This window comes from Ciconia boyciana, chromosome 1 (assembly GCF_034638445.1).
Source record: "Ciconia boyciana chromosome 1, ASM3463844v1, whole genome shotgun sequence".
In the NCBI taxonomy this organism is placed as follows: domain Eukaryota; kingdom Metazoa; phylum Chordata; class Aves; order Ciconiiformes; family Ciconiidae; genus Ciconia; species Ciconia boyciana.
The window spans coordinates 89,988,749-90,131,877 of record NC_132934.1 but is presented as its reverse complement, the minus strand read 5'-3'; the positions used below and the strand labels follow the sequence as shown (position 1 = coordinate 90,131,877).

General features: G+C 47.0%; 2 protein-coding genes across 5 annotated transcripts; one reads left to right on the top strand and one right to left on the bottom strand.

Moving 5' to 3' along the window:
• Positions 1 to 28,486: 28,486 nt before the first annotated feature.
• ATP1A1 (ATPase Na+/K+ transporting subunit alpha 1) lies at positions 28,487 to 54,616 on the top strand. The gene is made up of 23 exons (XM_072881742.1): positions 28,487 to 28,747; positions 35,219 to 35,326; positions 36,495 to 36,554; positions 37,587 to 37,790; positions 38,156 to 38,269; positions 38,858 to 38,992; positions 39,190 to 39,307; positions 40,271 to 40,539; positions 41,590 to 41,788; positions 43,233 to 43,342; positions 44,503 to 44,637; positions 45,191 to 45,383; positions 45,882 to 46,057; positions 46,617 to 46,753; positions 48,635 to 48,785; positions 49,326 to 49,494; positions 50,118 to 50,272; positions 50,624 to 50,747; positions 51,534 to 51,679; positions 51,800 to 51,930; positions 52,518 to 52,619; positions 53,730 to 53,821; positions 54,285 to 54,616. Exons 1-23 carry the CDS (start codon positions 28,736 to 28,738, stop codon positions 54,311 to 54,313), a joined length of 3,069 nt encoding a protein of 1,022 aa, XP_072737843.1. The 5' UTR covers positions 28,487 to 28,735; the 3' UTR covers positions 54,314 to 54,616.
• Positions 54,617 to 100,207: 45,591 nt separating this feature from the next.
• On the bottom strand, positions 100,208 to 142,753 carry CD58 (CD58 molecule). 4 transcript variants are annotated; one of them, XM_072881716.1, is made up of 12 exons: positions 142,630 to 142,753; positions 130,245 to 130,544; positions 129,330 to 129,581; positions 127,042 to 127,134; positions 124,659 to 124,712; positions 124,392 to 124,448; positions 121,737 to 121,784; positions 120,022 to 120,093; positions 110,109 to 110,177; positions 109,868 to 109,936; positions 109,458 to 109,526; positions 100,209 to 104,328 (listed from the first exon to the last, which is right to left on the bottom strand). In XM_072881716.1, the coding sequence occupies exons 1-12, from the start codon at positions 142,679 to 142,681 to the stop codon at positions 104,315 to 104,317; spliced, it is 1,149 nt and encodes a 382-aa protein (XP_072737817.1). In that variant the 5' UTR covers positions 142,682 to 142,753; the 3' UTR covers positions 100,209 to 104,314. The 4 variants fall into 4 exon arrangements, with proteins under 4 accessions (XP_072737839.1, XP_072737817.1, XP_072737842.1 ...); XM_072881741.1 differs by lacking the exon at positions 142,630 to 142,753 and adding an exon at positions 130,703 to 130,808; XM_072881738.1 differs by lacking the exon at positions 109,868 to 109,936 and having other exon boundaries at positions 100,208 to 104,328.
• Between the last annotated feature and the right edge of the window lie 376 nt (positions 142,754 to 143,129).

The window sequence follows — 143,129 nt, the reverse complement described above, 5'->3', positions numbered from 1 at the left end:
TGTCTGGTGGCTTTTTGGACTCAGACAGATCTGGCTTGCCCCGTATACCAGCAGTGCCATTACCTTGTTGTCCAGATCTGCTCACGCTTCATGGCAGAGATGGTTTGGGAGAGCAACAGCGAGGAGGGAGTCGCTCGAGTGGATTTGTCCATCTCCTCTCTCCTGGGCTCCTCAGGGGATGCGTGGGTGTTCACCCCAGTGATCGGAGCCTCCCACCTGCATCTCCTTTCCAAAAGGCTTTCACCTCCTGGATATTGTGTAACTGCTTTCCCGTGCCAGCACCAGTTTTAGCTGCTCAGGTTACAGGAGGATTGCAAGAGCCATTTGAAATAAAGGAGCAGCATTTAAAGGGGCACGGCCGCAGCCCCAGAGGGTCTGCTTGCAGCAGCACAGCTGCAAAATCTGCCAGCTAAATGCAAAGATTGGTATGTTCTGCGCTTGCAGAGGAATCCACGTTCTTGGAGAGTTAAAGCAAGATCAGAAAAGGCTACTTTTAGCAGGTTTGAGGTGCAGGCAACCAAGGCAGTGACTTGCCTGAGGTTACACGCAGCAGAAGGGTGTAAACAGAGCCTCCTCTCCAGCATTAGGACCAGTGTGCTTTTGGCTGCGGTCCAGTTTCAAGGCAGTTCGTGGTGGCTGTTGTTCTCAGAGCCATGCTATGGAGGGAAGAAATGTTGGCTTTTCTGCTTCCAGGTCTGAGTAAAGGGTTCTCCAGCTTCAAGATTTTTCTTGCAAGCAAGCACATGATTGCTCCAAGGCTTGTGGGAGCTGCGATTCCCTCAGCCCCTGCAGCTCTGCCAGCGAAGGGGGTGCCAAGTTCAGGGGTCTGCCTTGTGCCCATTGCCAGGACAGTAACATTGCCGGTCAAATGCAGAAAAATAAATGCCTTTTCCCTGGACCCAGTTCGCGTGCAGACCGGTTGTCATGGGTCCCATGGGTGAGATTCTGGCTCAAAAGGGAATCTTCTCCAAATAGACCTTCTCTGGGGACTTTCCTGGCATCATGTCCTCTGCAAACCTTTCTCTGCGGACTGTGATACTGTCATGGAAATGGGCAGTTGAAGTTGCCGGACTGTTGGAGTGGAGCATGGATAACCCATGTGCTGTAGCTCTCCTGCCGCACGGGGATAGAGGGAGGCAGGTGGTGCAGGAGAGCTGCCGGCAGGGAAGGGCGAAGCAGGTTGCCTGATGGACACATCGCGTCCCTGAGCCCCATGCTGCATGCATAGCCCTTGTGAAGGTAGGGCACGGCCCAGGTGGTGGCAAAGCAACCTTTCGCCGTGCATGCTCCTTTGCAGGACAGGACCTGTCTGGACCACTCACTCCTTGGTCATTCAGCTGAGCTGGCCAGAAGAGGGGCCACGTCGGACCAGTTGGCAAGGGCCAGGTTTCTTTAGGGGAGGTAGATGCCAATGACATTCAGCTTCTGCCAAAGACAGTTTGGAGGTGGTGCTGCAGGAGACGGGCACCTTCTATATGGTTTGAGCTTTGAGCAATGGGTTTGTCGATGCTTCACAAAGACGCCTGGCCCCTCTGAGCAGACAGAAGCTGCTCCCAGCAACACAGATGACCATAACATTCCTGTTGCCTTCAATTGCTGTTGTATTTGAGCTATTGTATCTGTTGACAATACGCTGTGGGGAGAGCTGAGGCGCTTCCAAAAATGTCTCTTCAGAGCCAGCCTGTGAGTGATATAATTCTTTGGTACCCTGTTGAGGCGCACTTTGGTACCAGTGCAAACATCAGCTCAGCACCCTGAGGGGCAACAGCAGTGGAAAGCTGGAGAGAAAGCGAGTCCGGGGGGGATGAAAGACAGAAGAGGGGGTGACTGGAAGAACGGAGAATATAACCCAGACCTTCTCGCTTTCGTCTCTCTGACAGTGCTCCCCTCCTATAGTACTTAAATGTGAGAGAACCTGTTTATATTTTGTTTCTGTTCTGTTTCTTTCTTTGGGCTTGATAGAAAAAAAAGCAGCGGATGCAATGGAAAAATGAAGTGAGAACAGCAATGCTCCTAGGTCACCCTCTTTTTCCTTTCCACTGCGCTTGCCAAGCACAACCCTTTTCGGTCTCTGCTAACAATGCTCCATGCTGCACTACAGCGTGCTCCAGCCCCCCAGGGCATGAGCTGAAACAGAAACTCCTGGCAGCCCCCCCGGGAAATGCAGCAGTGAGGAACTCACCACTGCACTTTGGACCACTTTTACCCTGAGTCCAAAGCTGTGGGGTGTCACCGCCGTGAGATATGTGTGTCAGGGTACTTTGTGAGGGTTGCAAATGGCCTAGGAAGATACCACATCCAGCATCTGAGCAAACGGCCAGCTACTTCTCTGAGTGCGTGAGAAATGGCGTGGCAGTTATGATGAGGTTGTTGATGAGCCCCGGGGGGTTTATAGACCAGTCTGTCGTTGTTAATCAAAAAGATTTTTTTTTTTTTTCCCCTCCGCCTGTCCACAGTCCTCTCGACTCTGAACTACTTTTTGGTCTGTCCTGAAGAAGAGCTTCAAAATACAAATTGCTTCCTGGGAGTGTAATCCAAGGTAGAGCCCCAGGCAATATCACATTCAGATGCCTGATCCCTTGCGCTTGGTTTTAAAGAACTTAAATCTGAACTCTTTTCAACAAAGTGAGCTTTGGCCTGTGGTCTGCAGACCCCTTATTTCTGAAAGGTCTGTGAAAGGTAATTAAGGAGAGCAAGCCTTTTGCTGGCCAGTTTAAATTCACTGTATGGAGCCTGTGTCTTCAAAGGGAGAAAATCTTGCAAATATCTATAAATCAGAAAGGTTGAAAGCCACTGGTCCAAGAAACTGGAGGCACTTACAGGAGAGATGGCTGTGCTGGCTGTGGTGTATCTTTTTGTTCCCGAAGGAGAAGTTTTGTCTGCTTTTAGAAAGCACTGCAGGACTTGGTTCCTCTCACAATCCTCTCTTAAGCATTGGCTACTAAGTAAATGGAGGCTGTTTTCCTTCCCTGAATATCTATTTCCTTCCTAAATAAACCATGGGTGAGTCTGTTGGTTTGTTGTTTGTTTGTTTTTTTTTTTAATGGAAGAAACACAAACCAGTAGGGATATTACAAAGCTTTTACCAGCTGCATTTGGTCCCTGGGTACTATGGGGATTGGTGAAATCACTGAACACAGAATAGGAAAGGACCTTGGGATCGGCTAACCCATCCTCCTCTCCAAGGCAGGATTAACTAAATCCAGCCCATGCCTGACAGATGTTTTTTTGACATGCCTTTAACAGCCCTCTAGTCTTCCAGCCTACTCAGGAAGTGATTCACTCACCTTATTACTTAGAAATGGTTCATGGTATTGAACTGGATCTTCTCACCGTGTTTTAGGCACGTGAGTTTGACTTTTCCCCAGTAGGAAAACAGAACCAGTTATTCCCTTCCCTTCTGCAGTGACCTTTCACATGTTTGAAGCCTATTACTGCGGCTCCTCTCAGTCTCCTGTAGACTGGATGAAAACACAAGCCATGCTTTCTAGACCTCCCATTGCCGTCGGGGGGGGGGGGCTGTGATGGGAAAGCAGCTGGGCAACCCTTTGTGCAATTCTTCCACTGTCTGTGATGGTGATGATACAGAGGGAGCGGATAGAACTACGACAGGTCGAATGCCACCCATGCTCTGTACTCACAGAGCTCAGCTGAGAGCAATTCACAAGCATTCAGATGCCTTTTTGCAAAACACCCAAAGGCCTGAAGCTATGATTCTGCAAAGCTCCCCTTGTCCTCATGAGTCACGGGATAAAGGATTTGGACTCTGTTACCTGGTCTGTACCCTCTCGTGATACGAACCCTGTGAGCTCTTCTGCTCTGACTCTTACCTCTTACACCACTGGGCTTCCAGGAAGGCTTGGCCTGAGACTCAAACACCCACTCTGCGTGGGCAAGTTCAGACACAGGTTTTTGCAAGCAGGTCTTTGCTTCACCCATAGACAATTTTCACTGGGATGGTTTGCCTCCAGCCCCATCTGTTGTTGTGGCCTCACACATACAGCTCGTGGCTTGTTCTTGCCTCCTACTCCTTGGCCTGCCAAAGTCCTATCCCTGTTGCAAATACCATAGCCCTGAAGCAGCCAGGTACAGTGCTCCTTATCATGTTATAGGAAAATCAGTCCTTTTAATCCACAGAGAACTAAAACTGCATTTAACTACTTTCTGAGTCAGTGCCACTCTTGAAGCTAATGAAATGTCAGGATTTGGTCCATGGTTTCTGCAAGGCTGTGATATGGTAAACCTAGGCTGATCCCTTCTACGTAGGTGAGGCCAAACTTTGTTTACAACAGGCTATTGCTCCATATATAACCTATTGCACGGACACACTTTCTAACTCCAGTGTTATTTTCTAACCCTCCCACACTTAAGACCCTGTGTCACCCCATCAATATTGCAGTAGAGTGCAATATTGTCTCACTGTATTCAGGTTTGCAGGTAACATTTCAACAGCTCTTCTTAGCCAGGCTGAAGCATAGAGCATGTTTAAGGTGTTTGGCTGACTAAGTGCAGCTAGCTTCATTTTGGCGTGCTGACAGGACCTTACACTGTGGCCCCATCCTCCAAAGGTTTCCCCTTAGCTGCAGTGCAGCATCACAGCATCCTTTCTGTGACCACACAGACATACCTAATGGCATGCCTCGCGCTCCTCCTGTGGCCAGGACTGTGGCCTGTATCACCTACACATGCTTGTAGTGGTGTCATCCTCTTCATGCACTCAGAAAGAGGAGCCTCTGACCCACCAACAGTGTGGTAATGAAATGGTGGGTTTAGTCATACAGGTGGCCTGGGAATCTTCCTATAGGGAAGGTGGCTATAGGGTTCCCTGCCTTTTCTACCAGAAAAGATTTTGCCAGTGCAGCTAGCTTCGGCATCCATGGTAGCATGGAAGTGCTACTGCTTGTGGAGGTTCTGCCTGTAGAAGGCCCTGCAAAGCCAATATGAGGCTCCTGTGCTGGGGCTTTTGCTGGGATACAGTTGTCATTGCACAGTGGACCTTTTTAATTCCCCCTAGTATGTACTTGTACAAGCTTTCAAGAGCAGGTAAGTGCTTTTCACAACCAGAGCAACTACGTGCTGCAAATCAGGGTGTACTTCATGTTGGTGGTTGGGTGCCCCCTCCCAATGGCAGCTTTTGGTTGGTCACTGACACACGTGGGGACCATGCCACGTCCTCAGCAACCAGCACAACAGTGCCTCTGACAGCTCGGCCTCTCTGTGCTCGGTGCTGAATAGCTTTGCCTCCATCCCCAGAGCAGCTGTTTCACTGGCCTTGGAACTTCCGTTGACCTCACAGGTCCCCGCTCAGATTGCATGGAAAAGAAACATCCTTGAAACCATGTATGATCACGTATTACTTCTGTTGAGGGCACAAGTGAGAGTCCCTGCCCTGAGATGAGAGTTTTCCAGTGGTGATCTGTGCAAACAGACATGCTTTGTGCAAACTCCTGTACTGGTCTGCTTTCCACCTGGGGTCTGAACAAGTCACATCTCTACTGCAGAAATGCAGTTGCAAATACAAACTCTCCTGATGCATACAGACCAAACACTGACTGTCTTTTTGGGTTCCCAGCTCCAAATTATGACTTTTGAAGTTCCTGGCAAAATTTATTCTGAATTCATATTCTAAAAGGGCAGAAACCGTTCATGCATTTTCTTGTTCCAGAAAAGGCAGAAAAGCTTTGATGACAACCTACCGTTTAACATGCTGCTTTTGCTCAGAGGGTTTCTTACACTGAAAGCCAGGTCTGATGCTTGCTTAGCAGTGTGAAAATGTTGTATTATGTGGTTGTCAGAAAACCATGATGAGGCTTGTCCACTTGGGAAATTTTACTGACATAACTTCTTTGACTGTATGAAATATGCTGGCGTAGCTCAACAGATGATAGATACGACCACATATTATATGTCATTCCTTAGCTAACAATACCGTGCAAAGAACATGTTGTGGGCAATACCCTGTTTTGATGCTTCTGGCCTATGTAGACAGCGGCTTCCTCAGGCTGCAATCAACTCCCAAGATTGCACAAAGGTTATGGACTGCCTCCAAGCTTCCAGTTGGGGACCACTGTTGTGTATAAGGGTATAGTAATAGCTAAACTATATAATTACTTCTGATCACATTCACATCAGGGACTTTAGGACCAGGCCTTCACTACATCTGCTATCAGTTAAGGATGGATGATCTTTTGCTTACTGAGCTGTGTCAGCAAGTCCCTGCTGTCTTGTACATGGAGAAGTTAAAATAAACTAGAACTGGTAGTTAGCGTAAAGTGTTTTGCTGTGCAATATAGCTGTGAGCTACCTTGAGAAGGAGTTTCTTAATATAGACCTTGCAAGAGAGTGGCCAACCAAGAGAGTTTTGCAGCTAGCAGCCTGTAGTCAGCCTCACCAAGCACCTGCATGAAGAAAGGAAAAGGGTTTTGTGGTCTGAAGGGCAGCAGAGGCAGGTCCCAAACCAACCGAGTCCTGCAAAGTCCCAAGCAGAGCTCAGATCCATGCAGTGAGCTGTTTGATAGCAAAGCATTCATGTCTCTTCATGTCCCGCCTGGTCCTCCCTGCCCATGGACACCTTGCCAGCTTCACTAGCCGTTGGGGGAAGCAGCTCCCAGCAAAGAGAAGAGAGATAGCCCTCTTGCACACCACTCAGTCCCAGGTCACTTAGCCTGACCAGCTCCATCTGGACACCATCAGCTCCAGAGATGGGCAAGACAGAAACACAACTAAAGTAGAAAAGTTAAGACACCTTTTTTTGCTGCAAGGAACAAGGAGACTCTCGTCTTTCACGTTTCCTTATGCGAGAGGGCTGATTAGGAAAGGGCAAAGCTGGGAGGCTGAGTGCCCCGGGTGTAACCGAGATCGGTGTTGTGCTAACGAGGAGCTTTGCTACACACGGCACCATTTGTTATCACGCGGTTTGGCCAGGCTCCTGCTACTCAGTCGGTCATGCAACACCCTCTCGCTCACATTAATGCCAGATTGGGTTCCCGCCACTGCTCTCCCGCTGTTTTTAATCATGTGGCCACCGGCCAACAACAGCTGGGGAAAAAACTACCCCTTAGGTTGGGTGTCAGCTGATCCTAACTAAACCACAGAGCTCTCAGGACAGGGGGGGCGTAAAGGAAAACAGCTGAAATGGGGACAATTCATGGGAGACAAAGGATGAAGGTCAGAGGCTTAAAAGTGCAAGAACAGGGAGCCAGGAGGGAACACCAAGCAGAGCCCCACCATTCGTGCCCACCTCTCCCTGCGAGCATCCAAAGTGTGGGGAGAGCAATAGTCACTGTGGTTCCCCCTCTTCATCCTCCTCCTCCTGGGGCTGCGTGTGGTCAGCCTGACCAAGGCCAAGAGGAGGCTGCCAAGGTCTTGTGACATGGTGGGGCCGCAGGTGGAGAGGGTGCGAGTAGAAAGGTGGGAAGAAAACCACTTAGCCCTTGGGGGAGCTGGGAGAGGGGCCAAGGCATGCCAGGTGAATGTGTGCCAGGGTCTCTCTCATGCTGCAGAAGGGATTTGTGTCCGGGGACCCCATAAACCATGCTGTGACCATGTCTGTGCCTGCTGCTTCTGCGGGGTGTGGAGTTGGCTCATGGAGCAAGCAGTCCTGCTGGTGTCCTTCCACATCTTCTGAGGGTAAGGGCTGGCTCCATTTAGGGGCTGGGAAAAGGAAGCAAGTGGAGTCCAACCACTTGTAGTCCAGAAAGGCTCTGATTTTGGTGACACCTGCCAGGACTGTCCTCTAGGGTCTCTCTGCCATCTGCACACAAGAGGTGGAGGATGCCCAGTGGGGAGTCACCAAGGACATCCCTCTCTGCCCCTTGGTGGTTGCAGGAGACCTGGTTGCTCTGAGATGTTCACTCTGGGCTGGAGAGGAATCAGTGGCAGAGGCAGGCCTGAGCAGAGCATGGAGCTGGTGTCCCTGGGGATGGCAAAGAGCACAGGTGACGGGACCCATGTGGCCAGCGCTCTTGGCCCCGCTGATGTGGGCAGGGGAGGCTGCCATGTAGGTGACCAGACAGTCTCCATGTGCACCAGGTCTTCTGGGTGAGGAGGAATGCAAGAGCCACGAGCACGTGCCATGAGAAACACTTACAAGCCCAGCTCTCAGCACAAGCCCCCTCGCCTCGCTGTGCAGAGAGGCAGAGGTGATTCAGAAGGTCCAGCCTGGCAAGGCCAACCCAGAGGCACTTGCTGTACAGAGTACTGCTGTAGCACTTGTACTGTGGTGGTATTTTTAGGGGCAATGACACCTGTGTTCCCAGGCATACAGACACAAGGTCAGTCTGACCCTGGTATTCCTTCCTATTCCTTGGCCCCAGGCAGTTCTCCACACAGGCCGCTGAATTGCTCACCAGCCTCCTAAGCGTCCCTAACAATCCCCAGTGTCTGCACACAGGGGCTCGGGAGCGACATAGGCCACTGAACAAAAGGACAGTGTGGTGGGTTGACCCTGGCCAGCTGCCAGACGCCCACCCAGCTGCTCTCTCACTCCCCTGCCTCAATAGGACAGGGGAAGGAAATAAGATGAAAAAAAACCCCTCGTGGTCAAGACAGTGACAATTTAACAGGAAAAGCAAAAGCCGCACATGGAAGCAAAGCAAAAAGAGGAATTAATTCACTACTTCCCATCGGCAGGCAGATGTCCAGCCACATCCTGGGAAGCAGGACCTCAGTACGCGTAGTGGTCGCTTGGGAAGACAAATGCCATAACCATGAACACCCCTCCTTCCTCCTTTTCCTGAGCTTTTATTGCTGAGCACAATATATGGTATAGTCATACGGTAGAGAATATCCCTTTGGTCAGTTTGGGTCAGCTGTCCCGGCTGTCCCCTTCCAACCTCTTGTCCACCCCCAGCCTACTTACTTGTGGGGTGCAGGGAGGAGACAGACAAAGCCTTGTGCAAGCATTGTTCAGCAGTAGCCAAAACACTGGTGTGTTAATCAACCCTGTTTTAGCCACAAATGCAAAGCACAGCAACATATAGGCTGCTGTGAAGAAAGTTAACTTCCTAACTCCATCCCAGACAGACCCAGTACAGACAGGAGGCATGTCTTGTCTCTTTTGTACACACACTTGCAGCTGCTCACCTTTTTTTTTTTGCACACTCTTGTCATCTCACTTGGACTGGGTCTGCCTCCCCAGTGATACCCATTTCTTAAATGCCATCGTGTCAGCTCCATCATGTATACAATGAACCATTCTCTGATGTCCTCAACAACCTCAGGAGTGCTCCCTCTCAGAGATGCCCATTTCCCTCGTGCATGCTACCACGAACACCTGCAAATGAGCCATTACACACATTTGTCACACATTACACACGGGTGTACACCCATTTGTTCCTACCACAAATACAGCTCGAACATGAATCTGAATCTCTGCGCTGGCAAGCTACTTAGCTACCTGAACTCTTAACATAAACTAGACTGACTGCACTGGTGAGCAGCACCTACAATAAAAATCACGTTAGCTTCCCTTCTGGCTTCCCATCCAGACAATGTGGCAGCCTGGGAGTCACGTTAGGTCAAGAGGTGTAGAAGTCTGAACTAGCTGCAGCTGCCTCAAACAGCTCTGGAATGATCTTTGCATTTGTTCAGTTTTGATCCTGCTTTAATAGGCAAGAGTAACTGGTTTATGGCAGCAGGCAGAGTCCCTGAGAAACCCGCTGCTAGAGCAGACGCTTGGCTTTGTCCGGGCACCTCATGCAGAATGGGGACTTTGTGTTTGCTTTTAGAAGATAACTAATTCATATAGGAGGTTCATGAATATTCAGCTTGTGCTTAGGGTTGGGGAGAACAATCCCTAAAACAAAGAGGCAAATTCTTTCACCCTTCATTTGGGGGAATGCAGTTCTCAGCCTACCGGCTGCGAGTAGCCCATGGTCCCTGTCTGTCACCGTAGGATCCATTAATGACCCATGTTTTGCCAAGCCTGAATGTGCATCACTTGCAAAAAACAGATGCAGTCAGTGAGGGCTTGGAGTTAATGTTTCTGGATGAAGGAGAGTTTGGAGGTGAGTCCAAGAGCATAAGGAGCCAGGCTGAAGTCAGTCAATCTAGGTGTTGTAGCCTCTGCTTTTGTCCCCCTTCTTTGGCTGTACCTGTCCTGGAAGCTGTAGCAGAGAAGTCTCCCAGCAGCGTGGACATGGCTTTTTCTGCATAGCTACTGTAGCTATTCCTCCTTGCAGGGGAAAGCAACCAGTGAAGACTTTGTCTTCACTGAAGAGGTTTGTCAGTAGCATGCTATTCCCAAAGTTGTATATGGCCTCCTCCCCCATTTTCCTTGCACAGCACACATTTAAGAGCTTAGACTGTCAAGGTATTGATGCTAACAAACTACTAATAAATAATTATTGTACCTTGTTTGTCTATGTTCAATGAACCTGCGCATGCTGTGAACTCAGATACTCCTTCCCAGGCAATATGCAGCCGATGGGCAGGAGTTTGCTACGCCACAGTGACGTGGGTACATATCTAGGCTCTCGTATACATACTCCTCCATACAAAGCAATTGTTGATGTTGTTTGCAGGAATTTCCCAGTGAAGTAAGCTTTCCTGGTAGAAGTGAAATAAGCTTTCCTGGTAAAAGTGCTCTTTTGCAGCATAACTATACCTACACTTGGGCTGTTACTGCTCTGACAAAGTGCTGTCTTCTCTCCTCTTCCCAGCCCCCTTCCAAAGTGATTACACTGGTAACATTTTTAAGTACAGTCTTGTTTCGCTCGTCTTCACCCCCACAAGAACTCTCCAGACTCCTGTAACTGTTCCAAGTTGTCCAACCAAAGCGGTAGAACAAGTTGGGTGACCACGGTGTGACTGATGGCCACCCCACAGCAGGGAAGGCAAACAGTCGGGGCTGGAGCTGGGCAAAGTGAGCACTGCTTGCACCAAATTACAGCGGTGTTACTTTTGTGGATCTCTGGTCTGGTCCCAAAACTCTGCTCCAGCAGTGGCAGGTGAAGAGGGTTGCTGGAAGTGCTACCTCCTGGGTGTGCAAGGCACCTGCCCGGAGATGCATGTGCTGGGCAGGAGGGTCTGTTGGACCTCGTCTCTGCTGTATTTTCCCACTTGCCAGGAAATGTGTGCAACACCAGCACCCATCGCCAGGCCCTCCTCCATACTTCCACCCATCGCCTTTCTTTTGCGAGGATGTCTGTGTGCTCCTTTCTCCCCTTCCCTCTTTTACCCCAAGATCTACACTTTCTCCTGCTCAGCTCCGGCTTTTCCCCCTGCCCCACACTGCAACCCTCCTTCCCCCTCCATCGCCATTCCTCTTTTTGTTTTGCCAGGAGAGAAGCCGTTCAGGCTGTCCACCTGCTGACCAAGGAGGAGGAAGAGGGACGAAGGAGAGACGTGGTCAGTGGGCAGCAGGACCTGGCGCAGCATAACCGCATGCTGCCTTTGCCCCGAGCGAGCGGTGGGTGATGGAGAGGGCTGTCACACCGGTATTGTTGTGTTGGCATGGCAAAGGTAGGAGGGAGGAAGCAGGGGATGGGGGGGAAGGGACTTGGAACTTCAGCTGCCTCTTTCTCTTCTCACCTCCTCCGGTTTATCTGGTGCCCTGTGGAATTTATGAGCCTCCCCCCTGCAAAGGGCTGTTGTACTTCAAGTCACAGAGTGCCTTCCAGCTGGGTGATAGACCTCGCATCGTTCGGCCAGCTAGCCCGCCCTTTAACAACCTCAAAGTGCTTAATGAGCAATAACAAACTTTCTCCCAGCAACGGATTTGGGAAGACTGATTATCTCTGTTTATACAAGTGGGGAAACAGTGTCGATCCAGTCCAAGTCTCTGTGGTGGAGCTGAGCGACTGATACAGCCCACGATTTCTCATACATTATTCTGAGACTGCTAATGGTCCCTTGTCCTTTCTCCCTCTCCCTGCTCAGCTGGATATTTGCCCAACTTAGGGAGAATAAGGACATTAACTGTTGTCATTTGAAGAGGCAGAGAACAGGTAAAGCAGAGGAGAATGGGAGTGAGTCCAGCAGAAGTCAGCCAGAAAAATCCCATCTCAGCAGCAGGACTTGTCATCTAGGTATTGCTTTTCAGGTAACCCGGGTGAAGGACCTTAGGAGTGTCAACCTTATCTGTTTCTCGTCTCATTGCTATAGGTGTTGTGAAGGGGACAAGAGGCATGGTTTGAGAGGACATCACCCCTGTGACATGCAACTGGAAAACCACAGCTTCCAAAGCAGTTCTGCCAGCAATGGTTTTTACAAACAGAGCAGCCCCTCAGTGAAGTCCCAACACCAGCAAGCATGAGGGGCAGCACCCCACCCCATCACCCTGGGTCAGATCACTGATCAGGGTCCACCTTCCCCCCTCCTCCAGGCAAGGTCACGTGTGGGATGGGCCCCAGCAGCACCAGGGCAGCCCTGGCAGCAGACTCTTTCCAAGCACTGTGCCTTTTTCTGATTAATGTGACACAGCTGAGAAGCACTGGGAATTAGAGATAAGCCCCAGTACTGGGAGCATGTCTTCTGCCAGCCCTGTAGTATGGTGGGAGAGGCAGATGAATGCAGAGATGTGGATTTCACACCCCCTGTATAAGGTTTGAGGCATCCGCAGCTCTGGAGCAGAGAGGTGAGACCTGAGCACCTGGGGATGTGGCAGGCTGACCAGAAGCACTCTGAGGACATGGGTAGGTGCTGATGCAGCCACCTGCATGCTGGGTGAAGCACCAGGTGCCCCAGCTCCTGGGGCAGGTGCAGGACTGCAAGGTATCACGTGTTGCTGGTGGCTCCGTGCCCCTTGCCAGCTCAGCCAGGGGTGGAAGGACACACATACCTCAGGCAAGCAAGGGTGCCTGGCAGGTATGGCTTTCTCCGTGCATTACCAGCCCAGCCTGCTTTGCCTGGGGACCTGGGGTGGCTTTGCTGCACTGGTACAAAATGCAGCTGCACCAGTGCTGCTGCGTGCTCCCCAAGAGCACCGGGGCATCACCCTGCAACGGTCCCTTTCCCTAAGCAGCCTGAGGGCCCCATCAGTCTGCTCCTCCTCTCTGTCTATGCATGTACAGTGCCTTCAGGCTGTAGTAGGTAGCTGTAAGACTGTTAACTCCTTCCTCCCCATTCCAAGAGGGAAGCGCACAGATGCAGTCACACCAGGCAGAGCTCCCATGCAGCTGAGACCCAGACTGCTGGCCTGACAGGAGTGGCCTCCTCTACATATCACCTGGCACTCCAGATGTGTCAGTCTTCCTCCTGGATGCCAAGTTTCAGTGGTCAAGCTGATACCCATGAGATTCAGCTCTCTTGCCATCACTTTCCTACATGTGGTCTCTCAGATTCTCAGACAGGGACACATAAGCTGCAAACTTGTTGGGTTTGCATATATTTTGCTTTTATATACATATAATGTGAAAGGCCTGTTCTTCAATAATCTCCAACACTGCTGTACTGACATCCTCTCAGTGGGATTTGCAACAGGATAGCTGATGGACTACATGTTTCTTGGATTGATTTCAGCTTGCCTTCCTTGTGGCTCTGCTACGGCTTCTCTGGTTACCACGTGTAGGTGGCTGAAACCCAGATCAGTAATGCACACCATGCCTTCTGCTGCCTGTGCTTGCGGGAGAGCAAGAAGGAAAGCCACCTGCAAAGGCCCCTCCACCTCTGCCACCACAGAGGAGCCGTGCAAGCCTCGGTGCTGAGACCTGCAACTCAATCCATGGGCACGACCTTTTTGGTAAATCAAGCCAAGTGTCCCAAGTTTCTAATTCTCCTGCATTATTAATTTTAAAATTAATTAGTTTTGCTCATGAATTAATGTGGGTCAGCCTCTGCTTATGGGCCCATGTGCTCATTTCAAGTGTAAGCTTATCCAGAGTTTGGAGATGGCTAAAGGCAGGATCTTGGCTTAGTCTCTTTTTTAAAAAAGACCTTATGAAGTTATGACCCAGGGACAAGTATCCTCATAGATGGATGGGACCCATGTTTCAGTTTTGTTCCTATTCCCTCACCAGGGAAATTGTTCACTCAGGGCCATGGGGAATTTTATGTTAGGGTCAGAATTCAGACTAAGTTTGCATTATAACAGGTTAAAGATTCTGAGACATCAGCAAACACTTTAAGAGAAAGCAGTGAGCTGGGCAGAGGGCTCAGAAAACACAGCTTCTGAGGAACATGTGATAGAGTCCGGCGTGTTTTCCTCTGGATACAACAAATGGGGAGAGACCAGAAAAACTGCACTTTCATAAAGCTGGGATGCATTATTCTCTATGTCCACAGAGGCAAGGCAGGCCTGGCTAGATTTACAATAAGGTTGATTTATGGTAGGCATTGGGGAAATGTTTTCAAGGGTTGCTAGTCCTCCAATAAGTACCCACAGCCTCTGCCGCTGGGCTACCACCCATCAGTTCTTAAAAGTCTCCGTAGTTTGGGCAGGGTGGAGTAGGTATTCTTGATCCTGTCCCAGAGCAATGGGTGGGTTAGATCAGCATGAGCTAATCAGTGAGGCAATTGGGTACGGCCCATGGCCTTTTTCCTTGCAAGAAGGTGGCTTTTGGAGCATGCATTCAGTCAGTATCCCCTTCACTCAGCTGTGTGGGGCTGGCTGACAAGAGCCAGAGATCTCCCTGCTGTACCACTGCAGGAGAAAGCATGGGGGCACCTTGTATACAAGTGCATGGCCCAGCAGGGAACTACAGTTTTCCATTTAGGATGTAGCTGGAGTTTCCTAGGCTCTGTGGTGAATCCTCATCAATTAGTACACGGTGTTTTAGACTTAAGTATGGCTAGAAGAGGGGCAATGCCTGTGCAGCAAAGCTTACAGCTTGATCTTCTTCATGGTTCAGCTCTAAACCCTACCCTTTGGATCAAACTTTTCTTTCTCTTTCAGATTTAGGGTAGAAATCTAGTCTCATAGTCAGACTGGTGTAAAGGTCTAGTAAGAGTGAGTAACATCTCAGCTACACAGTGCTACGGACAGAATTAGGTGCAGTACTTGGACTACCTTTTTTATTACACTACAATCTTCCTTCAAGGCATTCCCTTTTATAGTGGCAATGACCCAGTTCATCCTCATTAACTTGTGTGGACTGACAACAAGGAGCTTGGCTTTCCTGCCCCAACCACATCAAACAAACAAAAAAAAATCCTGCATCAACAGAGGCACAAGCACTACTTGCCAGCAGGAACCAGAGGTGTAACCTGCATCCACTTGCACAGTTGTTTTCCACCTCAGCCTTCTCTGACCATTACATTTGCTAATAGCATTGCATCGGTGAGAGACCTTTTGCAATCTACTGCACTGTGCCCGAGCAGAGGAAATGAGGCTCCACATGGCACAACAGGAGAGTGGAAATTTAAAAAGTTAACAGCATGAGGTGGAGTACCAGTTATGCCCAGGTCCCTCTGCAGTCCTGAAGACCTTCAGGTGAAGAAGGGGAGCTGACATCTTTCCATTGTGCTCCAGCTTGCCACAGCTGCCTCATGACACCCTGCCTGCAGTCCCCATCTCTGATCACACACTGGTCCTTGTTGTGCTGTGATTTTTTTTTTTTCCCTTCTCCCCTCTCCGTCTTATAAGATGATTTCAGGATTGTTAGATGGCCACAGATCATGAAGGCACCCATGTTTTGGTGTCAAGGACTCTGGAAGCACTGCTAGAATCTAGCTTCCCCCTGATATACTGCTGCCTGTGTTGGCAACATGGACAAAAAGTATTTCCAAAACTCAAATGCAGAGCAGACTCCCTCCTTGGAAGAGCAGTAAACAAATCTCCCCTCTTCTTTTACCCAAACAATCCTTTTTTTTTTCTTTTCTTCCCCCCCCCCTACTTCTCAGGGGGTTATGCCCTTTTATCATCCTGTCTGTTCTCTGTCGCCTGGGAGAGGCAGAAAACCCAACATGACAGATCCATCTTTCTTAGGGTGGAAGTTCTCCCAAAAGCCTTAGCATATTCATGAAATCCAATACCTCAGAGAACCACCCACCTCACTCATGCTAAAACAATTTATTGAAAGATCGCATGAAACAGTCTGTTGCACAACTCTCAGAACATCAAATAACCCCCTTATTTATAGTATATACACTTACAACAATAAACTTCCCTTTTGAACTGCATTGGCCAATACAGATTTAAAAGGCTTTTTTCCTTTTAATCAACATCTCAATTTGTTGTTTAAGCATTCAGTGCTTTGGCTTGAGAGGAGCTGGTCTCCTGACTTCCTGTAGGACTAGTTGATTAGGTTTGCAAAACTTTCTGTTTGCTCCGCTGTGGTTCTCCAGGAGAAGATGGTACTGCTCCAATTTAGTAATGCCAGCTTCTTGCTCAATACGGTCAGCTTGCATCAGGGAAGCCTATGTTTTGAGTTTGGAAGTTTACCTGGGAAATGTTGCCCCAAAAATGAAGGAAGAAGAAAAAGCATATTTCTTCAAGCTGTTAAGCAAGATTTAAAAATATCTGTAAAATTCCAGAGACTCTTTCTGCAATAGCTCCAGCCTGTAAAGGCCAGCAGCAGAGCATTAACCGCTTGCAAGCAGTCCCCTCCATGCCCACCGCAGCTCCTTTGGTCAGTCAGCTGAAATAATGTTTCTGCCAGTGCCCTGGGCACTAAGTCAGGCCCCAGAAGTAACATATTTCTCTTAGCTCCAAGCTGGTGGCCTTGGCCAAGGGCAGCTGTCCCTTGGCCAGATTAAGTCCCTCCATGATGGCCAAGAGAGCCAGGCTAGCTCAGGCTGGGTGGCAGGTCCTGGCCAGGCGCAGCGCCTGAGCCACCCCGGTCCTGCCGTACCAGCGGCACCCTGAGCCCATGCAAGAGCCACCGCAGCTGATCAGCTCGGGGTGCACTAAGCCAGGAGGGGAGCCCTCTGCCCCACTCCCCTGGTCCTGCTGGGGAGCATGGCGGTTTTGGCTTCTCCATCACCCAGCTTGTTCCAGCCCCCTGTTATTTCAGCTAGGGAAGAGCGGACCCCCTCCAGTTCTTCCCCAGTCTTTTCCATCTCTCCATTGCTGGTGACTTCCTCAGGGCAAGGAAATAATTTCTTTTACGCGTTGGTACAATACTTCGGGAATGATTTGCATGCTTTTATGGGTGGTGCGTGCCCTTGCCTGGAGATGCAGGAAAACAGGATTGCATGGGCGTGACGTGCACTAGCTCTTCAGAACATACCTCGGGGAGGCCGTCTGGTGAGTTTGGCAATGCCCTTGGAGAGGCTTGTGTGCACGCTGTGAGGGTAATAAGCTGCTAAGAATGAAGACAAGGCTGGTAGTGTTTGTTACTGGCATCTTCCTACTCATCGGGGCATAAGTAACAGAGAGGAAGCTCCCACTGTTAATGTAGGAGCTGGAAGCAAGGCAAAGCTTTCTCATCTGTCCATTGGGATAGACTGGAGATGACTCAGGCTGTTTTCCTCACTACCTCTTTGCAATATATATATATATTTATATATATTTACTTCAGTGAGATCTTATTCTTAAAATTTCCAGGTGTAAGTATTCCAGAGGAGCTATCCCAGCAAACCTTCCTTGTGGGAGTACTTTTACTGTCACAAGAGAGTCCTGTTAGTTTAGCTGATTTCGATAAGTGAAACAAAATTGACTATATATTGGCAAAAAAAGACTTATAAGTTGATTCAACAGCATTTGCACAAAGGTTTTTGCCATTATGGAAATTTCAACTTCTCTGCCAAAAAAAAAACAGGGGAGGGGAAAGATGTTCCTTAACAATATTGCTATTCTGGCACAAGAAAAGACTTTTACAGACCTGCCTTAAAATTAGTTTTCCCAGGTATTCACTCAACTCATGATTAGCCTCTCCTCACTAAACACTTTCAATGTAACTAGAGACCAGGCTTGAAACAAGCATCCAGCAGTCCTCCTGAACACTCATATATAGGAACCAGATCTGAACTCTGACACTGAGCCCTCAAACCAAAATAAAATCCTCAGGCTCTTTAGAACTGGGAAAATTCAGCTCTGGAAATGCTCAGTCTGGTGTTTTTTGCTTTTATCTGCAACAGAGGAATCTGCTGGATTTGAGCATTATATCAGAACATCTTGAGGCTTAAGGGTGGATCTCAATTATGCAGCTCAGGTCTATCACTAACCATAATGGGCTCTCTGCATTGTTTCTTGAGGACATGCCCGTGCAGACAATAGGTATGTGCTGGCAAGCCAAGGTCTAAACGTATCTAAACACTATATAATCATTTAAAAAAGCACACTGGGGGACATGGAGCTGGGCTGCTGTACTGTGTGTACTTGGCAGATACCTGTGCACTGCACAGAGCAATGTCATTTTGGGGGCAAAGCACTTTCTCCTGGGACATGCTATTCCTCCAAGCTGCTCCCCTGGTCTACCGTCTCACTGTAATTGCCTCTTGGAGTGCTAGATGTTAACATTATGGCCCCAGGGAACGCTGCTTTTTCAGCAGCCTGTGGGAAAGAACAAAGAGGGAGACAGGAGAGCGCCGGGAGCAAAGCACAGCAGTAGGTACCTCACTCTTCATCAGGGGAAAACCCAAGCTACAAGTCAGCAGATTTACCACAATTTCAAGCACTGCTAAAATTTCATTGCAGTCCTGGTACAAGTAAGTGTTGCATGAAAGTAAAGCTGCACTTGCCCAAAAGCAGCCAGTGCCAGAAACATATTGAAAAGAACCATTAGTGTCCTGGTGAAGAGCTGGTATCCACCTAAGCAGAGGCTGAGCTTTTAGGTTAGCCTGGAACCGGGATCCCAAGCAGAATATGGGCAGATCTTATCTCTGCTATTAACTTTCCAAGAAGCTTAGGCAAGACAAGTTTTGGTGCAATTCACTGCCCCTAACTTTAGCTTATTCAAAAGTTTAGGTCTTTAAGAGGGCCCAAGTTAGTGGAGAAACATGGGGACTTCCAGAGTGACTTACCTCAATCTAGCTTCGGTGGCGGATGTCGGTAGAACAAATTGCTCTTTGGAGAAGTGCTCTTTAGTGGGTATGGAAACAACATGAATCCAACCCTTGCCCCTCCATGCTGTGTTTCTTTCTGCCTCCTGTACAATGTAGATAACGGCACAATGAGGCTCTTAGTGTGGGACTACACTTGGAGATACAGTTTTCCAGCTGGGTAAATCCACAAGTGGCTAATGCAGTGCATCAAAGCGGCTATGAGAGCACGAGCAAGCTCTCAGAAGGGTGTACCACATGCATCTCTTGTTACTCATGGCAAATGGACAGCATCCTCCCCTCAGCATGCATTGCCTTGGGCAGCCAAGGGAACCGATGCATTATAAATCCATGTGTGTTCCGATGTGCATGGTCTGCGCTGCTGTCAGCTGCCAGCTTGTACTTCAGACTTCTTCTAATTTGATTAAACCTAGGACCACTTTTTCTTAATCTAGGTGTAATCCCTCAGACAGAGCCTATCACAGCCTCTGGCCAATGTGCAACTCTTTTAGCTAGGGCAGCCAGAAGCGCTGCCCAAGCGTGTTATGGCTGCACGATAGTCTGCCTGGTACAATGGGGTGGAGATGGGTGGCCCGCATCGGGAAGAAAGGACCTGCCACCCTGTTCTCCTCAGCAGCACAGAGGGACTGCCGAGGTGCCTTGCTGGTACAGGGCAGTGCCTGGGGCAGCCAAAAAGTTATAACCCAGAAGCACGTCTTGACAAATAACTCAGAGCAGCCTTTTGGCCATCTCAGAGCAGGGCTGTAAATCCCCTCAGCCTGCAGAGCCCCAGGGTCAGAGAGGGTGGAGGAAGAAATGGAGCAGCATCCTCCCCAGAACTTTTCCTTGGCGGCTGGCTCTGGCCTGCCAACAAGCACTGTGTGGCTTGCATGCCTGGAGGTGACAACGTGGGTCCTTCCCTGGTTTGAGCCTGAGCCACCACTGCTCTGCACTAACTTTTAGAATGATGATGAGCTCCCTGCTGCTCTGGTTTGCAATCAGGCCGCAGCTATGCTCAGCGTCTGGTCGCTCAGGGGTGCTAGGCTGATGATGTCCAGACATGCTCCTGCAGCTATGTCGTATGTCCGTGCCCATTCAATCCCTTTCTTTGCAACGCATGCTGAAGCTGATTAAGTATGAGAACCTCCATGTACTCTGGTCTTTACACAGAGTAAGCAGCAATACAGACACCACTTGCTAGGACTTCACTCTAATTTTCCCCAGTTGAAAGAAATTAATCCACAGTAAAGGTGAAACTGCAGGTTTATGCAGGTTCTTTCTGAAACTGTAGGGGAACTATATCTTGTCCTTCCCATTGCAGTATGCAGCCATCCCCGGCTTATTTAAAAAATGAAGCAAACATATATGCATGCATTTGTGTGAAACTCTGCTGGAAAAGATCTCTGGGCTAGCACTTGTCCTTGGCACCAGAAATCCCAGGTAATGCCACTGAAGGAGAGGGGGTTAGGCTGAGCTCTTGTGACAAAGGACAGAATGGATTTCTAAGTATTTGCTTTTAAAGAGATGTTATACCTCTCCACCATGCAGAGGAACCCATCTCAAGAGCTCAGTTACTGCTAGTCGAGGCTGCTTTTTAGGCTCTCTTATCTGGGTTCTGAACACATACACACAAAATTTTTAAAATGACACTTTGGTAAAAGCCAGCAACCTTGCCAACTATGCCTGTCATCTGAGTTCTCTCTCTCTCTCTCTCTCTCTCATAACAATTATCTTCTTGTAATTAATTTCCTTATTTTTTCCATGGAGTACTATTACAGAGTGTTGATAAGCAGCTCTTTTATTTTGCCCCAGAACAGTGATCAGTGCAAACAGGCAGGTTTTAAAATCCTTGAAGAGAAAGATGTTCTGCAAACAGAACTTGTTACTGAATTAAAATTGTGTTGCAGATAAGGAGGACTCATAAACTTGAAGCAAAAATCTATAGCTGGTCAGTGCTTTGCTTGCTTATGCCTATTTGAGTTGCTCTGGGCAGTAAACACTCTGGGAATACAACACATCCTCGGGCTATAGCCCATCTGCATAGAACAATTTTGCTGCTGAATGTGCATTTCTTACTAAGGCTAACTCCTCATCTCAAGGCTATAATGATACTGATGCACTCACACCATGAACTGCAACCCACTGTTCTGGCAGTTCGTTTGTTTTATTTCCCCGCCACAAGAGCTGGAATGAATTGTATTTGTTGGTGAAGCTTATTTTTGCTGGCTTTCTGTCTCAGGCAGTGGAGGATTTTATGGAGCTATCTTGTCTGTTTCAAAACCTTTTTTTAATCATCCTTTTTCCCAGCAGTTACATTGTCCTGAAATAGCCCTGTATATAAACACCAATCATGTGTATGTGCTTCATGTTTCCCAGGGTACAAAACTCCTTCTACAAAACACAGTTTAGAACTACTGTGAGCCCGCACCTTCTGGCCACCAGGCTGGCTGGCTGCAGCTGGTATAGCTGACATCCTTGCTCTTTCCTAGACTTCTTGTGCATCTCAGCTAAGGAGACAAGCAATTTCTCTGCACGTAACCTCCAGGAGTCACGAGTACTTCTGAGCATCAGGGATTAGGACCATACCCAGACTGTCCCAAATCCAGACTGGGCTGAGACTGGGGCATTTCCTAGCGCCTTCCCCAGCTCTGTCACTTCTGCAGGACCCCAGGGACATCCTATTTGAGGCCCTACCTCTGTGCCTCAGGGAGACAAGAGCATTTCCTTACTAATTGCAGGTGGGCAGGATGCTTTTCCTAACAGCTGTGAAGCACCTGGCCATTATAAGCTATGGGACCCGTATAGGAACTATACTCAATTACCAGCAAATCTGGGGGCTCCTGGCTCCCACGCTGTGGTGGCAATGCTGGTTTACGGCAATGCTGCCTTGTGCTGGCACTGCTGTTTGTGCGGACCTGAAGTGAGAGCAGATCCCCGAATAGGAGACTCCAAGGAAAAAAAATGGGGGATGCTCTCTGTGTGTTTGTTTCAAGTGGGATCGGTTCTCCAACCTGCTTCACAGTGTTTGTCCACAGCACTTGGGCCAACACAGCTGCTGGGAGAGATGGGAAGTGCCAGGGCAGCAGAAGGAAGGGACAGGGGACTATGGTGGTGAGGCAAAGCTTTTGCCCTGCTAGTGCTGATGGATGTTGTAGGACATCCAGGCACAGTCCCAGACTCCTGAATGATGAGATTACTCTCCCTCTTTCTTAGTGAGACATCCTTCAAATGTACCTGCGGGATATGCCTTTTTTAATTTTGGTTCCCTCCTTACCGCATGCTGCTTTTTAGACAATTACATAGAGGAACTACTAAAATGTCTGCTCTGTAGCGCTTGCCTTATCACAATACCTGGTTTTGTAGCTTTTTGCAAAAATCTTCATGGGGCTGGATTATCCCAAAAGTGAAGCTGCACAATGACTGACTCCATTTCAAAGCCCAATACTTTCAAGCTTTTCTCTATAATCCTGAGGCTGTATAGAAGAATTTTCTTGGTTCAGGGGAAAAAGAAAAAAAAGAAATCGGTACTACTTCTAACCAACAACTAGCTCCTTCCCAAATCTCAAGCATTCCCATGCCAGTTTGATAACTACTAGCAGGAAAATGTGTCTGGTGGAAGACCCAGAGTGAAAGTCTGGGCCTTGAGAAGAGGGTCCTAATCCATAACCTATTATTGTGCACAGCACTTGCCAAGAGAGCCCACGCAGTGAGGTAAGGTTGCACCATGCTCTCTCCTTCATTGAATAAAAAGTGCCTGCTCTGATGAGAAGCAAGTCCCTGATTCAGCAAAGCGCTTAAGTGTTTTGATGAACCAGGGCCAGACTGAACATCTTGTGCAGAACTCAGTTGTCTAGCGAACAATATCAAATATTTTATTGATGGATGCAGACTTAAATGAAAATTAAAGACATGGTTATTTAAGGCCGTAGGTGCCCAAACTCATATTGTTCATTTTTTATTGTATTAAAGTAATAATTTGTACGGGAACAGGAGCAGCCACCTCCAGAAAATCCATCCCTGTCATGCTGGGAAGAATATTCTCAGTCCTCCCCCAGCACCCTGTCAGTTTGATGGCTTATGTAGCTTGCTTAGAAAATCGTCACATTCAGGCTATTTCAGATCAACAAGTTTCAGCCGTATCCTCTCTTTTCCTACCAGGAACGCCCAGCTTTAGTGGCCCTATTGGCTGCGTAAGGTATGGGGAAGTGAGGCATGGCCTCCTGTAGGCCAGGTAAGATATTAGAAGGTATGATCGACACAGTGGAGCACCACTAGACAGGTCTCAAGATCCTGCCGTCACTCTTACTTGGCCGTCGGTCAATAGGCAGGGCGCTGAGCTCCGTGCTGACCTTGGTCTCTGAGGTTGCAGCCAGCAAGGGTCCCTGTCAGCCTGCTCTCCTCTCTCTAACACCTCCGGCCGTCCTGCTAAAAGGGGCTCTTGAACTCAGAGAACATTAATCTCGGAAACGAAGCATTATGGCAGGTGAAGATAAACCTCAGTCTATTAAAGCTGGCTCCCTCTCATTCATTGTGCAGCTCTTCACCTGAAATGCTGGATGCAGCAGCATGTTTTAAATGAAGGCTGCACCACAGTGCATGCAGACAGGTGGAGAGAGCAGAGGTTGGACTTTGACACATCCTGACTTCGGGGTGTTTCTCTTGGGAAACGTCATATTTTTCTAACGCAAATTTTTTAATGGAAAGTTATCATTATCTTTCATATGTTTGAAAACTTATCTGTGGCATAGTAAAATGCCAAAAAGAATGTACCTGTTTCTCATATGGCAACATATACTTTATTCTCTCTCCTTGTCCACCCTAGAGCAACAATGTTCAACTCCCTTTTACTTATCAGTAATACACCCACTTGCCCTCTCAGCTAGGAAAAAAGGCAATGGAAGTATGGAGAAAGAAAAAAAGAAATCTGTCATTTTTCACCAGCTTGTATATACTTGGATGCAATCACCTCCCTGCCATGGAATACAGGCAGGTGCAAATGGGGGGAAAGGAAAAAAAAAAAAAAAAAGAGTACATGCAGACATTTTTTGGCTCAACCCTATGCTCTTTTAAATATTCCCATACAGCCACTAGTGCTCAAACTATTTGCAGAGAAGGCGTAAGTTACGTGGCACGCGGTTTATCTGCTCTGGAATGGCAAAGTGCACACACAGATATACACTGTGGTTCCAGGGAGTCTAGGGATTTCAAAGCTGCTTTATCTCCCAGATAACTCACTGGCAAAGAAGGGCGAATTAAAAACAGTGTTGGTAACTAAAAATGGAATTATAGATTATGATTATGGGCTTTAAAAAAGAAGTGTCACTTAAATACATGTTACAGTTTTGTCCAGAGCAAGAGTTTTAAACCTTTTTTTTATTATTTGTGGATTCCTAAACATTTTTCCTGAAGAAGTGCAAATCCTTGAATACTGTATGTGAATCTGTTGGCGATGGTGTTCTTTTCTTGTTCTGACAGCATCCCCCCCTCCAAGTAGTCTTTGTGGATTTGTGAAGCAGTAGTAAAAATCCGTCTCCTAGCAGTCGGACAGGAACCACGCTCTCCTAAATCCCACACATTGATCTGATTGACTGCATGACTCTTGTAAGCCTCCACCTCCTCTCCAGTAAAACAAAAAACCCACAGTTTTTAAGTTCTCAGGCTGAGGCACTTTGAGCTTACTCTTGAGAAAGGCTGAGCAGCCAAAGTTCCCCCCTACGGAAGTGCCAACCGCACAGGAATTTTGTGCAGGCATAGCACTGAGGCACTCGAAATGACGGGAATGCTGCGTATTTCTGCCCTTCACCTCTGCAGCCTGCAACGCCATCGCTCTGAAGGAAGGTAATGCCATATACGTGCAGCGGCAAAGGCTGGAGCCCTAATTTTTACAGGGCCTTTGAGGAGTCTTTGTCATGTTTTTGCAACAGTATTTGAATGACTGACTTGAAAGGCTTCAGAAAAATGCAAAATACTGTCAAAAATGCAAAATGTTTGTATCCCTCAGCCAGGGGGAGGAGAAAAGCACAGGAAGAAGCTTAGCCAAGCCTGACTGGGTGTAGTGGATCTTGATCTTTGCTCACCCCGTAGTTAGATATTGTCTCCCCCCCTCATTTAATGGAGTCACAGCCTTACCTCTTAAAGCGATCTCAATAAAGGCAGGGGACAAGACAGCAGGGGGTGTGAGACCTGTAATTACAGCCGTAAGGTCGATAGAAATACAGTTACATACCATCACCTTGTCTTCTCCAGGTCCCCTCTTAAGGAAATTACCCTTCAAAAAGCACAAATCCCTTTTGACCGCCTTCCTGAACCACACTGATAGAGACCTCATGGTGGAACACATCTCGCTTTATCTGCACTGCTGCCACTTTTGTTGCCTGCTTTAGTCTGCTGTAGGTAACATCCTGTAGCCATCCTCTGGAGGCTCTTGAGATAAGGTACAAGCAGATGAGGGAAAACAGCTTATTTGGGCCCAGCTCCATTCTTTTTTTTGCTGAGTAAGTGGGAGCCTCTGTTGTGAAGGGCACTGTACTGTCCACAGGCAAGCTGCCCCAATGTGTACATATTAACTGCCACTGAAGAAGTGGCTGCAGTTTTCAAGGTGAAAGCCAAAGCGTGGCTCTTGTTACAACACATGCAAAATGCTGGTGAACGTGGGAGATGTCACAGAGGGAAAAACCAGGTGGGAGATGACATTCTTTCCTATTCCGGGTAGTATCCACTGCTGGGAGCTAACATTCCAGTTTTACCAAGAAATGCAGCCCTAGGCTGTGTCAGTTGCAAAGGGATAAAGAAGATTTGCTTCTCTGTGTCAAGCTACACGCAGTCTGTTACTGGAAGCAGGAATATGCCTGAGCAGAAGCTGTCATATCTAGCAGCAAGAGCAAAGGGCTTTCAGACCCTTGGACTCTTACCTAGATCCTGCTAAAGCTTTTCTGCATGCCTGCGTTCCTCCTCTGTGACTCTGTTTTCCCATCCCTAAAATGGCCCTAATAAAACTCCCTGCTGTAAAGCACTCTCAGCTTCTCAAAGTAAAAAACGCTGCAGAAGGGCCGTGTGATGTCCACAGCAGCAGGCATTCACATAACGCCTTGCACTGTTCACCTAAGGCCCACCCTTCTTCCATCTTTTCCCATGCTACCTACCCCTGGAATCCGACTGCTGTTCGGATTGGCATCCACCCACAATGGCATCGCAAACAGTGAGTGAACTGAAGGGAAAAATGATGTATTGCTGCAAATCTGCAAAATAACGATTCATGATTACTCCTGGGATGGGGACACACAAGCCAAAGAGCAGGAATTTTCAGGTATTAAAACCTGATTTGGATCTGACCTGCTGACAGGAGTGAAGTTCGCTGTATGTTATCTCTGCTTCTCTCAGTTGCCCCGCCAAGGTATCAAAAAGAGTTTGTAATTGCTTGTAGATACTGAAAACAGAGCTCTCCTGATTTTTCTTAAGCTAATCTCTCTGATACCTATTACGGGAGGAGAACACAAGTACTCTACCCTCCCTGGCTGGTTTGACATAATAACATTTCCTTTGACCCGTATGGATTTGCTCTCTGTTTAAATCACTGACACTAATAGAACTGAGACGCGTTTTTCTCCTGAACTAGGTCTGAGTTTACGGCACCACAGTTGCACACTACAGTTCCATGTTGTGAAGAAATAGCAACGCGTCAACTATCCCAAGGCAAAAGATGGATCAAACTGATAGTGTGCCAACCCAACTACACTGTTTATGTGGCACTTCAAGGGGAAACATGGCTCAGAGGTTGTCTGGAGGTCTTATTTTAATGTCCTATTGATGATGCTTCACTACCACATAGGAAGAAACCCAAGTTTGGTTCAGTGGATTGCTCTTAAGGAGTGAAATGCTGTGAAAATGAAATGAAATGAAGGCTCTGAAATTTCTATCCAGTTCCTAATGCCTATCCCCTTCTCCCCGCCCACTGGCAAGAGCCAGGCCTTTCATGGGAAGTTTTAAAAGAAAACCTCAAGAATGAGTAATGAGAGCTAACTGAGAGCGCTGCCTCGGGGTCAAGACGGTGCAGCTTGGGAGGGAGACAGCTGCCCAGGTGCCATGTATTTTCTAGGTAAACCGAAAGCTTCAGTCTCCAAGTCTATCAACGCAGTGCCAGATCTAATAAAGACTATCAGAGGCACAAAATGGAGCTTATGCAGATAACTAAAGAAGTGTCTCTGAAATGCTGGCCTGTCGTCTAAAATTGCACCTGAGATCAGTACTGGTTTTTACTTTAAAGGTTACTACATTCAGTCCCAGTAAGCACCTCAGTACTGAGCGGGTCAAGCCATCTGTAAGTCCAGCTGGAATCCCAAAGATGGAGCGTCCTGCACGTCCACAGGCGCCAGACCCATTGGAAGCTCTAAAAGCAGGTCTAGGGCACAGCGACAGGGCCAAGCTCCACTAATGGTGTGGTGCCTCCACCACCTTTTAAAACACTGTGATGGTTGTAGTGGCATCCCTTCCCCTCACATAGACGGGGCTGTGGGCAAACAGTTTGATGAGCAAGCTCTTGTCCAGGACGTTTAAGGCCTGAATTCAGTCCTCTTCTCCCGCAGAGGAGTTTCAAGCCCTGCTTAGCAGGGAAGTGCCATAACTACGTTCCTCCTCTGCAAGAAAGTTCACAGCTAATTTTTGGGGCCCTCGGCAAGTGAAGCCTCCTGTGGGGAAGAGGCTACTGAAACACTTTCTCATTACCAAGCTCATACAGGGTCCTGGAGGTTCTACTAAGAGGTCAAGAACAAAAAAGAGCAGGAGCTGATTTTCTTTGCCAGAGAATCTAGACAGAAGTAAAAAGCAAAGTGATCAAACACAGTCACAACTTCTGTGTCCACCTTTCCCAGAATGTGAAGCGTAAGGGCAGGATGACGGTCCCCTAGCCAGGCTCCCTGAGCAGCAGAGGGCACAGAAAGTTGCCCTGTAACTCTTCACCGAGTCCTTGACCACCAAGTGTAGCGATCGCCAGGCATTAAAGCAGCTTCTGGCAAGCATACGCACATCTCCCAGCGTACCGAGTGCGCTTTAGCCGCGGAAGGTCTGAAGCACCGCGGTCGCCATGCCACGCACGCCTGCCCCTCACAGCTCACCAAACGCAGCCCCTCCCGCAGCGGCACAGGCTCAGGTTTGGTTGGAAAGGGGCCTCCGGAGGTCTTGTGCCCCTCCGTGAGGGGAGGCACTGCCGGCAAGACCCGCGGGAAACCCACGGGGGCACCCCGAGACTTCAGGCTCCCGCCGTGACCGTGGGCGGCGGTCACGAGGGAGAAACCGCCAAACCCTCAGAGGGGCAGCGGGGGGGAGGCGCGGCCCGCCATGGCGGCGGCGCTGGCGCCCGGGCCGGCGCGGCGCCCCCCGGCGGCCTCGCCCCGGGGAGGGCGGGTGCAGCCTTCCCCGTCGCGGAAGAGGCCCCCGCGCCCCGACCCAGCGAGGCGCGGCTGGGGCAGCCGAGGTGAGCCCCAAGGTGCACCGGGGGCCGGGCCCGCGGGCGCCGCTCCCGCACACAGCCTGCCCCCCGCCCCGCTCCGTCCTGTCCCGTCCCCGCCTGCCCGCCGCCTCGGCGGGGCGGCCCGCCCTCGGAGGGGCGGGGCGGTGTGGTGAGGGCTCTTTATGCGGCGGGAAGCCGGCGGCTCTCTGAGCTGCAGGCGGCTGCGGCGACAGAGAGGAGTGACCCGGGCGGCGGCAGAGGGGGCGAGGCGAAGGAGAGGAGCCGCGGAGGAAGGAGGAGGAGGAGGAAGGCGAGCGGCGGCCGGGGCGCTGCTATTGTTCCGCACCTGCCGCCGGCCGGGACACGTGGCGGCGCAGAAGCCCGCTCCTCGCCCCCAGCCGCCTGACCCGCACGCAGTCGCCCGGCACCATGGGCAAGGGGGTAAGCGGCGGGGCCCGGGCGGGCGGGCTGGGGCGGAGCGCATGGCCGGGGCGTGGGCGTGCGGCCGGGAGTGGGAGATTCAAGGAGCCGGACCCCCGTGGCCGGTCCGTCTTCCCCTCCGGCAGGGGCGGGCGGGGCACCGCTTTGTCTGTGCCGGGCCGGGGCGGCCACGTCGTGTGTGCGGGCGGCGGGGCCGGGGCGGGCGGTAACGGCCGCTGGAGGGCGGTGCTGGTGCCGCCTGTCCCCGAGCAACGTGCCCTGGCCGCCCGCCGGGAGAGGAAGTAACGGGCTGGCGGTGGGCGGGAGATACACACGCCGGAGCCAGGCGCCGGCGGGCTCTGCCCGCGGGCTCGGCCGCAGGCATGGCTGCGGAGGGGGCCCGGTGCCGGTGAGCCCGGGCGGGGTTGGGGGGTGGCCCAAACCCCGCCGCCTTCCCCTTGACGCCGAGTCCCCCCGAAAAGGGGCCTCCCGCCCCGGGGCGTGTGGGGCCCGCAGCCCCCGGGGCGGGTGTTATCTGATGCCCTTTTGGAGCGGAGCTGCGGAGCGTGGCTGCTCCCCTGTCTCCTAAGAGTACTTTAGACTTGTTGAGACACGAGGGCTGGGGGGGGGAAGGGGTGTTGTCAAGATTATTAGGGCTTATTAGGGTTAATTTGCCTATTGGTAGCAGTGAGGGTGTGATGGGCCTTGGTGGCAGGAGGGAGGTGATCGCCCCTGACTTGATCGTGTCTGTCCTGTTAAATGGGGTGATAAAAGCCTCTCGGAAGGCCCTGCAGCGGTTTCTGCCCTGTACCAGCGTTGTTCCTACCTTATAGGAGGAGGGGACGTCCCTAATTCAGATCGTCTCTTTTAGCTAAAGGAAAGTGTATGTGAAGGCTCTTGAAAACAGGAGTGAAGACTTCTTGAAGGTGGATGTTGTGATCAAATGCCCATGTGTGGAGAAGAAACACCTCTTGGGTTGCTCTGATTTTATTTTATGTTGAAAAAGTAAAGACCAGTTTCTGGGTTTTATTGGTGTTTAGGTTTTTCCCTTAAAATACTTCCCTGTGTATCTTGTGTAGTTGGGGCTGCGTAGACTTTTATTTACTTTTGTTTTAGACTCATTCCTGGAAAATTCCCAAATTTCTCTGCTTCTCAAGGAGAGCATGATGGCGGGGGGCCTTGAGAGGCAGAGGTGGTAGCATTGTCCCTGCCTACAGGTGTTCAGTGCTTCCCAAGAGCTGTTCAAACATTGACTTGACTTTGCATCGTCCTCATCGGTACGGTACAACGGTGGCAATGTTGACATAAGCGCATGAATAGTAGGGGAGCTGCAAGAACATGGCTGAACGGACAGTTACTTGGAAAAGGGGGTTGAGGAGTGCATGGGGTGGGTTTTGGGAAATTTTTTTGGTGGGTTTTTTCCTCAGTGAAGCCCTTTTGATGCTTGGCAGCCCAGCGTGATGTTTTTCAGTCTGGTGGGCAACAGGCAGCCTGCACAATATGAGGTCATCTAAGAGATAAAACATTGAGTGGGGGGTTTGGTGGTGGTGCAGTCTTCTGGATGCTTTAAATCATCAAAGAAGCCTTAGAGTTGTGTGTGTATGTATGACTGCAGTGCAAAAGGCTTTGGGGGCTTAGGCTGCCTTGGCTGGACTAATGGGACTTGCAAACACTTTCTAATATAGAAGGCTGTTAGCCATCTTGCTTCCATTTCAGGTTTCATACGTTGCATGGATAATAAAGCAATTGGCCTGAAACTGAAGTGCTGACATGAGGGATAATGCAACAGTGTACAGCTGCCTCAGGCTTTCTGGTAGCAAGTCACAGGATTTGTTTGTTTAGTGGTAAGAACACATACGGTAATTGGGGACCCCCTGAAAAATGGGGATGTGACAGAGCAAGGCTGTGGAAAAAGGCGGTGTGTGGTTGCAACACTGAACAGCATGTGCCTGCCCCGAGTTAGGGTGCCCAAAAAGGAAATCTCTTTCCCATGGGAGCATGGGATGGAAGAGAAAGTAAGAGTGTGAGAGAACAAGTTCCTTGTCTTTGTGGCTGTGAGGAGAAGCCGAGCGGAGCATCTGTTTTACTTTAAATGGTAACAGGACGAGGGGAGGGCCGTGAGCTGCTTGGGTGCGTCGTTCAGCCCAAAAAGCAGATTATCCAAGGGGGTGTGTGTAGTGGAGGGAAATAGATGGGATTTCATTTCTGTTCAGAGCTGCCTGGAAGCTGTCTGCAGACAGCAGCATGCTTCACTGTCTCCCTTGCCACATACATGTAGCACACAATTGTTAGTGCGTGCTTTGAGTTGCTGCTGGAGGTCAGTGCTAATGCCTGAACCCCAGTTAAGGGTTTTTTTCCTGTCAGAAACTAGGAAGGCTTATTGCATAATGGACCAACTGAGGGGAAATTATGCAAATCAGAACAATCATCTGGTGCAATTAAGAAATCTTAATATATTACTCTTCCCCCCTTCCCCATCTTTTTCATTCCCATTTTTTATTACTATGGCTAGAGGATACTCCTTTTGCCAAAGAAAACCCTGGGCCTAGTCAATGCACGCTTTTGCAAAAGCAGTGTAACAGGATGAAGGGTTTCTGGCAAGTGGATTGCAATCCTGCAACCCAGTAGGATCCTGACCTGCTGAAAACTGCAGAAGGTCATACTTCACCCAGGCCCCTTCAAGGGGTAGCTGAAGTCACCAGCTCCTCTAGGCAAGAACTGTGTCCGGTCCACTCATCTTCATGAGCTTGACAACTACTAGAGGTTTCTGGATTGATGATAAAGATGTCCAGGCAAAGAAGTGTGGGAGATGACACTCCATAGTTGGCACAGCACTGAAAAACCAGGAAGGGCTGGTCAGCTGTGCAGCGGTGGCATTTGGAAAGCCAGCTCTGCACTTGAGTCTTCAGGCAGCTGCATGAGAAGTAGAGATGTTTGTCCTAATATCCAGAGAAGACTTAAGGTGTGTGGGTGGTCCCGTTTTCACTCTGATGATGAAAACCCTTGCAAGGTTTAGATCCCTTGTCATGGGAGGAGAGCTTGTCCTTCCATAATTTGGGAAGCAGCAGTCTGCTCACAATGAGCAATTACTAGCTGTTAAGTAAGAACTGCTTCATACTTTCCTAGATGCTGAGAGTCTGTTCAATTGATGCAGTTGATTAGACTTTTGATTAAAGACAGGAGATTGAACACAGCTCTTGGGAGGGAGTAAGAAGGATCCAGAGAAGGCATTCGCATCCCTTGCTAAGATTACTTAGGGTCATGGAGCGGTGTTTCCAGTCCAATAGGCATAGTCCATATCATGACTCATCTGGTTAATATATTTACTGAAGACCGTCTCATGAGGCAGCAGGACAGTAACTTTTCTGTTTTCTCTGCACAGTTGATTATAATGACATAAGTACTAGAACATACCAGGCCTCCAGAGACTGTAATTTGTTTTGGCTCTTGCTTGACACTTCTTCTTGGATTAGGTGATGTTAGAATAGGGTACTTCTGAGCTTGTCTGCTGATTTGCACCCCTCCCGTTTCCTGGTCAATCATGGTTTGTGTTGAGAACATAAGCCATGAATGGCTCAATTAGTCCAGAGCGGAAAAGCATAAGCTGTATCTGAAAGACAGTAGGATTTTCTAGGGGCTGTATAAAACTTCTTACACTGGTGTGTACAAATGTTGTGCTTAAGCCAATGGGAGGAAAAAAAAATCTTACATGGAAAAAAACTGTGTTTTTTCTGTGGCAGTTTTGATGAGTCAGAGTTCCTAGGCAAAGTCGAGTAACAGGGGTGACATTTCTGATGAGACAGACCTTCCTTTGTGTTCAGGCCATGTGATTAATTCTCGAAGATGTGGCTCTGGAGTACTGTAGGCCTCCTTCTCATTGTATGGCAGGAAAAGGAGGGGACAGCAGGGAAATCCTACAGTGCTGAGGGGTGGGATGAACCCCTTGTCCCCTTGCAGCCTAGCTAACACAAGCCTTGTTGAACGGAAGAGGGGCAGTGGCCCTGAAGGCAGAGAACTGGGGCAGGCCTTTGACTCTCATCTATGTGTCAGGTTCAAATTTGAATGATGGAGCAGGAAGTTCAGACTCTGTGAAATGATCCTATAGCAAGAGCTGAAACTGATGCTAGTGACCTTTTCTGTATGGGTGGGATGTGGTACTAAAGCAACAGAAGGGAAGATATTGGGCTTTTTTTTTTTAACTGAATAACTCTGAGCTCTTTGGTAAGATAGACTCAGTTAAGACCCAAATACTTGGGTGCTTGAAGAAATGAGTAACTCTAGCTGCTTTTTGTCTTGACTGCAACTGATGGCTGGGTGTTTTGTTCATTTTTTTTTTTAAGCAAATCATGCTTGAACAAGGGCAGTGAGCCTTTTCATGTTTGCCCAGTTGTAGGTTGTCTCTGCAGCTGAAAGAGCTAAACACTCTTATATTCTTGGGCTGTTTACTGCTGCCCCCAATAAGCTAAGTAACTGTACTTCTCATAGAAGTTTCAGAGAACCAGGAGGCTTTTAGATCACCTGCAAGAGCTTGCCAAGCTTTTCTGGGGGGAAGGGGTGAAGCTGAAGGTGATGGACTGCTAGTCAAGGCACCAGCTCCTTCACCTTCGTTAGAAATAATTTCTCATCTCAAGCAGTAATCAAGAAGCATGTGTTTTGTGCAGGACTGTGTTTGGACTTGCCTGCTAGAGGTCTAGCAGAAATCAAAGTTGTTTCTTTCAGAGGAAGAGAGGAAGGTTGTTCCTTCAGAGACTGAAGGAGAGAGAGATGCTTCATGGTGACTTCTTGTGAATAGCCCTGTGGCAAATTCTTGTTATGCTGGAATGTGAGGACCATGCTGGTTTAAGTTCTGTGGCTTTCACTTCTTTAAGAAGTGAAATGGGAGTTTAGGTGCAGGGAAGAGAATGTCAGGAATGCTGACAGTCTGTAGTTCTGTGTCCTTTTCCTGGACGAGAGGAGGCAAACAGCTCAGCTCCGCTTATTAAAAACTGTTTCCACTGCACAGCTCTGTAGCTGCATGCAAGGATATGGGGGATGCAAAGCCTGCCTTTACTGAACAGGGCAAGAGAGGGCTTCTGTGCATGTGAAATGTATGACTATGGCTGCAGAGTGGTGTGCACGGTGCTTTCTCACAACAATAAAAATCCTTGTCTAGATGTGACTGATGAGTTCTTTTAGAAAAGTTGTGATTTTTTTTTTTCCTTTTTTCATGTAGTTTCACTTTTGGTTTTGGTTTCTACTTCTCTTGGAGTAAATAATAAAAATTTTCTGTGCTTGCTGCTCAACAGGACAGTTCTTGGATACTAACAGTAGTTTCTGTGTCTAGATCACTCTCAGGAATCCAGTTTGTGATTTGAGGTGCTCATGCAAATATAAAGCAAGGCGATGCCTTTGAAACCTTTTCTTAATCTTGTTAACGGTTTGACTCTGGTGCCACTAACTGCTGTTTCATCTCAAAATACTTCTCGGGGATCTTACTGGGTGAAAATGTCATCATATAAAACTTGGCAGGGATGTAATAGGTCCCATGCAGAAGAGAAGGGAGGGGAAAGCTGCTATTGGAGGCTTGTGAGAGTCTGGAAATGTATGGATTACTTAATGGAGGAACTGCACTGCAGGGCTGTACTGGTGCCTGGTTTTGGTACCTTACAGGGTGTCCAAACTTCTTGCAGTTCAGAATTATTTCTGCTTGTAAGTCTTCTGTACCTTTTTTTGTCTTTCAAGTGATGTTTATACGTGCTACGTCATGATTTCTTTGTCCTTAGATGCTTGTTTACCCCATCATGACAAGTTCTAAATCTCTGCATGATTTCATGTAGAATTAATCATAACGAAAGTGAATGAAAATCCATCTGACTAAAGAGGCTTTAAGCAAATCATCTGCTCTGTGAAGTGTAAGCAGGACTGAGCGCAGATGGAATCTGCAAAAGTGTACTGCTGCTTTGTATACCATTCTCACTGGTCAAACTGCCATAAATTGAAAGCAGATTTCTGTTGTGTAACCAGACAGCTAGAGTGCCAAACTGAGAATGAAAGTGTTGGTGCTTATCCCCCAGATTCGACCAGTTAGAGATACTACCTCTTATTTATCTTCAGTTGATAGGCTGGTCCTTGCCAGAGGATGTGGAAGACTGAGAGGGGAAAGGAGGAGTTAATGCCTTGAAAGGGACATACGTATGCACTCAGGAATTGGTTTCTTCTGCTCTTCATCACTTTTCAGCTTGAGCTGGGACTCGCACATCGAGACTGACTGAATAGCATGTAGCTTGCTTTCCTCCTCCAGACTTGGATGATGTCTGGCTGTAATCTGTGTATTGGGGATGCTGAGCAGACTTGTCTGCTCACTAGGTCATTTTTTAAATTTATTGAAGTGGTATAACTTTAATAAACCATAATAATTTTGTCTGCCTGGCAGTCTCGTGTGCATAGTTCATGTCTACTGCTGTAGAAGTTAACTGTAAGGTGTTTTTTATGGTACTGTGTCTTCTCTTGCAGACTGGAAGAGACAAGTATGAACCTACTGCTACATCAGAGCATGGCGCAAAGAAGAAAAAGGGGAAGAAGGAGAGGGACATGGATGAACTTAAAAAGGAAGTCTCAATGGTAAGAGTGTAGGGCATGGAAAGAACAGCTTTAAGAATATTCACTGCCCCCAAAGCCCTGTGCTTCATGTGACTAAAAGAGAAAAAAGCTGGTGTGCTGACAGCATGGCGTGACTGAAGGTGCTGATCTCCCTTCTGGTCCCTCTGTGTCCAAGCCAGATGTGCTGCAAGTGTTTCAGCATCAAGACAATCACACAGTAGCCCTGAAAACATCACTTCTCAAAAGACACTTGACACAGAACCCAAGTCTCTGCTTGCCTGCATTACCCATAGCACAGTGTAGCTGCATTTCCTCACCCAGGCAAGCGCTGTCTGGATAGCAGCATTGCAGGAGGCTTTATTGTGCTGTCATGTGAGTGAGACTGCTGTTTTCATTCCAGATGAGGAGTTGAGTCTGTACAGCTCCATTTACTGCTGGCCTCTGCTCAGACTGATCTCAGTATTATTATTCCTTCTAATCATGTTTGAGACTGTGGAGAGCATCTCCCATCCCCATCTGTGAATGCTGGATGATGCTATACATCTGTCTATGCACATCATCCAGCTTAGGTCTGCTCTCCTTGATGTTGATACAGGTTTTGTTCCTGTGCTGTGGATTTGAGTCTGGGCTTTCATGTTTTTGGCCCCCTCTGTTAGGGAGAAGGGGGTACTAAAGCTTGCTCCAAGATGAGATTTTGTCTTCAGTAGCAATGCTAACTTAAAGCATCTGCTCCCTCCCCTCTTTGGGGGAAGAAACACTGCTTAAGCTGTCAGCATTACTTAATAATGTGTGAAATTACAGAGTTAATCTTCTGTACATTCCTACCTTCCTTCCCAACTCATTTCCTTTCCCCTCCTCCCTCAGCTTCCCCCCAAAAAAACACTGAGGCTTCACAGAATCTGCTGGGAGTGTAAAGACTGCACTGAGACGTAGTCAGAGTTTGTTTAAAAAGCTGTCATGTTGTACCCAAATAGTCAAAAGAACGCTAAAGATGAGACTGCTTTGAGTTACGGAATGAGATTGAGATTCTCTTCACAGAGAAGATGAGCTAGAGTCTTGCTATCTCACCGAACTCTTACAGATAAGAAGCCTGGAGTGGGGGGTGGAATTGCTGAGTTCTTGCTGATCAGCCTGCAGGGACTGTGATCTCTCCCTGCCCCCCCCCCCCCAACCATTTCTTGTCTTTCAGGATGACCACAAGCTGAGCCTTGATGAACTTCATCGTAAATATGGAACAGACTTGAGCCGGGTAGGTAGACTTCGTTTTCCTTCCCTCCCTCCCTCCGTGCCGTGATCTGAAAAGGAACAGTCTTGGCTCAGAGCACTTCACAAAGAAAGATCTGGGTGGTCTGTTTTTTTTTTTTTTCTTTTTTGTTTAATCTCCCCTCCTCCAGTTAAGTTTCCCAGGCTTTGGGAAAATTGTTGAGCTCACAAATACTTCTCTTCGTCCTCCCACTGTACAGCCTGGCTGCAATACTTTAGTGACTTTGTTTCTAACAAAGTCACTGTTATCTGCTTCTGAATTGTTCCAAGGTCAAGTTGATTCTTGGATTTATTTTTTTTTTTTCCCCAAGGAGCTTGTAATAAAGGCAAATGTTTGTTATATTGCAGATGTAGTCTAGTGAGCTAGCACATGCCCAGAGACTTAATGATGGCTAGTAGCACTTAAAATTTTACCCTTTTGTAGTAAGAGGTGTGCAAGTGTCCTAGCTAACCTCAAAGTCCAGTGCAGAAGCACTGCAGTGGTTTTGTACCTTTGCTCTTGTTTGCTTTGCTTAATGCATTTTTTGCATGATTGCATATAGTGACAAGTGTGCTCTTACTCTAAACAGCACAGAGATTTGCATATTTCTGTCAAAGACCTTGGCTTCTGAAAGCTGAACTTCCTGGAAGGCTATCCAAAGTGTCATCATCTTTATGGCCTCCAGCTTTCACTTGTTCCATAATTTGATAGGATGGATTGCACTGGGCTGTTCCTCAGAGCTCAAAGTCTGCTGCTGTAGCCTTCTTGTCATGCCCTTCTTCAGTGTTTGTAGCCCCATGGCCTGCAGGCTCCTCAAGTAGCATCCAACATTCTGTAGCTCCTCTTCTGGCATTCAGCTTTCACATCCTGCACTTGTGTTCCAGAGCCCTGGCAGCTGTGATCTCCATTACCTGTTGGCATCTCCTTATTGCTGTGGCAGGATTCTGCCTGCCTTTTCGAGCAGGACATGAACAAATTCAGAGCCACCTTCCCCGGTCAGTCTTGCCACAATGCCTATAAAAAGAACCTCTCTTCTAGGGTTTGACTTCTGCACGTGCAGCTGAGATTTTGGCTCGTGATGGTCCAAATTCCCTTACACCCCCACCCACCACTCCTGAATGGGTCAAGTTCTGTCGGCAGCTCTTTGGAGGATTCTCGCTCCTGCTGTGGATTGGTGCTATTCTATGTTTTCTGGCTTATGGCATACAAAGTGTGATGGAGGAGGAGCCCAACAATGATAATGTAAGTAAAAAAATGTCTGTTTTACCTCAAAGGCAGGCTGATTAGCCTGTTTGGCTCAAAGCAGATTAACATCCTCTAAGCATTCAGTCCAGAAGCTTTTCCCATAAGCACGGGAAATTCAGTGGGTGAGCTTAACATGTCTTGGAGTGCTTCCACATAATGAAATGAACAGCCGACTTCCTTCATGTTGTGTTAATAACACTTGCTTGTGGACGGCCTTTGTGTACAAAATGTACAGAGACTGCAAGTACCTCCATGCTTTGTAATGGGGCACTTAAATACCAAGCAATTTATCTGGACTGGATAAAAAACTGGAAACCTTTCAGGCAGATTGTCCTCTGACTCACTTTCTCTGCTCCTTGTAGCTGTACCTGGGTGTTGTGTTGGCAGCTGTCGTTATCATTACTGGCTGTTTCTCTTATTACCAAGAAGCAAAAAGTTCCAAGATCATGGAGTCCTTCAAGAACATGGTGCCTCAGGTATGGGATACCTCATTTCCTTGAGATCTGCCAAGTTGTAGCTTGCTCAAGGTTATTAACTGTTTTAAACATGGGCTTCAGTTGCAAAAGGCTGGTTGTGAATGGTATGTATTGGCCTTTACCAGACAAGATGTCTCCTGTGCCAAACTGTTAGTGTGGGTTACTAGCTCTTAATGCTGAGGGGTCTATGAGACTCCTTTCTCTTTATGCTCCAAGTAACTATGCTAATAATCCGGGGTGGTTCTTGGCACCCTGTGAGTTCCACCAGCTTATTAACATTCATAGGACACTTTCTTGATAGTCTAGGGAGTTCGGTAACTGGTGTGATAAGTGCTAAAACTCAGATTCCTTCATGGGCAGGGTCTGTATCGTACCTAACCATCTTACTGTCACCTTGGCAACAAGGAACTTTAATATCAAGAAAACAAAAATAGCTATTTCTCTTAAATAATATATGTATCGGAGATAAACATCTTGGTACAAGTAGAAACCTTGTAGAACCATAGCACAACTATTTTAAGATACTCAGATCTCTTAAAACCCTTAAGAGTTGCTTTTGATACAGGTTGTTTCTTTACTGTTTTTCAGCAAGCTCTTGTAGTCAGAAACGGTGAGAAGATCAGCATAAATGCTGAAGGTGTTGTAGTTGGAGATCTCGTGGAGGTGAAAGGAGGAGACAGAATTCCAGCCGACCTTCGGATCATATCTGCACATGGTTGCAAGGTACAGCAGTGACAGGCTGTCTGAAAACTTCATTATGAAGGATGATGAATTAGTCTGGTTTCAAATAATGTCTTCTACGCTATGAATGGGTGGTGGAGTAGAAGAGAAGGGTGAGGGGAGTGCCTAGTGTTTTACCTGCTTTCACTACGGAAGGCATCTGCCTGCTTGTGTATGACAAAGTACTCTCTTCCATGTAGGTGGATAACTCCTCACTTACTGGTGAATCAGAGCCTCAGACCAGGTCTCCAGACTTCTCCAATGAGAACCCGCTGGAGACCAGGAACATTGCTTTCTTTTCCACCAACTGTGTGGAAGGTATGGGACTCTCCTACTTCCATAAAGTATTAACAGTGCTAGGGATTGAACTGCATAGATAAGCAATGCAAATGCTATGTGAATTGGTAGCCTACTCCTACCGTGCAAGAGCAGGCTGGAAGTTCCCAGCAAAGGCTTTGCCCATTCCAGCTGCAATACCGCACAATGGGCAAAGAAGACTCCACAGCTCTAACTGTTTTTTTTCTTTATTGCTCCTCCTAGAGGAGTAGTTATGTGATGTGTCTTCAAGCATGACTGCCTTATTACAGTAGTGTTAAAAGTGCAGATAACGTAATGTGAACCAAGATGGTTAGGCTAGAGTTGTAAGAAATAATACAGCTGCTGGAGAAAGCAGGAATTTCAGACACCTCTGGCAGAACTTCCTGTTGCAGCTCAGAGTATGGTGGTAGGTACTGTTTGTGCTGTGAAGCCCAGAGCATCTTTTCCATACCCACAGGGTTTGCAACTGTTCAGTGATGGTGGAGAATTCTGCCTGAATCCTATTGTGTCCTTTGCTGACAGATTCTGAGCAGCAAGCTGCCCCCTGCTCTTTCTTCCCCCCAAAAAAACCTAATTCTGCAGTACTGAGGGAAATCTTGATCTTTCCCAAGAGCCTTGGGGAGAGAAAATGGGCCTCCCCTTAAAGGAGGGAAGAGGACACTGTCTACTTCTTGAAGATGGCTTCCTCTAATTCCCTATGCAATTGGCACTCGATTCCCTGGGGTGGAAGAGAGAGGGCATACAGCTTGGTCAGTCACATGGGAATCCTGTGCAGCTTGTATCTCCATTTGTTTCGCATGCTGCTAGAGAGTAAAAAAAGCTGTGGTGGGAGACTTTGGCCATTGGAATGCCTAACTGCATTATCTTGGGCAAAGCTTGCTAAACTCTACGACAGACCGAACAAACTCAGTTTAGTGTGTTTTGGGAAAGGTTTTTGTTTTCTAAAACCTGCCTCTCTTCTAGGCACTGCCCGTGGCATTGTCATTAGCACTGGGGATCGCACTGTGATGGGCCGTATTGCCAGTCTGGCTTCTGGACTGGAAGGGGGGAAAACTCCAATTGCCACGGAGATTGAGCACTTTATCCACCTCATCACTGGAGTGGCTGTGTTCCTGGGTGTTACCTTCTTCATCCTTTCACTCATCCTTGAGTACACGTGGCTGGAGGCTGTAATCTTCCTTATCGGGATCATTGTTGCCAATGTCCCTGAGGGGCTGCTTGCAACAGTCACGGTGAGTGAAGTTGGAAAAAAGATGGAATGAGTTAAATATATGGTTCTTAAGGAAGCGGAGTGCTTCATGCTCAGTGTGCTTTCACAGAGGTAGACGTTAAAGTAATGGAAGGTACTTTGTGTGGTGAGCGTGTAGGGCTAGACTGTATAAATTCAGCGTAGTCAGACTAGTTGCCCAAATCAATATCAAGTTCTGCAGCTGTTTTTCTAATGAAGATGGGTCCCTAAGCTAGATCTGCACAGAGGCTTGGCATAGTAGAAATGAAGTGAGCAAGAGTAGGAGTTCTGGACTTGTCTTGCCTTTTTCTGTGGCAAGAAGGGGCCTTCCTGTTACAACTGTTCAGGGTTTCTACACCCACACGCATGCTAGCCCTTCCAACCCTGAAGGGCTGGCAGAGCATCCAGCAAGCTTCACTCTAGTCCCAGCTTTTGATCTGGGACCTGGCAGAGATTCTTCTAAGTTTGGTTTCCCAAAGAGATGGTGGGAGTACCTAGGTGTGCTCAGCTGTGTAGACGGTGGTGGTGGACAGGGCTAGAGGTGTCCATGCAGCCTTAGGAAGCAGAGCAGCAGCTGAGCCGGGGAATGAACAGGTGGGAGCTGGAACCAGATAAGAGCCTCTGGCAAGAAAGGGTAGCTGGGGCTGCTCCCTTCCTACACCAGTAAGTTGCAGCCCTATCACCAGAGCTATTTTGGGCCTTCTCATATGTGGCTTGCCTCCACCTATTTTGAGAGTTCCTATGATTAGGGAACTGCAACTTTAGTAACTAAAATGTTAGTCCAGGGCATGTTTATTTCCTTCTAATGCACTGAGAAGCAGGAGAGTGAAGCCTTGTGAGTCCTTTTGTGGAGGCTTTGTGATGAGGAAAATGTCATTTAAACCTAGCAGCTGGGCTTAAATGTTGCTGTTTGTTTTGCACTGGCAGGGTGAGCATGGAGTTAGGGAATCACTGCAGGGCATGTAAGCTGGTTGTTGTTCCATGCCCACAGTGACTTGGGTAGCAGTGTATTAGTGCACAAGCGCATCTAACCTGTCATCTTCCTTGTCTCTAGGTATGTCTGACATTAACAGCCAAGCGTATGGCTCGTAAGAACTGCTTGGTAAAGAACCTGGAAGCTGTGGAAACCCTGGGCTCCACATCCACTATCTGTTCTGACAAAACAGGCACTCTAACACAGAATCGCATGACTGTTGCGCACATGTGGTTTGACAATCAGATTCATGAGGCTGATACTACAGAGAACCAGAGTGGTAAGACCATCTCTTTGTGCTTGAGGCATCTCATTTAAACAATAGCTTTTTCTGGGCTTCCTGTACACCTGTACTTCTAAGAACCCGTGTTTCTAGCTCTCCCATCCAAGTGAAGTTCACAGTGCAAGGACTTCTAACATATTATCTACAATGAGCATTAAAAGACTTGAGGTGACGCATAGAAAGCTTTGCACTGTACCACAGTTTTTAAATTCCGTATAGGTTGCTTTTGCTCAGAATTACTCCATTGGAATTTGAGCCTCTTGAATGTCCAGCCCCTTATGTTTGTCCTGTACATAGAAATATTTGCTGTTCTGTACTTCAAAGTACCTGCTTATTTTTGCCAAAATGTATCTGCTGAAATTGCCCCATCTTAAGTCTGCTGAAAGTGTGGACAGCAGAGGTGTTGACCCTGATAATAAATTACTTGAGACTGGACATAGATGGAAATTTCCCATGTTGAACTAGATGGCTGCCCTTGAACAGGGGTTTTCCCAGAACATCCTGGTTGTGTTTGCAGAGTGGTAGCAATGAGTGAAGTGACTGTAAGACTTCAGCAGGAAGGTTCTTCTAGATATTGTTACGAATCTGAAATCTCATGTGCTACGCAATTGAGAGAGGTACTTATCTTTCCAGAACTGTTTAATACAACCAAATTCAGGAGTTTCCTAGGTGTCATCTACCTTGTGAACTGTGCTTGCAACACATTATTAGCATAAACTTTTTCCAGTGATGCTGCTGCACCCTACCCCCAACCACTCCAAAACATTGTGCTTGTCTGAACCACTTAAAGCTGCTTTACTGTTCTTGATCTTTAACACTAGTGCAAAGTAACAAGCTATAAATAAAGTGTTATTTGGAAGCACTCTGGTTTGGCCCGGCAACGGTTGGCTTGGCTGCAGTAGAAATAAACTTAGAAGATTTCTCTTCATGGAAAGTACATTAGCTTATCAGTTAACTTTCTGTTTAATTCATCTCCCTTGAGCCAACCTAGAGCCAGCATGGGAGAAGCAGTATCTTTATTTAAGCATTGTTCTTTTGGGAGCTATTTCATCCAGTTCTTGGGTGATGGATAAAGTGAGACAACCTGGAGGTGGAACCCAGCATCCCTTACTTAAGCCCCTCTGAAAGAATGTTATCTGTCTGGAATTCCTTGGCTTTGTCAGCACAGCCTCTGCTGCTGCTGGATGCAGCCATTACTGGAATCTTGAAAACAGAGGTGTTCTCTTGCACTGTTGCTATTTCACCCTCGGGTCTTAAAATAATCAGCTGCTCATCAAGTACCTGGGAAGGGAGGAAGGTTGAAGGAGATGTAGTGTGCTAACAGGCTCTAAGTGTTTCCTATTTCTGAGGTAAAGGCTTCTTGCTCTTAAGCCTGTGGGATTTTGGGCATATGTGATTTTTTTTGAGGGGGGGCTTTTTGACATTCTTCCTCTGCTTTCAGGTGCTTCCTTTGACAGGAGCTCAGCTACTTGGAGTGCTTTGTCCAGAGTTGCAGGTCTCTGCAACCGTGCTGTGTTTCAGGCCAACCAAGAAAATGTACCAATTCTTAAGGTGAGTTCCTAAAATAAATATTTGTCCTGTTCCCCACCACTGCCGTCCCATAATGGTAGTGAGATTGTCCTGTGGGTCACAGGAACCTGCAAAGTAGAGGTATCTGCCACTGTTAATCTTTTCTACAGTCTAGCACTCTTACAGGAGATGTGCTATGGGCAGAGAAGATGGGACTGGGAAGACATGTTTCCCACAGCAGACTCCCTGCTATCCACTAGCATCTACAGTCTGTTTGGGAGGTCATACTTCAGACAGGGCTAGGAAAGACCAGAAAGCTTTTCTAGGCATTTCCCAATGTCTGGCTGTTCCAAGAATCGCTATTTCTGGCATTTGTACACTTAAAGGCTAAAACACTTGATTCTGGGAGCTGGGAGAAGTAGACACCAGAGCTGGGAGAGCAACAGTCATGGGAGACTGTTTGTCTTTAGCTAGTCTGTTCTCACTGGCAAGTCTTGGCTTTTTAAGCTTTTGCTGGTTCAGCACTGATGCAAATGCCGGCATAACATCAATTCAGATTCCTGCTTCTGAACTGTGACCCAGACAGGGCTGAAATTAACTGTACAGTGCTTATAATCTGTCAAATATTAGTCATGTTGCTTAGTAAACTTCTTCCCAAGGGTGTTCTGATTGCTGTCGTAATAGAAATGATGGAACAAACTATTTTTCCCTCGCACTGCTCTTACTGTAACTTCAGGTCATGTTTTTTAGACCTAAGATAAAGAGCTGGAGTTCTTCCAATCTAAGGAAGATTTGGGAGGGGGGAATTTTGAAAAGTCTTTAGATACCAAAAAGCAGTATAAAAATGAAAAAAAACAAAAAATTTCTCATGGACAAAGAGATCATACAGCAGTTCTTCTCAAAGTTTATCCTCCAGCCTCTTTTTCTCTGACTGCACCTGATTATCTGACTTTCTCTGCCCTTTAAAAGGGCTTCTTGACTTTGGCATCAGAAGACTGCTGCTCTCAGGCTGGGAGTTCTGGCATTCTGAAATGCAGTATTTGTCAGTACTAGATAATAGAATTACTTATTCTTTGCTCTCGTATCACCTTATGTAGAAGCTGGGACTGGGCTGAGATGAGTACACTTTTTTTTTTGAAATATCTGATCTTCTGTGGTGAGTCCACTGGGATGTACACTTTGATAGTTGTCTCTTTCCTCAGAGAGCAGTGGCAGGAGATGCCTCTGAGTCTGCACTTCTGAAATGCATTGAATTGTGCTGTGGTTCTGTCAAGGAGATGAGAGAAAGGTATCCCAAAGTGGTGGAAATACCATTTAACTCTACCAACAAGTACCAGGTAAGCATGTGCCCTCTTGAGGGAGAGCCGCTGTGTGAAGCACTTATGTAAATTTGCACGCAGTGTGCCTCAGCTTCTTTGGCACCAAAGTCTTGTCTAGCCATTACTTGCTTGTAGACTGCTCAAGACTACAAATTTAAGTTAACGGACCATACTTAGTTACACTGTGTAAGAGCTTCTGGAGCTGCCTTGACACTAAGGTGTCAGCTGCTGAGAAAAGACCAGACATGCTTCCCACCTGTGCAGCAGTGGTGCACGGAGAATGGAAGAACTCAAATCTGGGAATAGGAATGAACTGCTGGGAAATGACCTTAACAGGTGGAACTTGGATACAAAAAAGGCCATTGCAACATCTGTGGTTATATGTTAATGTTAAAGAATACATAGCAATTCCTTAGTTTGTGAACCTCTTTAATGTGCGGGTAAATGAAAACTAGAGCAGAATATCACAAACTGTCCTGAGCTACTGTAGTCACAAAACACTGAGTGATGGTGATTACTCGTGACCTTCACCGTACATGTCTGTAAAACTGTTTCACTTCTTCCACCCTAGCTGTCTATCCACAAAAATGCAAATCCATCAGAATCCCGTTACTTGCTGGTGATGAAGGGAGCTCCAGAGAGGATCTTGGATCGCTGCAGCACCATTCTTATTCATGGCAAAGAGCAACCACTGGATGAGGAAATGAAAGATGCTTTTCAGAATGCCTACCTTGAGTTGGGAGGCCTTGGGGAGAGAGTGTTAGGTAAGGAAAAGCAGCCTTAATAAATTGGAAAAGATTTGTCCCTCATGCTCCTGTGCACAGTCCCCACAGATTAAGTGGAGGGTTGTACTCTGTTCCTGCAATGTAACCGTAGTGTTGAGTCAAGGTCACTTCAGCAATTCATATAGGAACAGTCCTGCCTTTAGCCTTTAATCTGAAAGGCAGCCTGCAGGGTCTTGTCTTGCTCGGCAGCTGGGTTGCCTAGATCAAAATGAAGCAAAGCATTTGGGACCTTCAGTCTTCTTGGGGCCACGTGGTATTAGATTTGCTCCACTGCATGTGAACCAAGCTGTGTCTGGGCACCTAGCAACAGCTATTAGTTATCAGAATATGAGCGTGACTCCTGCCTCAATAGCCCTGGCTAAACCTCTGACAGTGCCCTGTTATTCTTGCATAGCTGTTTGCAGAAGCAACAAGCGTTCACTTTCTCTGCCTCCTGATATGTAGGAACAGAGTAAACATGGGTTTGATGTGTTACAGGATTCTGTCACTTGGCTCTGCCTGATGATCAGTTCCCTGAAGGCTTCCAGTTTGATACAGACGACGTGAACTTTCCTGTAGACAAACTCTGCTTTGTAGGACTGATGTCTATGATTGACCCTCCTCGTGCTGCTGTGCCAGATGCTGTTGGCAAATGCAGAAGCGCTGGGATCAAGGTAGTTTATTCCTGGGTTGAAAATTGCCTTGCTCTGTACCTGTGGATATAAAGGACTTCCCTTACTCTGTGTGTTTGCTGTAATGTGAGCAAGTGAAGAGAAGTATTGATCAGGATTTAACTAGTACTACTTCAGGCTTTGTTTCTGAGTTAAATACAAATGATTGTATGTTAATGGACTGAAAAATGAGTTAGACTCCAAACTGCTAGGGCACTGGCAGGTGCTGATGGCATGGTGTCCCAGAGCATGTGATTTGGCTCAGGTGTGTTCTGCATGTCCCACAGTACTGACTGAAATGAGAGAGCGAAGCACAGGCTGGAAACGGAACTGGATCTGTTGACTCAGGATTAACAATTTTGTCTTCATCCACCTCAATCCCTTGCATAGTGGGAACAGGTTACTGCCTGTACCTCAGGCTTGCTGTGTGCCAGGGCATGCTAGTAGAACAAAAGCCACGTGGCCTTTTCAGTCTCAAGAAAGAGAGATGTTTGGGTAGTGGTTGGGCAGTGTTGCTCTGCAGTACAGGCAAGGCTTTCACGGCAGTCTGTTTGCGTTTCAGGTTATCATGGTTACTGGAGACCATCCGATCACAGCCAAAGCCATTGCCAAGGGTGTCGGCATCATCTCTGAGGGCAATGAAACAGTAGAAGATATTGCTGCTCGACTCAACATTCCTGTCAGCCAGGTCAACCCTAGGTACTGACTGGTGGGGAGGGCCAGAACTGTTCAAAGAATTAAGCATTTGCCTCTCTCCTTGCCTTGGATAATCTCTCAGCATCTCTCCCTAGACATGAAAAGCTTGGTATCTGCTTAGCTCAGCATGTTGTGGCTCTTCAATGTGTATCACGAGTTATGTGAGGAATGCACAAGGCTGTCTTGAATGTACATGTCTCTTGTGTGTGGAAAGTAGTTAGGAGTAAGCCCTATACAGAAAACTTCGGCAGTTTCTTCTGTCCTTTTCTCTGCCCCGTAGCTGCTGGTCCTGATGGTCTGTCCCCACACTGGGGGAAGGAAACAGCTGGCTGTGTGGAGTCTTTTGGGGGCTAACTCTTTTCCCCTGAGCTGAGCATTTGCCCTGCCTGATTCATGTCACTGCACAAGCACCATGTACTGGCCCAATGTAGCAGGCAGGAAAAAGTATCTAAAGTGGCATGGGGGAGGGAGGTGGCTGTTTGGGGACTGTTTTGAGCCATGCTGCTGCAGAGCCTGAAATTGCACACTCCTGTGATTCCAGATCTTTAAATAGAGGCTAGGTCTAATTTTGCCCCCAAACATATATACTTAGTCAAGCTTATTTAGTAAGATAACTTACAGGTTCATAGGAAAACTCTGGTAAAAAGAAAGTGCCTAGTTTGTTAGTCACAATCCAGACTGAATGGGCTACTGAAAGTAAACTGTTTAACTGTTTTATACTGTTTAGAGAAAAGAGCTGAAACGCCGCCTATAAACTTCATCACTCAAAGCCCAGTTCTGTCCCTCTTGCTCCCAAACTCTTTTGGGTCTGATTGCAGGTGGGCAAAGGGAGCAGGACTTGGGCTGGGTAGAGGAATTGACAGTAGTCAGTAGCTACAAACAGAATAAATGTGAAAATGGAATTCCTTCCTCTTAGGGGTTAATGTTTGCCTTTATAGCCTAGTGCAGAACTGAGGCATCCTCAGAAAATGTGCTTTGGCATAAGCAGGCTGTTTGCAGAATGGCTGGGCTGTCTGCATTGCTTAGCTTGACCCAGCCTGTGTTTAGGCTGGAGGGTAGCCATGTAGTTTATGAACTGTGAATAGAGACACCCTGTGGAATGAATTGCCTGGGGAAGACAAGTATTGTGGATGAATTCTTCTTTTTTTTTTTTTTCTTTTGAGGGTAACTTCACAACCTAGCAATGCAGGCTGGGGATCACTGGGCTGTGTGACTGAGCAGGTCAGCAGCTGGCTGTAAGGGTGGGGAGGGAATTTCCCTGTCTAAACTGGGCAATGTCATGAGCTGCATGGATAGTCTCCTAGACCTATAAGGGATGGTATGCTGGGTTAGAGAGGTGGTATTTTGCTGTAGCATGCAGGGTACCAAACCAGTCTAAATATAATGTTCCATGCTTTTGTTGCTGGAGAGTGTAAAATAGTCTGAACTGGCATAGTGTGAGCTCTCTTGGTGAAGAGCCACGTGTAGATCATCAGTCTGTTGCAGAAAGGATTGCCTGCAGAAGACCACAGCATCTCTTGTGATGTTGGAAGCTAACTGCCTAGCCAGAAGTTCCTCTCTTGCAGAGAGGTCAAGAGCTGTGGAAACAACTAGTCTTTGCCTTGATGCATTTTAAAAAGCCATAGAACGAATTAATCTGCTCATGGGGCTTTTTGTCTGTTGCTTGGTGCTGTCTTGTTGTCTTTTTCTTTGTGCTCCCCATCTACCTTTGAACTTGGAACATCAAACTTCTGTGCAGAGGCTGCCTGGATTAGTATTTAGTCACAGCAGGAGTTGGTCTTTCCCTGGAGCACTGAAGAGCCATAGGTTTATGGGGCAAATACAACTAATGAGGAACTTAAATTAACTTGTGAAGTAAAACATTATATTGTCTCTTGATTGCAGGGATGCCAAAGCTTGTGTTGTTCATGGCTCAGATTTGAAGGACATGACTAGTGAGCAACTGGATGACATCCTGATTCATCATACAGAAATTGTCTTTGCGAGGACATCTCCTCAGCAGAAGCTTATAATTGTGGAAGGCTGTCAGCGACAGGTAAAGAGAGGGCGTCCAAGGATTTCATATTGGAGAAATCCCCAGACATATATATATAAGCTACCAACCAATGCTGCCTTCTGAAGTGGCAGGGCTTAGTCTTTTCAGTGCCCTCAAGTAAAGGGCCAGGCTAGATCTCAGTCTGTCAGCAGCCTTCAGCTCCTGATGTCAGGCTGCTCTACAATACATAAGCATAAAGGTCTTGCAGGAAAACATCTTCAGTTTGTACTGAGGCTTTCTTCTGATCCTAGGATGTTTAACACACTTAATTCCTAAATGCTCTGGAGGTGCTTGGGAGAGGAGGATTCAATTATGTTTATATATTGTCTAACATCTCCGTTGGAGAGAGCAGCATGGTTCTCTGATAAGCCTGATCAGAACAGAGAAAGGGGTGAGGGGAGGACAAGGAGAAACTGAAGTCTCTACAGCAAAGTGAAATCACTTTTTATGCTTCATCTCCTGGAAGACAGGAGAAAGCTTTTCTGCTCAAAACATCTTATATGATGATTTCAGTCTTTCTGTTTCTCTCTTTGTGACTAGGGTGCCATTGTAGCAGTCACAGGTGACGGTGTGAATGATTCCCCAGCCCTGAAGAAGGCCGACATTGGTGTTGCCATGGGTATTGCTGGCTCAGACGTCTCCAAGCAGGCAGCTGACATGATTCTGCTGGATGATAACTTTGCCTCCATTGTCACTGGGGTTGAAGAAGGTGAGTTTATAACTTGTGCTCAGTGGTGGCAAAGTGGCATGCTTCAGCAGTTTTACTTACTGATTCCCTTTGAAACAGAGGCATCCAGAGGGCTCTCCTTTATTTGAGCTTGTCTCTGTGACAAGTGTTTTCAAGGAGGGCAGCACTCTCCTCCTCCCTTCAAAGTCTTCTCCCTTTCCATGGGATGAGCATGACCCTTTGGGATGGGTAACAGTAGGAAGCAGCTGAGTAACAAAAGCTGCTTTGTCCTTTTGCCTAACACTGACCCTACAGTCATCTTTGCCAGCTGAGTCTGACACATTTTCCTCCCTGATGGAGCAGTAGCTCTCAAACAGGAGCAGAACAGAGGGTACCTCCAGGGGCTCTTGATGATCTTCAGAAACCAGGGCGTAGTATCCTACTGCTGTATGCAGTGAACCCCGATTGCTATGACCAAAAATATTACTCTGTAGAGGTGATGCCGTGCATGGAGCACACAGTCTCACCCTTAGGTGCAAGAGAACTCTTCAATTTGCTGCACTAGCATTTTCCCTTTCAGTGTTGCCACTGAAGCTGCCTATGAGCTACTTGGCTGCCTTCTGCTGATAAGTGAGAGTTATGTTGTTCTCTCTTCCTTGCCCCAGGGCGTCTGATCTTTGATAACCTGAAGAAGTCTATTGCTTACACCTTGACCAGTAACATTCCTGAAATCACGCCGTTCCTGATCTTCATCATTGCAAACATACCCCTTCCACTGGGAACAGTCACCATCCTCTGCATTGACTTGGGCACTGACATGGTGAATGTCTTTTTTTGTCTTAAGAAGAAATGTGGGTGTTCTTAGCTACCCTAAAGAAAGGACAGGTGGAAGGAAAACGCTTAAACACAGTTTTCTCTAGTGTTCTGATTAAAATAAGTGACCATTTGATACTCCCTTAATCCACACTCCTTTGTCTTGTGGCTCTCTGAGTCTGAGGATCCTTCAGTTCCATGTAAGGACAAGCTGGGGATGGGGAGGGTGTAAGGTCCTTCCTGAATACTACAGCAAGGGCTTTTGGGCAGTGCTGTTTCTTAGGCTGAAAACATGAGGCAGGGAAGGCTATAGTGGAAAATTGAAACAGTTCTAACAACAATCCTACCATCTCCAAAGGTCCCTGCTATCTCCCTGGCATATGAGCAAGCAGAGAGTGACATCATGAAGAGGCAGCCCAGAAATCCGAAAACAGACAAGCTGGTGAATGAACGGCTGATCAGCATGGCCTATGGGCAGATTGGTAAGCTGGTCTGTTTTCTCTGCCACTGATTTGAACTTGGTGGTAGCAGGGGTTATACACCATCCTAAGTCAGTGACTGTTCTGCTTATTTTGGTAGGGTTGAGGTTTGGGATGTGTAAACCAGAACCTCAGGCTGTTAAGAACTTGCCATGATTCTGCCCCCATGGCACACAGCAGTGGCTTGTGCAGCTTGATCCATTGAATCGCTTTCACAGTAATTTTGTTTAATTGCATAGCGCTGTAAAGGAACTGGCTGACAACCAGCTCTCCTCTGGTTCAAACTTGTTCAGCAAGAACATAGATCCCATTGTTAGTTTAATTAGAAGTAAAGGATTCTCTCCAGTGTATCCCTAAACACACAGTATTAGGAGCCTTGATTAAAGGCAGCTACAGAGACGTGCCCAGTTTACAGGATGGGAGCTCATGCTTAATTGCAGGAGACCTTGGGAACCTTCTTGACTGTATTTTGCAAGGGTTGGGGGTGGGCAAGGCTTAATGAGAATACAAAGGGAGTTTTATCTTGTGTCCTTGAGTACCATGCCATCACATCACAGGGCAGAACAGAAGTAACTCTGTACAAAGTTGGGAGCAGAAGCTGCTCAGCAAAAGGGTTGCGGCTGAGTTTGATGTTAGTGTGAATGCTATTTCTATAGCTGCTGCTCGGGAGACTGAGCCCCACAAGGAGTAACTTTTTTAGGTGGTTGGGGTCTCCTGCAAACTGCTTTCTGTTATAATTGCACTGCACAGTAGCTTCATCAGTTTTATCATCCTTTCTTATCTGTTTAGGTATGATCCAGGCCCTTGGAGGTTTCTTCACCTATTTTGTAATCATGGCAGAGAATGGGTTCTGGCCTTCTGGCTTGCTAGGGATCAGAGTTCAGTGGGATGACCGATGGGTTAACGATGTGGAAGACAGCTATGGACAGCAATGGGTAAGTTTTGAGGCACAGCTTAGAGGCTGCCCGCCAGAATGCCTGCTGAACTTGGTGTGAGCACCAGAGCGCAAAGGCAGCGTGTCTGAACGAATGCTCTCTGCTTTGTCTGCTTCCTAGACCTATGAACAGAGGAAAATAGTGGAGTTCACTTGCCATACAGCCTTCTTTGTCAGCATTGTGGTTGTGCAGTGGGCAGACTTGATCATTTGTAAGACCCGAAGAAACTCTGTCTTCCAGCAGGGAATGAAGTAAGTCAGGCTGTCCATGGAGGATTTAGAATTGGACTCTGTGTATTCTCAGCACACGGTATTCTAGTTCTTTGTCCCAGCAGTGTCTGGGCATCTTGGCACCAGACTGTTCAAGAATTATGCCTTGGTAGTGGATAAAAGAGGGGCTGGGTGCTCTTGTTCTTGTAGTACCTGCTACGGTCATCAGGCTGAGACAAAGTGAAATGCTGACTTCTGCTGGCATTGTCTGTGGGAGCTAGCCCACCTCAAAGGACAATGACATACTCCAGCACACAGCCTTGTGCAGCAGCAGAGCAGCTGATGTCTCGAGATCTGTTGGCATGGACCAGATGGCCGCCTCCTGAATTTGTGATGAAAGCAGTTGCTGATTGACTTAGTTGTGAACTGGAATATCTCTGTCTAGAGACATGAAAGACCTTCATGACAACTGTGCCATCAGCTTGGATGGCCTGATAGTCCCCGCCTGATAGACTTCTGGGCTAGACCAGAATGTCTGTTTCCATTCACTACCATATGGCAACTAGATGTTTTTTAGGATGTCATCTGTGAAAGTACTTTGTCCCTGACTGCTTTCCGGTTTCTACTAGGAACAAGATCTTAATATTTGGTCTCTTTGAGGAGACTGCTTTGGCTGCCTTCCTCTCCTACTGCCCTGGGATGGATGTTGCTCTAAGGATGTACCCTCTCAAGTAAGTTGCATCATGGTTTTGTGTGGCACAGAACAGTAGTGCTTGGGTGGGGAGATGGATAAAAGTAATTGTGAGCTTGTGGAGCATGAAACCTAGTCTTAACCCAGAACAGCTCAGGCTAGGGGGGGCAAGTGATCCTTTGTTGTAGTGTGGCACACCAAGGGTTAGTTTTGCTTTACTGCTTGTGGGCAGCCTGCAGTTCAGTGCCCCACTAAAAATTAGCAAGACAACTTCAGTTGTACCAGCGTGCTGTAGTGCAGCTGCTCTTGTACTTACTTGCATGGGGTATTTTTATGGATAGGGAACTGCACTTCCAAAGAATGCCAGTTGAATTGCTCTAAAACATAGGCCAGGTGACTCTTCTTTACTAAAGAACTGGTGATGACATCTTGTGTGTTTTTCTACCTTCCAAAGAAATAGCACAAGTACTAAAGCCTTGAAAGATGCTATGTAGGTGCAGATGACTAGTTGGTGCATGGTAACTTTCCTAACGGTTGTGAGGGTGCCAACATCTTAAGTGTTGCCCAACAGCATTGCAACACTTCATGGCAGGGTTTAGTCTCAAACTTCGAACAGTCCTCTGGCTTAAGTGCCATGAAATTTTCATGGCAAAAAAAATCCTGGTACATCTTGCGTTCCATTCAGAAGTGTTGTCTGGAGTTTGGTGCTGAAGTATGAGCATTTCCTAACAAGGAAGCTGGCATCTGCCCAATACCTGCAGCAGCTAGATGTTAGCACGTGTAAATCATAGGGGAAACCAAAGCAGTTCAAGTGAGCAAGGCTGTGGGCGCAAAAGTTATGTGTACTTGGAGGAAATAGTACTAGATTAATAGGTGGAGAGGTGCTGGTACAGAGATGAGCAAAGGTGCTATGACACACCTCGTGTTGGAATTAATATCCAAAAGTGGATTAACCTATTGCAGCAGAAAACTTGGTGGTAATTCTTGGCTTGGAGGATTCTCAGCTGAACCACAGCCTTGTGGGAGCTGGTGCACTGGCAAGCTGGGACATGCCAGCCTTCCTGCAGTCTTCTGTGCCATCAAGTCAGAGCTCTGCTAGGCAAAGAGCATCTCCACTGCCTGTGTTCTCACTGTCTCCTCTCCCAAACAGGCCGACCTGGTGGTTCTGTGCTTTCCCATACTCCCTCCTCATATTCCTGTATGATGAAGTCAGAAAGCTCATTATCAGACGCAACCCTGGTGGTAAGAATATGCTGCTAATCTGTGTGTTTCCTTGACCACCTCTTCATGCTGCTGAGGTCTGTAGAAGCTCTGACAATGCTCAGGGATCCCCAGTGCTGAGCACTATGCAGGGGTGTATTTTGCTGTGTTTTCCCTTCCTCAACAATAATAGTGCAGTTAGTTCAAGTTAAGGAATTTCTCTCTCCCTCTTCCTGCATTCTCCTGCAGTATATGAAAGTACCAATGCACTGAAGTAGATGGAAGAGACTGATTAATGCTTGGGTAGTTCTAGAAAGCTGGAACAGGGCCTGAAAGCTGCAGCACATCAGCAGTTTTTGGCAAGATTTTTCCATTGTGACTGGTCACTTAATAGCTCAGGTGCTACAGCGCAAGTTTTCAGAGCCTAAAAGGAGCTCTCATGAACCTTGTATCATACTTCGTCTGCCTTAAGACTAACTCTGCTTTCTACCTCCTTTTCCATTAGGTTGGGTGGAAAAAGAGACCTACTACTAAAAAGCGCCTGTAAAACATTCCACGCACAGCCCATGCCACCTCTCCACCGTCTCCCCTGTGTGTGTACTTCATCTTTGCAAGTGCAGAACTGTGCCTGGGCAGGAGTGAGCTGAAACTAAAGGAAACATGAAGAAACATGGACTGGAGGAGAAAGCAAGGGGGAGGTTGGGGTGGGGGGAATGTCTGACCATCAGTCCATGGGGATGAGAGTTTGAGTAGTTTTATGTGCCTTTTTGTTTTTGTAAAAGGAAAGTGAAAATTTTATATGTGGATTTTTACAAATAAAGATTGATTATAAGAGGATGCCCCCACATGGTCTTAGGTGGATGTTTTTCTCAAGGTAAAAACCAGTTCAGGGCAGCCTCCCCTTCCTGCTTAGGGTATGGTGGTGACAGCATGGGTTGGCCCCGGCTTCCCATTTTTGTAGCAGGGAAGCAGAGCCGCTTGACCCAGAGACAACAGCATATGCAGTTTTAAAAAGCCCTGGTGCATCCCACTCTAGCTCAGTACCTAACATGACAAACTGCTTGCAAGCACTTGCATTTCAAAGCCTAAAGCTCAGGAAGCTTGCTGGCCTCTGACTATGCATCTTGGCTAATTTCTGCAAATGTAGCATTGAGTGAAGAGCTGGTGGCTGGATGTCTGCTCTGTCCTGCTTTAAGAGGCTGTGACTTGCTTACTGGGTTCAGAATGAGAACAGGCTTCCACTGAATGGGACTTTGGATCCAAGCAGCCTTGTTCTTAAAATTCTGACGCTGACTTTCCTGCTTGCTTTGCCGAGCAAGGGATAGTGTTTCCTAGTGTCCTCTATGCATGCACATACTTGTTCCCCATCCTGATACTGGCTAGTGCCTGCTGTGGAGGGAGGGTAGAGGCTGATTGTGGGCACAGGGTCCTACATATTCCACTCTTGAGGAAGGCATCGCTGTTGTCTGGGCTCAGAGTTGGCTCTGTGGGCTGAAGTGGGTCATGCTGCTTCCCTCTGAATATCTAGCCATTTTCCATGTTTTGATTTACTGTTTAGTGCTTGCACAGTTCACTCAGTGGGAGAGCTGGCCTTTTGCATGTGGACAGTCACCATGAAGTCCTAGTCCTGTTGTACTAAAGCCACCTGGAGATGCTTCAGCCTCTTGGTCCTATTCCTGAAGTGCTGGTCTGTGCCCCTCTTAGATATGTGTCTACCTCTGCAAAGGATCACTAAACCACAGCACTGAAAGGATCTGCAGTTAAAACTCAATGTTGGAGTTTTAACACATCCCTCCTTCCTTGTTACTTTTTTTTTTAAGGTGTTATTTTAAAGCACTATTTTAAAGTGCTGAACAATATAAACTCAAATAGCAAAGAGCACTAGGAAGGGAAAAAATGAGAGACTGAGGGTGGCAACTGTTTTAACTTGTCTTGGACACTCTAATGTGTAACCCCCAGTTGGAGATCATTAAAAAAAAAAAAATAGTCTTCCAACTGTTGGAGTCTGCCCATGCTAACAGCTGAATTGATGCAACTGGGCTTGAGGTGATCCCAGCTGGGAAGGGGAGATGAAGAGTTGCACTAAGAGAGGAAGGAAGACTGTGGGATGAATTTTACTGGATCTGATGATGACAGAGCAGTGATGCAGAAATGATACTTGTTCCACCCAAGTGTGACACTTGCTTGAACTTTCTGACTAGTGCCTGAGACTTCCTCAGAGTCCCACTGCCATGAAGTTGCAAAATCAGCCTTCCTTTGTCTGATGCAGGCAAAAAAAAAGACCCTGTTCTTCCCCTGGCATTTCAGCTTTAAACAGCCTTAGCAGTGGGCCTCTCACTAGACTAAAAGACATGGGTGAGAAGGGACCCCTGAAGGTCCAACCACCTACTCAAAGCACAGCCATTTTCAAAGCACGGTCAGGTTGCCGATGGCCTTGTTGAGCTGACATCTGAATATTTGCAGCGAGAACAGGGGTCCCACACCTCTGAAGCACCTGTGCCAGAGCTGAACCTGCACCCTGCAAGCCCACACAGTTCCTCGCTAGGCTGTCCTTGTGCTGTAGTGTAGCTGAGACTCCTTTGCAGCCAGTTCCAAGCCACGTACTGCAGGAATGCTTCTCAGCTATGTTTGCTGCTCAGGAGCATCTCAGGATGTCCTCACCTGGACATCTCACACCAGTCCAGGAGTGTCTCTTGCATTTTGTGCTGTTAGTCTCCAGTCTAGTTGCAATCTCCTGAAAGAAAACTACTCTGAAGCCAAGCCTGGAGCAAGCATTGGCTAATGTTCAAGTAAAGCTTCACCCTGCTGTAACTGCTTTAAAACCCTTGCCTGGATAAGGGACTGAGGGAGCTGTGACTGGGCAAACTGGGCTCTGATGCTTGGGGAAGGGAGAAGGTAACTAGGGCCAGGGTGATAGTGAAGGCAACACAAGATGTTTTATATTGGCCCTAGATGTTGGTCAATATTTGCAAGCTAAGCAGTACCTAGTAATTAGAGACTGGAGTTATTAAATGGCACCCAAGGTGGAGTACAAGATTTGAGCTAAAAAAGGTACAGGCTTTTTGTAATAAGTGACCTATACATGCTCCTCATACCACTTTGGAGAGCTGGTCCTGGGAGGTCACGAAACTGTGTGAACAAGGCCAGGCAAAACTCCCTTCCCTCTTCCTTCCCATCACGGTGCAGAAGTGTAATGACTATTTGGAAGCAAGTTCATTTCAGCAGAGTTTTCCCAGTGCTGAGACCGCCATGGTAACAGTATTTGCTCTGTTCTGCTCGCATTTATAGAGCCAGCATCAATTGCATGGGACTGCATAGCCACTGCCAAGCCACAGGCAGAGGTATGGCACTGCTCTGTGCTGAGCAGAGCAGCATCAGGGCTGCGAAACTTGCACTCACCTGTCCCCCTGCTCCAAAGGCTTCATGCCATGGGGATGTTCAAGCTCCCAGTCCCAGGTTCTTAAAGCCTTAAAGGCTTCCTGACCAGGATCAGTTTACACAATGAATGAAGAGCATGATGGTGATTTCACATCATGGATGGTGGATCTTTGGGCTTTTGGCCATCTGATGCCTAAATGGTGTTGCTCCTGAAGAAGAGTGTGCTAACTTTGCTCACGTGCTGAGTCCACACTGGTTCCCTTCAGCCTGGCCACAGAGGGGTCAAGGCTCAGACCCACCTTTGTGGGGACCTTTGGTTCCTGATGTTGAAGCTACTGTGGATGCGACAGGTCTGGCTAGAGCCCGGTGCCAGCCAGAACAGCAGGCTAGACTTACGGACCATGAGCTAGACTTAGGGTCATGAAGATGACAAGCCCAGGCTGCACCACAAGGGACTGGGCACAGCTTGGGGAGCACCTAGGCATTGTGCTTGCTGTTGGCTTGCAATCCAGATGCAGAGAGCAAAAGCAGCGAGTCAGCAAAGATGACCAGGGCCCTTTGGCCCTTCAGGCCTGCAGGGGTGGGAGTGTGGTGCTGTGGCTGCACCGTCCCCACCACTTGGCCCATGGTCATGGCTGAACCAAGATGCTCTCCACCTCCATTGCTGCTGCTGGACTTGGAGCACCGGAGGACACAATGTCAGCTGGCCTCTGTCAGCGCGCAGCACAGCCTCCCAGCCAGAGGGTATTTCCACTTTGCTCGGTCACTCCACGCAGAGGTGGGTGGGTAGTGAGATGGGGCTTTGACTCAGTGGCCCGTGATAGAGCGGCTCAGCACCCACCTCCGGTGTCTTCAGGGTGATGGTGGCACTCAGTCACCACCTTCCCGTGTGCCCCTGACAAAGCTGCTGTGTGCCACTCATGCCTGCAGGCTGAGGCATCACCTGCAAAGCCCAGCTCAAGCCTCGCAGCCCTCCTGCGTTATTTGGGAAGCCAGCTTGGCTGCCCCATGGCAGGCGGAGGTGTGGGGCCATCCACATCTGTGGCAGCAGCACACTCCACCTTCACCAGCAGAAGGAAGGTAAAAAAGCCCAACTGGAAACCACCTGAAATTGCTGCACCAGTGCCAGGCATGGAGGTTTAATCACTGCCCCACGGGCTTGGCAGCCAGACCAAGCATGAGCAGCAGGCACTTTGCACAAACAGTAGAGGGGAAAAGCTGGAGCTGCTTTGCTCCCCTGACCTTGGCTTCGGCAAGAGGCTCCTTCCCCAGCCTGGGTGAGTTTGGCTTTGAGGGCAGCCCTTTTTGCAAGAGGTTGTATGCATGCAGGCACCCCCCAGTGCATGGTCAGGTCGGCAAACCCATGGAGAGTCCCCAGTGGGTCCCTTGGCAGCCCCCCACAGGGAGGGGAGGTAGGGCTGAGTCATGGGCTGCAGGATGGCCAGGGCGGCCAGGGGTGAGCAGGCGCAAGGACAGTTTTGAATAACAGGAAGGTCGCGTCTGCTGTGATTGAACAACACTGGACCCTGAGTGTCTGTCGCCAGTCAGCTGGGCGTCATCGCACTGCTGGGGTGTTTTGCCTGTGGTTTTGTTGCCTTGCTGGGAACAGCACGTGCAAGAGGCCCTGAAGGCAGCCCAGGTTTTGTTCTGCCCCTTTTCGTGCAACTTATGGGCTCTGAATAAGGCTCTGGGCTCCCTTTTGTTTCCCACCCAGGACCTGAGAGCTTTCTGAGACCCTCTGCATGTTGTTTCCTCTGAGAGACTTGTGGGATGAGTATTGCAGTGGTTCTTCTAGAGGAACAAAGGCTTTTTCAGGGACCGGTTTGGAAACCACCTCGTGTGGCACACCGAAGGGATCAGACCCATCCTCGACCTTGCAAGCACAAAGGCGTTAGAGCAACCATCTGCTTGGCACGCCTTGAGCTTGGGAGGTCCAAAGTGGTGGAACAGCCACCGCTGGCATGTCCCACGGCTACACCACAGCCCCCGCAAAAAGCACTTTACGCGCGGGTCTGGCAGGAGGGGCAGCATTTACAGCAGCTTCCCCTTAGTGCACTGGGCTCTTGCCACACAGCTGAGCTCATCCTCCTGACTCTTTTTCCACCCTCAGAGGGCGGGATGTGCTGCTGCTGGCAACAGCGTCTCCTTTCACCTAAAGCGACAAGGAAGACTTTGCATGAGATGCCCGTGACTCACCCCCTCCCAGCCAGCAAAGGGACCTGAAATAGCAACAGTCCCTGAGCAGACGGGCACAGAAGGGCTCCCAGAAGACAAAGTTCACAGGGGACAGAGGGACAGCAGAAGCGTGTGCCCGACGCATGGACCTCCTTTGCTTGAGGTGGGGCCCCGAGGCAGAAGGGTGAGGGCAGGGCATGGGGCCAGCCAGGGATGATGCCCACCAGGATTTGGGAGCCTCAGCAGACCCTTACAGAGCAGTTACCTCACTTAGTGCCAGGCTCTCACTGAGGTGGTTTTTTTTCCCCAGTAATCCTTCGTTTTCACGAGACCCACCAATTAGCGAGAAGAAAGGCACTAGTGCCTCCTGGGGACCTGCTCCCCAGCACCGTTCCTCAAGGGATAAAGCACTTTTCCACCAGACCTGACAGTAGGCAGCTCTGAGCCCCTCCACAGCGGTCACTCTTCCCTGACTCCATGGTCTGAAAACAGGAGGAGGGCAAAACACCCCTCTCCAACCTATTAGGCCTCTGAACTAGCTGATTAGCCAAAACACAAAGCAGATTAACCCCAATTAGGTGGAAATGTATAAACAAACATATTCAGTAAAGCCTTTTGGATAGGCTCCCAGGAGCCTGGCTTTGAACACACCTCCCAGGGACCTCCTATAGCTTCCACTCACAGCTTCATACTCCATCAGCTCCCAAACAGTACCGATGCTTGGGGCCCCTTCTGTCTTCTCCCATAGCTCCCTGCCGCAGGCTTGCTCAGACCCTGCCTGCACTTGCTTCAGATGTTGCTGTGTTCCTCTCCTCTCCTCTCCTCTCCTCTCCTCTCCTCTCCTCTCCTCTCCTCTCCTCTCCTCTCCTCTCCTCTCCTCTCCTCTCCTCTCCTCTCCTCTCCTCTCCTCTCCTCTCCTCTCCTCTCCTCTCCTCTCCTCTCCTCTCCTCTCCTCTCCTCTCCTCTCCTCTCCCTCTCCTTCTCCCTCTCCCTCTCCCTCTCCCTCTCCATTCCATCACCACCTCCAGCCTCTGCAGTCCTCCTCCTTCTCTCTTCCCCTTACTCCACATGCCACCCCAAGACACCCTGGACCCCAGGCTTTGCTGATGAAGAGTATGGCAGAGGGTCTGTACCTCTGCCATAGGTTTTACTTCCCATAGGGAGGGATAGAAATCCCTCTCATCACACTTGTCTTTCCTCCCATGAGATCATCTGTCTCCCTGCTTCTTTCATCTGGCTTCCCAAACATGGTAACATCTTCACCTGCATGAACCTTTGAGCCCTCTGACTGTTCAGAAGGCTGGAAAGCAAATACGGCCACTTTGCCCAGCTCTGGTAGCAGCAGCAATGGGATCTTGCATTTCTATGCTTCCTTTCACTTTAAAAGGCCCCAAATATCCTGCATGGTACACAGAAAATTCACTCTGCCTCCAGGAGGTTTGTGCTGCTGTCAGGCAAAGAGCCAGTTCAAACAGCCTGGAGGGGAGATCTGATCAGGAGGGAGATACGGAAAAACCTCTCCAGTGAAATGCCACCGGAACTTTCCTACTATAGCTGGAAAAAAGCTGTGCTTCCTAAGGAGCACGGAACTCTGATCTCCGTGCCTGGGAAAGTTGGTGTCACCCCCCAGAGGCTTGCCCAGCCAGCACCCCCATGCCCAGTGTGCTTGCCAAACTGGATCCCCGATGCACAGAAACAAGCCAGAAAGTGATGGATGGTTTGAAAACCGTCGGCCATGAGGAGTGGGAAACCTCTCTGCAGGCAGAGCAGCTCAGGTCCTCCCTGTACTGCTGCAGAGAGGAACTTGAACGGCCAGCAGAAAAAAATCACGGTAGTTTTTTAAATGCTAAAAGGAAGAAAAAAAAAAAGGATTCTTGACAGCGTGTCATGTGCATGGGCTGGGACCCACAGCTGACTGGAATCAGGGTTAAAAATAGACATTGGTGCTCATGGGCTCAGAGCAGCCTTCAGTGAATGAGTCCCAAGGTGAATTATGAAATCTAATATGCGTTCTCTCCCTAACAAGTGTGGTTTCTATTGAGGGTTATTTACCTTGGTCTTCATACCGGCTGGACATAAGATACTACTCTCAGGTTTCACAACTAAACACATCTGTGCCCGATGGGGAGACAGCCAAGAAGTCAACAGAAGCACCGTTATGGAGGATGCAGCTCCACGCACTTTCTCAGCAACAGCATCAGCCAAAGAGCTTCTGGTTGTGGACCCTTGTCCAGACAAACTGACCCAGCTAAGTTGTGATGCCACTTGGTGAACCTGGCTTTCAAATAACCTCCTGAAACCCCTCATCCGTACAACACCTACCTGTCTATCCACATATATATTTGGCGGTATGTATTAGGTGGTGAGGATCTGATCATTTACGTCCAACCGATGCCTGCCTGCATTATCCATCCCTATAAATCTGGTCTGGCTGAGGCATGGTAACAGGGCTGCGTTTCTGTCAAATGAGCCAGAGCATTGCATGGTGCTCATGATGGCTTCGTCCCACGTGTGGGAGGATGGGCAGCACCTGATCCAGAAAAAAACAACCCAGAGCAGCACAGGCATGAAGCCTGGCTGTGCAAGATTTATTGTCTCAAAAATCCACAAAGATTTTGAACCAACAAGTTTATACTCATTTGCCCTGTGTATGGCATGGCTGCGGTGTGTTTGATCTGATGTCAGGAGCCCTACAGTCAGGTTTACCACATCGTCAAGCTACAGCCTGAAATGGCTGGGAAGAGTCTCCCCGCAGCTCGGTGCTGCCCCGGTGCCCAAAGCTGGGCCCACAGGCAGAGGAGAGGAGGAAGAGGCTTAGCAGGCAGTTGGATTTTCTTTTTCCCAGTTAGGCTATTTTCCCCTGTTGTTTTCAGTTGTAACTACAGCTAATCCAGGCACTTTTTTCCTTTTCCTTTTTTTTTCCCCCTTTAAAAAAATGCTTTCTAAAAGCAAATCAGTGCGACAGCCAGTCTGAAACATGGTTGTCCTGAGCCTCTTCTTTCTCACACGTGCTCACCCACACTCACTCACTTCTCTGCTCTCCCAGGTTTTTTTAGGAGGCGATTCATCCCTAGAGAGATTAAAATAGAAATGAAGAGAGTTTTGCCTTAGAGAGAAGAATATTTCCAAGTGGCCTTCTGTCTCCTCCTTGGTGAAAAATGACCATCTTGGATTAATTGCTCCCAAAGCAACAGATACCACTTGCAGGCTTTGAGCAAAGTCTTCTCATTTCTGTAGACCAGGGGTCAGGAACAGCTCAGCTGCACTGCTGGCATCCAGTGCAAGCTGGTGGAAACAGTATGAGCACCTGGAAATATGAAGTTATGATAGGAAAGAAAACTTAATACTGAATGAGTACCCTCAGGATCTGCTTGGGAAGATCTATTTTGGTCACAGACAGAGCAGTCAAGGCAGGATCCTCACTGCCTCCTCTGGAAGCAGTCAGACAGCTACAGTTTGTCTGAGCCTTCCTCTTTTTCATTCTGGATTTCAGTGTGTTTTTGTAATCAGCTGTCTGAACTCATTGACATCTTTAAATTCCCATGTGTCATTACTGGCATCAAGGAACTTGCACTGGTGTCAGCAGGGTCTCTTTTCATGTCCTCATGACGTAGCTGGTTTCATTTTATTAATTGTGTGAAATCCCCGAATTACTACCAAATTTGGAAGAAGCACTAAGCATCTCTTCCTCCTCTCTGTGCCTCATCCTCGAGTTAGCCCTTCCCATGAAACTCTCCACTCACACTGCGGCATGCACGTGGTTGCTGGATCCTCAGCCAACACACATGGACCCACCTCCCCAAAACACACACATGTGGTACGTAACAACCATGCTATGAGGACTTTTCTGTTTGTATTATCCTTAAGGATTGCCCTGTCTTCACTCGCATCAGTGGAATATTAACACCTGAACACTCAGGCAAGATCTAGTTGTTTAAATACATGACCACAGATGTCTTACAATTACAGCTGTATAAATACAGCTACATAAATACTCTTTCACCTGGCCACCTTTCAGGCTTGAATAGGCTTGTCCCGCTATCTAGGGAGAGCACAGCAATGCTATTGCTCCCAGGGTATCAGTGAGGCTTGACCCCCAGCAGCTCAGCATCCCAGCCGTGCCCTAAGGGAGAGCAGAGAGCTGGGTCTGGATACCCTCCAGCAGCAGCCTGGGAAGGGTGCAGCAGCCCCCCAGGACAGGGCTTGCACCCTCTGCTCAAAAACACAGGGAGAGGCAGGTATTTTGCCCAGGGTTCCATGGAAATTAACTGAATTGCCAGCAGCCCTGGGGAGCAGCTTAGGATGTGCCTTGTGGGGCCATAAGTATGTGATGGCTCACAAGGGATGGGGGGAAGCAAAGCCTCCCAAGCCAGGTTTGAGAAAGGCACCCTGCTAGAGTCAAGCTTGAGGAAGGAAGGAGTACAGAAAAGCCTTTTCTTTCACAGCCTCACTCATACCAAGCCTTGAGCAGGAGTGCACGGTGTGTCCCACCTCGGCCCACTGGTTCCCCTTGAAGCTGTTCCTCTTCCTGGTGCCTGTCCCTGACAGCCGGTGGGACATCTCGGGTGCACCCTGGACAGCTGCAGGGTAGGCTGAGGCCATTCAGCACCCCACAGCTTGTATCCTCTTTCTTGCCAAAAAAAGTGAGAAAGAGGATTTTTGCTTGCCTTCATTGTAAAGCACTTGGGAGCAGACAGATTTTACTATAAATGGCAACTTTTTGCTGCTCTATGGGGAAAACTATGTCACCCTTGGCTTAGGAGTGCAGAGCTAGCCAAATTAGAGGTATTCCTCTGTACTCACATCATTCCCAGCTCCCTAAACTTCCCATCACCAGCCAAGGCTATGCATTAGGGAACACAGGAGCGGGGGTGAGATGTAGGAGGAGAAGGGGTTCTTAGGAGAAGCTCAAATCACAAAACATCATATTTGCACTCATTAGGAGGCAGTAAAGAAGCTAGGCAGGCAGGACAATTCGAGATAAGGGTGAGCAACACACTGTTCCCAGCCCAATGTCCTGCCTGCTGGTAAAAGTGGGGGTGCAGCCCGACGTATTCTTGACATTTTGTTCTCTCAGCTGATGCCAGCTCAGTTCTTATCAGATATCTACACGGCCAATGATTTTTCACAGTGGATAACACCGCTGAACTGCATAGGAAAAAAATCATAAACCTCTGTCCTAGGCAGCTAAGCAGAATGTTCCTGGCCTTCATATGGGGGTATTTGTGGCTTTACCTTTTCCACTCTTCTTCACTTAACCTCTTTCCTGCCCTGCACATTTATGGCTCTGACCCACCCTGAGTTGCATGAAGGTGAGGAACCTCAGACCAGATCTTTCCTCCACTCTCCTGGTCCAGTCTGACCACCTCTTCCACAAACAACCCAGACTCGCTCCCCCTTTTCTTTAGGATTGAACACACTCTTTGATTGCTCCCTGCTGGTCAAGCCAACTTTAAATTGCAGGGCCAGCATGGCCAGCATGCAGGCTCAGAGCTGGGGCAGGAGAGCACAGCCAGAGCAGGGCTGCCATCAGGGACTGGCACGGCAGCGGGGAGAGGCTGTGCCTCGCTCCAGATCCCCTGACTCTCCGTGGCAGCAGAATGCCCCTCTCTGCCCTCCCCGCTGAGGAAAGCCATCCCCATGCTCGAGGATGCTCCCAGCTTTATAGTTTCCACGAGGATGCTGTGTCTGCGGTCTTGGCGGTGCAGGCCAAGGTGGAGGTGCCCCAGCTGCCCACCACCATTTCAGGCTTAACGTGGGAATTGCCTTGCAGCCAACAGAGCCGCCTCTGACAGGAATCTGACCTTGCGCACACCAGCCTGACCTCCCAGCAGAAGTGGCACCTGAAGCTCCCTCCCAAGCGGATTTTGGCCGAATCTCAAGGATGCTTTTGCTGCTGTTCTTCCTTTATGCTGAACTACGTGAAACTGGGCTTGGAGTCACCACACCATGTGAGAGAGACACCCTCCTTGTTCTGCTCTATGTCCAACTCCCTGCTAAAGCAATATTTGGGGAACTCAGTTATGTGTGCCGAAGCCAGGGGAGCTGGGGATGAAATCCAACTGCTTCCCTTTAGATTCTGTGCTCCAGGGTAAGAAAGCTTTCCAGTAAGTGATCACACCCCGGTGATAACAGTGGCAAAAGCACACCCTTGCCTAGGGTAACATGCGATGGTACTGGTAACAACTCAAGCAAGGTGCTGCTCTGCCCTCCACCCGTGCATACAACAGCTTGAGGCTTTTTCAGGACTCCCTGGGATGGGTCCTCACAGATTAGGCAACAAGGAGCATGTTAATTTTGGCCAGGCAGCACTGGCTTCAACCTACCCTGGGCTGCTCTGTCCTCAGCTACGCACCTCAAGTGCTCCCTTTTTGCAGTGCCCTCACCCCGGGACACTGATCACGTCCCTCTGGGCTGTCGGTTGTCCTGGGGCTGCCTAGGGCCTCAGGCTCTTTGCAAGAGATCTGCCTTTTCCTGTGCAGCACAACTCGCGCTGCATCTTGCCTGAACCTCCAGGGCTATATCTGGCAGGCCCAGTCCCACATCTTCCTTTTCAGATCAAAATGGGAGAACAACAGCAGAGTTCGTTAGTGCAGGGCATCACTATAAACAGCCAGAACAACCCACATGGCGAGCAATGCCTGAGAGCTACTGCAGCACCCACTGCCATTGTTCAGACTTGCAGGGTTCCTCTAGGACATTAGCAATTGCCACCAGGAGCAGACGCTTTCCTTGGCTGGGTGTTTCATAGCCCCTGAGGGGCTCAGGCATCTTATTCTGCTGTAGCACTTTCCTGCTCCCTAACTTCGGATCCCGGAGGATGTTTGTTGTTTCATTTTCCTTGTCTCTTTGTACTGCTTCAAATCCCCGGTGTCTCAGGCAGCAGGATCTTTCTCTTCAGGTTTCTGTTGAAGGTGATGTCAGCAGGCGGAAACGCGCTCTTCGTTAAGTGCTCTATTGTAACATATATATAATAACATACATAATATGTATACTGTATGTATGTTGCCTGTGAGTGTGTGTATATATCCATACATATACAAACATACACATGTATACACAGACATACATATATCTCTGTAATCTGTGTCTGTATTTACACACGCAACACTATACTTGCACATTACTAGTTGCTCTGCAGTGCTTTGCAATGGAAGTGTTCTTGAAACTGTGATATCAGGGTATCCAGATGAGCTCCATGGTAAGTTTCTGAGCCAGTTTAGGCCCTTCTTTGGGTCTTTTTCAAAATAAGCAGGATTATTTTCCATTTTGTCCATTCTTCCGTCGTATTGACAATGATAGGCATCAGCAGCAACTAGTCTGAATCTCTTCTGTGCAGACTGCTCTACCATAGACCCACTGAACTGTAGCCAGTCTCACACATTATCATATTATAGCATCAGATATCAGCTATATCCAGCCATGTTAACATTTTCGTGGCTTGCATGGCTTGCCTAGGGCCCACAGGTCTCTGTGCAGTCATCCTTGACCCATACACCTTGCTCTGCAGGTCCTAACTCCCTTTCTTGCAGTGCTGTGGATTCCCAGCTCTACAAACAGTTTCAGGACCCTATTCACCCAGCCATAGCCATGCTTTTGGAGGGGATGCGCTGTGTTGCTTGGCACAGCCGGGGTTAGTTCTGGCTCTCCAGCAGTCCTCCTTGTTTTCAGTTCCAGCCATGGGCTGGCCTGCTCTAAGGGAGTTGGCTATGCTCCTCTTTTCCTTTCTCCTCCCCTAAAACTACCAAACGTATCAAGCACATCAGAGCCAGCCAGTGTAAGAACTAGGACTATTTCTCAAGGCCTTTTTATTTCCTCGCACCTTGTGCAGGAACAGAGTGAAACAGTCTTTGACCTTCCTCTGCTGCTTCCCATGGCCCCAGAGCTCTAGTGGAGCTTTAAGTGTTCCATCCCTCTGCTCTGATGTTTTCTCCGTATGTCTGGCACTGTGTGATCATCAGAGATTCCTCAATAATTCAGGTATTAATTTGCAGGACAGGGGCCTGCCTGTCGTCAATAAGGAGGTGTCTTTCTGTTTATTACATGCAAACTCTGCCCCTCCTCTGTCCCAATAAATGCTTCCCAGCACCTATAACTGATAGAAACCCTTCAATACAACAGCCTGGAAGCCACAGGACTGCCAGTTCCCAGTTCCTTGCAATAGCAGGACTAGATCTGCCAGGTGAAATCCTGGGGGACCAAATCACATCCCCACAATTCTTCCCTACCTGACCAGAACAAAGATTTTTTGCTGGCTTAGTTCTGGGCACTGGTTTACCCTTAAATACATGAACAAGATGCACCAGGGAGATCCTTGACAGGTTTCCCAGCTCAACCTGAACACGTACCAGCTGGTCTCCCTATCTGTGGCCAATCTCTAGCACTTCAGACAGTCGGCCAGAACTGTCCTGATTTTACAGGAATATGTAGCAATGGGGAGCAGTTAAGCAAGTGGCTTGCAGACAGAGACAAAATCTAGCCAGACTGCATGCCTTCCTCCTGACCATGCAGATGGTAAGCACATCTGTGATGGACAAGGAAACTTTAGGGAGTGCTCTTTGCACCTGGACCACAGCTCCAGAGAAGAGGGAAGCTTAGCTCAGCAACTGCTTCTGGGCACCAAGTGTGCACTGCTACCAGTGCCACAAGGTGTGAGGACACCGGCAGTCAGATGAGTCTGCAACCTGTCCCCTCTCTCCCTCACCCCACCAGCTGCGTGGGGCCCTGCAAGTGCCTAGTGGGAGCAGCATGGTCAGGACTGCCTTTTTCAGCAGACAGGTGAAGACACCCTTTCGCCGAGGGCAGATGAGTGGCGAGGGCAGGGACAGGTCACCAGGGCTAGCTGCTGCACGCAGAGCTCCTGGCTGGCTCTTGTTCCAGAGGTTAGCTAACGACAACACAAGGTTGTCAGCCAGCAGCCAAGCTATGCCACTTGAGATCCATTCAATGTCCATATGTCCAGCACACAACATCACAGCCTTGCTTCCTCAACAGTGTTCCCTGGCCAGAGACCAGCCCCCAGAAGGGACCAGCTGTGGCCTCCCTCCCAACTCCAGAGGAAACTTACTGAAAGATCCTGGTCCAGTGTCTACCCGAGCCCCCAGCAAAGGCAGCCCAAAGGAGCACAACACACTGTCCCACTCATTTGGGTGGACATGACGCCATTGGTGCACACTGGTGCTAATTTCAGTGGTTAACATTGTTTGCTTCTCTGAGGGCGGTGTTGGCAAAAGCGTTTGATCTCCCTAGCAATATAAATGCACAGCTGCTTCCTCCAGAATAGGAGGTAAATGGAAGTGAGAGGAGTGAAAGTGTGTGCGCATTTGTGATGCTCGTGCTACAGAGAAAAAGAGAGGAAATGAGTCTCAGTGCAAAATAGAGGAAGTGGGAGAAAAACAACACAAAGCAAACGCTGCATCCATTGAACAGGACTTGAATTGGTATCTTGGCTGCTGTTTGACTAACTTATGGTATCACTAAATCCCATTCTCCTCACAGGGAAAGAAACCCTGCAACTGTGCATTGTCAGCGTGACGGAAGAAACAACGGCAGCTGATGCTGGTTGGGTCAGTATTACTCTCGGTCTCACAGACCGGCCTTTGTTCCCAGAGTGGTGACAAAGGGCTCCCTTCTTTCCTTTACCTCCCTCGAGTCGTTCATAGGCGTGTTGGAACAGTGCAAGTTTTAAGACTATATTGCCTATGGGTGGCATGCCTTAGCTGGCTCCCATCAGGACCACTGCCACCGCTGCCCCTTGGGAGGTGCTCCTCTTGTGCACCGGTGCCCTCCGTGGAGGCCACAGGCAAAGGCTCATCTCATTGCTTGATGGAGCTGTGTGCTCCTGGGAGCCCGTTGGTATTAAGCACAACCACAGGCAGATCACAAGCCCTGAGCCAGCAGGTCCACAGAGGACCAGGAGCATGCACGGTGCTCATATCACTTTCTGGTTCATCGCTCTGGTTACCCTCAGCACCTCCTAAACTTGTTCACTTGGGCACTCTGCTCTCTCGCCTCTCCTGACAGATGAGCGCAGGGGGAAGGGAGGTGGTGGTGGTGAGTCTTACCTGGTGTTGTTCAGGTTGACCTCTTTCTCCCTCTACATGGAAGAAAAGACTTCAGAAGCTTTTGCCAGCATCTGAGAAGGGGCAAATTACCACTGCTGGTGTAATCCCAGCCTGTGGTGCATGCTTTTCCAAGAAAAGTCAGCCTCTCAGCTGGTAATCTCTGGCAAGCGGCTGTGCCCATCATCTGGCAGAGGGAAAGAGTCTGCAGGACATTGTGTCAGGTGGCAGACCTCTTCCAGACAAGGGACCTGGCTGGAAGACATGTTTCCCACGTTCAGCCATCCTCTGACTGGCAGTGAAGGTCTCCTCTCCTGGCATTTGTGTGTTGTACATGGAGAGCCCATGCAGTGGAGCAACATCTGAAGACCTGAGAGTGCACCTGCAAGCCCATTTGATATGATCCCAGTATTCCCAGTCTGCACACTCTGCACAGCTCTGGTCTGAGCTATCCGTCTGGTGGGATTATTCCAGCCACATTTCTAGTGCTCTTTAACTTGGTGGCAAAAGGATTTCACCTTAATTACATTTCTCATGTTCTTGGTATAGAGGGATGAACCTGCAGAGAGACACAAAATAGGGCCCATGCCCTGATGCACACAGGTCCTAACATACAAGAAGACACATTTGGAGATAGATACATATACAGAGACCCACTTGCAAAATAAGGATCTTGCATGGACAAGCAGAACAGTACATGGACATAATGACAGACAGACAGACATCTTCTAGTGCTTTACAAGAAATCCTAAGTGTCATTGTCCCCCAAGAGAACCAGACAAAAGCAGAACAGTACATTTGATTTGAAGTTGATGTTTCAGTGTCTCTCTTTCAGAAAACAGGGAAATAATTTTTTAACCGCTGAAAGCAGCGAACAGCAGCGTATGGAGGAGCCAACATAGGTGCCACAACTTCTGCTATAGTTTTGATGCATGAAAAGACCTCAGCAGGAACATCACATGCTGGCCACCATGTCTGCACACAGGTCACACCACTGGGAGATGCCTGCTGTCAAGCAATCCCAAATCTATCTTTGGAAGTTGTGTCTCCAGGTCACATTTGTACAGGGTAGTGCAACTACCAGGAGTGGCCTTCCTTGAACAAAAGATGACCATTTCTGAATGGAAGTTAAACAGGTGGAGCTGACCACATAAGTCAAGTCAGAGAGGACTCCTCCTCTCTCCTTACACTTCCTCAGGAGCTAATTTTTCCCCTTTGGGCTGTGTCTGATGCCAGGCAACACAACTCACATGAAGCCTAGCAGGCACTGGTGCACACATATGAGGACAGACCTGCCTCTGTCCCGAGGCCTCCACAGGCAGCCCAGGAACACAGCTCAGACTCTCCTCTGGGGTTTGGGTCCTGGTTCGTTGGTTTTTTAGAGTAGGGATGGGCCAGATGACTCCACATATATGTAGGGTAAGTTCAGGAGAAAAATGAAAAGGGAAGATAACAGATGCTTCGTGGTGCAAGACATCTTGCTTAACCCATATGTCTTTATTTCCCTTACCCCGTGGGCTACTGTCCAGAGCCCCATGAGGAGCTGTGGTAACGTGTCCACTTGTATCAGAGAGTGCACAACGGTAAAGGCTGTGCCAAATATGTGCATTTTGGGGAGGTCAGCAAAGAAGTTTCTTCTTTATGCTAATAGCAGCCACCCATGCATCCAGATCCCAGGAGCAATGAGACCGTGGACTGTACCTCATAGCTCAAGTGAAGCTGGGCAAAAACACATGCCCTTGAACCTATGACATTTGGGGGAATTGACCTCCTGCAGCAGGAATTATGAGTTACCTACAGCATGGCTTAGCTAATGTTTCCCACGACAGAACAGGAGGAAGGGCTTAAGCGTATTTGAGATTGATCAAGGGAAAGATAGAGTTTGTCTCCAGAGCTGTTTTTTTATGGCATACATCTGAAAACAGTTTACATGTGGCTAGAAGGAAGCCTCTATGTTATTGTGGTTAAAATGACCTCTTGGTATCTAGCCTCTATTTTAAGTAGGTGATGTACATATGTTCTCATGCCAGTACTCTTCAGTCTTTTAGCTGAAATAGCAATTCTCTTTCACTGGGGTTTACCCATCTGATGTATTAATAGGCAGCAATCATAAACCCTCATAACATTCCTTTTGCTAGGCTAAAAAAAGCAAAGACTCCTACCATCATCTCTCTCTTTTTCCCCAGATCACTCTAGTGCCAATCTTTGCACTTGTTACAATTTTCTCTCTCCTTTTCCAGCTCTTCTGGAAGATACTTTTCTCCTCCTCAGTACTGGCAATGCCTCCTTGTTTTGTCTCTGCATCAAACATTTACATTTTTTCTCCAAGGTCATCAGTGAAGATACGAAATTAACTGGTGCCAAAAGCAGTCCCTAAGGAATTTCATTACCAATTACCTACTACATTATGTTTCAGGGTCTCTTCACTAAGCAATTCGTTACCCACTTTTCAGTTCAAGTGTGAATCTCTGCTTTCGCAACTTCCCAACCACCTTCTGTGAAACCTAGATACATTTCATATACCACATAACCGGTGTTTAAAAAATTATGTATTCACCCCCCCAAGCATAAAAATAATCGAAAATACTCTACCTTTCATACAGCTATGTTGAATTTTGTCCCATTGTCTATGCACTTCAGTATCTTTAATTATTCCTACTTTGTTCTAGGATAAAAAGAAAAGTTGTTCTAAGCCCCTGGGTCTGTAAGTAACCACAGCCCTTCTTTGTTCCTTAATTAAATTTAGGTAAAATTGTTGATACTATGCAACTGTGTGGTCCCCATCCAAACTTCAGTCAAAAACAAGTTGATTGAACATTGATGCTATTAGATTTACTACTTGATGTGTCCCTGGAAACCTTCTGATCTAAATAAACCTTGCAAGTTTTGCCTTGACCTCTGACAGGATTGTTTCTATTTCCAGACACTTTTAGCCACCAACTTGTAATCCCTTTCTTCTACACTGTCTTTCCTGCAAAATGAGGCGAAACTTTTGGTTTCTGAGGCATACTTTGATCTTAGCCACACTGCACAGAGGTCTGATCTCTTGCCTTGTTCTTTTTACCTTTACAAAGAACTTTCAGCAACTCAGGACTTCCTCTGCCAGGTCTATCTCTCCTTGATTTCTGCCAACTGACGTGTCTTTTTCCCTAGACTTTGTGACCTCTGCAATGTAGATTTCTTTGCTGACCACTCCCATCTTTCACTGAGGAAATTTCTTCTCCAGAGAGAGACACCTTTTCCATATGCTCTCCTCCCAGCCTCTTGCTCAGGAAAGCAAGTTAGCTTTTGCAGTGCTGAGCCTGAATGTCTTCCACGTACAAGTACTTGTGACTTTTAGCTGAAATTGCTTCATCACTTCAGTCCCATAGCTTCTCTGATCGTTCCTGTTTTGAAGCTGAAAAATCTTAGCTGTGGCCCCTTGATATTTACTCTTCCATTTAATTTAAACAGAATCAGTCTGTGCGCAGTCAAGGTTAAAAGTTATCATCTTCTGCCACTTTGTTCTGTAATGTCTGGTTACCAAGACCAGGTCAAACACAACAGCAGGTCTGATTAGTTTGCAGCCTCTTTAGTGAAGAAATACGTCAGCCAGTGCATCCAGGAATACCTGGGCCCAGCCTATGCTGGTAGCAATTATTCTCCACATAAGAAGTTAAAACTTGTAGTAATGACAGTCCCTGGTACTGCATATCGTTCTAAAAACATTGGAGGCCTTCATCAATATCCTGATGCAACCTTGGATAACCACAGCAGAACTACAGTTGTCTTTCCTCAAGGTGATTTAAATCCAAACAGATTCTGTTTTATCACCGCTGCTGCTTCTTGTTTCTTCACAATCAGCAATACCATGAAGAGACAATACTACCACACCCCCCACTTTTCTTTGCTCTTCTGGGCAGCACAAATACTTCGGTCTCAGTTCTCCAGCCATGCCAGCTGTCCATCCTGCCTCCAAAAGCCCTGGCATACACGGTTTCATACCCTAGTTCTGCATATTGCTCATGACCTCCTTGTCTTAGTGTTCAGGCACTTCCATTGTCTTCCCACATTCCCATATATACTGGCTATATAATCTTGGATGGAGTATCAGTTTCCCCCTCAAATTAGTATTACACTCCTGCTCTCATATGTTCCTTTAGTCATCGCTGTATCTTAATATCTGTGCTCTTTCTTCAACTACACATCAAAAGCCAGCATGGAAACTACACAAGTCCCAACTAAAAAGCCCACACAAAATCCCAAGTCCTCCTCCCCATGTCTCAGTCTAAAGCCTGTCTCAGCTGTCTCGCTCCCAGCAGGCTGCGTTCCACCACATGCACACTCAAGCTGCCAAGGAGAGGCCTCTTTCTGTGGATGCCTTCGAAGAGACACCACATTGCTGGCAGCAGTTTCCAAGGCATCTGTAATGTCTGGGCCACGGATTTGCCCTTCTTCTCTTAGGACATGTTTCACTGAGTATGTAAAGTGCCTTGAGCAGTATCTGCAGTCATCCTTCTTCCATTTCAGTGGGAATCTGGCTCCCTCATTTGTCTCAACATGAAGCAAATCACTGGATAATTCTCTCTTCCCGTCAGGCTCCTTTTCAGTTCCAGATCCCCTTTGTAACAGAGTAATGATTTGTCTTAAAGCGTCCCCCACTTACACAGACCTGTCTTTCCTTGTGCTCCTGGGGGTTTCCAGCTTCATTTTGTCCCTTCCCCTTGCCCTTTACAGCTCTTCTGCAGCCTCTCCTCCTTTGCAGGTTCCTTGACTCAGGCTTCCCCGGCCTCTAATCTCGAGCCATCCCCATCTCCTCTTTTCATTCTCTGCTGGGTTTAGTTTTTCCTTTCTCCTTGTTGCTTTTCCTCCCCATTCTCAGTCCGCAAGCTTTTTCTTGAACTTCAAATGATGCAGTAGCAGGGAAGAACTTGCTAACATGCCTGATAAGCTCTGCTCTGATGTTTGCTCAGAAGGTATGGTAGGGATGACCTGAGTGCATCCCTCTCTATACTGAAAACCTAAACTCGCAAAAAGGTCTGTGAGATTTCACCAGCACAGAAGCTGTAATTAGAAGCTAATTTAGCCTTACCTGAAGTGGCATGCTGACTTAAAGCAGCAAGGGTGGGCTGCAGCAGTACAAGGCCAGAACATGCAACTGCCTTTACCTCGAGACAGCAATTCACATTACAAGTTTGAGTTGGGAATCTCACTTCCCAGGAGGTAGGCAGCTACTAAACATGCATCGTACATCATGGTGACAGAAAAAGCTGCCAGTGGGGCGGGGGACTCAGATTATATGTCTCTGTTGTAGGTTTCTCCACCTGACCATGTTGCCTAGATGCCCTGGTCCTAGGCAATTAACTCAGGTGGAGGCAGAAACGATGGATACATCTTCAGCACCCTAGTCCAAGTGTCATGCCTCCCGCTCCTCTCTGCTAACGCCTGAACCACAGTCCTTCCCACAGCTCTCCTGCCTCTTTCGCTTGGGTACCGCACTGTTCAGCACAGCACTGCTGGGTAGCATCGCTCAGGTGGAGCATGTGTGTTTCCTCCATTAAGTTTTCATCCCAGATAGGGTTGCGTTGTCCAGGGCACGTGACATGATGCTCTCACTTGCTGGGCTGAGAAGCAAACTGCCACAGCACAGCAAAGGACGGCAGCAGCATCATGGGACTGTCTCCCCTCGCCTCCCATCGGCCTTGCTCAAGGTCACACCACGTGGCAGCGACAGGAATAGAGCTCGTGAATGCCACCTCCTTATCCCGCTTGTCCCAGGGCCAGGCCCTGCTGGGAAAAAGCAATATCCGTCCAAGTGCCACAGCAATGCCCGGGTGTTGTTGTGAAGCTCAAGAACAGGTTAACACTCGTGCTGAAACCCCCAGCATGCACACAATAGGCAGCGCTGAGGTGCCAGCTCTGGAGGCTGGAGGCCTGGGGACACAGTGTGCTGGAAACGCTGGAGCCCCATCCAGCTGCGCCAGCACTCCCACACCTGTGGGACTTCAAGTTCCTCCCCGGGAAAGCAGCAACGCCCAGCTGACTACGCTCCAGCCATGGCAGGAAAACTCTGATTTATGGACAATGCCCAGACAGGGTGATTAAGCAGCCTGTTCAGCAACGCAGCAGCCAAAGTGTGAGCTGTGTGTGTGCCATGGAGCGCACCTGCACTCCAGCCTGTATTTTGTGCTTCTTTTTTGCAAAGGTCTGTGTGTTAGGGATGCTTTCCCCCAGAGAGGCAAGGGACTAGCAGGGCATTTTCCCCCCACCTGCCAGGCAGCTTCAGCTCTGCCCCAGAGGCATCCTGGAGGAGACTGGGTGGTTGTTTACTTTCACTGAGACAGCTATCAAATCTGTTAGCATGGGCCCTCGAGAGCTTGAGAGATTTGGGCACCCAACCACTAGGGAGTAAAATGTGCTGCTTTGACTTCGGTGGAAACGGTCATGCATCACAGGTTACTGCCAGCTAATGAGAAATGAGTCTGGACAATTAATCAATACACAATCTCCCCCGCTAATCATGTTGATGGAAGATGAGCTCCATCCCCCAGGAAGGGCAAAGGCCATTGAGCTAAGCCATTTAGAGGCATTTATTTATATCCTTGGTGGTTCAATAATTTGAGTTTTGCCTGATAGCATCAGGCCCCCACGGGCTAGGCAATATTGTCCAGCTGGAAAAAAAACCACAACAGTATTACTTAAGAGAAAAATAGCCTTTTAATGGAAATGAACACTTTTAAAGGCAAATGCATTCCTTTTCCCTAAATTTTCAACCATGCACATGTGTGCACAAAGAATTTCTGAAATATTCTACACAAATGGTCAAAAAATGTCATTTTCTAAGGGGAATACTCAAAAAACTATTGGCAAGGTCTCAGGGCGTATATTACTCTCAGCTGCACCAGAATGCCCTGCTCTAAAAGTCATCCATGAACCATTAAAAGATAATTTGTCCCTCACTCATTCATCCTAAAACGATGCCTTTACTCCAGCAGGCACAAACTGCTTTGTAGGAAACCTGGCCCTGTAGGTAAGGTGAGTTCACGCTTGTGTAATTAAAGCCTATGTTGAAACACATACGTACCAAGGGGCAAAGATGATGTCATGGCACAGCTGTTTCTGCAACACAGCTGGTTTCCTGGCTCCCTGATACAAATCCTGCTCTTGCTGAGCTGCGGCGAAGTGGGTAGTAAAACTGTCAATTGGTAGTTGCAGATTGTCCCTGCCTGTTGTGTGTGGTGCTCAGGCTGTTCCTGCAAAAGCCAGCAGAGCCCTTCCATTGCACCCTCCGCCAGACAACATAACCTGTGGAGAAAGGCACTGGTGCTCACAAAGAAGCTGTTTACTTACACAGTTGCCTGCTGGGACTTATTTACAGAGTACTACTGAGAGCCACCAAATCTGCTTGTATAGCTCTGGAGATGGTTCAAATCCTCTGTTCCCAGAGCAGTGATTAATGCTGTAAGGAGAGAAGCTAGGACTGAGGATAAAACTGAGCTTTCAGAACAAGAGCCTCTGATCTCAAGCTGAACAAACATTTCCCCTTGCCTGTGTCAGCTAGTTTGATTTCCAATAAAAAGGCAGATTGCTTTGGAAACCGCAGCCACGCTGGTGAATTACCTTCCTACTAGCCAGAGAGAGCTCCCTCAAGCACCCTGTCCTACTCTCTCAAGTCAGGTTGCAGGCAGAGCTCCCTCTGCAAGCAGCTAGCACAAAGTAAGCTCAGAGGTGAGTCCCCCAGCACTGACCTTGGCAGGAACAAGACTACACTCTTTAGAGCCCCACCTCCTCATTAACCCTTACTTATAAACAGCCATAGGGCCAACGTGTGCTCAGAAGATGCACCTGATCCTGCTGGCAGTAGATCCAAACACAAAGGCATCAATGCAAGAGCTAAACCTGCCCTTTGAAAGGACTACAGAAGCCAGAACAGGATTTTCTCACAGTTTGAAAGCATCTCTGGACAGGAAAGACTTAACTGCATTGGCAAAGATGTGCTCCATGCAAATGGGGTCTGTGGCAGCAACACACAGAGCGCTGAGATAGATAGCAACAGCCCAAGGCACGGTGTCTGGATAGTATGGTCCTCCATAAGACAGGACCGGTCTGCTCCCCTGCCCTGTCCCTCATACACAGAATATATGAAACGTGGTGGATGATTATTAACAGCCCTTAAAGGCTGTGGCTTTTAGTCTACACATACAGAAAATGCATGCAAGTATAGACATATATATGTGCATGCACACACCATCAGTCATATGCTCATGCTGTGGAAAGCCCATCCAACCCTCAGTCGTTGCCTCAGGTACTGCCACTAACTGATAAGATCTTGCTGAAAAGTGCTCTAAGTCTGCCTGCGCTCAGGTTTAACTTTGTGCTAGCCTTTCCCAGCTGAGTCCACAGAGAACGCCGCTATTGTGAGGGCCAGAGCCTTTCTGCCATGCCAGCACACGCAAAGGCTGACGTTTCATAAGCTGCCTGCCATCAGGAGGACAAAGTCCCGTTGAGTGGGCGCTGGCTCTGCCTTCCCTCGCAGATAGCAAGGGATCAGCTGGACGCAAGTTTGGCAGCCTCCCAGGGCATGGCACAAGGCTAGCCAAGCATGTGAGGCAGAGTCATTATCAGTGCCCTGTTCCTAACAAAGTGAAGACATTCACTTTCATCTCAAACTAATATTTGTCCCTGCTCTTTCCAAGCAGAGGAAGAAAGACGCACACTGTGCCAGATCCCCTGCTGTGATATGTATCTCCTAATCTGTAGCTTGTACGGTTACAGGGAGGCTGCAGGCCTCCCTGAAAACACTTTAAAGTCCGACTTCAGGAATAACATCCAGTCAAGATGTAAAGTAGAAACAATAAATAAAGGCTCTTTGGGAAGGAGGGAAGTCAAAATGACTTAATTCTGTGTGTTTTCCCACCACAATGGCTAAGGAAGCTAAGGTTTGCAAGGGGCAAGTGAAGAAGGCTTGTCCATTTCCCTTCAGGAGCAAGAAGCTGCTGGCAGCCCAGAGACAGTATCCAGAGCCCTGGTATCTTCTCAGTCACCTTTAACACCAGAGGCAGGAAAGATGAAGCTCTAGGACCTCTCTCAGCATTTTAGTCCTGGTTTAGGGCACAGACCAGTCAGCCTCACGAGTTAGCCAACATCCTGAGCACCTGAAGGGACATCTTTCTGCATGATGTCTGTGTATTTTCTTTGTAACTTGACTCTATCCATGAACCAGATTCACTTGCATTTCTAAGTAAACAAAATCCATCTGTAAACAGTGACTTATGGCTAAGCTGAGCTTAAGTGATATGACACATACTGGAGACATCCTGCTCCTGCTGCGACACTGAATATTTTACACAGAGCTGTCCTGCGAAACTGCTTGCATGCCTATTGGCCATGAAGTAGTGGAGATGCTGAGAGTCCACGAAGCACTGAGTTGCAAGGTCCTGGTCCAAAGCAGGCAAGACAGGCTGTCTGGTTAGAGAGGGATGTCTGTTCCTCTGCAAGGGTTAGACTGACACTCTGACAAGCAGGGATGCAGGAGAAGGGAGAGGTGCAGCTCCGGCGGTCACTGTGAACCAGTCCAGAATGACCTGAGAGGGACCAGCCTGCCCCCGTATCCTCAGGCAGCTGAACTCTCAAGAAACCCCAGTGCGGAAGGCACCAGAGGGGACTTCGCCATGTGTACTTGCAGCTTTCTGGGTCAGCCAATTTTGGAAATAGAGGACCAACATTCATTTAACACATTTTGCAGTTAGCTCCTGTCCAGAGCCTCTGAGCTGCTCAGAGAGAGACAGACTAGAAAAAGAGAGGAAAGCTTCCTTATGGCTCATGCCAGCAGTAAATATATGGAAGTGGAAAGCATGTGGACTACAGACACTGAGAGACAGGGTACAACAACTCAGCCATGGGTCTCGTGCACCTATGTCTCCCCTGAACTGGAGCTATTTCACATCCAGCCAACTCAGAGCACAGGCAAGGAGACTGGCTTTGTCCCCCCTCCCTGTGGAGATGTGCTCTTGCTTGCTTCAGTGAGGAACGAAACAGTGCAGTGACCCTGAAGCAGGTCAGCCTTTCAGCCATTTTCACCTTTTATTCACGTCCAGGCTTTCCCCAGTCTTTGCAGATACGGGCCCCTTCATACCATCTCCCCGTGATGCTGCCTGGAGAAGGGGATGGGGGAGTAGAGTGAAGGAGAGTTGGTGATAAAATGGACAACACAGCCCTGGAGTGCCAGGTATCAACCCCTTTTCTCACCAGTTTTCCTTTCCTTTAGCAGCCCACTGAACATTCTTTGCAGGTTACTACTGGCCTCTCATACAGCATCTGCATCCCTGAAGCAGAGGCAGTGTATGGCCAGGTGGCTTTGGCAGCATGAGCTGTTAATGAAGCAGGTGCCTCATCAAAGGGGCTGCTTTGGGCATGCAGCAACACCCAGCACCACACAGGGGATGATGCCCAACATCACAGCCAAGAGGCTACAGTGCAGGCTGGGCAGCCATGTGCAGCCTGTGGGGTCACAGGCGACGAAGGTGGCCACAGTACAGTACTGCAGAGGTGTGCAATACACGCAAGGAGTGGGACAGGACCTCACCATGTGCCTCACATTCAGCCACGGCTGGGCATTAGCAGGTCTGCAAGCACAGCTAGCCAGCCTGTAGCCAGCTCTGGAGCATGCACATTTCTTGACTCCTCAGTCTGCTCCAGACACTCCTGCATCCAGGGGACAACCAAGGTCACTGCAGTCCTTTCACGGGGTGCCAGTGAAGAAACAGGGAAAGAGCCAAGGTAAGCTCTTGAAGTAAACCAAGAGCCACCACAAACACACCTGACTGAGCCCAGCAGGAACAAGCGTGTGGTCAGTGTTGTCCCTTTAAACAACATTCTGGGAAGCAATGTAAGCCAGCGGCTGGCTCCCATGACCAGCCTTGCCAGTCACCTTGCTTTTTGGCTTTGCCTAGGCCACAGAACCTCTGTGTTTCTGTTTCCCTGCTATTACAGCATGTGACAAAGGGGGAGGACTCCTTCCACAAGATGTCTGTCCCCTTTGAGAAGAGCAGCAAAGGACCCTCTCAGCTTGGCACTGGCCAGCAAAGACAGGGAGAGCATAACACTTGTGTCATATACAGAGGCTGCCTGCCAAAGTGCCTGGAGCACAGATCCTCAGGAAGTAAATCCCCAGGGAAATATAAAATGTTGCTCACCTGTTTCCTCCCAGCCGCCCTGCAGTGCTCTGCCTCCATGGGGCTGCTGTACTGGGTGGTGAAAGGCAGAGGCTCAGGTATCTGTTTCTGCACAGTAGTTTAAGCACCTGAACACCACATATGGAGCAAGCCAAACATCTAAACAAATGCCTGAGTCCCTTGACCTGACCCACCCCACTGCCATCATCTCAGCTGCCTACCCCTCAGCCATGGCCCTCTTGCAGCCTGGGGGCATGCCAGAGCTCTGCAGGGGTCTCAGCCCATGCACCCTTCCTGCCCCAGCACATGGCCTTCCCAGACCTCCCACTCCTGCCAGGTTTAGCAGCCACAGAGGAGAGAACCTTCCCTCTCTGTGTGAAAGAAGGAGCTTCAGAGAGGCTTCACAGCAGAGAAACCAGACTGACTCTCTTCTATCCCCTCCCAGAGCAAAGGTGACCAGCTATTTCGGTGAAGGGGACCCCTTCCTGGGTGGCTGGCATCTGTGGAGCTTGCCTGTAAGCCTTTGGTTTTTCCTGTGTGTCCGTCAGGTGAAACTAGTCACAGATGGATTTTAAAGTACTGGATGCTATCTCACCATCTCTGTCCCAGAGACTGTCTCCTCATTTGTACTCCTGCTTGACAACCAGCTGGGGCCTCTGCACCTCATCCAGGAGTTAATATTTTATCTAGAGGTCCAGGGAAGCTCAATGAAAATTGTGCTAGCCTTGAAATGCCAAAGGTAACTTTAAGATATTTCCTTCCGAACTCTGAAATGTTGCTAGTAGAAATGTATTCTCTGATAAGGAAATGGCTCTGGACCCAGGCTGACAGCCAGGGAGATTATTCATGGAAATCAGTGCCACAAGTCTCTGTATCACTTTCATCTGTCTTTCCAAAACCCCACCTTTATGGAGACCAAGTGCATCACTCTTCTAGCTCCAGGGAGGTGAAGTGGGAGCAGTTCTCCAGCAGAGGAAAGTCTGCTCATGCTGAAAAGGTTTCTTTGTTCTCATTGCACAGGATCATTTTTCTACCGTGCAGCAGATTTATGTGAGGAACAGTGGTGGCACAGGGAATAATGACTCCATTTTGTTTAATAATTAACTCACACAGTCGCCTGGTGCCACACGTTACAGCAGACGCTGCAAAGGCAGTCAGGCTATGCTGGCTGGAGAGCTAAGCACAAGGTGGGCAGTAAGGAAAAACTTATTTTTCCTTCTTCTGCTCACTGATGTTGTGCCCTGACCTGCCAGTGCTTGGCTCTTCCTACCTGCAGTGCACTGTCCTGACAGGTCTTTGAACTCTGCAGGCTCTGCACACTCTGAGTATTTTAACCGAAACAACTGACACTGTGGTGTATTATTTTGACGGGGGGCGTATAACAACTATTTCAAAGAGCAAAGCCAAACTATGTAGCAAGAGTAAGAAAGGAAGCCAAGAGAAATTCATCTCATTGAGTTCTCCAGCTGCCATCAAGAAGCTCTGTCTTGCAACCCATCACTGCTTGGTTTGCAAACCACCAGGAGCACCTTTATAGCTCAAAGATACAGGTTTCAGGTGAAAGCTGGAAAGCTTTCACCAAACTTTTCTCAAATTTTAATGCTGGTTCCTCACAACCAAACCATTTCCGGGGAAGAGCTGCTTTCAAAGAACTTCTCAGCTTGAAACATTGCTGAGGGGATCCCTTTTCTAAGTGTCATAACATTTAGACATTTTTAAAGAAAAAAAAAATCACCACAGATTTAAAACGTGTCAAAAACTAGAAGAAAATATTTTAAGGTTACTGAAATAAAATATTTCAAAAAGACCTTTTTTTTCCTAGCAAAATATAAATTATTTGAAATGTTAGAGTTTTTAACTTTTTCTCCCAGTTCAAGATACATATTTTTCCTCAATACGTTGAGCCTTTGTGAGAGGGGGAATCTATTTCCCACTCAGCTTGGCTTTTAGAGAAGCAGAAAACAATAAAACAGAAATTAATTTTGCTGGAAAAAAAAATCTCAACCAGAATCCTTTACTTGAGTGAAGATGACCCTAGGGCTACCAGTGACACTTGCAGCCAAGGCTGAGGCAGCTGTAGTTTCAGCAGCACTTGCCTTTGTGAACAAATGCCTGAGATGCCAGCAAGTCCGTGCTGCTTGGGACCTGAACTGTGTTCCTATATCTCTGTCTATTTTAAGGCATATCCCATATGCGGTCCTTTCAGCTCCTTACGGTCAGGAATGTGGCTCCTCCTGGAAACAATCTGCTCAGGGAGACAGCTGGCCTTTTACTGAGGGCTGAATCTGCACCCTGCAATGCAGCCCCTCCCGGGTGGGTTAGGATGCCCTGAGCAGCGCCTTCAGGGTGAGCACCTCCTGGCAGCAGGTTTCCAGGGTTTCACAACCTCAGCAATCAGGGCAGACCAGTGAACGTGGGAGGGACTTCAGTTACACAATTCCCACTTATTCGAAGTCTTCAGGCTTCAAACAACACTTTGGATACATCCTGACACCCACATCCTCCCTACCTGCCCCACACGAGTTCCCTTTCCAGGCCTCCTCCGCCTTCTGCACTTGTCAGGCCACGAGTCCTGCTGATAGCTTGTGCCAGGTGACTGCTGCTCCATGTCCCGTGGAGATTGCTAGCCAAGCTTTGCTGGCCTGCTAGTCCAATGGTCTGAAATGACCTTCAAGAGATTGGCTGCAAGGTGAAAGTACACAAGCAGGTTGAAGCTGGTTATTCAGCATCCAGGGATTTGAGCAAACGAGAGAAAACAATGCTGGTTTGATTGTCTTCTGCAAGACATCATTGTCTAAAAGTCAGATCTGCAAGCCCCAAAGCAGAAGCTAAGGGCCAAGGTAACCCAAACTCAGGGGACTGGAGGACTCCTGTCTGGGCTCCCAGGAGAGCGGACAAGAGCCAGTGAGAAGTGGGAGAATATTATTCCAGACCACATCTAACTGGGTACTGAAGTGTGGATCCCAATCAGTGCCCTATCTTCTCTGCTTCCTGCAGTCAGTCCAAGGGAAATTCTATACAATGGGTGTCATCTTTGATGCAAAGTTGGAGAGACCACAGTTCCAAACTAGGAACAGACTTTGGGAATGGGCAAGTTTCAGAAGAGATCCTTGAAAATTCTCCCCAACTAAATGTCCTAGTAATGTCCTAGTGGTTCCTGAGAGCCCTAATGCAGATTTTATCTGCCCTGTGACTGCTGAATTGTACTATGTTCTTTTACGTACCCCCTGAGTGCTTCCAGAGCAGACTGGCTGGGAGGACACACAACAGCACAATTGCACCCCAAAATCATCAGATGGTTGCTTAAGTCCTTCAGAGGAGGGGTGAGTGGTCTGGGAAGGGCAAGGTGGGGGGGATCTCAACAGATCTCAAGCCCCTGCTTTTGCTTAGCACCACCACATGCCTTCTCCAGTGCCTAGTCTGTAAAGGTGGTGCCCAAGCTCAGGGGGTAATGAGGATTTATGGCTAAAATTCTCCCTCTTCAGTCCTTGAACAAGCAAAAGGTGGCTCCACATTTCCTCCCAGTCCAATCAAGCTCAATGATGTGTGACTAACTCTTTCATTGACCAAAGCCCAACCACTTCCCTCACGTGACATTACATAACTGCTCATCCATTTCGTTAATGAATGGAGCTTGAGAAAATTTCCATTGCCCAAGGCCCTTGGGGGAAAATGCGTGAGCACCATCTCCACCTTTTGTGTGCCAATGTGGGATTTTCCTATGGATTAACTGAGTACAGTGGTATTATTTTTTGGTTGCCATCATGGGTGCCTGAAATGGTAAGATAACAGCTGGGTGCCACGGAGATGGGGGGAAAAAAAAAACAGGGGAGTCCCTGCCTGAGCCAGAGGAAACAGGAGACTCCCTCTGCCAGGAGGAGTGGCAGGGACGTCACTGCAGCGGCCAGGGACTGCACCTATTCCCAGGCAAAAGCTGCTGTGTTTGCTCAGCCCTGTGCGGAGCCAAAACACCTCCCGGCCTCTCCTCTCCCTGCCACAGACCCAGTAGCTGCTGGTGTCTTGGGGGCCAGACCTGGTCCTGGGGCTGGCAAGTGGCTCTCTCTGCCCTGCCACAGTCAGGACAGAGCAGCCAGGAGGACAGTCCCCATGGACAGGGCTGTTGGGGGTGCTCTGTAAGCTCAGTTACTTCCTCCATGCGCTCATCAGCTTTTTCTCTGCTTACAGGGAAGGAGTCAGTGTCCCAGAGCAGCCACAGGAGCTGGGTCTGTTCTTCTTCCTCTGAATGCAGTGTAAATCCCCAACTCCCAGTCTGATGCTGGGCAGCAGTGGAGGGCGGTGATAGGTACCTGTTGGCTATATCGGCATGTCAAAGGCACACACACCAGCACTTACAGCAGGTAGGAGCTGGAGGGAAGATGGGGGCATCCCAGTGTTTCTAAAAGGCCATACTGATGCTTCAGATTTTTCCGTTTTAACCACTTCACTGTGCTGCTGGCTAAGATAGAAATTACTTTTACCATAAAAGTCCTTCCGCTGGTGGAAGGCTGGGAAGGGGGGAGCTCTACCTCTCCCAAAGTAATGTCATGCAAAGGCATTTGTAAGTGCTAGAGACACGTGATTTTCAGAAACGCAATTCATGCTGTTCTCTGAGGATGTACTTTGGAACCGAGGTATTTGTTGGGTGTGCAATGTGGGCTCCCCATGGCATGAGCTACAAATCTCATGGCCATAGGGTTTAGGAATGCTGCTGAAGCCAACAGGATAGCTAGGTGGAACTGGGCATGACTGGACTACCATGAAGAATGGAAGTGCCAGCACTGAAATACTGGAGGATGTTCCTTTCTCTTTCAGTTCATGGGGAGAAAATGCAAATGCAGCCTTAGCCTCTGTAATGCCTGGTCCATGTGCAATGATGAGTAAATATTTAACTGCAGGAAGAACATTCCCTTGCAGGAAGAACATTCCCTTCCAGAGATCGAAGCAGCTGAGTTAATCAGTTCCAGACTATATTCAAGTCATGGGTGCCAAGAGGACAATACAAGTTCAAAACCTTGAGGATGTTCAAAGTCTTCTACTACGCCTGGGCAGTTGCCATATCTCCTCTGGGATGCTAAAAAGGAGGATCTTTTCACCTACTGAGAAAGCAGGATGATTAACTCACTCAAGGACACACTTCACAAGAGAGGTGGAAGGGCTGGAGATGGGGCAAACAGGGAATTTGAAGATCTTGTCGCATCCAGATGGTGCTTCAGAAGCTTGGGAGTCGAGGCTGTTGCAGCAGCTGGGCTGGGCTGGGAAAGCCCTCAGGCAGGTCTGGAGATATTTCCTGGCCTGGCAGCACACTGAAAGTTCACTTGCAGGGCTGATGACAGAAGTTGTCACTGGTAGTATTTCTCAGGCTTTGGAAGGTGCTCAGTTTCTGCCAGACCCTTCTCTTACACAATGACATATTTCCAGTTATTCTTTTACCCCAGTATAGTTAATTTGCCCTCATCTGTCTCTCCCTCACAAAGCCAGTCTGTTCCCTTCAGAGATTATGCAGTGGAGAAAAGGTTGTTAGTACTCATCTCTATAATAAAACAAGCTCCTCCAGACATTATGTAGTTCATATTTTCTTATCATGTCTGTAGGGTTCACACTACGCTCCTGGAGCCTTGGAAAGAGACTTAGCTATCAGCATACTTTCTCCCACCCGCATCACTGGCTGACCAGCTGATGAGCTGGGGTCTTGGTTGCTCTTGGCTGCTCATTCATCTCTGACTTTTGCTGGTGCTTCAGAATAGAGATGTCTCTCTGTGGAGAAAAATACACTCCAAAAATATGTTTATCTTTAGGCCCATCTCTCCTCTGGTGTCTCCCCCACAAAACCCCCTGAGGTTCAAGGTAAATGTTTCCAGTCCCCTGCACCAAACACTATTCTTTTCTCTAGAGCCCATTTTGCTTGAAAGGACATCATTTAAAGTCGGGAGGAGAAAGGAGGGAAGTGATTCAGCATTGAAGTCCATTTGGATGACTGAGCATCTCTTAAGTGCTTCAGCCAAAGCACTCAGCATTTACTATTTGGGGTAATTTTTTTGTTAACAGCCAAAAGAGTCCAATATTTTACCATGCAATTGATACCTTTGTGTATTATTCAAACCTCACCTCCTCCTAGAGGAATCACAAATCAGAAGCTGTAATGGTAAACTGAAGTCTGGCTACAAAATAAAAAAGCAAAAGTCTATGTTGCTATTTTTCACTTTGGATTTAAAGCCTCTGGACTGAACAGCCCTCGCCAGGCACTTTGTAAAGTTTTTTCCTAAAATAAGATGACAGGGGTCAGGGGCCCAAGCTAAGCTGATTAGCACAGCTAAAGCCGTATCACATTGCCACAGCAGGTCATATGATTGATCACATGATATGATTTAGGAAGCTTCCCAGGAAAGGGGAGTAGATGGGACGGACCAGAGAAGCTAGGGAAAATGGGCATCTGGGGTGTAGCTAAGGGAAGGTCTGATGATACCATTCGCCTGTCGTAATGCAAATCAAAAACGCAGGGGTGGCTTTGCTTTGAGTTACGTCTCCCATCGGCTTCCCCTCCGAACACATGTTCTGCACCACTGACCCAGGACTCCAGATCACCTTCACTGCAAGGCAGCGTTTTCAGCAGGCAGGACAGGGAGACGTCAAGGCAGGCCGTGTCACTCTGCAACTACATGACACCGTCCCGCCAGGCCGTGCCAGCACCGGTCAGCCCTGCTCCCCTCTCCCGGCAGCTAGGGACAGCACAGCACCCGCTGCAGAAGGGCAACACACGCTCATCAGCAGGTCAAATGGGCTCTCCATGGGCTTTGACTTTCCTGTAGGCAGAACGGGACCCTCTGTGAAGGCCAGGAGGGACAGGAAGTTTTGCAGGGGCTCTGAGCAGCCCTCAAACCCTGCCAGGGTGGGAGCAGCGTGGGGGGGGAGCACTACCGGCCATGCTCCCTGACCCTTCCTTCTGCCACCGCACCTCCTCCTCCTGGGGAGTAAAAGTGGAGAGGAAACAAGCTGTGCTAAAGTAAATGCTCATTTGCATCTACAGCGGGCACCTCCTGGTGTAACCTGGGGGAGTTTTCTTCCTCTCCTACCTCCAGCATAGGTGCTTGAGAAGCTAAACCCCGCTCTCAGAGTGGTACCCAGCTCGCCTCAGCCCCTGAGACCTCCTCTGGGGTCCGGCTGTGCCCCTCGCTCCGCTGGGGCTCTGTTAGGGGGGTGCCGACTGGCCTCAGGGGCTTCACCCCATCCACAGCCACAGCAGCAGTCCCCACAGGGCCTTCCCCCACTGGTGGGGTCTGCAAGATGGCTGCCCTTCTTCACAGGCAGACCACAAAGCTCGTGGAGACCCCCTTCCCTGCCAGGCTCCGGAGCCCTCACTGAGGCACCATCTCAGGACCAAGGGGAGCACTGCAAGATGGCGTCTGCCCTGAGATGGCACCCGCTGGCAGGCCCAGGAGGGGGAAGCAGCACCCAGTCATCCTCTGCTGCCCCATGGTTCAGTGGGGACCAGAGACACCTCTGGGTCCCCCTGTCTCCCACAAATGAGGGGCAACATCCTGGGCTTGAACCCGGCCCTTCGTAAGCATGGCCAGGGCCTGGCTCAGCTGCCAACCCACTTGCCATGAGGCACCCAGAGCCATGACGTGAAGAGTTTCCTGAGCTCCCTCCATAATTAACAGCAGCCGAAACGGTAGCTGGGAGGGCTGAAGGGCAGGCGGGAGGGAGCTGCATCACCCAGGGGGCCTCCTTCATCCCGGTGGGTCCTGGGTGCCCGAAAGGCACAGGAGCAAAGGCAAGGCCCGAGGATTTAAAAGGATAAACATAAAGGCAAGGAGGCTGTGAGTCATGGAAAGCGAGCACACAGCCATCCTGGAGAACCTGTATTATTAAACAGGTGCGAGTGCCAGCTGCCAGCTGCCCTGGGAGGGGGTGGCTTTCCACGCACGCTTTTACAAACCTTTCCCCCTGTCAAACTCAGTGGTTAAAAAAGAAGCCACCAGACATTAACCTTCTCCTTTAACCACAGTTTTACCAGCTCTCATTTCTTCACTGTTTGTCTTTCCTGCCCTATTGCAGACCGAGGTCGTTTGCCAGAAAATAAGACAAAGGCTCGTTGCTGCCAGAATCTGCCCTCCAACAACAAGGAATAGCAGTAAGTGGGCAAGTAGGGACACACAGAGCTGCACAGAGAGCGCAAGAGAATAGCTCCTATTATTTTGGTAAGTCACTGTTGACTTTGAGGCAGGACTCTCAGGGAAAGGTAACAGCTGGTGTTAGACAAATGATACAGCTAGAAAAAAACAGAGGAGCTTTTAGACACACAAATCCTTCTTCCGAGCTGAAGCAAAAGGCTGTAAACGTCAGCCTAAGCACAGACTGGAAAAGCTTCCTCTGAGTCTCTCTCTTCTTTCTTCAGGGAAAAATGAGGCTCTATGGGGAAAGAACTTGCCCCTCGACACGCAGCAAAACAGAGGCATGACTGAATCCCTGATCCCAGCTCTTCTGTGATGAGATGGTGCTTCCCCACCTGTAGAAGCCATTACTGCTGCTGGGTCCATCAAACAAAGCCTGTTACATACTGCAATAACACCCTTAGTACTTGTGAAACACTGGCAGATGCTTTGCCACACTGCATCGCTGCACACAAGCGGTTTGCAAGTGCAACTCAGACCCAGCCTTGTAATGTTGAGCTGTGATTTGCACCAACTCTAGAGATTTCACCTCCTGAAACTGCTCCAACTCAGTCTTCACTTCAAACATTCATGGCATTTTATTAAAAAAGGAGCAGTTTGCAGGCCCTGGGGAGAGGTACCAGGGTTGAGCAGAGCTCAGGAACTGCATCAGCACTAAAAGAAGCAGGTGAGTTAGAGGAGGCACAGCATGAAGACACCCTTGAGCTGCAACTTGATGATGGCCAGTGAAGCAAACTATGCTCTGCCATGTTACAAGGTCAAGCAGCAGTAGTATATTGATTATATTGATGTCGAAGTTGCCAGAGGACCTGTCTTAGATGCAGCAGGCAGTTCACATTGCATTCTGGGATCCGTATGTCTGCTTTAGGCCAGCACTCTCGATTTGAACTGCAGCACCGTTTGTCCTTAGCCTTGGCTTTGGTATTGCACAATGGGATTTGCACAGGAGAGTGCATTTGAGTATAATCACATTGAGTGCCACAGGAGAAACCCAGCCTATAGGTGGCAAACTCTGTCCCTGTGACTGGTGCTCAGCTATGCAATTTCCTATTGCACAGTGTGGACATTTTCCGACTTGCTGTTTCAGGTCTGCCTCACCCTCTGCTTTCCCTCTGTTATGAAACTCTAGAGATGCTTCCCCAGCAACAACGCTATTTTGTGCAGGAGACAAAAACCTAGGACTGATCAACCCTGCTATCAACAAGCAGGTGTCTCAGATAGCAACAAAAATCCCAGCATCAATAATGGAGAGGGTAGAGAGAGACAGAGATGCAATGAAGTGGAGAGAGGGAAGCCAATCAACTTAATGAAATAAGGCGCAAGGTTAGTGAAGGGCTATTTATAGACTCCAACTGGTTCAGCCCTGTGCACTTAGAGGCTGGTTCAAACTGGCTCCTTAACAGCAGTAATAATCATTACCGAAAAGAAAGAGAAAAAAAGTGAAAGCTTGGAAAATTCACTGCCGGAGGTAAAGCTTTAGAGCCAGGGCTGGCTGGAGTCAGAAGTAACTGCATTACTGAGAGATTGAAAGGTTAATAGGAAACCAGCTGACACTGAAAGGGAACAATTAGAGAGGTTAAGGGGCTTAATATTAGATTAATGGTTGCCTGGAGGAGCAAAAGCAGAGATTTCAGGAAAATGGGAGAATGGTGCACAGAAGGCTGTTTTTTCATGGGCAGAGACCCCCAGGTCTGCTCCTGCCGCTCCCCGGATAAAGTGGAAGGAGGTGGCTCTGCCATTCCTTGCCAGTCTTGCTCAGTCTCCTGTTTCCACCTCTCTTCCTCCCCTCCCATCTGTTTGTCTCTTGAACTCCCTTTGGGTTTGCTCTCCCCCCCCTTAAGCACTGTCTGTGTGGCCTTGTCTTAGTGTCTTCCTTGTGTTCCTCCTCCATCCTCCCACTCTCCTTAAAGGTCATAATAATAAAATGATGCTTAGTATTCCCATGGCCCTTTCATTCCTCTTCAGCGAGCTGCTCTCCAGAGGCAGGGGTGGTGGGGATGGACACTTTTATCTGCATTACCCGTAACCAGGAGTCAAAGCTTCAAAGAGAAAAAAAAGAGTTGACAAAGGTCAGATGACAGGTCTGCTCCCTAGCAAATTCTCCCCAACTAGGTGGACAATACTGACACTGGTGAGGTCCCTGACTACCAGCAGTCATTTTAAAAGGTTTTTCAGCAGGAAGATGTTGGACATACTGTACAGGACGTACAGTATGTACTCTAAAATCAGTACAGTGATTTAGCAAGATAGGAACTTATGGCATGGATTGATGGCATCTCCAAATGCAAAAGGGGGGTTGAAGATACTAAGGAGGGAACATTCAGCACAAGGAACACAGTCCTACCAGATGAAGGACCATAGACACACTGCTGCTGTGTGGTGGGCTGAGCACTGAACGGACAGAAGGTTAAAACATGCCTCTTACAGGAAGACAACAAAGAAAGGAGGATGTTCTATAGCTCAGAGGTGCTGGATGTTCTCCTGAAACCTTGTGCTGCAGAGGGAAGGAGATAAGCTGTTCTCCCTTCCCCCCCAGTATGGGATAAGCAGCAAAGGATTTGGGATGGACTCACTGCATCTGTACAGTGCAGACTCCCCAGCCATACTGGCACCTGACCTGGGCCGTTGCCCCATGGTCACTGCAGTTGCTGACATACTCAGTCCCCTGAGAGTCCCTGTACCTTGGTGCCAGGAGAGCCTTGTCACAGAGCACCACCAGCTGCTGCTTAGGATGATGCTGGGAGCATTGGACTGTTCCCTGCACCACCCCAAGGGACTCTTGAGACCCAGGGAGAAATTCTCCCCTCCTGCACCACCACGGCTGCTGTGCTCAAGGACCTTTCCCAACGTACATGCTCCTCCCACGGGACAGGGAGAACTTTCCCCGAGTGCCTGGCCCTTGGCGGCTGCTTGTGGACTCAAACAAGTGCAAGCTGGCTGGATCCATCCATATCTTACACTGCTTCCCACAGCACAGCCTCCCCTCTGAAAATCTCCCCAGCAAGATTAGAAAGCAATGCACTCAGCACTTCCTTCTAGGGCTGTAAAAGCCAGGCTGGGACTCTGACACTGTGCAGGCACCTGACAGAAAAGTTTCCTCACTTGTGATAATGACAGTGAATGTCCCAGCCTAGATGAGTTGTGGTCATTTACAGCATATTAGCTCCAAAACACTTGAAACGCAGTGCTCTGGCTTAATGCAACCTATGGAGGTCACCCATGGGTCCCCGAGGGGAAAAGGCCAAGGAGGCTCTGGCTGGCATCGAAGGCAATTCAAGCTGTTTTCTTATATCCATGGCAGCTGAGTGCTGACTTCTTCTTACCAGCTGGGACACTGCTGATTGATACAAAGATGGCTAGAGAAGCATTTACTGGATGTATTATTCCTCAGGTCTCTCTTCCATGCAGCCACATCTGTTTAAAAGCAACGAGCCTGAAGGGACAGGCTCTCCCTCCCACCTTCCCATCCTACATAGGAGCATTTCCCAGGTCTAACATAAACCTTCCCTTGTGTCTGGCCAGCCACATCCCTGGAGCTGCATCTCTGCTTCAAAAGATCTGATATCCTCCCCGTGCTGACCTCTGCCAGAGCCCCGGGGGTACCCATCACCTCCAGTCCTCAGTGCCCCTGAGTTAAAAGCACATTTCAGCTAAGGATCTGCAAGTGCTGCACAAAAAGCCATTAATCCTCAAGCCACCCCTAGGAGCCAGGCCTGTAATTATTTGGCTCGACATTTATCTCTGGAACTCACTGTGCCATTCCCCCAGCCTGGGGATGAAGGAAGGTAAGTAAAACAATACCTACCATTTCGTAACAAATTGCAAATTAAATGGACTGCAGCTCAGCCGTTAAGAGAAATGTTACCTTTTCCATAATCACCCCCTGCAGGGAAGAGCCTGAGAAAACGTAGCAACAGCTATTCTTTAACAGTTAAGTAAACTTTGACACAAAATTTAAGTGACAAGCTCCGAGTGAGACAGCCAACAAGTGGCAGAAGATTTCCGAGAACAGAAATCAGAAATCCTACCTCTTGGTTTCTTGTTTTATCAACTGAATTGTCTTTCCTCCACACACCCCCGCCTCCTTAAAGATGACCATCAAAGGAAAAGAAATGCTGCTTATGCCCTTTATGTGCTTTTGTAATAGATTAAGGAGCCTGCAGGATTTCAGTCCAAGGGAAAAAGATTAAGTGGTTTTCCACTTGTTTTCTTACATTAGAAATGCAGGTCTTGGGGAGCCTAAAAGTCTCCAGTCTGTCTAGCCTGGATCATGACAAAACCAGGAACAAATGAAAGACAAGAGAGCAAGAATGGGGCAGAGGAGAGGGGAGGGGAAATCGCATCAAACTCACAAAGTGCTGTTTGCAAGCAACAACTGCATAAACACAGTAACGCAATGACGCACAAAATATCAGTAAGAAATTATGTGCTGTTTAAGAGTTGACTCTCCTGCAGCTCCAGCCAGGGTGTGAGAACCCACAGAGGTCAAATTGAGTACCCCAGGAAATCTGCATGGGAACAAGAAAAGGAAAAAAGAAAAGGATCCTCATATCTTTTTCTTCTTCTCAAACAGAAGCCGTAAGTGGCATGAGATCTCAAATAAGACAGTCCCAACCTAGAGGAACGGGAAGGACTGGGCAACAAAAGCAAAGCAATGTCTGTCCTTTTTTTGCCTCCTGTGTTGGCCAGGTCCATGCAGAGGAATCCCTGGAGAGGAGTTGCTGAAGGGAAGGAGCATGGGGATGGGTGGGGTAAACCAACAATGCAAAAGGCAATTACGAAGTGAAGCGGAGGTGAAGAAAGCTGCAGAAGGACAGGGCTGGAGCAAATGTCAGCACACAGAGGAAATTGTCCCACTTCAGTCCAGAGAGCAGAAAGGTCACTCAATCGGTTTCTAGCTGATAAAGCTGTCACTTTTACAGTCTTTCTCTGCCCTCTTCCTACAGCTCCCTCCCCTACCTGTTCTAGGGAGGCAGCAGGACCCCCACTCTGGTCTAAGCCCAGAAGGCAGTAAAGAAAAATTTCAGTCAGTTCCAGCTGTACCTGTTTAAACTACTTCTGCAGCTGGGAGGTTTAATTACAGCTAGTCTGCAATATGCAGGCTTTGCACTGCTTTAATAGTCTGGGATCAAAATCTGTATGACCAGAGGATGGAGGGAAGGGTGGCGGGGGGGTTGCAGCTGTATTGTGTCTGGATGTGGCTCAGGGATACACAAACTGTGTTTGCATAAGGGCACCTGGTTGCAAGTCACTGGGCACTCCGAGGGCTAAAATCCCATTCAGTAAGCAAAAGCCTTTCCTTAGGAAATCTGTTTTCCCAGTTCTTTGAAAATCCACTCAGGTAGCTCCTCCAGAAACCTCCAAGCACAGAGCATTAAATAATAATCTGTTAAAATTACCTCCCTCCTGGCCAGCTACCTGCCAGTAACACTTCATTGCTACATCTAGGTGTACTGAAACTCAGGAGAAGCCCAAGAACTGCCTGCAGTAACCACGCGTAAATCTTGTGGAAACCCCTTCCCTGTGTCAGGAAGCAGGTAAATACACTCACTGCCCAGCTCCCAGACCCCTCGGGCCATGTCTAAGCTTTTCAGACCAAACTGGTGCCTTGAGCTATAGCCACACCATTCCGCTGTAAAAGGGAGCTGGAAGGGACTGCGAGGAGCGCTTCCCCAACAGATGCCTCAGCAGCCAAGCAATTGCTGATGCTAGAGCGGTGCCTGCTGGCCGGTCATATCAGAAGCACTTGGAAAGGTTTCCACAGAGGATGAACTTGCAGTCAAGTTGAGGAAAACATTTCTAGAGAAGAGCTGCGTGTCCAGCTCTGCCGTGTTTCTGCCGGAGAGCTGGCATCCAAGTTCCCACCCGCTGCAAACAAGGTGTCCAAGTTTTGTGAATCCGTTTGGTATTTATTTCTATGGGACCTCCGGCCCCACACCGTTTCTTGTCTTTCTTTACTCTTTAAGGTTTTATGATTTTTAAGCCAATCCCAAGGTAATAGATTACTTTATTACTTTGGTATAACTGATGCAGTTTCGATAATGCAACTGCCTGTGAAAGTTCAGATTCTGGACGGTGTCATCCCAGCAAGCTCCTTAACCTGTCTAATGTTGGATGCTAAGAACATAAGGCACCTCAAATCACTGAGAGCTTTTGAAAGGTCTGGCATTTTACATACCTTTTACATACAGAAACACAGTCAAAATGCCACTAATGCCACTGTTATGCAAACTGGGTGGAACGGGTGCCAAAACCACTGTCCTTTTACTGTCCTTATGATGTGCTGGGAGAGAGAAATGATGCTATGGGTGAAACAGCTCTCATGACAGAGGCAGTGTCTTGGATGCTCACAAAATGATGAATACAAAAAAGATGAAATCCTGAAGAAATAATCTTCAGAGATATAATGTAGCACTCTTATGCCACCTCCACAGATGTATAACAATGTATTATAACGGACTTTGTCCTCAGCCCGAGGATCTGGAGACAATTTAGATATGAACAAAAGAAAATAGGTAGTGTATCATGTAGTTCCTGAATTTACAGATGAAAGAAAAGAGAGTTCTGTCAGAAGATTGTGATTACATCCCCCTGAGCCTACAGCTCTTCTAGTTAACAACACACACCTATCCATACACACACACTCCCCCCCGCTCCTAAGGCAGGAGTTTAGAATGGATAAGACTGGTAACAGCAAAGGGATGCATCCATCTTCATGAGTCTTCCAGGGGCTGAAACTGTACAGCAAACAGTTGGACACTCTCTTGGACACTCACAGACCCATGTTTTCTCGCTGACGGCAGGTGGTGCCATGTTAGGCAGCCTCAGCTAGAGACTTCCCATTATTCGCATTTGTTTGCTATTTTGCCACACTTGAACTGTCAGGCTGACATTTTACATCCTCAGCATAAACAAGGCAGATGTAGGTGGGAGGTGGGCAGGCATACAAAAAAATGTAAGGCTGTTAAATGCCTTTCTGAAGAACTGGATGTTATCTGTACTGCTGTTTGAACTCCCCCATGCTCTACATAAACCAAAACTTTCAGTTGAATACATATTTAAGGTAGATACTGGCCAAATGTCTGTGTTGGACCAGCAGCTGCATGGATTTTAACCATCCTACTGTTTCAGCAGGAGAAAGCATCCCCCCCCCCCCCACATCCACTCCAGCACAATTCAGTGGAGACTGCTACATCTACGGAAACAGACCCCAAACAGTTCACAGCCCCACACAAGCACTGATCTACTAGCAAATACAGTAGTAACTTAAACCCTTTCTACTCTAAAAGCTCCAGCACACTAAGAGGCTAATAATTTACCGCTTCAGCATACCTCCCTCCCCTGTACGAGCGGTGCACGATACACAGATGCACACACATTCATGCACGTATACAGAATGTAAATATTTGCACACACATGAAGCACAAGATTTCCAGACATCATTGGTCTTTACTTAACAAGTCAAAGCATCAGCTTGTACAGCTCATTTATAAGCAACTTTTCTCCTGAATGCACTGTTTCTCTTTCTAGCAGAAGGGGAAGACAAGAGCACAGGGAACCCCATCTTCTCTGCTGTCTAAACACACAAGTTTCACCCAAACAGAATTCATAAATGGATCGCCATGCTAAAGCTGTTTGTGCATTCCCTGTTTCCCCATGTGTGCAACAAAAGATCTTGCTAGTAGCTTGTAGCTGCAACTGAAGGTGAACAGAACTCTACCTTAACCATATGAAGGCCCCAAGACCACACAAGCATGCAGGAAAGCCAAGACTCAGTCATGTATGCTCCCTAATCAGTGAACACATCTGACAGACTTGGTCATAATTTCACTGTGTCAGTTTGCTCATCTGTAAAAAGGGGACCGTACCACCATCTGTCTTAGAGGGTAGAAAATTTGTTTGTGAAATGGTTAGATGCTATGGTGTGAACATTGTAACTCAAAAACATCTGAAAGGAAGTGAATTACTTTAAAGTGTATCTTGGATTATGCCTGAAAGAGAAAGCCAGGGGGCTATGCAAAGTTAATGCAAAAAATCAAATGAGATGTTGAAGCAGGATCTATTTACTATCAGCCACAGGAATCTGCTGAAAATACCAGTCTATTTTCAGAATGCATTAAGTACAGGGGGAATAAGGGAATATTGTGCAGAAAATCTTGAATTCAGCATTCTCTAATCTTTCAGTGTTTGATTCTGCCACTACAATGAACTTCTGTCATTATTTATTTGGCTCCAGAAATAGCAAATTGAAAAACAACCAGATGATAAATAATTATTAATATGGAGCACATTACTTATAATTACAGTGTTTAAATTCACCATATATTTGTGGTATACAGTGGTTAACTGTGATACCATAGTGATTAGAAAAAGTGTCTTAAATGAGTTCTGGTTGATACACTGCAGAGTTGAACCAGGGGACTTTCATATTTAACCAGTGCTGTTGAGCAAAACTCATGATTCAGAGCCATGATGGAGCCAAAGAACAGTAAATAGTCTGGCTGCATTCCATGCACTGACATATTTGGGGATCATATAACAGTGGCCCCAAATTAGGTATTATTTCCTGTGACCTTTTTCCCTGCTAGATTGGCCACAGGAACCAACCAGGTCCACACCCACTGGAAGCCAGCAAAACTTTTCTCAGGATGCTGGCACGCTTCAGAGCAGATGTAACTTAGCAACTGTGCAAGGAGGTTGAGCAATAAAACTGCATGGAACCCACTCCACTCCCCAATGGTAAAATTCTGCTGCCCTGGTAAAATTTTTCTCCCTCTGCTGCTGAGGGGGGAAAAGAAAGGTGGTGAAGATGGGAAGTAGGAGTGTCCTCAGAGCCCAGCACACAAGCACAGGACACCAGCAGTCTATGTGTAATGGGAAACGTGATCCACAGCATCCCTGGGTCACAACATCTTTTTACAAGGAACAAGTCCCCCACCCCCATGGGCTGGCCCTCAACCTCAAAGTCCCACAGCCAGTTTCTTATAGTTTTCTTCTTCTCAAATCCAAACTTTGGCCCATCCTGTCTGCTGGCCTTGCATTACCCTCAATCATGATACTGCTGCTGAGATCATTTCCCCCAAGGGTCCAGGCCCCTCTTTCTGATGTTCTAAAGGTAATTAAAAATGTTGCATGTCTTTGCCAATTTCTAATTCCTCTAGACAAAAAAAATTATTTGCCCTTGAAAACATCTGCAACAAACCATCCCACAGGGTAAGCTACCCCCACACTCACCAAATGCCCTTTGTCTGAGTAAGTGGGCAGCAACTTGCCTCCTACAGCTCTTAATGCAAAACAGCTAATCCATAGGTGATTCACCTTCAGGAGCCCTTTTCTCTCCCCCCAGATCAATGGCCTTCCCTAGAAACCCTCCCTCTCCACACAGCAGAGGGAACCTGGGAAAAACCCCACACACTGCCGGCTCCTGCCCCAGGGCAAGTCCTGCCCCAGCAGAGCAACACCACCGGGACACACAGAGCTTCAGGCTGCCGCTCTGGCACCTAAAGCTTCTCTCCTCTTTTTCAAATGTTGTCTCCTTGGGACAGTCCTCTGGCTTGAGTGACAGACACCACCACCACCAAGGACTTTCCTTGATTAGTTTAGTTAAATTAGTTATTTAGGTTAGCTTAACATTCACTTAAAACTGAGAACTCGCAACTGGAAGTGAAATCTATGAATACGTAATTCTCAACCAGAACTAGCAGGGAAATGCTGATATCAATGGAAAGGCATGGCTCCTCCGTTGCCAGGACTGCAAGACACAGTTTATTGCAGCATAAGGCAAGCATTTCAAGAAATTATTCTGGGATGAATTTACCCTTGGAGCCCTAAAAAACCCATTCTGTTTTGCAGTACTGTACACAGAATTTCTGGACCTTATTTGCACTTGCCTCCACCTACCATTCATCGCTCAGTTCCCCTCTGTTCCATCTTCCTGGTCCAACTCTCTACTTTCTTTTCCCCCCCATCTCCCCCAGGAACCAAACAAGGATCAAAAATGGATACTCGAAGAGCACTGAATCCCCCAATGAAGAGAAATAGCAAACAAGCACAACTGGATATGATAGAAGAGGAAAACACAGTCTAAATGGGAAAGAAACTTGAGATTTGTAAGGCTAGGAATGAATTTTTCTAAGTAGAGACAGACAGTTTGTCTCTCTAACTGCTAGAAAAAATTGACAGGTTTTGGGACTCACAGGCCCATCCTCAGATACCCAACAGGGATGAAGCAGAAGCTGCATTATACCCAAGTTTTATATTTGGGTCATATAAAACTTGACAAAGTAGAAACTTAGATACGTCCTTGGGCATAGGATACACTGATTTCTCCCATGACTGCACTAGTTAAGCCACAGTGGCCCACATGGTGCCCCACGGTCAACTCTACTCATCACCTTTTAAGGAGGGAAGTCCCCTTGAGGTCAACCCTAAGGCAAAGCTCGTCAGAATTTTTTTAATGTGCTCATTAGGGTCCATAGAAATGTTTCATGTCCTTGTACCTATGCCACAGTTCAAACTGCACCCAGAGACAGCGGGAGCACAGAAGCTCACCTCCCCTTTGCTGCTTTGGGTGTTAGTAAATTAACCTGCTACTGCTTGAAGAGCATTGTGTCCCAGCAGCAGCGTGCCACATAGGATGTGCATCACCTCCTTGCAGTCTGCCAGGTGCTATCAGCCCCTGGTTTTAAGGCATAGATACAAGTCTGCTCAAAAGACAACCATGCCACCTGTTGGTGTTCCTGCTGTCCCTAGCTTTTGCTGCAGTCCTGCTCCTGAAAGCCAGTCCTCACAACTCTGCCTGTGGAGCTCCATATGAAGTTGGCTCTTGGGCACCAACAAAGGTTCTTTCAACTCACATGACTGTTTTCACACTGTAATCTATTAGACAGTGTTCCCAACAGTTGCACAGCCAATGATAAAGTGAGGACGGTGTAACTTTTCAACCAGCACAGCTAGATCCAAGACAGGGTGTTTGCAAACAACTGAAAGCTAGCCTGTGCACGTCAGCACAACACAAAGCTGCCTTGACAACTGTGGTTTGAGTTTGATGCCCAAAATCCATAAAATCAGGTCTACACCAGCACTCAAGCTCTGATCTCATTTATTCTGGGATAAATAAGGAACAACATCTCCTGCAGGCACTGCTTCCATAGGTTGAAGCTACTATAAAGAAAAGGAGAGTCAGGACCAAGGAATCAATTGGGATATGTCTTGTGAGCACAAGTACTTAGCAGCAGCTTCTACTCACTGCGCATTTCTGTTATATTAGCAACAATTGGGTCTCAACATGAGCGTGAACTGGGACTCGGGGGTGGCAGAGGGCAGGCTTGCTTCCTGGAATACAGTCAGCATTTCCTGGACTCAAGTCGTACATGAGCCAGAAGTAACTGCATCTCGAGTGAGCTTCTGCTCTTTGCTATTGAAAACTGCCTAGTTTTGTATTCACTGCAAGATAAGACTGGACACAAAAATTTCACAGAAAAAAATGTTTATTCTTCTTTAGTTATTTGGAGAGAGGGACATGGGGATCGGCACTGCAAATGCTGTCACCAAAACTAGCAGGAAGTCAGGTCAATTTATTCTCCCAAATGTCTGGCTTCACATCCTTATGGGGGAAAAAAAAATATCTACCCACAATAAAAACCAAAGACACACCACCACCAATAAAAAAAAGCCCTAAGCTTCACTCTTGCTTTGAAAACTGCAAAGTCTATACTTCTGCCAGTGGGTAGAAGCTTCTCACGCACAGCAGACACTGTGCAAAGCGAGTGGGTGAAAGCAGGTAGTGAGACACTGTAGAGCCTGTAGTTCTTGGTCTTATGTCAGCCTCCCATATAAGTGGGGTTTATACTTCTGATAAAGCTCCAAAACGCCATGAATTATGCCGAAGTCTTCCGGCAACTGTGGTTAGTTAACCACAACTGCTTACTATTTTTGAAGGCTGTTGCTGTTTGCTTTGGAAACAAAGTCAATTATATCAGGTGTCAAGGGATTTTCAAAACCACACCCTATGTGAGACTTTTGCATGCTGTTTAGTATTAAATTGCACAGGATGAATGCAGTGTATTAGATGAACTGGTATAGTTTCTGGGAGCAATTTCAGCCAGCTCCTCCAAACAATCATTTTTTTGACCATTATTTCTCATATTAATAACAGAAAGCAAGCCTTTGTCCAAGCAGGAAAACAAGCTACCGGTTTACCCTTACCACAATACACATGACAAAGGACATCTTTGTGTGAAAACTTGTTAAAAAGTTACTAAGAAGTAGACAGCATCATCCTGATAAACCTGTTGAAGGTGCAATGGAGAAGGACACTTGGCTCAGGAGCTGCAACTTAAATACACATATATAAATAAATCACTTTGGGTTAAAGATTATTTTGGGGATCAGTTACTGACTTCTAAGGTTAAATAAAAAGTGTAGGTATATATTACAAAAAGATATGGCAAAGTTTTTTACATCTTAAGTTTTTTTTAATAAATTATGAGCAAGTATGTACAGACAGCAGTAGAGGTAAGATGGTCTAGCTCTAACAAAAGGTCCTGTTGAACACTCCTGCAGCGCAGCTGCAAAGAGCAGAAGAAATTCTGTGAGTCGAAGTAGACACCTAAATGGTACGTGTAGCAATAAGGAAAGATATCAAGTTTTCTGTAGGGTCTGTACTTCCTACAACAGGACAAGGCACGGGCATAAGTTACCTGTGATCCTCCTCATACTGTTAGTAACTGCTAGTTAGGTTTCGCTACCAGAGAAAGCACACAGGAGTAGCTTAAATGTCCTACAGAACTATCTAATGTAAAATCTTTGTCAACAGGCTGGCCAACGAAAGCTCTGAAGTAGGAATGATGGGAAGAGAGATCACAACCCACAGTGAAGTAGTAGCGGACAGGGGTCCAAAGGGCACAGGGTGACAGGAACAAGATAGACCTCAGAAGCAAAAAAACCAACCAAACAAAAATAATCAGCAGAAGGAGGCATGAAGGTGCATGCACAAATACATGCAGCATGGAAAGCAAGCAGGAAGAATTATAGTTCTCCATGAGTTCACAGAACTACAGCATTGTTGGAATAACCGAGACATGGTGAGCCAGCTTGCATGACTGGAGCACTGCAGTGCATGCATAGAAGTTCTACAGGAAAGTCATAGAGGGAGGAGGAAAAGAGAGGCTGCCCTCCCTGTGAAAGAGTGGCTTGAATGTATGGAGCTCTGATACAGAGCAGGTGACAGGCTGGCTGAGAGCTTTGTAGGTCAGGATCCCAGGAAAGGCCAGTATGGATGATGACATCGTTGGAGCATGCTACGGACCACCAGATCAGGATAAGGAAGGAGGTAAAGGCTTCTCTAAACAGCTCGAGGAAGCCTCTGACTCACAGCCTCTGGCACATATGAGGGAACTTCTGACATCTGCTGGAAAGGCAACACAGCAATTCAAGCAGTCAAGAAGAATTCTGGGCAGTGTCAGGGACAACCTCTTCACCCAGGCTACCAGATGCACCAGCAAGGGCTGATGTGCAGCTGTATCTGCTGTGCACTAACAGGGAAGGACTGGGTGGGGATGTGGTCACGAATGGCTGCCTTGGCTGTAGTGACCAAGAAACAGCTCCAGATCCTGAGAGGAGTGAGGAAGGTAAGCATCAGAGTACAGGCCCTGTGCTTTCAGAGAGCAAATTTTCACTTATTCAGGAAGATGGTAGGCAGGATCTCATGAGAGACAGTTCTGAAGAGCAAGGGAGCTCAAGAGAACCATCAGGCCTTTAAGGAGGACTTTCTCCAAGCATGAGCACAGACCATCCCCATAGTCAGGAAAACAGGCAGGCAAATCAGAAGATCAGCTTGGCCAAGCAGGGAGCTCCTGACAGGGCTCCAGTGCAAAAATTGCTTATACTAGATGTGGAGGCAGGGACAGGCTACAGTGGAGGAATTTAGGAACACTGCCTGGACAGGTAAGGATGGTGTCAGGAAAGCCAAGGCTCAGCTATATTTAGACTTGCAAAGGACATCAAGGGCAACAAGAGCTGCATCTGCTGCTACATTAACTGTAGAGGAATAAAGGAGGAAAATATGGGCCCATTCCTGAATTGGGGGGGTGATTTAAGGATATCAGACAGAGAAGGCTTAGTTACTTGCTCTGTTCCTTGCCTCAGTTCTCAATAACAAGGCTCTATGCTTAGTCAAAGGACTCAAGAAAAACTACCAGAAGTCAGGGATTACTTGAGAAAACTTGATCCACACCACTGCATGGGACTTGATCAGATGTATTCAAGGGTGCTATGAGAGCTGGATGATGTCACTGTGAGTGCTATCACCTTTAAAAGGTCATGGAGATTGGGGAAATCCCTGACAACTAGAAAAAGGTGCACTCACTTTTGAAAAGTACCAAAAGGTCAACCTGAGGATCTACAGGCTGGTCAGCCTCACTTTCATCCCTGGGAGAATCATGGAGCTGGTCCTCTTGGGACACATTTCTGGGCTCATAAAAGAGAAAGTAGTTGGGAACAGTCAGCATACATTTAACTGAGGATAAATCATGCCTAACCAACCCAACTGCCTTCTATAATGAAGAAATAACTAGATTTATGGATGAGGGGAAAGTAGTATTTTTATACCTTGTCTTTAGCAAGGCTTTGACACCATCTCCCACGATATTTCTGTATCCAGGTTAGAACATTATGGCTTGAACAGGTGAACTAGATGGACTGCTGGATGGATAAGGAATTGGCTGGATGGCCACATCCAAAGAATTACAGTCAATGGCTCCATATCCAAGTGGAAACTAGTAATGAGTGGTGTCCCTCAAGGGTCTGCACTGGGACCAATACTATTTAATATTTTAATCAATGACATAGATAGTAGAATTGAGTGCACCCTCAGCAGGTTTGCAGATGACACCAAGTGCATCTTGGTGTGATCAGTGGTGCAACTGATATACTTGAGGGAAAGGATGCCATCCAGAGGTACCTTGACAGGCTTCAAAAGTGAGCCCACATGCCCCTTAAAGTTCAACAAGGCCAAGCCCTGCACCTGGTTCACGGCAATTCCCAGTATCAATACAGGGTAGGAGATGAATTGTTTGAGAGTAGCCCTGTGGAAAAAGACTTGGATATACTAGTGGACAAAAAATTAGATATGAGCTGGCAATGTGTGCTTGCAACCAAGAAAGGCAATTGTATCCTTGGCATCATCAAAAGGAGGGTGGCTAGCAGGTCAGGGGAAGTGATTCTCTGCCTTCACTCCGCTCTTGCGAGACTCCACCTGGAGTACTGTCCTCAGCACAAGAAAGACAAGGAACTTAGCTCTTACATTTTGTGTTAGTAGAGCACTGTTTGTTAAAACTGGATACAAAACAATATAAAAGATTTTGTCCATGATTCGGCCTATTTATCTTCATGCAGTGACAATAAAAAAGGAGGCTGTCCCTTCTCAGGAAAGAAAAAATAGGCACTGTAAACAGCTCAGCTAGTCTTCAAAGCACTTCTTTATGGATGACTTCAGTGCTGGTGGAAAACCTCCAAGAGAAAAGATAGCAGATCCTTCACTGTTGAATTCTACTGCTTCTCTTCCATTGTTGTTTGGTCCACAAAGCAATTATTTGCTTATGATTTAAGATCTGAAGCAAAAGAAAAAAAAAAGCACACAGGTAAGTTATTATGTCTTCTCTTCTAGAAATTGAACTAGTTATACTAGTGCAGGCTTTAAATACTAATAAAGTGTGAAGATGAATTAAGACATTGTCACATGATCCAAAACAATCCAATTACAGCAGCTACGTGACCCATGGTATCCGATAGCCACTAGCCGTTTTACCCAAATTATCTGTTTATGGTTAGACACGTTCCTCTGCAACTGGAGCAGGTTAAGAACATTTATCACTTACTGCCATCCGCCTGCTAAGCGGCTGGTAACCTGTGAGGGTGTTCTGACTCCATGACTTGGGATCGTATAACTAGGCACTTAAGACACCACTTCTGTGCAAAGGTTCAGGTCTATAACCTTAGTATCAGCTGTGCACCACACATGCATGTGATGCTGCTGCTATTTCTTCCACACGGTAATGCCAGGTGCTTTTGGAGTTTTCTCTTTTGAGGACTGCAAATAGAGCTCTTATTTGACAAGCAAGGAAACTGAAAGCAAAGGGAAGTAACAGCGCAGGACGTTAGAATCCAGCAAGTTCAAGACTACGTGCCCAACCTAACTCACTGCATGCAACATGCATCAACCTCTAACCAGGCTGATTTCCAGTAAAGCATACACAAGGCCCACTTACATCAGTGTTTCCGTCTTGGTGCACACAGAGCAACAGTATAAGGGGAACCAACTGGATGCGCCAAGGCACTGTGTCGTTCAGTCTTTGCTCCTATTTTGATAGCACTACCCCTCCTTTCCACTAGTCTCTAGCTCAGCATCACTCCAATCTAGGATAAGATGCCAGAAGACAGTCTAGGAGAACAGCATGTGGTGACACATGGTACTCATCTCTGTAGACAATGAGAAAAATAAAGATGTCCCTAGTCTGGTTCTCACAAGGTTCCTGGATAGGCCTGAAGTATTCTTACGATTTGTATCCTTAAAATCCAAGCAGGTTTACTGCTTTACCTATGGCTGACTTATGCCAGCTTGATGACAAGACTAAAGAATGTGATCATGAAGCCAGGCTGGGAGGGGCTGCTGTTTGGTTGTCTCTATGCAGTGAGAGGGCCTGAATATGAAATTGGTGCTCTCCTCTCATTTTATACCTGTGGTGATAAGCATCAGGTTTCACACTCCCCACAGAACATGCAAAATGTTCTGTCCACACACAGGCTGCAAACAGCACCAAAGAAAGCACAGCTACATCTGATGTCTTGACACGAGATAACAGTGTAACTATTTCAAGACGCTAAACCTTTAAGCATGAGGTAGGACCACAGTTTAGCCAAGTAAGCGGCCCTTGCAAAGCAGCACGTTACGTAAGCCAGGAATAATATGCTGGCTGACTTCATTTGGTCTTCAGTATTACCCCTTGGCAACTAACAGGATCTGACTCAGTTATTACAAGATACCACAGCTTCCTCTCCAGCTATACAGCCCTGTTTCAAGTCAGTTTCCTTGTTTCATGACAGTTTCATTGGCACTTTCGTCTGCATCACAATCCTCTTTCTTATACTCAGTCTTAACTCCCTCCCAGGCTTCCACTCATCCATGTTTTCTCACATTTAGAGATTTTTTTTTTCGTCTTTTCAACATTGTCTTCAGCAAACATCTGAATGTGATTGCTTGGATGGTAATTCAACAGAAGAATCAAACCGGGCGGAACAGAAAACTCTGCAGCAGTAAGGTGCCACTAGCTTCCACATTCCTGTGTATTTTGAGAATCTTTAAATGGATTATCTGCATCAGTGGTCTCCAAAGTGGGGTGTGCGCAATGCAACCCATTGCAGTGCAGGAAGAAAATATTTTTGCACCACTAATAAAATTAAAAAATTAAAATACTGTTTACTTCATCCTTATCTCATCCTTTAATTTCTATTTTTGCGCATGTTTTATAATGTACATAATACTTGAATACGGTAGCACATGTATATAATTTATAAATAAATATACATAAATTGGGTGTGTATGTTCAAAATATTTTACTGATGGGGTGCGCAATCAAATAAGTTTGGAGACCACTGATCTACAACACAAAAAGCAGAAACCAGTATGAAATGCCCATAGTTACACCACTTAACTAAGGGCTATATGACAGACAAACCAACATTTTTCCTTCTCATTTGAAAGGAAAATTGTTTTCAGTCAATCTGCAAACTTCATTTCTTACCAAACAAAAATGCTTTGATACACACTGGCTTATAGTACACATTTTCTAAAAGCTTTTTAAATTTTCTTTTTAAACATTTAAGTCAGATAAAAAATTTCAAAACAAGAAGTTTCTGGTGACTCAGTTAATAAATTTGGAAACAAAACCTTTCATAGAGTACCTCAAGTTGGAAGGGACCCATAAGGATCATCAAGTCCAACTCCCTGCTCCTCTCAGGATTACCTAAAACTAAACCATGTGACTAAGAGAGTCGTCCAGACAGGCTTGATGCCATGACCACTTCCCTGGGGAGCCTGTTCCAGTGACCAACCACCCTCTCAGTGAAGAACCTTTTCCTAATGTCCAGTCTGAACTTCCCCTGATGCAGCTTCATTCCATTTCCTCGTGTCCTGTCACTGGTCACCAGAGAGGAGATCAGCACATCCCCCTCCACTGCTCCCCTTGAGGAAGCTGTACACTGCGATGACATCACCCCTTCTATTTCACAAAGAGCAAACAATTTTTTCCATCCATTCCTTTCTTCCCTCACCCAGTTTATTTGCTATAGCTGACCTAATTTCACATCCCTCCAAAACTTTGTTTCTTCACAGATGTTTTATTTGTCAAGTACTTTTTAACTAGCTACGTTCTATGTAGAACAGCCAGCACTGTCAAAAGGCTTCAGCTCTGGGAAACCAGCTCATGCCCTCTACCACCAGGCTCATCCTCAGTTAAACTACAGCTGTTCTACAGCATGCTCAAAGCCCAGCAAAGCTTTACGGTGTGAGAAAGTAACAGCTTCATGCAATACATATTTCAGACACACATCTCGGCCTGTCCTGCTATCACTGCAACAGCACCCCCCGTCCCCCAGCCCCTTTCCCTGTCTCCTGCCCTTCCTTCTCCCTTTGAATCCACTGCTGACCAGCATCCCACTGCCTCCAGTATGTCAGCCCAGTGCTTATCAAAGCCCTTTTATGATCAGATTTAACCTACTAGTCCAGCAGAAGACCACTTGGATTTTTCTGCTGGGTCAGTTTCCTGCTGCATGAGGCAGTTAAACTAGCTCAGAGAAGGGTGTGATAAACATTAGAGCTGGTCCAAAGAGCACAACCTCCACTTTTAGTGATAGTAAGTGGCCAGATTGGCTCAAGCCATCCTACAAATTATAGTCTATGTGGAACAATTTTCATCCATCCACAGGAAAGACAGAGCTCCCTAGAGTCAGAGTGAAGCATGCTTGGACTACGGTACATTACACCAAGTCTCTCAAACCCAGATAAGTTGATTGCCCTCATTAGATGGATTCAAAGTTCAGCAACGGTTCTCAGTATCATCTTAATCTGTGTAAGCTTTGCAGACACGCCAGCAATGAGGAAGTTTTATTACATATTTACCTACTATTTTACTTCTGAAAATCTTACACAACTCCAGTAAAATTCTTTGTAAGCAGGTCATGCATTTCAACTATATCCCTTGGGAACTGAGAAACTCACCATTATTGACAGCAGCCGATTTCACTTCTCCATGCTGCCATTGAATCTGCTAGGTTGGGGAAATTACTTCTACCTCCACCACCTGGCCGTCACAAAGACCAAAGACTTTGAGATATAGTACTATGCTACAGCTTCAACTGTTCTGCCTGGAACCTTCCTGTTTCACAGATAGGAACTTGATCTTTTTGTGTTCTTTGCCAGATTTAGATGTCCAGTAAGACTTTTCACCATAAACTAAAGGTCGATGATCTCAGCTCCAAACCTATGATCTTTAATACTTCTTTGGAATCACAGTGTGAAACTAGTTAGTAACAAGAGTGAAACCAGTTAGCATTCCACAGGCTTTCTCTACTCTAGAAAAATTCTACAGAAACAGTATTCTGGTCTGGGTGGATGATAAACCAATGTAAGCCCTTGCCTGTGCAGTTTATTAAAGGATAGCCCTCATATCCTTCTGTTATCAGATTTGGGACAGGACTAATCTGAGTTTTTATATTCTCCCTGTTGATATACTCCAAGAAGCAGCTGCATGACCGCACAGATGCTCTGATCTGCACACATATGATAGAAAACAGATTGAGAGGGAATAACATCTTTGGAGATACGTAAATGGAGGCCTGTTATGCCTCCATAGTAAATGCAGCATACAGAACTGATGACTGAGTAAAGGTTCTAACTAATTAATGGAATATGAAACAATTGTTGAGAAACATTGCGTCTTTGCAGCCTGAATTTCACTAATATCCATAAGATGCAGTATTGATCAACTATTCTCCCATACAGAGTAATAACCAGTTTTCTCATTCCATGTGTCAGTACTCAGGCCCACTGATCTGTTTATTTAAAAGAGCTTTCCCACCATGTCCATGTAGCTTTAAAAAACAACAACAAACCGCAAGAAAAACACAAATTAAGTAAACTCTGCATTCTTTGTGACCAAAGAAAACATTGCTGCACACCTAAGCAATAAAAAAAAAACCCCTTCACTGTTCCACAATATCTCTCGACTTTGATATGATGTTCAACAGCATTCAAAATTAACAAGGTAGAATTGCAGTTGAGAAATCTACTGACACAAAAACATACTGCCTTACTGACACCTCAGCCACTATAAGCCTTTATCACTTGTTAAGGCATAGAATAAAGTAAAAGTGCAAGCATGAGCAAGAGGTGCGTTAGTAATAAATGTTACGAACATTTAATCCTACAGTTTTAAACTGGCTAAATTGGCCAGTCTTCTAAATACTTCCATCACAAACATATGATTACCTAGCACACATCACACACGCGTGTGCCTACCATACACGCGCCCCTTCCCTCCTAATAATTCTCACTCTGTTTTCTACTTGAGTGAAAAGGGGTCAGGGTCACACACAGCCTGACCCAGCACTGCCACTGCCACTCCCAGCCTCTGTGACAGTCTGCACACTCTCCCAAGACACAGGGAGCTTCACCCTCACATACCTTCTTTACTGCAGCTGGGAGAGTGGCTCAGGTGCTCCCCATTTCCACCTTCTGCATCCTCAGTCACTTCTGCAAGGAAAAGAGGCAATACTCAGACAATCCTGGAGCTCACAACACTCCCCTTCCCCAGCCCAGATGGATCATGAGTAATCTGACTGAGAGCTGGGCCATTTGTTTGGCATCAATAATAGCCCTGACCAACATCCCCTGCCCCCATGGGTCCATCATACAACACTTCCCCTCTCTCCTCCATACCCAACTTCACACTGTCCTCATGCTCCCTTCCAGACCCTGCAAAGGCCAAGCACAGAAGGCACTCAGTGCCCATCGTGCTATCCATAACTTCACATCAAGAAGCGTTAGGGAAAAGTCACAATGAACAAAGACCGCTCCATAGTATGGGCACTTACCTCCCTCATTTACACCATGGTCATCTGCATGCTTGGCCAGCAAGCTGCTGTTCCCCTTCTTAAAGATGTCTGAAGAGAGATCAGAAGATGACTACAGTCCCCTGCCTTGCTCAGCTTCAAGGCACTGGCCATTGCATAAGAGTGAGTTACTAGCTACAATTCAACATGTTGCCATCAGGTAACACCAGAAAGCTAACACCTTTCCCCCAAGACAGCTCCCCACCACAGAACAGGCACTCACCTCCCTCAGTTACACCATGGTCAACTGCACACTTGGATGTCAGGGTGCTGTTCTGCTTGGTAGAAAGCTCTGAAAAGAGATCACAGGACAGCTACATCCCACTGCTTAACTTCACAGTGGTATCAGTCATTAGAGATAACTCACCAGCTACAATTCATAAGAATTGTAATAATCATTCAGGTTTGCTTAGGGGGGGAATCCAGGAGGTCTCTAACCCAACCCCCTCCTCAATGAAAGGTCAACATTCATTTCCAGACAGGTTGCTCAGGAATTTCTCCAGTCAGGTCTTAAAAACCCTCCAAGGGTAGAGGCTCCAAGGCTCCATGATGACTCCATGCAGCCTTTCCTAGTGATTAGTCATGCTCAGAAGGCAGAAATCTTTTTCTTATACCCACACAATCTCCCCTGCTTCAATGTAGGACCCTCACCTTGATATCCCGCTACACACCTCAGTAAACAGCCTGGCTTGGTCTTCTTAATATCCTCATAGATATTGGCAGCTGCTGTTATACACCCCAAAAGCCTGCTCTTCTCTGTGCTTGAACAAGCCCAGTTTCTTCAGTGTCTCCACAGATGAATTCTGCCCCAGCCCCTGACCATGCTGGTGGCACTCTGCTGAACTTGCTCAAATTTATCAGCACTTTTCCAGCACTGGGTGGGCCACAAACTAGATGTAATACTCTACGTGTCATCTAACAAGTGCCAAGTAACAGAAAATAACCGCTTCCTTCAATGTACTGGCTTAAGCACTCCTTAAAACAGCCTAGGATGCTATCAGCTGCCTTTGCTGCCAGGGAGCACTGTTGACTCTTAGTGTACTGTCCATAAGGACTCCCAGGTACTTTTCAGCAGAGCTGCTCCCCTGCCAGTCAGTCCCCATTCTGCACCAGTGCAAGCTGTTGGTCCATCCAGGGGCAGGACCCTGCATTGCCCCTGCAGAATTTCAGGAGGTTCACGCAGGCCTCTTCCCCTCCAGCTCCCTCTGAATGACAATCCTGCCCTCATACCGATTGACTGCACTCCACATTTTGCTGTCATCTATAAACTCAATGACACTGTTTTCTCTCCCTTGTCCAGGTCACCAAAAAAACAGACCTTTGCAGCACACCACTTGCCACCAGCATCCATGTGGAGTACAACCCATTAACCACTACCTGCAGGCCTGACAATCTAGCAAGTTTTCTACCCATGTAGATAGACATTCATCCAGACTAGGACATCCCAACTTAGGACTCTGACGATGCTGTGGGATATTGCATAAAAAGCTTTGCTAAAGTCAAGGTATATGACACCCATTGTTCTCCCCTCACCCACAGGTCTAGTAATTTCATCCAAAAGCTTGTTAAGTTGGCCAACTGTGATTTACACTTGCTAGAACCATCCTGCTTACTCCCAGTCACCATCTTTCTCCTGTGAACTGTTGTGGTTTAGCCCCAGTCGGGGCTAACATCACTAATCACTGCAGAGCACAGCAAACTGCAAAAACCAGCACCGATCTTTAACATGTACAGCAAAAAAATGAGCATGGTGCAGATCAGGTAAAACAATATCGAGAACAGATGAATCAATATCGTGGCCCACAACTATTAACAGATCTAAATTCCTTAATAACAGATTAACCAGAGTGTATTATCTCAAACCATTTGTGCCTCACGTTAGGTGCCAAAAAGGACTGTTGTGGTTTAGCCCCAGTCACCAATTAAGCACCACACAGCCGCTTGCTCACCCTCGCCCCCAGGTGGGATGGGGGAGAGAATCAAAAAAGCAAAAGTAAGAAAACTCGTGGGTTGAGATAAGAACAGTTTAATAACTGGAACACAAAAAAAATAATAATAGTAAATTGTAACGAGAAGGAAAACAACGAGAGAGAGAGAGAGAGAGAGAGGGGAACAAAACCCAGGAAAAAAAAACAAGCGATACAACTGCTCACCACCCACCGACTGACACCCAGCCATTCCCCAAGCAGTGATCGCTGCCCCCGGCCAACTTCCCCCAGTTTATATACTGAGCATGACGTCATACGGTATGGAATAGCCCTTTGGTCAGTTTGGATCAACTACCTTGGCTGTGCGCCCTCCCAGTTTCTTGTGCGCCCGGCAGAGTATGGGAAGCTGAAGTCCTTTACTAGTGTGAACATTAGTTAGCAACAACTAGAACAGCAGTGTGTTATCAATATTATTCTCATACTAAAATCCAAGACACAGCACTATACCAGCTACTAGGAAGAAAATAAACTCTATCCCAGCCAAAACCAGGACAGCATCCACCCCTTATTCTATACCATCTACGTCATGCCCAGGTTCTACCCTTTCTAATACATTCCAATTAATCACCACCACTTTTCCTTCTTTTGATATATACACACAGATATCATTCCCTTGGTCTATGGGCCATCCCTAAAATATCCGTTGAGTTCATTTAGTCCATGACTTTGGGCTTTATCTGTCATAACAGTCCTTCAGGACAGGAGAGATGGTGTGTGGTGTTGGACTGTTGCATGTTGGAGCCAGTTCTGGTTCCATCACTGCTGCACTTTGCTCAGTTCCGTCAAAGTTCATTCTTCATTAATCTGGGTGATTCTCACTGAAATACTGTTGCTATGGCATATAGCAACCATAAAAGTGATTACATATAGTATTATATAGCAATTAACATCATACCATTTAGTTCATTGGCTATTCTCACCCAAAATCAAATCCCCTTGAGGTACACAATGGACTTCTCCATCCTTTTGCATTACCCACCAAGTACACCCAGGTCCTTGAGCAAAAGCAATCCCACGAATGGGCTTGCCTTTGCCCGAGGCAGGAGTAACCTGGACTGTCTTCCCCAGCATGATTTTTATGTGCACTACAGGGACTTTATCTCTTTCGACAGTCTGTAAAAGTTTTGATTGGGCAGGACCAGCTCAATTGACAGATCCCCTAATGTTGACTAACCAGGTGGCTTTTGCTAAATGTGCATCCCAGTGTTTGAATGTCCCTCCACCCATTGCTCTCCATGTAGTCCTTAACAGTCCATTGTATCATTGTTCAATTTTCCTGGAGGCTGATGCATGATAGGGGATGTGATCTACCCACTCAATGCCATGCTCTTTGGCCCAGGTGTCTATGAGGTTGTTTCAAAAATGAGTCCCGTTGTCCGACTCAATTCTGTCTGGAGTTCCATGTCGCCATAAGACTTGCTTTTCAAGGGCCAGGATAGTGTTCCAGGCCAACAGCATGGGGCACAGGATATGTTTCCAGCCATCCGGTGGTTGCTTCCACCATTGTAAGCACATAGCGCTTGCCTTGATGGGTTTGTGGGAGTGTGATATAATCAATCTGCCAGGCCTCCCAATATTTGTATTTCAGCCATTGCCCTCCATACCACAGATGCTTTAACCGCTTGGCTTGTTTAATTGCAGTGCATGTTTCACATTCATGGATAACCTGTGCAACAGCACTCATGGTCAAGTCCACCCCTCAGTCACAAGCCCACGTATATGTTGCATCTCTTCCTTGATGGCCTGAGGTGTCATGGGCCCACCGAGCTATAAAAAATTCACCCTTATGTTGCCAGTCCAGACCCACCTGAGCCACGTCAGTCTTAGCAGCCTGATCCACCTGTTGGTTGTTTTGATGTTCTTCAGTGGTCTGACTCTTGGGTACGTGAGCATCTACGTGATGTACTTTTACAACCAGGTTCTCTACCTAGGCAGCAATATTTTGCCACAATGTGGCAGCCCAGATGGGTTTGCCTCTGCACTGCCAATTGTTCTGCTTCCATTGCTGTAACCACCCCCACAAGGCATTGGCCACCATCCATGAATCAGTATAGAGACAGAGCACTGGCCACTTTTCTCATTCAGCAATGTCTAAAGCCAACTGGATGGCCTTTACTTCTCCAAATTGGCTTGATTTACCATCTCCTTCAGCAGTTTCTACAACTTGTTGTATAGGACTCCATACAGCAGCTTTCCATCTCCGATGCTTTCCCACAATACGGCAGGACCCATCAGTGAACAGTGCATATTGCTTCTCATTTTCTGGTAGTTTGTTGTACAGTGGGGCCTCCTCAGCACGCGTCACCTCCTCCTCTAGTGATATTCCAAAATCTTTGCCTTCTGGCCAGTCCATAATTACTTCAAAGATCCCTGGGCGATTGGGGTTTCCTATTCGAGCCCACTGTGTGATCAGTGCAACCCACTTACTCCACGTAGCATCAGTTGCATGATGTGTAGAGGGGATCCTCCCTTTGAACATCCAGCCCAGCACCGGCAGCCGGGGTGCCAGGAGGAGCTGTGCTTCAGTACCAACCACTTCTGAAGCAGCTCGAACCCCTTCATATGCTGCCAATATCTCTTTTTCAGTTGGAGTATAGCAGGCCTCGGATTCTCTGTATCCCCGACTCCAAAACCCTAGGGGTCGACCTCAAGCCTCCCCTGGTGCTTTCTGCCAGAGGCTCCAGGTAGGGCCATTCTCCCCAGCTGTGGTGTAGAGCACATTTTTACATCTTCCCCTGCCCAGACTGACCCAAGGGCTACTGCATGAACTATCTCCCGTTTAATTTGTTCAAAGGCTTGTCATTGCTCAGGGCCCCATTTAAAATCGTTCTTCTTCCAGGTCACTTGATGGAGAGGGCTTACGATCAGACTGTAATTTGGAATATGCATTCTCCAAAAACCCACAATGCCTAAGAAAGCTTGTGTTTCCTTTCTGCTAGTTGGTGGAGACATGGCTGTTATTTTGTTAATCACATCCATTGGGATCCGACAACGTCCATCTTGCCATTTTATTCCTAAAAACTGGATCTCCTGTGCAGGTCCCTTGACCTTACTTTGTTTTAAGGCAAAACCGGCTTTCAGAAGGATTTGGACTATTTTCTTCCCTTTCTCAAAAGCTTCTTCTGCTGTATTGCCCCACACAATAATGTCATCAATGTATTGCAGATGTTCTGGAGCTTCACCCTGTTCCAGTGCTGTCTGGATCAGTCCATGGCAAATGGTAGGGCTGTGGTTCCACCCCTCAGGCAGTCGATTCCAGGTGTACTGAACGCCCCTCCAAGTGAAAGCAAACTGTGGCCTGCACTCGGCTGCCAAAGGGATTGAGAAAAACGCATTAGCGATATCAATTGTAGCATACCACTTGGCTGCCTTTGACTCCAGTTCGTACTGAAGTTCCAGCATGTCTGGCACAGCAGCACTCAGCGGTGGCATGACTTCATTCAGGCCACAATAGTCTACTGTCAGTCTCCACTCTCCATTAGACTTTCTCACTGGCCATATAGGACTGTTAAAAGGTGAACGAGTCTTACTGATCACTCCTTGGCTCTCCAGTCGACGAATCAGCTTATGGATGGGAATCAGGGAGTCTCGGTTGGTGCGATATGGCCTCTGGTGCACCATTGTGGTAGCAATTGGCACCTGTTGTTCTTCAACCCTCATCAACCCCACAACAGAAGGGTCCTCTGAGACCAGGCAAGGTAGACAGCTGTTTAATTTCCTCTGTCTCCAAGGCAGCTATACCAAAAGCCCACCAGTACCCTTTTGGGTCCTTGAAATATCCTCTCCTGAGGTAGTCTGTGCCAAGGACGCACGGAGCCTCTGGGCCAGTCCCAATGGGGTGCTTTTGCCACTCATTCCCAGTTAGGCTCACTTCGGCCTCCAATGCAGTTAGCTGTTGGGATCCTCCTGTCACTCCAGAAATACAGATGGGTTCTGCCCCTATATAGCTTGATGGCATTAGGGTGCACTGTGCACCGGTGTCTGCTAGAGCATTATACTCCTGTGGGTTTGATGTGCCAGGCCATTGAATCCACACAGTCCAGTAAACCCGGTTGTCCCTTTCCTCCACCTGGCTGGAGGCAGGACCCCTCTAGTCCTGGTCATAGTATTCATTACCCACTTCTTGTACATACGCATCGGGAGCTCCTTCATTAAAATCAGGAGTAAGATGAGCCCTTTTACTCTGTCTGGGGAACTGTCCACTGGAAACCAGAACAGCAGTTTTCCTGGAAGAACCCCCTTTGGTGATCGTTTTTCCTTGCAACTCACGTACCCGTGCCTCTAGGGTCGAAGGAGGTTTTCCATCCCACTTTCTCATGTCCTCTCCGTGGTCACGCAGGTAAAACCATAGGGTGCCCCGTGGTGCGCCCTCTATATCCTCTCTCTTGAGAGAGGAACGCTGACTCCTAATAGCCGAGATCTGGTCCATACAGGTGGAAAGTAGGACCTAACCTCTTCAGGTCACTGGACCTTCCAGGACAGTTTCTCCACAGCCGAGACAAGGGAGGAAAAGATACTTTCTTCATATTCCCGGAGCTGGCTAGCCACTTCATCCACTGTAGGACCCTCTCCATCTTTCCAGTTCACTATTGCCAATGAGTTGGCACACAACAATGGTGCGCTCCATACCAACTTCCACCACATGGGTCGTGTGCACTGGACTTCATCTGGATCTTTGGGTAACCGCTCGTCGTCTAGGTCACCATAAATCACCTCCAGCACAGCTAATTCCCTCAGGTACTGGATACCTTTCTCCATGGTGGTCCATTTCCCAGGGCGATATATAACATCTTCCTTGAAGGGGTATCTTTCCTTCATAGCTGACAGGAGTTGCCTCCAGAGGCTGAGGACTTGTGCCCCTTTTCCAATCGCTTTGTCAATGCCTCCCTCACTAGAAAGGGATGCCAGCTGTTTGGCTTCCTTACCCTCTAATTCCAGGCTACTGGCCCTGTTATCCCAGCATCGGAGCAGCCAGGAGACAGCATGCTCACCTGGACAATGGCTGAAATCTTTTTGCATATCTCACAGCTCGCTCAGGGATAGGGATCAGATAGTTTCCGTCTCATCCACAAGTTCTTCCTCTCCTTGTGATGGCCCTGCTTTTTCATCTTCCCTTTCTAAATGAGCAACTTTCACTTCCAAGATTTCTTCTTGTGTATAGGGGCGACTGATACTGACACGGGTTGGTTCCCTGGTTGAACCACAGTGCCTGTTGTGGCAGGGGGGCTGGAGTAGCCACGGTGCCTGTCGCGGGAGCGGGGGGATGGGGGGGGGGGGGAGGTGGGGCTGGAGTAGCCACGGTGCCTGTCTTTTTGTCACCAGATCCTTGAGGGTTCCGAATAGTGTTGAACAGGGCTCAGTAGGCATGGGCCAGCCCATGAGCACAGTACATTGCAGTGATTTGTATCTCCTTAGAATTGTCAGACAACACACTTTTTCCAAATACTCTACTAATTGTTCAGGATGCTGTACTTGCTCAGGGGTGAAGTTCCAAAACACTGGGGGTGCCCGCTGTCCTAGGCACTTGCCCATGCTATCCCACACACCCTGCCACTCATAACTATCCGGCCTTGGGGCAGATCTCTGGATGATATTCTTAAATTGCTTACTAACCTTAGACAAAACCAAAACAGTATTCCCAAACAATACCAATAGACATATCTTAACTACCCAAGGATTTTCAAGATACCGAAAAGTTATTGTAACAAAGGAGGAAACATTGTAGAAGAAGGTAGCGAAGGTGCCATTTTGTATTTCCTCCATAAAAAACCTCTCAGAGGAAGAGGTATAATTGCTGATTGTCTCTATGAGGTGGTACCCATCGTACAGTAATGGTTTCAGTACAAAACTTGGATACCAAAGTAAACTCAAGGTCACTGTTTTAATAACAAATCTCCCAGGCAAAACATCACTAATCACTGCAGAGCACAGCAAACTGCAAAAACCAACACCGATCTTTAACACGTACAGCAAAAAAATGAGCGTGCTGCAGATCAGGTAAACCAATATCGAGAACAGATGAATCAATATTCTGACCCGCAACTATTAACAGATCTAAATTCCTTAATACACTCTGGTTAATCTGTTATTATCTCAAACCCTTCATGCCCCACGTTAGGTGCCAAAAAGGACTGTTGTGGTTTAGCCCCAGTCACCAATTAAGCACCACACAGCCGCTCGCTCACCCTCCCCTTCCAGGTGGGATGGGGGAGAGAATCAAAAAAGCAAAAGTAAGAAAACTCGTGGGTTGAGATAAGAACAGTTTAATAACTGGAACACACACACACACACAAAAATAAATTGTAATGAGAAGGAAAACAACAAGAGAGAGAGAGAGGAACAAAACCCAAGAAAAAACAAGCGATACAACTGCTCACCACCCACCGACTGACACCCAGCCATTCCCCGAGCAGTGATCGCTGCCCCCAGCCAACTTCCCCCAGTTTATATACTGAGCATGACATCATATGGTATGGAATAGCCCTTTGGTCAGTTTGGATCAACTACCTTGGCTGTGCGCCCTCCCAGTTTCTTGTGCGCCTGGCAGAGTATGGGAAGCTCAAGTCCTTGACTAGTGTGAACATTAGTTAGCAACAACTAGAACAGCAGTGTGTTATCAATATTATTCTCATACTAAAATCCAAGACACAGCACTATACCAGCTACTAGGAAGAAAATTAACTCTATCCCAGCCGAAACCAGGACAGACCAGAAACATTTGCAGTTTTCAGTCCACCTCACTGCCTGCTCACTTAGCCTATGCTTCATGAGCATCACATATCACTAAATCAATCCCCTGTTCAGCAACAGGCCCACATTTTCCTCATGTATTCTTTTACAGATAACCTAGCAGCAGAAGCTGCTCTCATTGCCCTGGTCATCCCATAGTGGTTTCAAGCATCCCTGAGCCTTGGCTTTCCTGACACCATCCTTACCTGTCCAGGCAGTGTTCCTAAATTCCTCCACTGTAGCCTGTCCCTGCCTCCACATCTAGTATAAGCAATTTTTGCACTGGAGCCCTGTCAGGAGCTCCCTGCTTGGCCAAGCTGATCTTCTGATTTGCCTGCCTGTTTTCCTGACTATGGGGATGGTCTGTGCTCATGCTTGGAGAAAGTCCTCCTTAAAGGCCTGATGGTTCTCTTGAGCTCCCTTGCTCTTCAGAACTGTCTCTCATGAGATCCTGCCTACCATCTTCCTGAATAAGTGAAAATTTGCTCTCTGAAAGCACAGGGCCTGTACTCTGATGCTTACCTTCCTCACTCCTCTCAGGATCTGGAGCTGTTTCTTGGTCACTACAGCCAAGGCAGCCATTCGTGACCACATCCCCACCCAGTCCTTCCCTGTTAGTGCACAGCAGATATAGCTGCACATCAGCCCTTGCTGGTGAAGGGTTAGGGTTAACATGGTAGGTTCACACGGTAGCCTGTGTGAAGAAGTTGTCCCTGATGCCGCCCAGAAATCTTCCTGACTGCTTGAATTGCTGTGTTGCCTTCCCAGCAGATGTCAGGGAGGTTAAAGACAGGCAGACATGGAGTACTGCCTTCCACCAGAGACAATGATGGACAGCCTGACTCCATTTCACAGAGTAGCAATCTCTCCAAACCCAGACAGAAGCTGGCAAAGCTTCGTCTTGGTCACATCAACTCTTGCTCCTCACTTAAGTGCTTCATGTGCACACACTGGGGGATTGGAGGCCCCCTTGCAGAGATGTCCCAACAGGCAGCACTAACCAGAAGACCAGAAGCCAGCACTTCAGCAGGGACTGCCATTTGACCAGTATTCTCATCTCAGTCTGACTGGGATTTTTTTTTTTTTTTTTTTAAAATCCCACTGATCTCCAGAACACACCTCCTTCAAGCCCGTATGCTCTGCTGGGGTTATTTCCAAGGGTGATAAAAACACAAGACTCACTCTGCCCTAGCAGAACATAAAACAGCTGCTCTTGACTACGGCCTGAAAGCTGGTTAACTCTGCTCCTGAAACTCCTGCACAGAGGACAAGTATTCAGCATTCATGGCAGAATCCCCCTCAACACCACCATTGAAAAGCATTACACAGAAGTCGCTCTGAGCCTTCAACCCTAAGGGATCCTGGCCAGTTTGCCCACTGGGTCATTAGCACTGACTGCTCCATAGAACGGGCACTTACCTTCCTGATTTACACCACTGTTAACTGTCTGGTTGTCTTTCAGGGCACTATCCTCCTTGTTCAATTCTTTGTCTGAAAAGAGATCAGAGAAGAGATACTGTCAATCAGGAGTACACTCCATTGCTTCTTCCCCACACCAGCATAGGTCATTGCTCTGTGCTGTCCAGAGCTCAGCAGCACACCTTCTCCTTTGCAATTGTTATGTACTGCTGTGCTACCAGCAGAAGCCCTATTTAGAATTGCTTTGTACATGCATTTCAGAGACCATCATAGCCTTGCCTGCTGTTTATCATCTGTACAGCAGTGATTTCATGCTACCTAGGTGCTGCAGGGTGTACTGCACAAAGGTGCATTGACTTCCCTTCCTGATGTTCCCACTCACTCTATACTGCAACAAAATATTGTATTTTGTTCCTCTAGTGTCCAAACAGACAACCTTTATCTATGGACCTGATTCTCTTTTGCCTGAACTGTATGTTTCCCTCCTTTCTTCCATAAGACAGGCATAAAATAAACCTGCTTCTCCTACATCCATCTCCATGTATGTGGAAATAGTTACACAAGTGATAAGACAATCCCACAGGGCACCACGCTTTCACCATCAGCTACACAACCCCTGTTTCTTCAGATGAGGAAAGCTGTTCTATGCCCATTACAATTCATGCAGGAAGAATAAGTGGCAAAACCCAGGGGCTTCTGGGTTTTCTTTTCCTTATTGTCATCATTAGTGATTTTTCCCTTAATCAGGAAAAAATTCTGCCTTTTCCAACCTCGTTATTTTCAGCTGCTTGTGGAAAATGGTCAAGAGTTAGTGAGTGAATTAATTATCAGTGCAACAGCCTGGGGAAAAAAAAATCCAAAACATTTTTTTGCTGACTTGAACGACAATGTTCATATTTCACTATCCCTCTGAAGTAAAAAGAACTTGTAGAAAAAAATACAGGTCCCAGAATTTCCTTGAAATTTACACTGGCTGTACTAAGAAAACAAAACTGGGGCTTTGCTTATCTGCCTGATGATTGCAGTCAAAAGACTTTCCTAGAGCATAAAGCAAGTGGAAGATACTGCATCCAGAAATGGTGCTTCTCTAAGGAAAGAAGCCTGCTGTATCTCTCAAATTAGCATTTTGCAAGCTTGTAAGCATCCCATCTCTAAATCAGTGTGTTGAGGCTAGATCTATTTGCCATCAATTCAAACAAAGCTTTGAAGTCACAGCACTTTATTATCTTAGGTCCTGCTTGAGGGTTTCTTTCCAGCAGACAGCAAAGATCACCTACCCATGATGACATGCTATAAAAATATCCTTGCACTCTTTTGCATGCAAATAAAAGGTAACATTAGATAAAAGGGTAATTCGCTTATTTACTATAAAAAGGGGTTCCCTCATACATGCTTAGTTCTTCTTTCCACAGATGGTGAAGTGATTTGCAAACACAGCATGCAGCATCACTCTCATCATATCAAGAAGGAAGAAGCCCCAAGAACATATTTGCTCAGTGCTGTTTAACAAACACAAGGATCCAGTCTTTTTGATTTCTCATCTAGTGATCTACCCATCAACATATACTGTTCCTAAGGCAACAGGTCTTTCTAGACCAACAGGGTAATCTCTACACTAAGAACATGCTAATATGTTTTGGACTGCAAAAGGCCATGTGCAAAATTAATTCCCCCCTTCATGTTCCCCTGTTTTAGGGCACCATCTCACTTGTTACCTGCTTCAGGCTTTTCATTCTTATGGTCAACAGCCTGTGAAAATGTAGCTGCAAGCAAACAGAAATCCTTTTTAGAAATGTGTATGGAGGTAGCACAATAGTCTACAAAATATGCAACTGAGCCTTAAAGTGAGTTTCATTATAACACTTTTAGCAGATACTCCTGAGAACTAGTATGTTATGCCACTTTATTGAAGGACTTACAATGAATTTCAACTTCTCTCCAGCAACCACTTAAGGTCCCAGACCATAACCAACATTATCTATACTTATGCCTACAGCTTTAAAAAATCTTTCTGAAGTGGGTTTACTTAAGGCGATAAAGATGCACAGATTTGCCATAAAAAGCCAGAGACAACTGAGAAGAGAATCCACATCATCTTTTTTTACTTCATCTATGTGTTGCACTAACACTGTGACTTTAAACCCTTTCTCTTTGCAGACCTTAAAGAATCTCCAATAGAAACATGGGCCATTCTAAAGTAAATTTAAGTCCAGTACCAAAAGGTTTTTTGGGGTTTTTTTTTTTTCTCTTCCCATCCTCCTTTTTTCACCTTCAAATCCATCCATAGTCTGGAGACTTCAGTGATCTCTGAACCATGGGCTAGAACCACAGCTTTAACAAATGTATGAAAATATCAGAAGAAAAATGAAGTTCTTTATCCAAAATCCTGCTAAAAAGCTCATAAGACTTTGATATGCTGGGGCAGGGGGGTAAGAAAGGGAGGAAAAAACCCCAAACAAACCCAACAACAACAAAACCCAAAACCCTGCTTTCATAGTGCTGCCTCCCTACCTGTGGCATCTTTTCCACGCCCATCACCAAGGACCTCATCATGTTTTTTTAACCTCTAAACCCATAAAAACATTAAGAAACTTCAGAAATTAAAGAAAACTTAAGAAATTAAATTAAACATACAGAAAATCTCTGCAAAGGTGACACAGTAGTTTGCAATCCAAGAAACATCCTGCTTCAGCCTTGTGCTAACTCCAGCAACTTGTGTAAGATACCAGACCGAGTACCCCACATGAAACCACGGTTGATTCAATACCAGAACACTCGAGCAGGGCACTGAGCTCGTATCTGATGGCAGGAGCTTTGGCCATTCCCGATTCAAACAGTATTTGGTATGATGATCTCCACCAACAAAATATTTTAAGAGTCTTCCCCTGCTCTCCCTAATCTGATTGACTGCCTGATTTAGTTTGGTTCATAAGAACAGACCACAGTGGTCCTGGCAACAAGATGCGTACATGTTAAAGCTGGAACGCGTTAGCTTCATTCACCTCTGTGAAAGGAGCATGGACTAAAGGAGCTGTCCCCTTCCCTAGCTGCTCACCGTATAGAGTGATTCCCACACCCCGACACACAGACCCACAAGCCAATGAACCAAGCAATCTTGCTGCAAATTAAAGAAGTAAAAAAAAAAAAACAAAAAAAACAAACCCCAAAACAAACACCAAGCAGCAGGATTAGAATGGACAGCAGAAGTACAAGTGGAGATCTGGAGAGGAAGACAGGAATGCAGACAACCGTGAGAATCTGTACTGCCTACAGAAGGGCATCACAAAGAAATCATGGGTGGGCAGCAGACTGTTAACTAATGGAAAGAGGTGAGGAGTTCCTCAACTGACTGTCTCCTTCCCTCATCTTGACTGTTACAAGGAGAAGACAGGCCTGCAAAATGGAGTAAGAGTGAATCAAAAGGTGCTGCTAACATATTTTTTTCCTGAAACAACTGAAAGGGGTTAGAGAAAGGAAAGGAGACAATTGCAACTTGACCCGCAGGATGTAAGCATGCATCAGAGTCATGCACCAGAAGCAAGGACCAGAGTTCTGCACACCAGACTAGCAACGTGCCTGTCTTCACCAGTCTTGGATGGATTTTCAAGGTACGACCAAGGTAAACTAACAGCAAATTCCTGCCAGTCTGATGTGATAATACCTTCAATGGTCATCATTAAATCTACTGCTACATGCACAGCATCAACCCTCACCCACTGGAACCACCAGCTTTCCAAGTCAAATTCAATGCACAGAGAAAAAGGCTAGCTGCCCAATTTCCAAGATGGGCCAACAAGAAATTGCCATGGGGGACACTGGGAATGAGCAATGTATTACATTCATTACCAGCCCTAAGTAAATTATATGAATACTGGGTTTAGAAAAATAATCAACCAAATTTCTGAAAGAAGTTTATATAAATGGGACAGGCAGGTAAGATTAAGAGAGATGGAAGAAATATTAACCTCATTTCAGCATGTAAACCAGCCCTAACCAAACAGGTAAAGAATAAGTTCTCCAACAGACAGATTGCCCTATAGCGTGAGCTTTTCCAGCCCTCATACGGAGGCCAGCCTCTATTCTCCATTGTCAGCAGTGGACTTCACCTCCGAAGAGAGCTGCTGACCAGGCAAGTCTCAGGCCATTCCCTATCAGTAATTCTGCCAGCCCCACTAACACATCCACTAAGTGCAGGTCCCTATGATTATCCAATATCGGACCTCAACAGAGACTTTGAGGCCGCGTGTGCACACACTGAAAATCAACTCAAAAGCTTACACACTGCAAAAAAGGAAAGAGCAGCTCAGACTCCTTGCACCAGCCAATAGCAGATGTTTAAAAACATCTACACCCCAATACAGGTTTCTTACCTCTGTCTGAGTTAGGCTGTTCTTGGCTGTCCACAGAGTCAAGTAGATGATGTTCTCCTATGACAAAATGTATCTATTTTAGAAAGTATATATTAATGACCTGGAAAAAATAACTATACTCTGTAAAACTAAGGCCTGAAAAAAAACTTACTCCTTTACCTCTCTAATGAAAGACTATTCTGCCACAGAGAAAAAAATTTACAAGCCTAGACTGAATTAAAGCAATAGTCTGATTTCCACACATTTGTGACACTCTAGCTCTCTTACCTGAGCAATGCACTGAACTGTCCTTCTGAGCAGCTCTTCCACATTTAGTTTTACCTGCACCAAAACAAACAGAATACCTGGAGAAATTACTCAGAAATAAAGTTTTGTGCTTTGGAAACTAGCTGACAGCCTCTATCCATTCCCCACCCCCCCAACCCAAATAAAAAAAAAAATTCACTGAGGACATGCAACTGAATACTTGACTTGGGGAAAGAAGAAACAGTGGAATATTGTTTTGAGGCAAAGACAATCAGTGAGAGATCAACAAAACGGGCCTCCTGCAAGAAGTCAGAACACATCTAACCAAATCTAAAGTAGAGTTTAGCAGTTCGTGACTCTGAGTCATCTTCTTAAATCAGCAAATCACATCTTCTGTTTGATTATATCTATGCTGTGCTTATCCTACTGAAGTATAACAAGTTTCTTTTCTAGCATGGTCAAACCTTCGCTGTTTCAAGGGAAGTAGTTGAATTGTTTCGAGTCTAGCGGATGGCCAGGTATGAGCAACATTCTTCATGTGTTGATACAAAGCATAGTGTTGTTCAACATCACCAACATGGACAAGGGCACAGAAGGCACCCTAAGAAATTTTGCAGATGACATCAAACCAGGGAGAGTAGGGGATATGCTGGAGAGCAGGGCTGCCACTCAGAGAGACTTCAACAACCTGGAAGAATGTGCTGGCAGAAAAGACATGATGTTCAAAGGCAAATGTAAAGTCCTGCACCTCTTGAAATCACCCCACAGAGCAGTACAAGCTGAGCTCTGCCTGGCTAGAAAACAGCTCTGCAGAAAAGGACCTGGAAGCCCTGGTGGACAGTGAGTTGAACTTTAGTCAGAAACATGCCCTTGCAGTAGAAGCCTATCAGATACTGGGCTGCGTTAGCAGAAGTGTAGTCAGCCCATCAACAGAAACAATTCTTCCTCTCCATTCAGTATTTGTGACACCACATGTGGAGTACCGTGTCTAGTTTTAGGCTCTCAGTTCATGAAAAAAACACTGACATTCTGAAGCTAGTCCAGGAAGTGTCTGCCAAGATGTTTAGGGAGCTGAAGCTGTGCAAGGACGTGCTGAGAGAATTGGGTTTGTTCAGCCTGAAGAAAAAGAAGGTTAAGGGGATGGCTAATTGCCATCTACAGCTAACTTACAGAGAAAACAAAGGAAACTCTTCTCAGAAGTACAGAACAAAAAGACAGGAGGCAATGGCTGCAATTTGCAAAAGAGAAATCCCTAACAGAAATAAGGAAAATATCCTTCCCCACAAGGGTGATTCAGTGCTTGAACACGTGCTGAAAGAGGCTGGGGAACTTCCATCCTTGGAATTACTCAAAGTTTGAATGGACAAGACCCTGAGCAACCTGATCTAGCTTTGAAGTTGGTCCTGCTTTGAGCAGCAAGTTGGACGAAACCTCCAGAGATTCCTTCCCACCTACTTTATGATTCCATGCCAACAGAAACTAAATGGAGAATGATCAGGAAAGCATAAGGTCCACATGCAATATCCATCTATGTATGCTCTGATCAGAGCCTCCCTCCAGAATACCATCAATTAGTCCTTCCCAGATAGGAGATGCATCCCATGCTCTCCACCCTGCAGCCACCCCCAAGTGGTGACCCCACCTAGAAGCCAACAGGAATTTTCCATGCAGAGCATTCTTGGGATGAAGCAATGTATTCCTGTTTGGAACTCTTTCAAACACAAAGAGAAGAGATGGTGTGCACCTCTTTTTCAAGCCAGAATACAATCTGACATATTAACCTAAAAAGGTGGCAAGAGATACACAGTGATAGCCTACAATTACCATTTCCGAATAAGCTGTCAGATTTACAAAAAAGATACTCAAATTCAGTGTAGGGGTGGATCAAGAAACAAACCTAGAACTCCAGGATGATGGCAATACAGGCTGACAGGAAGCACAGAAGTCCCTATGTATCAGTTGAGCACACTGAGTTGTCAGATTAGACTCAGCGTAAGGTATTCAACAGGCCCTGGTATGAGCCTGTCCCAACAACAAATCTGATCTTGAGGGCAGCTTTATGATGCTCTCAAAAATGGCAGTGAAAGCACACTCAGGTAGGAATGGGAGAGGCCATAGATACTTGATAAGTAGAAACACACAGTAAATGAAACACCCAGTCTGAAGGAGAAATATGCAAATACAAACTACAGTGTTTCCCAGTACCCAGAGCCCAGTGTCTGAGTGCAAGAAAGTTCAGTATATTATTTCCTTCAAATCTATTAGCCTTTGCCTAAGTTGTACTTGTTTCTACTACTGTATTTACAATATATCCCACGGTCAGAAACTTTCATACATTCTACAGAACCTTGGATCAGCATAATCTTGAAGCATGTTAAGCTCAATTAGGAAATGCTATACATACCTTTTCTGTATAGGAGTACTACTAGTATTACTACAATTAGGAGAACAAAAGCCACAATAAGACCAGCTCTGCTCCTTTTGTGATAGCCGTGTCCTTTAAAAAAAAATAAAATTGGTTAGTTAAAAAGCAACTGTGTGATACACTACTTCAGTAGAAATACAACCCTGAGTATGTTTTATAGCTATTTGTTTTTTAAAAAGTAACCTCAAGGAATTAATGCACCAGAGTCAGTTATTAGCAAAACCCTAAGCCAGCTCCAGGAAAGTTACATCTAAGTACCTTAGCTGAGTGAAGGCACATCACCGCTTGAAAGGTGATGGCTATTCCATTTTTTGGCCTAAGAGCCAGATCTCAGCCAAATGAAATTTCAGCAAGTATCTTGTATTGGGTTTGCATGGCAAGGTTTTGGTAGTGGGGAGGCTGCAGGAGTGGCTTCTGTGAGAAGATGCCAGAAGCTACCCCAAATCAGACAGACCCGCTACTGGCCAAAGCTGAACCCATCAGTGATGGTGGTAGCACCTCTGCGATAAAATATTTAAGAAAGGGTAAAAACTGCTGTGCAACAGCAGCTGGGAGAGAAGAGTGAGAATATGCGAGAGAAACAACTCTGCAGACACCAGGGTCAGTGAAAGAGGAGGGGGAGGAGGTGCTCCAGGCACCAGAGCAGAGGTTCCCCTGCAGTCCCCAGTGAAGACCATGGTGAGGCAGGCTGTCCCCCTGCAGCCCATGGAGGTTAACGGTGGAGCAGATATCCACCTGCAGCCCGTGGAGGACCCCACACTGGAGCAGCTGGATGCACCTGAAGGAGGCTGTGACCCTGTGGGAAGCCCATGCTGGAGCAGGCTCCTGGCAGGACCTGTGGACCGTGGAGAGAGGAGCCCACGCTGGAGCAGGTTTTCTGCCAGGACCTGTGACCCCATGGGGGACCCACGCTGGAGAAGTCTGTTCCTGAAGGACTGCACCCACTGGAAAGGGCCCATGCTGGAGCAGTTCTTGAAAAACTACTTGGTGTCTACAGCCTGTGGGAAGGACCCACATTGGAGAAGTTTGTGGAGGACTGTCTCCCATGGGAGAGACCCCATGCTGGAGCAGGGGAAGAGCGTGAGGAGGAAGGAGCAGCAGAGACACCGTGTAATGAGCTGACTGGAACCCCCATTCCCCATGCCCCTGTGCTGCTTGGGAGGAGGAGCTAGAGAAATCGGGAGTGAAGTTGAGTCGGGGAAGAAGGCAGGGGTGAGGAGAAGGTGTTTTAGATTTGTTCTTGTTTATTATCCTACTCTGATTTTGATTGGCAATAAATTAAATTAATTTCTCTTAAGTCGAGTCTGTTTTGCCCATGATGGTAATTTCCGAGTGATCTCCCTGTACTTATCCTAACCCACAAGGCTTTTGTCCTATTTTCTCCCCCCTGTCCTGTTGAGGAGCGGGGTGGGGTATGATAGAGCAGCTTGATGGGCACCTGGCAGCCAGCCAAGGTCAACCCACCACATGCCTCATTTCTAAAAAGTCTCTAACACATAATTCCAGTGAAGGAGGAAGAATTTTATACTGGTAAACCATGAAAATTACTTTTGCATAGAAGTGGGAAATTTTGTCAGTTAGGGACTGCCTTACACACCCTACAAACCAGATGGTTCCAAATGTGTTCTCATCCTATGGTTTAAAAACAAAACAAAACAAAAACAAAAACACCCCACAAACCAAAAAACCACCAAGCCTCAAGTTGACCTGAAGCTCAGCTGAGGCTGTCCCAAAGAAATAAGCAACAGCAGAAAAACTCTCTTTTCTCCTTTTTACATCTGTCTGTGAAGAAGAAAAAGAAGTATGCTCATTGACTTATGCACACGCTAGATGAAAAATTATTTTATCTAATGGCTGCTAGATGACTCACTTGAAATGACTGAATAGTTTCATTCCAGTTCACGGAAAGCAGTACAAAGAGCACAATAGTCATTAGCATTAACAACACAAGGCCAGAAGGTTCAGAAGGGATCTTCCAAGTGTGTCTCCCTCTTTATTATTACTCATTTCAAGTCACAGCTGAAGGTTTTATTCTGTTGAGACCCCTGCAAAAAGTATCCTTCCGGGGGGATCAAACTGTCAATCTCATACCTTTCACCAATCTTAAACACACTTTTAGCAGACAAATCACTTCTGATGCTTTTTACTTTTTAAATTCAACTTCCTCAGAAGTCAGTAGAAATCTTACAGTCAAAGTCTGTTCAGCAGAAGGTTGCTTCCCAACCTAGCCTCTCAGACTTGCGTATACAATCTGATCCATTCATTACCTTTTTTATCTGGAAAGCATTGAGTCAAAGATATTTCAGAGCTCTTTTCCGTTTGAGAGAATTTAATGAAACATGCAGCTTTCTCGGAAGCATCAACATTCTTAGGGATGAAAACTTCATGGGTCTGACGAGCGATTTTTATGCTACTGAACCTCCAAGTGTAATTCAGAGGCTTCTCGAAATTTGCTGTACATTTTAACACAAGGTCATCACCACTGATGTTGCAACTTATTTCAGGTTCTGGAGGGGGAGCTAAAAGGAGAGAAAACATTCTGTATTACTTTGGTTATAAACTGCCTTGAATTTTAGCACAGGACAAGGGCTGGAGCAACAAAAGCAGCAAGAGAGTGCATAGATAAAAGTGTACGTGTAAGGTGTGTGTGTGTGTGCATGCGCACGTGTGCATGAGAAATGTATTTCTAAAAGTGGCCCTGTTTGTGGTTCTTCAGTGCCTCGTTTGAGACTCCTCATGGTTCACTCTCAATAGGACTAATACACACACTGGTCAAATATATTTCCCAAAGACTACTAGTGAAGCTGCATAGATCTGCACAAGATGATGCCACAGATATTCAAGCACATATAATATGCCTGCAGGAGCATCTTTAGTAGATACCTAATGCCTGGGATAACTTGGTCAGCTTGCTCAAAGAGTTTGGTTATTGACCTGAAAGCACACAGTGTGCCATCTACACACATTCTAGAAGTCATTCCAAGGTGAGTAATGATGGACACACAAATTAGATGCCACCTTTGAAAATTTGTTTAAAGTGCCTAAGCAGCTTAACAATAGAGCCAAAGAACAGCCCCCCTCTGTTTCTGTTTGCTTCCCTGACAAATAAACAATCCCCTTTCTAGCCTTGTTAAAGTGAACAAAGTGGTGCAAATTCTTTATGCAGTTCTTCCACTACTTACGTAACACAGTAAGTCTGAAGGTTAAGACATGATTTTCTTTCACAGAATCCAAGTAATCTAACATGTATATGCCAGCATCATTGCTCTCCAAGTTATATATAGTCAAGCACCCATTCTTCTTGTTAAGCAAGCCTCTGTTATGGAGAGAAGTAAAATATGTCGGTTGGTTTTGCCCTTCCCATTCAGCCACTTTATCCTTGTTTTTGGTCCACATAATTTCCTCTATTTTTTGGTCTATTTTTACTGGAAAAGTAAAATTTTCTCCCACGATGCCAAACACGTCCTCACAGTGGATGTGTGCTACAGGGGAAAAAAAAAAAAAAGAAAAAAGTTACTTAAACAATTGTTTTATAAACTATTGCTTGACTAGTGCTGTATGCACTATCAGATACATTCAAATTTAGGTTAGAAGCACATCATGATGTTGCAAAGTAAGGCATGTGTCAGTTAAGAATTACCCAAACCCAGCCTGTCTGCACAATCACGTGACAGGCACCGCAAACGGATCCAGTTTCCACATTCTGGTCCCAGGTAGAATCATTGTCCTGATCTTCTTCCCTATCCTAATGTCCTCTATCCTCAGTACTTTCTCTCTGTTCACTTGAATTAGGCCTCCTGCCCACGGTCTGGTGAAAAAGATGAAATGAAGAATTGTTGTAACCAGCAAAATCTATCTCAGCATCTTGTTGCAGAATGCCCAGACTGAAGCTCCTGCTGAGTAAATAAACTGCAATTTTTCCAGCATGAATATTCACAGAGTTAGTAAAAAGCACACTTCTGACACAAAATTGCTACTTAGTTCAAAGCGCCTGCTCTGCAATCATAGGGATACTAGGGATTTCCTTTGGAAATGTCACTTAAGCAAGTTTATTTCACAGCCAATATATGTGAAATAGCATCCCAACCTCTGAGATCTAGCAGAGCTGCAAGCAAGAAATGGGAGCTGTCCAGAAACCTTAACTGCTATCGGTTTTGAATCAATCATATTCTGCTAAAAAAGGTCCAGAGATTCAATATAAATAAACAAACAACAACAAAAAAGGAGTAAGAGACTTTCTCTAGTTTTTATTAAAATCAGCTACATGTGCAAGGAAAAAAAAAAAATCTACTGATCTAACAGATGAGACCAAATTCTGCTGTGGGGAAGGTATACTGTAAACCATTAGCATCTCTGTGTCCCTGCTTCAGTCTTCAGCAATCACCTCCTGCTTCTGAACAGCTCTAAAAAAAAAAATCACAAGGCTACTGCCATGGCAGACATGTATGTAGACATAGACAAAAACATGTTAATACTGAGTTCAAGTTACACTTGCATTAAGGACTCTATTCCACTCCATGGTAGCTGGTAACTTTTTACTGCTAAGTTGAAGGAAGGGCATGATTAAGATATAAATGAGGTCTCTTATTAAGGCAAGATTCTCAATATACACCAACAATTTCCAGAAAAGATAAGAACCTGGAGCTGCAACATTTGTGTTTGGAGACCACAAGAAGACAGGATGCTGGGCAAGACGAAACACTGTTTTGATCTGATGAAGCTTGGAGTCTTGTTAGAGACTTTTGTTTCATAAAGACAATTTCTAGGAATGCGTTTTCCTCAAGAAGTCATCTCTCACTGCCTAGGGACCTACAGTATTCCTAGCATGCAGAAAAACTCCCTGTTCTACCCACTGTGAAATTCTACCTCTCAGTAACTTCGGCTCACAGACACAATCAAGCTGTGGTGGCTTAATATCACCATGCATAAGCCAAGACACAGTGGCTGTTGATGAGAGCAAGGTAACACAACTCCCTTCTGGGAGGAAAGCAGCCATTTTCTGGGAACTAAGAACATGAGCAAGGACAGCCACCACTGCTCAGCCAACCACTAATAACTTCCTAAGCCTGGGTGTTGATGCACGTAAACTCTCCATGTCTTTGCTCTCTTTCAGTTAGTCATAAGAGCTAGGCTGGAGTTATAAGGGCAAGATTGTTTCTTCTTCAAGCCCAGAAATGAGACTGGAGGAAAGCAGAGATGAAAAGAAAACACATTTTCCCTCCACAGCTTCTGCTAGGCATGGGGGAGTGCTGCCCTCTTCAGCGCACTCTCTTCTTGCTGGCTGGTGAAACAAAAGATTGGCAGCAAGGAGCTGAAGAGTTCCTGCCCAAGGAGCAAGACAGGGAAAAGGTTATCCTTTCAGGATAACCATCATTTCCTCCTGTCTAAAACCAGGGATCGGGCACTTTTACTTCCCTCCTTCACTGCTCTAGTGAAAATGTGAGAAAACCTCCACTCAATGCTGTCAGCTTCCCTTTTTCAAGGAAATTATACATCATACAGAAATGTTGCATAAGGTCTCCACCACATATCTTTGAGCTTCTAAAGAAAGCATGCGTCATCATATGTTTTCTAAATTTCCAAGGAACCCTTCCCCCTCTTTTCTGCTTCATTTAATACAGAGACAGATTTCCCATTTCACAGCAGTTAACTTCTCTGCTGTGAGCAAAGAGGGAGAAGTAACAGCCAAACACTTTCCCATGCAATCTTTTTGGAAGGCTAGAAATAAGAATGATGTTTCTCTGCTTTCTCCTTCTCTCCATACTGTAGCCTATTATTCCAAGATAAAGTTCACACAACAAAGTAGTGCTGCGCTAAGGCCTCCAAGTAGCCTCTACAGAAACCATCAGACTACCTGCTCCTGTATCTCCTTCAACCCACTCCAAATTCCTTCTTATGCCATGTCTTTGTGTTCTATCCTTCCAAACAAATCACATAATGAAAGTGTTACTGATAAAGAGAAGCTAACATTGTGCAAGCAAAGCCTCTTCTGCAGACCCACTACCTCATCTTGTCTACATCATCTTCTGTTCCCACTTTCCAGCAGCCAGATACCTTTGCCTACGCAGCCTTCTTGTCCTACCCAGGACTCAGAGCCATGGTCAAGCTTTCTGCCTACCACGCATCAGCTGAACCACGACAACAGCATGGATGCACAGATTTGGCCTGCAGCAAACAGCAAGCCATGAACCTTAGCCTGGTTGGCAGTACGTGAAAACATTTCAGATTTGCTCATGTTTGACAACTCAGCTAATACACGTAATCTGGAACTCCATGCTAACTGAATCATGTCTCTGAATGCAGAGCTTGGATTGCAGCCTATGCAAGACAAGGCACAGTCCTTCACTCAGAGTAACAGGTCACCCATACAGCCTAGTGTGCTATACTCAGGTGTTAATATTCACCTGAATAATTCTGACTCTTTAAGCATTTAAACAGGCTAAAGGTATCCACATGTTCTGTTCAGACTGAGTAAGTGGAATTTAATATTCCATTTATCAGCAATAAGTGCTTCATTACTATATTTGTCTACCTGATTTGATTTTCTTCACTACTTTTCTTGGAGCTGATATAAGGCTTAGTTATTCTGCAGAACTTCTGTAAACTAATTCCCTTTTTATTTTTAACGCTATCAATATAATCTTTTTTGGCCTCAAGTACCTATTTGAAATGCATATATATATATGTTAGTTCTATACAAGCAGCAGTTAGGCTCCCGTATTGCCATTAAGACGTTAATGTTCCACCTGCTGAAGCTGGGTGGAAAAGTCCTTACTGATTATCTTGTAGCAAGGAACTGTCTGCCTCAGGAGCTGGGCTTTTTAAATAGTGGATTTTTTTCTGTTTTGTGTAACTTCCCAACTACCCCTTTTTTAGGCTTTTTTTTTTTCAATTGTGAATTCCCCCAGCAACTGTAATGTAGACATTCCCTCCTAACCCTCAGAAATACCAGCTGCAGAGAAACCTGAATTAAACGTTCAGTCCAGAAGGACTATCAGAATACTCACCCACAGTCCTCCTAATTCCCCCACAGGTCACAAACATAACTTGTTTCCCAATCTCCAGAAAGCACTTAGACCCATGGTATAAAAGCATGGGCAAAAGCTACAGCCAGGAAAGAGACAATGCAGATTACAGTAAGCTGTAGCAGCATCCCAGGCTGTTGCAAGAGAAAATCAGATTCGTGTACGCCTGACTGCAAATCTTACATGTAACATCAAAAGCAGAGTTTTTCACTTGCATACTGCAGCAAGTTCACAGAGGTATGTGTTGCTACTCCTGGACAATACAGGGTTGCCTGCATTAACAGAGCCCTACACATCAGCAAAGGCGGGACCTAAGGGTGGCACCCACCACCAAGCCTGGGTCCCTCCCCACCACAAAATCCATACCTTCAGTTATATCCCTCAGCACTGGCCTAACAACAGGTAGCACTCCCATGCAAATGTTACCCAGTCATTTTAAAACTATGCTGCTGACCAAAAGTGTGGGGATGACCTACCCATTCCTCCCCCTCCTTTGTTTTTGTCTGCCTGTTCCCACAGGGAAATAGTCATGCAGAGAGTACAACCTGCTGAAAGCTAACTTGACACACACCCCCTCAAAACAAACAAACAAACAAAACCCCAAGAACAACCAAAAAAACCCCACAGAAGGATTGTAATTCCCGTGCTGTGACTTGCTGTGGGAACACCAGTGCTTGTACATGGGATGGAGAGGAAACAAGTGAGCCGGAAAAGAACATGAGTAAGACCATCCCTTTGGCTAGCAGCACAGGCCTGGCTCGGAGTGCAGTGACTGTACCCACACTCCAGAGCAGATTTCTAAAAACAGCTACAAGGAAGTGATGATGATTGAGCTGCATCTTAAATTCAACCCTTCATGTTTACCCACTTCACTGAGGGTGCTTGCATCTCTCCGCTCTGGGTTCACAGCCCGAAACCTTCCTAGGACAGAAGTAAAGCCTTCCAAAAACGCTGTCAGAGATGGAGACGCTGCCTCCCTTTTCTCTAGTAACTCACTAGTCAAACCAAACGTTCAAGACATTTTCCTGTGTTACAGAGATAAAAATGCACAGTCAACTGAAGAAGAGCCTGAAACTTCTCACTAGTGTCCTGACCAGACCAGACCATCTTGGGCCAGGCTGCTTTATAATTCCCTCATGCACATTGGCACAGCCTGAAGAGGAGGAAGAAAGAGCACACTCCACTGCACAGCTCAGGGAAGCCTATGGTAGGGTTATCAAAGCCTCAGTATGCGACTCTCAGAAGGACTTGGTGGATGCCAGCAGAGCTTAGGTACAAGCAAGATGCAGAAAAGCTTGGCTATGACAAGGACTAGGCGATCCTGGATACTTCCAGGGAAAGAAGTTGAGGAATGGGGAAAACAGAGGACCAAAACATCAGCTCCACAGGAATAAAGGTGCCACCAGGGTCAGACACCAGCCAACCTTGACACCGGAATTGAAAGGAAGGTGCAAGTCTCCAACAACTTTTGTAAGTTTACTTCCAAAGATTTATTTTTTTTTTAACAATAGCCAGAATTCTCAGTTCCTCTGCCCTGTCCCCACTTAGATCTCTCTTCGATTTGCTGAACCTCGCAGATCTCTCTAGTTTCCCCCACCCTGCTTCCTGCCCAAGCCTCTTCCACTCCCCTTGTCCTCTGATTACTTGCCCAGTCTTACTCTTCCTACTACTTGCCATGGTCACTGCTACCATGCAATTGTGTACTAGGTCTGCTTGGGACGGAGTTAATTTTCTTCATAGCAGCCCATATGGGGCTGTGTTTTAGATCTGTGACCAAAACAGTATTGATAACACACCAATGTTTTAGCTATTACTGAAGAGTGCTTGCACAGCATCAAGACCTTCTCTCTTTCTCACTCTGCCCAATACTAGAAGTAGGCTGGGGATGGGCAAGACACTGGGAGAGGACACAGCCATGACAGTTGACCCCAACTGATCAAAGAGATATTCCCTACCATATGTCATGCTCAGCAATAAAAATGAGGGGGAGAAGTGTTTTTCCAAAGTAGCCATTGCTCAAAGAAGTCCGCTGGTGGGAAGGGATGAGTGATTGCTATTGCATCACTTCATTCCCCTCCTCCCTTTGTTTTCCCACCTTCACTTATTAAATTGTCTTTATCTTGACCCATGAGTTTTTCATGCTTTTGCCCTCCTGAATCTCTACCCCATCCTGCTGAGGGGGAGCGAGCAAGTGACTGGGTTGTGCTTCACAACTTGTTTCCAGATCTCTACCCACTTCTGACTCTCCTGTGAGCCAGGAGGATCTGGTTCACAACAATGCACCTGAAATCCTGGTGTCTTTGCCTTTGAATTCAGGAAAGAATCTGTCCAATCCAGAATTTTGCAGCTCAGGCTTGTTTCTTCAAAGATCCCTAATAGAGGCTCTGAACCCAGTGCTGTGCATATCTCAACATGGATACTGATTGTGCAGCTCTGGCAAATTTCCTTAAGCTTTAAAACTTTTCATATAAACGCAACTCTAATAAACTTCATATTAGAAGTATCCACTGGGCTGTATTTCCAAGCTGGAAAGGATATTCCTCTCTCTGAATGAAAATGTGTGGGCTCTTAGTTTTGTGGCACCTTCTTGATTTGGATGTTTTCTTTTGCCGAAGCATTGCTTTAGGTTAGTTCTAGGTAAGTCTATGCATTTCATACTAGACAAACATCAACAAAAATATTCCATCTCTAGCAAGTCTGCCTGTTCATACACCAGAATAAAGGTATGTGTACAGTGTCACCAGGACCACACTAAAGGTAGCACCGGAAGAAAAAGCTTCACAAAGTTACTGGTATTTTAGCTAGCGTAGCATCTCTACCTTTCAAGTAGCGTGGTACAGCAGCTAACACATTGATCAACCTGCACTCGCACCTCTCTCGTACTTGGTTAGGTTGCGCTCCATTAACAGCAAGGGGAAATAGCAGATGTAACAGCCTAGGTACACACAACATGATTAGCAAACTTCACCTACTCACAGCTCTCATCATCACCTTGGATTAAGTAGAGAGTTTTTACTTCTGCTAAGCAAACCACATGCAGTTTTGTCATGCTGCTTCTTACCACCCATCTAGCACAAACCTGAATTCACCTCCGTCATTCCTATCACTTGGATAGTAATGCAGCCCTACAACACAACAATTTTAGCTTTGTATACTCCTTCTGCCTCTCAAGCCTCGCTCCCCAGGACTCACCTCTGAGCTTTATGACTTTATTAATAGTTATTCAGTCATAGTTATTCTGATCATTGATTTAACCTGTCTTACTATAAAAGACTATGGAAGTGCAAGACATTCTCTAGGAGGCAAAGAAAGACTGATCCCTGCCTTCCAGGAGTCTTTCTTACATGCTGTTCTAGAGCAGGGAAACTTCATCTATTCTGTGGAAGTCAAAGTCCACAAACAGAGCAATACTCCAGGGAATTCACCAGAGGAGGGGTTACTGCAGGACCATGGTTCCCAAATCTTCTTTTGCTGTGAGAGGCACTATATGGGACAATGGTGGGAAGAGAGCACACAAAATCATACTTGCATGTTCTGTAATTAGAGCATCACATGCTCTGCATATACAAACTTAGGATAACCTAAGCTCTTAACTCCAGCTTCAGAGGGGTTTATATAGTAGACTGTTACTGCCTGTACTTTGAGGCAACCTAGATCCAGCCAGTTCTCCTGTCAAGAACATAACCAACGAGGCCCTTCTTCAGGTCACACATAGGAGCAGGCTGCAATGTCAGAACTCCTATTCTAAAAATCTTGTGCCCTGGACAATTGATTAGCTCAGGGCAATTAAGCAAACACATAAGCCCACTCATGGGGGATAGGTGTGTGTAGCCATCCCACTCTCCCTCCCCTCCACCTGCTTTTGCCCTCCTTTTTGCAGTCTCAGGGTCCTGCTCCATTGGCACAGTCCCTGGACTGAGCCAACACTATTCATTAACTTTATAGGGTTTTTTTGACAAATTACATTGCCATTAACGCAATGAGCTAAATCTAGTGAATGCCCAGGCCAACACATGGCAGTGTGAGGCGAGGGAGAGAGGGGGAGAACTGGGAATCCCCATTTTGGCAATGGTGAAGTACTAAAGAGGATCATTGTGTCCTGTAGGATACTGATTATTTTCAATCTCTGGGCTTTGCTTAGGGAGAGAGCTGACTTGCATTTAAGCCTACCCTGAACTGCCAGAAAAAAAGCAGTTCAAATCTTCTGGTCACTTACTCCCAACATCCAGACAGCACTTCTATGCTGTACTAGCACAGTCTTTATGTAGCTATATGATCAACAGGACTGAGAAAATAACCTGTCTCAGTAACTTTTTTCCTTCATTTGAGTTCATTTTCACCCAGATCATCTTTGCAGTTCTGTTTGTAAGGAACGGCACAAATGGATGACAGAGAAGAACTATTATTTTCCTGTGGCAATACCAGCTTAAATGTACTCCAAACTACAATCTATGTCTCTTCCAAACCTTGTATCACCCAGATAGCCTACAGCCATACCACACTGAACACGGCCAATATGGTCTCATGAGACTGTAAACTTATAGGAGGACCATTAAGAAAAAAAAAAGGACAAATCCACATACACGATCAAAACTTTTTTTTTTTTTTTACACAAACACCTTTAACCACACTGTCAACTCTCAAGATCAAAGGAGCCTGTGCATGTAATCCAGAGATGATCCTGGCTTTCTAAGGACTAAGACCATTAATCACATTAAGGCAAGAAACTATCAGTAACATTTTTTTCAGTAACATTTTTTTACTGTGTGTTCATCCTGTAGTGTTAAATATCAATGGCAAAAAATTATCTTTTTCTTTTTTGTTTTAATATGATAAAAACCCACAGCTCTGGAGGCAAAGATTTATCAAGAGCTTTTAAGCAGGGGGCAGAGGATTTTTTCTCCCCCCCCCTTGTGAGATATTCAGAACTTCCTCTGTTTATTAAGATTCAAGAGTAAGGTAACACAATCAGGTGTAAGCTTCGTACAGCTGATGACTAGAAAAGATTTTTCCATTCATACAATTTAAAACTGTGTTTAACATTTCTATTGGCAACCTACCAAACTAAACACATTCTACAAGCAACCTGAATTTGTTGGGAGTACAGATTTCCCCCCATTGATCCCAACACCTTGTGATGTAGTAGTTCCCATGACATCTCTCACAGAGTGGAAAGACACAGGAAAAAACATTAAGCAATCCTGGTATTTTTATGATCAATGAAAACATAAAAAGGAGCATATATTTCTGTGTGTAGAGAAAGAAAGGGAGGAAATTTTAAAACAAAAACCAGCTCAAACCCATCAAACTGCCTAATGGGAAAGAAACAAAAAGTCACATTAAGGTAAGTTTGGTTTCTGTATTGGTCACTTTTAGAAGAAGTCAGAAAGAAAACATGAGAGTTGCTAACATATCTTTGTCAGCCCATGCTCAATATTGTATATGGTAACTTCTGCTCTTAGGTGAACCAGGTTGTCTCCCCTTAACTCAATTTTTATGAAAGAAGTTGAACTGGGAAATGAAGCATTAAGGACCCCAGCAAAATACGCGAGAACTAGAAGGCAGCAATACTATTTAAAAATGAGTTGATGCTCAGACTGCTGAAAGAGTTCCCTGGCTTTCAGATGAACCTCACTACAGACGCAGAATGCTTCTAGGTGTTCTAGTTCACTCATCCGGCTTACCTTATCCCCTCTGCTTTTGGGGGGGGGGGGGGGGGGAAGTCCTGACTCTGCTAAAGTCACCAAAAGTTTGGCTGCCACCTGCAGCACGGCAGAACATCCCCACCAGTGTGGCTGGCACTGCGATCCTCCTGCTGGTGTGGTAGCCAGCAATTTATTAGCCTCATACTGGGAGGGTGCAAAGATCTCTCTGTGGGTTCATTCAACAAGCTGGGCCACAGATGCTACATTGACTTTTTTCCCACCCACATAAAATCTCCAGGATCCCAAAATGGAACACAGTTTTGGCTTGAATTTCCAATGCCTGAAGGAGCGTGGTCTTTGCAGGTCTAAAATCAAAGTCCTTCATAGGCTCAATGTGACCTTTACACTTTAAGCATTGTATTTGCAAGTCTGAGGTTTTAATCAGACAAAAACCTGACCTGGCAGGGTGTTGTGAAAAGCAGTAATCCCTACATGGTGAGTAGGGATTCTGAAGATGCCAAAGCTACACTGCAGCTCTGTGTGTCACAGGTTCCCACAGGAGAATGAAGAAGCACTTCTTCAGGATGGATTATGCTATGTGCTTCTCTATTCCCCCATTTCCAGATGTTCAACAACACGAGACTGGGATAGGTGCAGTGCTTTGAATTTGGGTGGAGAAGCAAGGAGGCTGGGAAGGCAGGCATTCAGGAGGGGAAGGCTGACAGAGGATGAGGATCTACCAACAGCATCCTGATGTTTACAACAGGTGTTTGCAAGGCTAGAAACTTGCACGCCAAGTCAAACTGATACTGATTTACTTTATGCACTTGGGCAGATCAGTCTGACTTTCAGAGTCTTGATTTTCTCATACGGACATGACAGATTATTCTACCTTACATAAGAACATTTACACATAGGCAACAACACACATAAGAGCAATAATGCAAGCATACAAATAAAAAGATGGTGCAAAATCTTGCCAATTTAGTTTAGTGAACGACACTAAAGAGTTTGTACTTGTATTCCTGATCTCCCACCCTAATCAACCACTGCAGAATCAAAGTTTTATAGAGAGGACAAGACAACAGAGCTAGTTAATTTTTTCATTAAAGGAGGCTATTATGATACTTGCAGCCACAATTACCCTCTCCAGTTGCCCAGTTACCATCATCTCTCCCTTTCAACTGCATGTTGTTTGGAACCTGGAATCTCATTTCCTGGATAAGTCTACAGCACCCAGACTCAGACGCTCAGAGTAGCAGCAGCATGCCAACTTACATAATGCAAGGTAACAAAGTGCCTTCACACACACAAAAAGTTACAAGAGGATACTCAATTAATCATGCATTACTAACACTCATTTAGAACCATCTGCAAAAGCACTGCAGGTGAGATGAAGAAATTGCATCTAAGGCTGAACACGGGCAGACTGACTCACATAGGTATGCAGAGTCCTAGCTTCTCCAGAGTCCCCAGCTTCACCAGGTGTGTGTGGCCCACCACACACACCTGATCCCAAAGGTCTCTTACAGTATTGGCTGCAGAACAGGATCTCACCATCTTAAACAAACAAGATGAAGACTTCCGGAATAGTACGGGAGGAAATCTCAGGGAATTGTTCTGAACACTCAATAGCAGAACCAGCTGCTTAAAGCCTTCAGGAAAAGCAAAAGGAGACTGTTCTTTTTTTGAAAAAGGGATGCAACAGGTCCTGTTTCAGGCACATCCAGGAAACTCCCAAAGCAACAGAAAGCCCACTGAAAAATCCCTTAGACTAGAGGAATGATAAGAAGATCTACATACAGCAAGCCATGCTGCTTGGCTCATCCAGCAATAGCAACTACTTCTGATGACAATGGGAAAGTTTGTACATCTGTCTTCAATTTAAAAAATGAGCGAGTTTTGTATGCACTTCTCATGTTCATAGTCCTATGCAAGGGCTATGGACATGAGGACTATGCTCCTCAGGCACACAGGTGGAATTTGGATTAAAGAAGGCCTTTGTTTATTATTGCACCAGAAGTGAGTGTTAATAATTTACTTCTCCAAAAAGACCCCCACTCATTAGAAAACCCAAACACAAAACCATTGAGAACTTTGATGATTTTTCCTTGAGCAAGAAGTAACACAGAACACCAAAACGCCAGCATTTTCATATACAGGGATGACAAGAGTATTTTTACAATAAAAGCTAGTTTCCTAAACTCCTTAACACCACAGGGAGCGGGGGCAAACGTGCTTTGGAAGTACGAGGCTCCTCTCGTGCAGAGGTGGTTCCTCCATAGCGCAGAGTAACTTTACTTGGACAGGAAGTTAACTGTACCATAAAAATCACACCCATTTCCCACCGTAACCTTCCCATCTGCACAAGTTTGAGACAAAACACGGCAGAAGTATTACCCGTGCCAAGAACGGGGAGAGGATCCTAAACATACTGATGGGTGATACTAAGCGATTCTAGTGTTAAATGCGGGGGGAAGGCAGCTATTTGATTCTGCCTACTACCATTAAGAAGGACAGAAAATCAAGGGCCGGGGACAGACCCCTTCGGCACCGCGCAGAGAGCCACAGGCGCGGAGCTCGGCGCGACGGCCACGCCAGGCTGCCCGCCGCCGGGGAGGCGGGTGGGGCAGCTCCCCAGGCCGGAACGGACCGCAGCAGCCAAACTGCGAAGCCGCTGCTCCGCGCCCCGGGGCGGCACAAGCCCGCCCGGCCGCCTGAGGAGGGACGGTTAGGGCTGCCCGCTGCGCCGCCGCTAACGCTCGCTGCCCGCCCTGCTCCCGCGCGCACCGCTCCCTCCGCCCCGACACCGCCGAGGGGAGCCGGGCGGCAGGGAGGGGAAGAAGCGTAGGGCTGGGGAAGGGTCCCCGCCGCCCGCCGCCCCCCTCACGACTTACATAGGAAGGAGCCAAAGAACAGGAGCCGCCCCAGCCAGGCCGGCAGCCTCATCGCTGCTCTCCCGAGCAGCTCTCCCGATCCTGTGCAGGAAAAACCCAAAAGATGACGGCGGCCGTTGCCCGCCTCCCGGCTCGCCGCGCCCTCAAGCGTCTCGCCGGCCCGGCCCCCTCAGCATCCTCTCCCCGCCCTTCCGCGGCAGCAGGGCCCGGCGGTGAGAGGCGCTTCTGGCGTGCTGAGTCACCAGGGTTCCTCTGGAAACTCCGGGCCTCCATTAGCAAAGGGGATTTCAGACTTTGCGGCCGCCTGCGCTGCGTCTTGGTGGGTTGCGGCTGCCAGAGAGGAGCTGGGGTGCGAGGTGACACCGCCGTGGGGGGTTTCTGGTTCATGGGGCACAACTCCAGCAACAGCCAGCGGCAGAAATTGTCGTGTTGCTCTTACAGCAGGGAATTTTCAGCTCTGCTAATCGAAAAGCTCAATTTAATGTGGGGTGGGAACCCCA

Excerpts from the sequence above, each read along its gene's own strand:
- ATP1A1 (XM_072881742.1), top strand. Across the intron at positions 37,791-38,155 it reads AGGAGCCCAACAATGATAAT|CTGTACCTGGGTGTTGTGTT; the intron begins GTAAGTAAAAAA and ends TGCTCCTTGTAG. Across the intron at positions 48,786-49,325 it reads TGGAAGGCTGTCAGCGACAG|GGTGCCATTGTAGCAGTCAC; the intron begins GTAAAGAGAGGG and ends CTTTGTGACTAG.
- CD58 (XM_072881716.1), bottom strand. The coding sequence starts at position 142,681 with ATGAGGCTGCCGGCCTGGCTGGGGCGGCTCCTGTTCTTTGGCTCCTTC. Across the intron at positions 127,135-129,329 it reads ATGCTTTCCAGATAAAAAAG|GACACGGCTATCACAAAAGG; the intron begins GTAATGAATGGA and ends TTTTTTTTAAAG. Across the intron at positions 120,094-121,736 it reads GAATGAAAAGCCTGAAGCAG|ACAAAGAATTGAACAAGGAG; the intron begins GTAACAAGTGAG and ends ATCTCTTTTCAG.